This window comes from Scardinius erythrophthalmus, assembly GCF_964197995.2.
Source record: "Scardinius erythrophthalmus genome assembly, chromosome: 22".
NCBI lineage: Eukaryota > Metazoa > Chordata > Actinopteri > Cypriniformes > Leuciscidae > Scardinius > Scardinius erythrophthalmus.
Genome location: NC_138242.1, coordinates 17,729,850 through 17,832,236, shown reverse-complemented (window position 1 = coordinate 17,832,236; position 102,387 = coordinate 17,729,850). Strand labels below are relative to the sequence as shown.

Below are 102,387 nucleotides of genomic sequence, written 5' to 3'. Positions count from 1 at the left end.
GATCTATCTACCGAAAATATATGTGCATATTTAATGAGATAATGCATAATTTGCATAATTAAACATACAAATTTCTAAAACTTGTAATACATTTTTTTTATATACTTGTGTAAATAATCAATTGAGAAAGTTTCATGGTGATATCTATTATTTAAACATTTTACCCTATTCACCTGTAGTGTCTCGCCTTAACTGCATTTCTTTTTTGATTCCACGAGAAGACATGCTTTAAATCAATCCGGATCTACTTTGACTAGTTCTCAGATAGTAAGTCGGGTCTTTACAAGAGTTTAAAAAACTTGCTCTGCAGAATTTTTTCAAGTGCGCTGCCCAATTAGACTGAAAGAACGAGGTCACATGTCAGTCACAAGTTGCCAGCCACACAAGATCATGGTGCTTTGATTCTGGAATTAGAGGCAGAATTCTGCTAAAATTCCTTATGCGGCAGGAATGTGAGAGGTCGTCTAAGTCTTTGAACCAGAAAGCCCCGTGGATGTCCATGTCAAAAAATGTTTTTAACAGAGGAGTGCCAAATTGCTAGCTTAGCCTAATTATGTTAGTGAAAAGTGTTCTGGAAGCTGCAGTTAAGCTACAGAACAGAAAACATATACTTACTTTGGAGAATAGTTGCACACCAAGTATGTTGCCCTCTTCCATACTGAACCCCAAACATTCATATTATGGCAAGTGTGGATGGCGCATCCTACTTTATTCGAGGTTGCCCACACCATCTGGTAAAATGTAAGCAACAAGTGAGCAATGGTCAAATGGATGTTCAAAAGTTTGTGGTCAGTAAGATGTTTTTAAAAGAAGTCTCTTATGCTCACCAAGGCTGCATTTATTTGACCAAAAATACAGTAAAAACAGCATTAGAATGAAATAACCGTACTTTTTTAAATACATTTTAAAATATTTTGAATTTTCAGCAGCCATTACTCTAGTCTTCAGTGTCACATGAACCTTCAGAAATCATTTTATTCTGCTGATTTGGTGCTCAAGAAGCACTTTCTGTTATTATCAATGTTTAAAACAGTTGCGCTGCTTAATATTTTTGAGGAAGTCGTGATATTTATTTGAAATAGAAATATTTTCTTACATCAAATGTCTTTAATGTCACTTTTGATCAATTTAATGCATCCTTGCTAAATAAAAGTATTCATTTCTTTCAGAATAAATACATTTTACTGATCCCAAACTGTGAACGGTAGTATACCTGAAGAAATTCATTATACAAAGACCATCTTAAATCAACTCACTTGTGTATAATGAGTGCACATTGGCCCAAAGCACTTAAGAGGACATCTGGGATTGCAGTCTCGAGGATAGGGAAAAGAATAGTCCTTCACTTCATCATGCCAGGGCTTCACCAGCTGCAGAATGGATCTGTACCTGTAAACAATCCAAACATACCACTAAATCTCATTATGTTGTGATGAAATGCTTAGCTTGGTCTTTCAAGCCTAAGTCCATTGGTACAGTAAACATCACGGATCACAAACTGGGACTGAGGGTGGAGATGCATACCTTCCTGTTCGAACTGAAAGGTTCTGACCCAGAAATCTAAGAAGATTGCGAGGACCGTGCTCCCAAATGCATGTAGACGCCCACTGCTCAGCCGTTTTTGCAAGAGTGTCATCCCAGACCTGAGACATGAAATAGACTTTCACTTTTATTCATTGCATTATTTAATGTTTTTTTTAAGAGAGCATGATGTACAAATTCTGTCCATAAATTGACCCAAAAATTAACACATTTGATTGATTCCTGAGTGATTTAAGTCATTAACCACGGATATACATTTTATGCTGGAAAATGTGGCTAAACTATTTAACACAGTAGACCATTACATAATCTTTACCGCTTTAATCATGGTAAAATCAGAGAATGAGTTCAAACAAAACATATCTAATATAGAATTTCCCATGACTGTGCACTTTTGAAAGTATTTCAGTGCTTGGCTGTAGTCTTAACACATTGATAACGCTGGAGAGGATCTACTCTGGTGGTCTGAGCCAATTAAATCTGCTCAACAGCTGCTGGTGCCAAAAGGACACAGAGAAGTTTGTCATTCCTGTATCCTGTGATGAGTGCAGTAACATGTGCAACGTTCACGTGGCCAGCTACACCAGCAGCAATGTGCTTTCCAGGCAAAATGCCAGGTAATTATACAATTAAATAAATAAAACAACTGAACCCGATGAACTGCCGTGAGGGTGCAGACCAAAAGTTCAAACAAGCAGAACTTTTTTTTCCAAAAAGTTCCTGATTGTATCACAGGCTACTCATTTTTAAAATTGGTAATTATTATAAGTGACTTACCATATATTCCATGTTTGAAGCTGGGGGGAAAACTTTCCCTCTGACTTTATTATGGTAATCAAGAATAGTGACCATATCGTTCTGGGAAATATAACGTTTCCGTCTGGTTTTGGGAAGGTTTGCGGCCTCGGTGAGATATTTAATATCAGTGAAATTGGTTGCTGGCAGAGATGAAGATGCAGTGGGACTGAAGGCTGCCAGTGCACTTGCTCCACAGGATATACACAAGAGCAGAATGTCGATAGCTAAACGAATTTCATTCATGATTGATGGCTGAGATGTGGTGAGAGGTTGCTATTCCTTTTGCAGAATCTGCCTGTGAAACATAAATGATTCCCATTTATTAAAACCTATTAAGTCAATTAACCTTCACTGTACCATAGAGACAATACTGAAAAAAACATGCTCATCAATATCTTTTCTTCTAACTTAACAGAATAATTTCTATTCAAATTTGTTAGTTTTCAGAATTCAGAATTGAATTAATATTGGTTGTAAAAGTGAAGTAAATATTAGTACCAGTGTTAATATTAGTACTAGTAACAGAAAAAGAAAAAATCGGGTTACATAGGCTAGCTGATTAGATCAATTTCGTATATATATATATTTTTTTTTCATTTTACAAAAAGTATTTGACACTAAATTTTCACTAATAGAAATAAAATGCTTTCAAATGAGCTATTCGTTCAACATTGAGCATGCGGACATTTGTCTACACGTTGCCACAACAAGTTAACACACAATCTAATTAAATAAAAGATATCTTGTAAACACAAATGTCCCTACCTTCTCAGAGATTCTAGAGCAGCCTGTGGATATAAACACGTCGCCTATTTGACTGAATCTGTCCAGTAGTAGCTTTGTTTTAAGGCTTTGTGAAGTCAGTGAGCTCTTTCTCTCTCCCTCTCCCTGCTCAGAAGCGCTGCGGGTTTTTATACGGCTGAGGTACCGGTTCAGGAAGTATTCCGGCTTTGAAGGTGCGCGGGGTTCCGCCCCATCAGTCACCTGAAGCGTGACATCATCTGAGACGTAATACTGCGTTTCTTTTATCCATTTCCTGGCAGATCCAAGCAAGCTTAATCAAAACATCTGCTTTTAGTTTGCACAGCTGGCGTGAGTAGAAAAGAAAACACAAGATAAGCAAGTGAATATTCCCGTGACCCCAAAATGCAGCTTAGTCCATTGCAATGGCCAATAAAAAGGCTCCAAATTTACAAATATATGAGTATTAAACCAGGGAGTGTTGTAATTAATTTAGTTTAAAAATCTAAAACTGTTAGTGCTGGATAGCCCCATATTCATTTACTTCAAATTACAGTCATTTAGAAATCTACAATGTATCCCTAAATAAATTGTAAATTATTTATCAAGAACAAAGACTGCTGCTGTTGTTACAACTTACCACCCTACAACTAATAAGGAAAAATGATCGCTGCTGCATATAAAAGTTGAAATTCTTTTAACTTGACATGGCTTCTGAAAAACGCGGCACTCATGTGCGCGAGCGCAACGGTCATACACGTCCGTCTAGCACGTGTTTACATAGAAAAAACAAGGAAAAGTTGCACATTGGAATGGATTAAAAAATACATAAATGATAATGATAACAATACAATAAACAATAACTATGTAAAAAAACAGTCAGGTTAAGGTTACTACAAGTATTTAATGCGGATAAATGTCAAAATAACTCCGATATTACACACTAGATTTGTGTGGGGTGGGAGTAAATTAGGTGTGATCTGCTGTGACGTCACAGTCATGGTGTGTTGGGGTCTATGGTTCTGCCCGAAGTGTACATGTTGAGATGACTCGTGCTGCGTTCCAGTCCACTTTTAGACACGCACTTGCAAACTTCCCTAAGCACTTCCCCTCAGGGGAATCCCCGCCGCCATTTTGAAGTGCGTTCCACTTCATGAAGTGGACGAGGGAAGTTTATATGTACAGACCCTCGTTCCCTCGATTTTGACCGAGGGAGCGAGTCTACTTCATATGTACACTTCAGGCACCTATATGTCCCACAATGCAGTACGATTGTGACATAACCTCGTCTAATCACCACCACAACAAACAACTCTATGATATATCAATTTTAATTTTTTTAATTGAAAACAACCCAAACACCATATACATTTGGATGCTGCATTAAGTCAAGTCAAGTCAAGTCAACTTTATTTATATAGCGCTTTTCACAATACAGATTGTATCAAAGCAGCTTCACAGTATTAAATAAAATAGTACATCAGTGTTTGTTTCTGGTGTAAAACATCCACGTTTGGTAATGCAGATCAATAGCACTGGTGAATCGATTAATCAATTTAAGTATCCCCAACTGAGCAAGCCAAAGGCAACAGTGGCAAGGAACCGAAAAACTCCATCAGGTGACCTAATGGAGGAAAAAAAACCTTGGGAGAACCCAGGCTCAGTCGGGGGCCAGTTCTCCTCTGGCGTTTATGAAGTAGAGACCGGATTTAACTGTAAGATTAAAATATTATATGAATGCCTGGCTGAAGAGATGCGTCTTTAATCTAGTTTTAAACTGGGAGAGCGAATCTGAGCAACGAACAGTATCAGGAAGGCTATTCCAGAGTTTTGGAGCTAAATGTGAAAATGCTCTCCCTCCTTTGGTGGATCTGGATATCCTAGGTATGACCAGTAACCTCGAATTTAGTGATCTTAAAGAGCGCGATGGATTATAGGGCGATAGAAGATCCGTTAAATAAACTGGAGCTAAGCCGTTTAGGGCTTTATAAGTCAGTAGCAATACCTTGTAATTAATTCAGAACTTTATAGGTAACCAATGTAGTGATGATAAAATTGGTGTTATATGGTCAAACTTTCTTGATCTAGTAAGAACTCTAGCGGCAGCATTTTGGACTAACTGTAGCTTGTTTATTGAGGATGCAGGACAACCAGCTAATAAAGCATTACAGTAATCTAGTCTCGAGGTCATGAATGCATGAACTAGCTTTTCTGCATCAGAAACAGATATCATGTTACGTAATTTAGCAATATTTCCAAGGTGAAAAAAGGCTGTTTTTGTAACATATGAAATATGATTTTCAAAAGACAAGTTACAATCTAATATAACACCCAGGTCTTTTACTGTAGATCAGGGGTGGGGAACGTTGATCCTGGAGGGCCACTGTCCTGCAGAGTTTAGTTCCAACCCTGAAAGAAACATTCGGCTGCCTGCAATTTCAGTAATCCTGAAGACATTGATTAGCTTCAGGTGTGTTTGATTAGGGTTGGAGCTAAACTCTGCAGGACAATGGCCCTCCAGGATCAACGTTCCCCACCCCTGCTGTAGATGATAAAGTAACAGGACACCCTACTATGTTAAAGTTGTATTGTAAGAGGTTTTGTGGGCGGTTTTTTGAACCGATAAGTATTACCTCTGTCTTATCTGGATTTAATAAAAGAAAATTGTGCGTCATCCAATCTTTTATATCTTTAACACACTCTGTCAATTTGGATAATTTAGCGTTTTCATCCGGCCGTGATGAAATATATAGTTGAGTGTCATCAGCATAACAATGGAAACTAATTCCATGTTTCCTTATAATATTTCCAAGTGGCAGCATATATATTGAGAATAATAGAGGGCCTAACATGATCCCTGCGGCACTCCATAGTTTACTGGAGTTATGATCGATTTTTCTCCGTTTAAATAGACAAAATGGTAGCGGTCAGATAGGTATGATCTGAACCAGCTTAATGCTTGTCCTTGAACACCGGTATAGTTTTGTAGCCGATCTAAGAGTATTGTGTGATCTATAGTATCGAACGCAGCACTAAGATCAAGTAAAACTAGTATTGAGATACAGCCTTGGTCAGAAGCTAAGAGTAAATCATTTGTGATTTTAACGAGCGCAGTTTCAGTGCTATGATGCGGCCTGAACCCAGACTGAAACTTTTCATAGGTGTCATTTTCTTGCAAGAAAGAGCCCAGTTGGGCAGACACAACTTTTTCTAATATTTTGGACATAAAAGGAAGATTTGAAATGGGTCTATAATTTGCTAGGTTATTTGGGTGTAATTGTGGTTTCTTAATGAGAGGTTTTATAACTGCCAATTTAAATGTTCTTGGAACATGACCTAAAGATAAAGACGAGTTAATAATATTGAGGAGAGGCTCTTCCACTATAGGTAACACTTCTTTCAATAGTTTAGTTGGTATGGGATCTAATAAACATGTTGTTGTTTTAGAGGAAATGATAAGTTTATTTAACTCTTTTTGTTCTATAGTTGTAAAGCACTGTAATTGTTCTTGCGGGGTGATAATCGAGGCTGAATTATAAGGCGCGATTGAAGATTGAACGTTTACAATTGTGGATCTGATGTTTTCTATTTTCTCAGTGAAAAAATTCATGAAATCATTACTACTAAACTGTAATGGAATATTTTGTTCAGGTGACGCTTGTTTATTTGTTAGTCTAGCCACGGTGTTAAATAAGAACCTAGGATTGTTTTGGTTATTTTCTATTAGTTTGCGGAGATGCTCAGCCCTGGCCGCTTTTAGGGCCTTTTTATAGCGTGACGTACTGTCTTTCCAAGCGATTCTAAAAACCTCTAAATTAGTTTGTTTCCATTTACGCTCTAAATTACGGGTTTCTCTCTTTAGAACACGAGTAGTATTGTTGTACCATGGTGCTTTAATTTTCTCTCTGACCTTTTTTAGTCTCATAGGTGCAACAATATCCCATTTTCCAGAGAGAACGGTGCTCATAGTGCTGGTTAGTTCGTCTAGTTCATCTGTTTGTTTAGGTTCAGGCAGCAGCTGAGACAGATCCGATAAGCAATTTGAAAAATTATCTATGGTGGATGGAAGGATTGTTCTGCCTAATCGATAACGCGGCGCAGCATGATATATTACCGGGGTACGTAATATGCAAGTTACCATGTAATGGTCAGTTACATCATCACTTTGCGGAATGATATCTATATTGGTTGGATCGGTTCCATGTGATATAATTAAATCGAGTGTATGATTAAAACGATGAGTTGGTCCGGTAACGTTTTGCTTAACCCCAAAGGAGTTTAATAAGTCTATAAACGCAGCCCCTAACGTATCATTTTGATTATCTACGTGTATGTTAAAATCTCCAATAATTAATATTTTATCGACATTGACCAATAGATCTGAGAGAAAATTTGCAAATTCTTTTAGGAAATCAGCGTAAGGCCCTGGTGGTCTATATACGGTAGCCAAGGCTAAAGATAATAGGGATGTTTTTCTATCATCTAAGAGCGTAACATTTAGTACAAGTACTTCAAATGAAATAAACTTATAACCCGTTTTCTGAGTAACATTGAGAATATCTCTATAGATAGTTGCAATACCGCCGCCATGACCAATCAGACGGGGCTCGTGCTTATAGGAGTATCCTGATGGAGTAGACTCATTTAGACCGAAATAATCATTTGGTTTAAGCCAGGTTTCAGTAAGGCAAAGTACATCTATGCTATTATCTGTGACTATTTCATTTACAATAACTGCCTTAGGTGTGAGTGATCTAATGTTTAAGAGACCTAGCTTTAGAAATTGTTTTTGTTTACTAATAGCAACATTTTCTGTTTTAATAACAATTAGATTTTTCCTAGATCCTGCAGTAGATTTATTATTTGATCGCACTAAACGAGGAATAGACACAGTTTCTATGCAATGTTCTACACTAGTATTTATATCAGTTAATTTGGTGCAGCAGAGACTATGATTTGGACTTTTGGTTACTAGTTACATTAAACAAATTCTTAAAGGGAAAACAAATGTAAATAATAAATCAACTACACAGCTGATTCCAAGTGATCAAGGGCTTAGGACGTTCCAATTCAGCCCATTGCAGTTTCCGCCAGTAGTGGGCACTCGCAATGACGTACATCCGAGTGAACGAGACGGAGGGAAGTTAGCAAGTGAAGGGCATGACAATTTTGGACTGGACAAAGCACCGCTCACTCGGTCAACATCGAAGGATCGAGCGTCTCTTCAAATTAACTTCTCACGTCCACTTGACAAAGTTGAACACACTTCAAAATGGCGGTGGGGATTCCCCTGAGGGGAAGTGCTTCACGAGTGTATGTCTAAAAGTGTTCACAAACCACCGGTTCACAAACTATGTCCTTCTAGTGAAAGTCTCACTCTTGGAGTGCTGCCCGACCAATCAGATTTGAGGACTGTCGTGTAATACAACTCAAGTCATGTTACAGTCCCTGGGTCTCTTCTACCTTATAATGCTTAGCATCCATATGCACATATGCATATTACATATATTCTTGTTATTCTTCTTTTGCAAATGCAATACACCATGCAAAAGCATGCATATATATTAAAGCTGAGTTTGTTTTTATAGACTATAAACTGGTATTAGGCTGCACCATAAAGTATGTAGTTACAATACAACAATAGTCTTACACTGTCTTAAATGGTCAAGTAATTAGGACATTCAAGAATGGCTGGAGGAAGTCCAGTGTTTTTTATACTTTAGGGCTATTGCTCTCAACTTTATTTTCTTTGTCTTATTTATAATAATTCATTAAATTGTACAGATTGCACTTGTTCAGCGTCAAGCCAATATAGTGTGCCACAGCAGTTGGCGAGCCAAGAGCAAAACCCCCTCAGCAGTTTAATCATTTTCTTTGGCAGCCTGAGGACAAATTAAAGCAACGTGACGCAGAAGCAGCCCCCTCCTCCCCTCGAACGCCAGTGGTTTCCAAACTTTCTTGGAAGTGATAGCCTTGACAAGCTACAATTGTGAGAAATTAAACCAATATACTATAGTACGTTGAGAGAGCTGCTGGTTTTTATGAGACAGTCTGTGCTCTCTGTGGGAAAACAATGTTAGATCTACTCCATATGTCAAGACTGATACACCGCTCTGAAAGAAAATATATATACACACACGTACATATACATACATGCAGGTATACGTGAGGCATTGAGGGGGCAGGTATGATTCCACATATACCACAGCTTTAATATATTAAGGCAACTTTGTCAATTGTGCCATTAAGCCACAAGTCAGGTAACGCACAGTCAAAACAAATTCACTCTCCCCCTACATCAAAACATCAACATCCATCAACAGGCTAATCCAAATTCAGTATGAACACACTAATAAACAGCTTTTACTATGACCTCACTGCACCTGCTCTGGTTTTACTGATGCACACTCCTGGACAGATGTTCATTAATGCACACCACACATGCTTCTGCCATCACATTTAACAGAAAAGATGTCTGTGGTCTCACTATTCGACCGAGGATTCTTCTTTGACAAGGGAACTTCACTCAGCCATCAAGAAATGTGTTCTCTCCATGTTATTTCAGGTCTTTTAGATCACTCGAATCCAAAAGCTAATCTACAACATCAACAGTCACCACTGCCCCAGGTAATTAGACCACGGTTAATGATCACACGGTCAAACAAACAATCACTTCTCATTTGTGAGGGATAGACTGAGAGTAGAGAACTGTTTTGAAGAAGGCCACTTTTTTCAGACGAAACATTTATTTTCTTATTGCCTCATTCCAAGTTTCCCCTCGCGATCCCTCTCCGTGGCCTCGTGGAAGCCCTACTGATGCCAACAGGGTTAGACGCAAAAGAGGCTACACATCATGGAGTTCATCAGTGTGCTTTCGGCCCATGTGTTTAGACACAGACTCACAGCTGTGAACTCCACCCCAAGGCTTTAGTTTCTTCTCTGGCAGGGAACAGCATGTCTAGGAAAATCACTTAGCAGTCATCGGTGTGTGAATGAAACTAAAACACCACTGCCTTGAGACTAGCAAAACCAGCGTCTGCCCTCAGGGCTCGAATTTGAGAGCTACGCTGAAGCGGTGATTTGATTCGAACAGTCACTGATCATTTGTTTTTGTTTGTAGTCATCGAAAGGACCAGACTTATCTCAGTGATTTTTTCCAGTATGGAAATCATTAGTTTTGTTCTCAAAAACTTGCACATCCAGTTCTTATTGAGATCAATTTAGATGTAAACATAAGGTGGAGTGTCAATACATAGTGGCTTATCCACGTCATAGGCGTGTGTTGTGAAATGTCCATATGTTTCACATTGTTTTCTGGCCATGCTCAACTTTTGTCTAGGTGTTACTGCATAGAATTGATTTTGGAAAATGCATGTCCTGTAATTTTGTTAAAGTCCCCTTGTGGTGAAAATCAAGGTTTTCATAACCAAAGACAGTCTCAAAAACGCAGTTTGAAATCGCTGGTGTTCCTGACATCACAAACTACCTTGTAACCAATCACGTCAACGTGTGACAAGTGGATCTCTGAGCTGGTGTGAGTGAGTGGAGGCGGGGCTAATTTGCATATTCATAGAACCGCGTATACTAAATGTGTAGAGTTACATTCAAGATATTTTAAGGCATGAAGAATTTTTTTTCAAGAAAAAATGCTTAAATATGTCATTTTGGTGATCAAAGATGAGTTTTTTATGGATAAAATGATTGACTATAGGGGGACTTTAAGAAGAATATAGATATTAAAGTGCCATTCATAGGATAAGATGTGTTTTTTTTAATGATAATGTTCAGTTTAAACTATAATTCCATAAATTCAAAGCAACTAGTGTCTGTCTCAAACGCTCTGATCAGATGAGGAAAAGGGTCGGTCCAGAAAAGATGTTTTCCCACAATGTTGTCTAGATACATGCTTTCACATGGGCCTTTCTGGGTTTTCAAAGAATCTCATTGTCAGGTTTGACAAGTGCACATACAAAAGTGAGCTCTTAAACTGAGATCAAGTGTAAACAGTGTTATACAAAGCCAGGTCTAACTGCAACCTTGGTGCAGTTAGAGGAATCCCCATAATAACTTTAATCTAGACACTACATCGAGCTACGTATTAAACATCTTGTACAGATATAAGAAACAACACCTGCATGTTAGGAGGGTGAACAGTCCACAGCAAATAAAGCTGAGGTGTGGGAACATGATCATGCATCTCCCTGCTACTATATCTATTTTTAACATACTGCATTCCTGCACAGCCAAAATATTCACTCATATATATATAAGACATTTATGGCCATCTTTGATGCCAGGACCTTATAAGCGCGGGGGCAGTTGGCTCCGTGGCCATCCTCAGACATTTCACAAGAGGTTCTGATGTAAACGCCGCAGGGACGAGTAAACATGAAATGCTCCCAAGGCCTAAACTTAGAGGTTTTTTTTTTTTTCTTCTGAGAACGAATTTGTCCATTAATACAACATCAAGCACAAATACATGTACAAAAACCATAAAGATTCAGTTTAGGTTTTTAGATGAACTAAAAACCATCCATTGATTTGAAATGCCATTGTACTCTGGTTGGTGTGTGAAGATAAATGTCGGAGAAAAGACAGAATGATCTGACATTTTACATGTTTATAGTCGCTTTGGAGCACATCTCTTGTCTGGCCTTGGTGGGAATAAAAGTGTGCAGTGTGGGTCAGCGTGGTCTCGCAGATCTCCCTTGGCTGTGAAAATGAGCAAGCCGATTGGCTGCGGCTAAAGAGGGCCTGAGGCTGTCTAGACAGCAGATGAAAGATGACTTTCAGCTTTGGCAGCTGGCGGTTTCAGCCTTGTTCCCTAGCCAAGGTTTTCTACCTGTCATGGCTAATTCAAGAGCATGTATCCAAATCACTCTGCATATGTGCAATTCTAACTTAATGTTGTATGTCAGATGCACTCCCCAATGATGTGTAGCTTTCGTTCTTTGTTATTTGTGCATGTTTCTTTTCACGTGGCTAAAAATATTAGAGATGACTGCAGAAAATGTTGTATGTCCAAGGTGATTTAGGGGATGAAGAAAGGAATATTGTGTTTTATAAACTTCTGTCTGTGTCAAGATTACAGCACTTACTTTCTAATTCAAGTTGCCCAGTATTGTTTAACTCTGAGATGATTCAAATGGAGAGAATTTTTTCAAAGTGAAACAAAAGAAGAGAAACTTTCTGCAAAAGAGATTCCAATTTTCCTGTATGGGAACTGCATCTGATAAAATGTTCTATAAATATGAATTCATTATCTTTTTATTACACTTACATACTTGACTGTCATGTAACACCCTTTTATTGCTGTGTACCCTACTCTATATATTATGGGCATTTATAGCAGTGGGGAAAAAACAAAAATTTCTGTCGTAGTCTACTTTGTATTTGCATATTTAGCATACTTTTAGTATAGAGCAACAAAAAACGATTGGACTGCAATCAAACGTTTTTTGATTGGAAAAACGTGCCTGTGGCGAAATTTCTGCAAAATAATATTGTGTTGCTTATTGTACTTTTCGTGATTCTTTTTAAAAGTAAAATATCCAGTGAGTGGCGCTAAAAGTGTGTTCAGTTTGATCAGAAACAGAATAACGTGAATCTGGCAATGTTTTGTTATAGGCTATTGGTTGATGTACGTGCCACGGCAATTCGGAAATGAAGTGACCAGTGAGTGGCGATCTATCACGTTTGAAAACCGAACCGATAGAGTTAACAAAAGCAAATATAAACTAAAAATACATTGGCTGAAGCAACCATCCCATTTTGTCTTGCTTCTACGAGTCTTTGAGCTCTTGTGTTTCACAGGACTCGTAGCCAAGTGCTTCAAATCGCAAGCGCAAGTTTTTGTGAAATAGCAAAAATAAGTTATTGGAGTTTTACTGCCAATTATGGTCATTTCAGCTGGAATCTGCAGTAAAATAAATGTATAGGAAGGTAAGTTTTTTGAGTTTTGCAAACATAGTGGCACGTTTTTGCCAATGAGCCTATGTTGAACAATGCATTTAAGTTACATGCTTTAGTATGTGAATTTTCCGTAACTTAAACCCATATAATGTTGCTTTAGTGCCAAGTGCTACCAGATCAGCTACATGGACACGTGCAGCAGGATAAACTTGTGCATGTGTATGTCTGTTACTGTATGTGCTGTAAGCAGTCCAGCTGAAAATCACAAGATATGGTGATTGGTAGAGCAGATACTGTATTATGCAGGTTCTTCATTCAGTTGGCCTGTGTTTTTGAAATGTTACCTATCATAAATCCTTTTCCTATAATCAAAATGTTTTTGGAGATTTATTCCCCCACTGTTTTTTTCATCATGTAACTTCTGCAAAAACTGTCAAGTCAACAAACTGTAGAGGAATATTCGCGGGTTGTTTTAAAGTTCCAGGTTTGGCTTGTATCTGATGACTGGTGTCTGTCTAAGAATGTACCTTCATAAAAGTTTAGGGTTTTGAAATTTGGCGCAAACAATTCAGTTTGAAATCTATTAAATCCCACTAGTTACATTTTGTTTTAATTGACCATACAGTATAGCACATTGACAGAACTTTTAATTACAATCCACCAAATAATGATAATAATTCAGTGTCACTTTATCGCTGCAGTGGACTGTAAACATGGTTGCGACAAAAGCTGTTGGCTCGCACCAAGATCCCTTTCCTGACTCAACTAAAAACCTGACCACCTGGTTCATGATGACCTACTCGTTTAAGCTGTCATTGTCAGGATGAGTGGAATAGTACATAGTGACAAAAAAAAGAACCCATGATAATCAGCGATGCTGTCTACACTGGACACATTTCATAGCGCCATAGATATATGCTTCAACCTATTTCTGATGTAAGTTACTCCACGCACTTGTGCTGCTTCTGACAACAGGACAAGTGGATAAGGAAACCCTTACAAAAAATACTTCAAGTTCATTAAGTTCAAATATATTTCTCATCCTTGAAAGTAGGTAAGTTTCATAAAAAAATTAACATTTTGAACAAAAAGCTGAGAAAATCGTGTGTTTAGTGTTAGATAGAGTAGATTGAGTCCATCAACACCCTCAAAGCTTCACGGTCCTGTACCTCGCCCTGGGTCGACATTTCATTCAGTAACGTCATGCAGTTTTGATTTATATGCTGTATAATGTTTGATGATCGTGTTATTTTACATGTGGATAAGTAATGCTTCTAATGCTTGTTTCATGCTTCTTCGCCTGTCTTTTGTACTCTTTTAGAAGATGTGCAATAGCGCCCCCTACAAACAGTGAAAACATGGATTGCCAGAAAATTCTGACAATGGCGGGGAGAGAGTTAAGTAGATTTGAAGTAAATTCTTATGTACACTACCAGTGGACTACACACAAATTCTCATACTTAGAATTAGGAACATATTTTCAAACAATGCAAGCTTATAAGACAGTATGTAAAACTATGTGAAAAAGTATTTTATTGACTGCTCAATCAAAAGAGTAAACACAACTACAAGCCAAGTATACTTAGAATACTTAATTTATACTTTAAAGTATATCTCGATCAAAAGATTGAGTACAATCATAGGCCAAATATAGCCTACATAGAATTTTCTGTCAGTAGACCTATAAGTCAGGTATCCTTAAATAATTTTAAGTATATTTCTGAGAAGTACATCAAATATAATTCTGAAAAGTACATAAAAAGTAGACTGAAAATGTACTTTCTTATTTTAGTTTAAAAGAAGCTTACTAATAGCACAGTATTTTTTGTATGGGAAGACTTAAGGCCTGGTCACACTGAGGGTGAAAACTAAGTTTTAATAATCATTCTAATTGAGAATAGGGAAGTCCACACACACTATAACAATAAAGACACAAAGTAATGATATTACTGAAATCACTTTCAGAAAAAAAAAATTCAGAATCCACCCGATGTTAAAGAGCTTGAGCGTTTAAACTGCAGCGTGCACTTAAAATAAACAGAATGTCGTCATCCGACCGTTGGTGTGGATGCTAATACAGTTATTGTTATATAGTTATTGTTCTTGGTGTAAACGGGCCTTTATCATTGAGATGATCTTTTCGGACCGTTTGCCAGTAGACCAGGTGCAACATTACAGCACGAGTAACACATCTTGTAAATAAAAAATACAGGAATGCATTAGTGAATGTCAGTCAATGTCAATGTAAAATATTGATGATGTAGATTTTTTTAGTGTACATGATAATACATGAGTCAGTTAATCTTAAGGTGGAGATGGGCATGTTTTATATAGTTTCCGATTAAGGGGTGACATCCGAGTGAGTCCCGGTTCTGTATGCTATGATGAAAAAGATACAAAATGTTATGTCTCTCTAACTTCCAAAGCAACAAGGCAGAGCCAAAGAAACTGTACACCACGGGGTTTAATGATAAATTGTACTCAATCCTTCAAAAAGAAATGGCTGGTAATGAAAGATTTCCAGTATTACACCGTGTCCCCATAATTGACCATTTTGGCTTTTTCTATTCAGAGGCTTTTTAAGGCATGTTGGCAGTGTTGATGGTGATTGAAAATCCATCATAATTTCTGTGCTTTTGTTTGGCTTATTCAACAAAGAATCCATTACAATTTAACGATTTCAGTGTCTTTAAATCTGTCACCCATCAATTTAAGTGAAACCGTGCCGCATGACTTCATTGTCTCCAAAAACAAAGAGTATCACACTCCCAGTTTCTCTTGATATTATAACCGCGCTCGACCCTCTGGTCTGCTGCATGTACATGCTCAGCAGGTCTTGATTTAGAAAAAGCTTTCGGCGAGGGCGTATCAGCTTTTATCAAATATCACATAGGGTGGTTCGCTTTGAGGTCTTTCTCTAATTTCAAACAAATCATACAGTAAGCCGTGATACTGTCTTGTTTAATGAGACAATGAAAACTTGGCAAAAAACCTAGCAAGCTCTTCCAAAGATGACCATGAGAATGTTGTTTTAAACTGGAGTAGGGATTATTCCCATCCCTGTATACCAAACGTTGACCTCACATGTTGATGAAAAGAAACTTGCACAAGTAAACTTATTCTACGAGAAGGCAAGATTGTACGTTTGTTTGTGCCATCTCTGCTTTAGTAAATCACATCTCTCTTTATCTTAAAGCTGAATTTAAACAGTCGTGCATGCTTTGAAAACCCTGCTTTATCACAAATATCATATACTTTGATGTTTCTCGATTCATTTATTATTTTATTTTTTACTCTGCTATTTCAGCATCATTGCGTTTAGCAGACCAAACAAATGTAGCCACTCCAGGTGCAAAATACGTCAGTGGACAGCCTAACATATAACTGGTTGACGTTGTACTCTAGGGATCCAATGTTTTAGTGTTTGAACTCAACCAGACACACAAATCTGCATCACCTCAGTCTTTGTTTTGACTGCAGCTCTACCGCTGGTCAGTTTCACCCACCATTTTTCCTTTGGCTTTCATTCCAATAGCAAGCCTTTTTTTGTGTGTGTGCAACAGACATAAGCTTGTTTCCTGGAAATAAAGTGGCTGGAAAATGTAAATTACTTTTAGCTCTTTTTATGAATTTATGCAAGGTGTGTCTAGCGGTTACAGGCCCAGATAAGTTTTGACTTCCAACATCCCGAAGAGTAAAGCCATGACATCATGTTTTACCACATCTGCATGGTGTTTGGGTCTCGTCAAAGCACTTAACCCGAAGATTAATTTTTCATTACATTCGACTGAAAATCAATAATGCGTCACTGCACTGAAAATCATGCCAGCATGCTTTTAGTGACTTGCTGGGCTCATCTTTTCACCTTGAGCGTTTAAACTGCAGCGTGCACTTAAAATAAACAGAATGTCATCATCCGACCGTTGGTGTGGATGCTAATACAGTTATTGTTATATAGTTATTGTTCTTGGTGTAAACGGGCCTTTATCATTGAGATGATCTTTTCGGACCGTTTCTTCACTTCACGTGGTTTTACACAAACAGTAGCCATGTGGTCGCTGGTGCAAATCTCATATGTGACCCTGGAGTCTGGACCACAAAACCAGTCACATGTATATTTGCGGCAATAGCCAACAATACACTGCATGGGTCAAAATTATCGATTTTTCTTTTGTGCCAAAAATCATTAGGATATTAAGTAAAGATCATGTTCCATGAAGATATTTTGTAAATTTCCCACCATAAATATGTAAACAAATATTTTTTGTGAGTGGATGCAGCAAAATCGCGAACATAAATGGACAAATGAAATGGCGATTTTCTCAATGTTTTTTTACACCCTCAGATTCCAGATTTTCAAATAGTTGTATCTTGGCCAAATATTGTCCTATCCTAACAAACCATACATCAATGGATAGCTTATGCTTTTTTATTCAGCTTTCAATGACCTTGTGACTGGTTTTGTGGTCCAGGGTCATATATTTGATTTTTTCAGCTGTTTCCATATGTAACGGAGGCCAGCCAGTGAGAGCTGTGCAGGCAAAACTCACTCCCCTGATGCACTAGCATCTTTGTTAGTTCATTCAACACAACATTTGTTTTAAAAAAAATCACTATTTTACCAATTTTTGTGTGAGTGCTTTGTATTTTTATGCTTATTGAAACATCAAATCACATAAAAATCAATTGCAAATCATTCTAAATTAGTCACTTTTGAGGTCCCATGACAGTTAGAATACAGCCTTAAAGTTGGAACGGAAGTTTAGTATATATAATAAATAGTAAATATAAATAGTTTTTTTCTTCCCTATTGTGATATATCTGAGTGAAACAGCTTCTCAAACAAGAAAAAATGTAAGACGGGACTTGGTTTTGTCCATTGGGAATTGATTGAATGGTTGGATCATTGTGATTTGCCATTGCTGTGATGTCATGTGAGTGACAGGTTGTCCCGCCCTCACACCAGTAAACGCATCATCAGAGAAGAGATGTTGCTGCAAGAGGGAGGGGAAGTTATTTTGATTAAAAATTATGAGGGCACATGAATTAAAAAAAAAATATGCTTGTGTAACTTGGCCGGTAAGAGCTGTGCGTGTAAACCTCACTCCCCTGGCCTCAAGAGGCATGCTAGCGGCTGATGCTCGCTGTTATGTCCTTTAGTGTCCTTGTTAGCACGAGGTTTAGGGGTGTGTGTGTAATGGACGTAGGCCAGTAAGAGATGTGACCCCGGTTCAAATTCTCCTCAGAGGGGGTCGAGTAGGATGTTACACATTGATAAATCATATATAATAAATACTGCAATATTCCATAAAAAGATTATATGGTGACTTTATAAGGAAGCTAGCTTTTGGAACAGAGCTTCTGTAAGCAAGCACATAAATAAATGTATGCTTTGTTTTGGAATCTTTACACTATAAACATTGCCTCACTCTCAGGCTTTAGCCTCACATGTGAAGTTACACTGTGTCCAAGAGGAGCACAAAGCAGGATATGCAGAATGTCTTCCTTATTGTTCTTTCCATGGCCTTCAAGTGAACCAGCAATGCACTAAAAGTTGCTTGCACTTGTTGAAATGTTGCTAAATAGCCAATGCAGTAATATTTCTAGTCTTATATGCTTTCTGAATACAGTGAAAATGCAGAGAGAAAAATATGCATGTTCTGTTATAGTTGTTTTCTCATACACAGTGGAGCCAGTGGTATCTTCTCTGACTAGATATCTTACAATGAATAGGTCTCTACAGTATGTGAAGTGTTTGGCTGTCAGGGTCATATGTGACCCTGGATCACAAAACCAGTCACATGTTGCACGGGTAAATTTGTGGCAATAGCCAACAATACATCGTATGGGTCAAAATGATCGATTTTTCTTTTATGCCAAAAATAATTAGAATATTAAGTAAAGATCATGTTCCATTAAGATATTTTGTAAATTTCCTACCGTAAATATATAAAACATTTATTTTTGTGAGTGGATGCAGCAAAAGCGCGAATATAAATGGACAACTTTAAAGGCGATTTTCTCAATGTTCCGATTTTTTTGCACCCTCAGATTCCCGATTTTCAAATAATTGTATCTCGACCAAATATTGTCATATCACACACCAACTGAAAGCTTATTTATTCAGCTTTCAGATGATGTATGAATCTCAATTTCAGAAAATTTACCCATGTGACTGTTTTTGTGGTCCAGGGTCACATATCTGAAAGTTTGCAATATGACTCTACCCAAAAAATTTTAATACTGAAATAATTTTCAGTATAGACATATACCTGTACTCTAACAATGTTTTACATTTCAAAAGTTTAACTCTTTGGTTGTCTCTATTAGGTCACCTTTTAACCCTTTGTGTGTTAGAATGACGAACCTTTAGCTGACCTATGACCCTGAACATCACACTGTACCAGAGTAAATCCAGATGGAACCACAAGAAAAGGAATACACAAAGAAACTCACAGTTAATGTCTTGTTTTGTCATAGACACGCATGTTGTATTGAGGATGTTGTAATTATTTTGCGAAACATAATCCACACTAATACCTACACATTAAAGACTTTATTAGCAAAGGCACCTGAGAGAAAACCTTCTTAACATCACTTTATATGCACTGGAGAAACCATTTCCATCAATGACATTAACACAGACAGAACTGTCTGAGGAGAGATCTCTCTGAACTCGTTCCCATCGTTAAACAAACCTCAGTAACTGTAGTAACTTGGACTTGGAGCCAGGAAAAGCAGTCTCCAAAGCTCCAAACATGGTAAAAATAGTAGTAAAGCAAAACAATTTATCTGTTAACAAAGATAAGAGAACTCTGTCATAGTTTGGGAAACCTCTGCTGTGACTAAACACTTTCTGGCCTATGATTTGTTGAATGATCTTTCGCATTTAGGGGTGACGTAAAAAAAAAAAAAAATTACGGACAAAGCCGTGACTTGAAACCTTAAACATTATATAAACAAACTTAGAAATGAACGTACGTTACAAAGATTTCCCCATGGAAGAAAACATCAAATGTCATGAACAATTATTGCATCAGCAGCTGTGGAATTTATAGTGGCCGATCAAAAAGGATTTGGTTGATTTATCATACAGAGCCTTAATTTATAGATAATCTTAAGTCATCATAAAATCAAAACTGACCATTCTTTTTATAGATTATTGCAGTACTTATTATAAATGATTTATCCATACACTTCTCTTTTTCTAAATTCTTCTCTTCTCTTCTCTAATGACGTGTTTACTGGCACTAGGGTGACACAACCTGTCACTAAAAAATGCAAACCTAAACGATTCAATCAATTCCAAATGGACAAAATCAAGTCCCATCCTACATTTTTTTCTTGTTCGAGAAGCTGTTTCACACAGATATATGTCACAGTAGGGAAAAAAAAAACTATTGCAACTTCAATTTCATGCCGACTTTAAACTGATTATTTGGAGATGACCTGAATATTGCATATGCCATTTATAGTTATTTGGGATAATAATAATGTGTCCAAAATCACCTCTTACTGAACTGCCTTAATTTTACGTGGCATTGATTCAACAAGGTGCTGAAAGCATTCTTTAGAAATGTTGGCCCATATTGATAGGATAGCATCTTGCAGTTGATGGAGATTTGTGGGATGCACATCCAGGGCACGAAGCTCCCGTTCCACCACATCCCAAAAATGCTCTATTGGGTTGAGATCTGGTGACTGTGGGGGCCATTTTAGTACAGTGAACTCATTGTCATGTTCAAGAAACCAATTTGAAATGATTCGAGCTTTGTGACATGATGCATTATCCTGCTGGAAGTAGCCATCAGAGGATGGGTACATGGTGGTCATAAAGGGATGGACATGGTCAGAAACAATGCTCAGGTAGGCCGTGGCATTTAAACAATGCCCAATTGGCACTAAGGGGCCTGAAGTGTGCCAAGAAAACATCCCCCACACCATTACACCACCACCACCAGCCTGCACAGCGGTAACAAGGCATGATGGATCCATGTTCACATTCTGTTTACGCCAAATTCTGACTCTACCATCTGAATGTCTCAACAGAAATCGAGACTCATCAGACCAGGCAACATTTTTCCAGTCTTCAACTGTCAAATTTTGGTGAGCTCGTGCAAATTGTAGCCTCTTTTTCCTATTTGTAGTGGAGATGAGTGGTACCCGGTGGGGTCTTCTGCTGTTGTAGCCCATCTGCCTCAAGGTTGTGCGTGTTGTGGCTTCACAAATGCTTTGCTGCATACCTCGGTTGTAACGAGTGGTTATTTCAGTCAAAGTTGCTCTTCTATCAGCTTGAATCAGTCGGCCCATTCTCCTCTGACCTCTAGCATCAACAAGGCATTTTCGCCCACAGGACTGACACATACTGGATGTTTTTCCCTTTTCACACCATTCTTTGTAAACCCTAGAAATGGTTGTGCGTGAAAATCCCAGTAACTGAGCAGATTGTGAAATACTCAGACCGGCCCGTCTGGCACCAACAACCATGCCACGCTCAAAATTGCTTAAATCACCTTTCTTTCCCATTCTGACATTCAGTTTGGAGTTCAGGAGATTGTCTTGACCAGGACCACACCCCTAAATGCATTGAAGCAACTGCCATGTGATTGGTTGATTAGATAATTGCATTAATGAGAAATTGAACAGGTGTTCCTAATAATCCTTTAGGTGAGTGTAGTGTACTATATGATGCCACTGTGGACATTATCGAGCATGCTCATTCAATCCCATGATGCACCTCAAAACACCTCATTGCTCTGAATGAATTCCCTAGTCTCACTAGAAGATGCATCTACAGCACTTCTGATGCACTCAGTGTCTGAATTTGCTCACTCGCTTTCATTCATTTATTCAGTTGACTATATTAGTGGAGTAGTGTAGGGAATTTTAGTATAGAGTTTCTTTAGTTCTGTTTTACTGGCTCTTAACATTAACAACTGATACCGCAGTGATCTTGGCTTGAACTTTTTTAGTTACGCCTACTGGCATGGAGGCATTGTGCTAAAAACCCTACCAATGCAATTTTCAATTTTAGAAACACAATTTGAATGATTGATGATTTGAATGAAACAATGAATTGATTCAACAATTGAAAGTGTGTTTGTCTGGTCTAATGATCTCAACATGGCAGCCACCTTGACGAGATCTCTTATGCAGAATAGATTTTTTTAAGCCAGTTATATGACTTGTGCAGCTTGTTTGCATAAAAACGTGGTTTGCAGCCACTAAGTTGCATAAAAGACAGACACTGCATGCTTGTCATACTACTTCATGTAGTAATGGAACCTTTGATATTTTTCTTTGCCACTGTTTTGCAGATCTATTTTTTCCAGGTTGTGATCCACACATATTTGTCATTTAACATAAAAAGGCAATTTTAGTGGGGCATTTAGTTGAAAGTGCAATATATCAGATATACCAATGATCACTCTCTATAAAGCATGTCTTGTTGAAAATGGCACATGACATTGGCATGTAGGATGGAAAACTGTAATCCGTTTCATAGTTTTTGAAGAATTTCCTTTTAAAAATAACTGCTTAAATCATTTGAATTCACAATGGTGTTTTTTCTTGCTGCTTTTTTCTGATATCTTGCCATGTTAAAAAGACTGCTGGTAGGTGCTACTTTTTTCTTTTCTTTTCTTTTCTGTTCTTTTCTTTTCTTTTCTTTTCTTTTCTTTTCTTTTCTTTTCTTTTCTTTTCTTTTCTTTTTTTTTGCCTGGAGGAGGACAACACATTCATTTCTCTCAGTGGGGAAAACCCCTCTTCACTTCCTATCACAAAAAAGACAATACAGTGAAAACACACAGTCCAGCCATACAGACCTGTTGACAGCAATATGGCATGCAAGTGGTGACCCTACTATTGTCACAGTCAGGAGGAGGAAGAGGACGAGGTGAGGCAAAAAGGATCTAATTTGCAGCTCTGTTACACTAAACAAAACAAAAGATGCAATGAAGGCAAACACTCGTAACAATGTGAGCTAAATCAAACAATGCCAGACAAAGAACAGACAGAACCGAGGGCAATATATACCAAGCAAAATCAATAAATAAAACAAGGATCAAGTGGATCAAATCAATCAAATAATGAGTTGCTATGACAACCAAAGAAGCCGTTCTAGAAACCATGAGGAAAAAAAGGAAACACTGGAAACAAAGCGTTACAAACTAGAAGTTCATGAAAACTAAAGAGAAACCAAACTGAACGTTACATAACTCCCCCCTCCCAAAAGGCACATCCTCAAATCATAAACATCCGATAGAGGAGAGAGGGAGGGGGATCTGGAGGTGGACAATGAGTTGGCAGAGGGAGACACCAAGGAGGAGAGCAGGGAGGAGACAACAGTGGGAGGAGCCAGGAATTGACCCCGAGCAGAACCATCAGGACAAAGGCCCATGGCAGAACCAAAGGAGGGAGGAACCAGGGTAGTGCCAGGAGCCCGACTGACTGAGGTGGAGCCGGGAGAGGTAAAGACCCAGTGCGACACCGATCGACTGAAGGGCTGAGGCAGAACCGCAGGCTCACAGGTCCGCGGTGGAGACGAGGACTCGGCAGACCAGGGCGGAGCCAGTGTGATTGCCAGTGTGGTGGAGCCGGAGGAAAGGAGGAGCCTGGTGGAGCCAAAGATGCAGAGGAATGGCCAGGGGCCTGGAAGTCGGTGGCACAACCAGGATTATGACTGACCAAGGTGGAGCCAGAGGGACGAGGGAGCCTGGCGGAGCCTGAGGGATGACGAACCACAGAGGAGTGAGTGGGGTGGGGGGGGGGTTGAGTCTAGGTGAAGTGGAACTGCGGCTAGATCCATGATTAAATCTTTTCCTCTGAATGGTGTTTAGTCACAGTCAAGATGAGGAATAAGCCGAGGTGAGGCACAGACAGTGTTAATTTGAGCTGGATCCTGGCAGATCCCATTCCAGATCCTATTCCAGAAAATTACAGATTTTGGACTTTTTTTGTTCTGGTATTTGTTTTTAAACGATCCAGCATCAACAAGTGCATTACATGGTGATGCACGTGTGAGATAAAGTGAGACAGAGCGAGTGTGTGTTTTTTATATACATAATAAAGCCGATGGTGTTTCTGATCAAAAGAGATTCCGAGAAGAACTGCACTCCGGGACAATTCTGCTTATACTAATCAGGAAAGCGAGATACATGAGCAGCAGGAGTTAGATCAGTCAGAAATCATGTAACGACGCCGTCAGTGAGAGAGAATATCACTGATCAACTGAATGATATTTGGATTCAGCATAGCTACATATGTGACAAAATTATACAGTAGGCTGGAGTTAGGGCTGTGCAGAAACTTGAATGATGCTCTTATTTAGTTATGCCATTACTGTTTATTGACGTCATTGTATGTTTCAGAAAAAATCGAAGTTGTATGGTCAGTGTCGGTCACAGCGCCTTTCAATTGCTGTTTTGGATTCTGCAATTATTCATTTACAAATTTAATTTGATCTAATTTGCAGCTCTATTAACTTTAATATACTAAACAAAACAAAGATACAATGAAGGAAAAAACTTGTTACAGTGTGAGCTAATACAAACAACACCAGAAAAAAAAAAAAACTAGAAAATTTGAAATGTTGCATTGGCAACTAACTGAAATAATATAAGTTCAAGCTGAAGTATTACAATTACAATTTCTAAAAAATAAAACTGAAATAAGAATACATTCGAACTAAATAGAAAATGACAGCACATAAGGTCCGTGTAACGCTTCACAATTCAGTTTTCAGACCATACCATGCAAATGCAAAAATGAAAAAGTGAAACCAGACATTCTTTTTTCTTGTTTTTCCAGTACATTATCAATGGATATTTGCCTTTTTTCCCCCTTTTTTCAATTTTACTTTTGCTAAATTGTGACTTCAGAAACAAACATTTGAATAAATGAAATAAACCAATTTTCTATTTTTCCATTTTTTCGTCTTGTAATTTGTGCCGTGGGCGGTACCATTAGCACGGGGGTGTGGCCGTGGACTAACTTAGTCTTTACTATCATTTCATTTATGTAACTGCTTTATTTACACTGCATGCACGTTTGAGGGGAAGTTTAAAAGACGGAACACAGGACAACATTTTTTCACCCGAAGTGCCATAACTTGTATTATTAGGCTAATAGTCTACGTGTAGGCTACTAAATTATAAGGCAGTCTCGGACCGGCCATCGGGAGCAGCCGGGAAAAGTGAAATCCCGGTGGCCTGGGTATGATTTGGCACATTGCCCGACCTGTTTGTATTGACCTAATAAAAAATACTACCAAGCGAAAATATAGAAAAAAAAAGTTTCTTTTTTTTGTTAGGTTTTTAGCTCTCGTTTGTAATAGTCTACAATACAATAAAGATGCAAATGTTTTCACTATAGCGGGCATTACCAAGGCATCCGCTTGAGCTTCTGTGTGCTTTAGCTCTACACTGCTTCTCGTTCCCGTAAAATGCCCTTAAATCTATCTAAATCTATCTTAAATCACAGTTGTAGACTATATAGTCTGTTCATTACAATAGAAGCAGTTCGCCGGGATATGAGCATGAGGCGATAGCCTATATGCTATAGCTATGTGCTGCAAATCAAAAGCAATAATATTAATTTATTTTCAATAAATAAACATAAATACCTTGCTACGTTTGGCACATTGCCCAGCTTGTTTTTTATTTTTTTTATCCGAGCACATTAAATTCGCCATTCGATAATGAATCAGCACTATAGACATTAAATAGCCTATTGTATTAGCCTACAAACGAGAGCTAAAAACCTTTAAAAAATTGGGGGGGGGGGGAAATATGCTTATTTTTTTCTATATTTTTTGCTTAGTAGGCTATAATTTTTATCGTTATTCTAGATTCTCGTGAAGTATCTTGAAAAGCGCTGCTGCTCGCGAGCCACCCCCGTTCTGCTGCACTGAAAATGAACTGTCTGGGATCTCGTGGTTGTGGCTGCCTCGGCTACTGTACCATGTAAAATGAACAACAACAAGGATATAGCTATATATTAATAAAATAAAATAAGAATGAATAGGTAAATACAAACAAGGGCAATGTGCCAAACCCAGGCCACCGGAATTTCACTTTTCCCGGCTGCTCCCGATGGCCGTTCCGAGACTGCCTTATAATTTAGCACAGACTATTAATAATAAAAATGATGGCACTTCGGGTGAAAAATGTCGTCCCGTGTTCCGTCTTTTAAACTTCTCCTCAAACGTGCATGCAGTAAATAAAGCAGTTACATCAATGAAATGATAGTAAAGACTAAGTTAGTCCACGGCCACACCCCTGTGCTAATGGTACCGCCCACGGCACAAATTACAAGACGAAAAATGGAAAAATAGAAAATCGGTTTATTTCATTTATTCAAATGTTTGTTTCTGAAGTCACAATTTAGCAAAAGTAAAATTGAAAAAAGGGGAGAAAAAGGCAAATATCCATTGATAATGTAACTGGAAAAACAAGAAAAATGAATGTCTGGTTTCAATTTTTCATTTTTGCATTTGCATGGTATGGTCTGAAAAGTGAATTGTGAAGCGTTACACGGACCACATAAAATGACTAAAACTTAAATTTGAAAAAGAAAACTGAATATTTAAAAACAAAAGCTCAAAAAAAGCTCATCATCTTTTAGAATAGTAAAATATATATTAACTGAGAAGTAACAACAAACTATGAAATAACACAAATGGAGTTTTGGAAAATATGGCCAAAACAATTTATAACCAATCAAAACTATTTTACATTTTAGCTTCTTCAATACTATTCTGAAACCAGGTATCTACCCTTGATGGTTTTTAAATCATTCCCCTTATATAAATAAATAATTTAAAATACCTTATTTATTTGATTAATAAACTTATTTGAATCATTTAAGCTTAATCTTTCGATCTTTCTATTTTTATTATCACGAGCAGCACGAATTTAGTCAAGAATATTCAAACTCTATACTGGCAATGTACAATAAATCTGGATTTTGAAAACCTAAGGTAATGCAGTACTGCTTTAGCTCAGAGATAAATGCATAAGAATGTGCTTCTACAGCCCTAGTGGCATTTAACAGGCTATATTGCCTGACAAGTCTTTATTTTTTCTGGCACCTGGTGATGGAGACTTGTGCTTGTTTGATGATCTGCTCAGCAGGACCGCTTTACTTCCAAAAGCAAGGGATATCATATGTAAAACAGATTATCCAATAAAGCTTACTCTTCTTTTCCCACAATTAACAACTGAAATTGAGTAGTATGGGAGGATTTATCGTTAAGTATTTCTTAATACTGAATATTTCCAAAAATTTGGCTCGCGTTTTTATCGTGCATAGAGCGCACATCCATCCAGTCTACTTCCACTGACAGGAGCAGAAAAAGAATGTTAGGGCACATCTGCAATAGGCCTGTATAGAAAGGTCAGTCTTTAACCGTGACAAAATACCAGTATAATCTCTGATTCAAGCCAACTTAAAAAGAATTCAAATATGTCCACTGTACAACAGCTAATGTAACGTATTTTGCATTCTTCCAAATCATTAATTTTCCACCTTGCCAAATCAAACTTTTGCCTTGCCCGGTCAAATTCAATATATTTGCACGTACTAGACGTTAACTCAACAACCATACTTTTTTTTTTTTTGTCCGGTGTTGTTATTGCAAGGCTGCGCCATTGATGAGAGTCTAGTCATGTGATTTTTAAGAAGTGAGTGTCAATGAATTGACCCTTGTCATCAAGAGGCAGACAAGGAAGCACTCATATTACCGTCCATATGTTGAGGAAAACGGTGGGTGGTAGTGACGTTAAAACGCTGAAAGACTGTTCTATTAACTTCCCGAAACAACATTCCATTCATTCTAAGACCACTTTCATCAGGTTGACATGAGTGACCAACAGCTGTGGGGTAAATGAAGAAGATTATTCGATAGACATTATGATTATTATTATAAATGTATATGTGTAAAATATAATTTTTGAGGTTATTTATTTACCAGTTTGGGAATCTTCCTGTGGCTGTGGTAAAGCCATTGATTAAAAGTTGTTTTCTCCAAGATGTACCTATGAGGCTTGTTCTCACCCCACGGGGAGCCCCTGTAGCAGATGATGAGAAAACCAGCTGTGGCCCCAAAAGGGTAGCTAATCCTGCACTGACATAACATAGCAGTAGATTTTAGCAGTCTTAATGTGTGTCAGGTAAATTCTTAAATCGACAGAAACATAAACATTTAATAATAATGTATATTTTTTTAAATACTACATTTGATCTTCCCTGTAAATTACATATATACCATTTACAAATTTAGGGCCTGTAAGAAGTCTCTAATGCTTGTATTTATTTGATCACGATCAAAAATACAGTAAAAACATGTGAAATATAATTGCAAATTACTTTTTTTTAAAAAAGTGTCTTTAGTGTCACATAATCTTTCAGAAACGATTCTAATGTGCTGATTTTGGTGCTCAAGAAATATTTCTTATTATTATCAGCAATGTTGATAACTGTCACGCTGGTCAAATAGCACGACGAAGGAGATATATTCAAATAGGCTTTAATTAATAATCCAAAATCACTCAAAACACAGGCGAGAACAGACAAATGGACATAATGAAACACAGGGCTTAGGGAAAGTAATCAAAGAGAATCTGAACAGGTTAGGAACTATGGAAATGAATCAACAAACAGGGAAACTAACTTGGAACAAGAACAGAGCAAAAAGAGTGAAAACATAACCAAAACAAAACATAGCAGAATATGCACATTACAAGTACAGTTGTGCTGCTTAATACTTTTGCTGAAACCATAATATATTTTTTAAAGTTTTCTTTGATGAATAGAAAGTTGTTGTTTTTTTCTTCTTGCTGACCTCACACATTTGAACAGTATAGAGTAAAATATATCAACATTTCTGCAGCTTTTACACAGGATGCTGCCATGTTACTTTCAGTTAAAGATGATATTTATACCAAGTCAACTGAGACAACTGGACCATCAATATTTTAGTTGATTTAGTTGGCCCACTCACTCACTGTTTCACCCTTAAACCTATAAAAAAAATTATCAGCCAGGATATAAAAAATAATTAAGGGTTAAATATGTCCTGCTGATTTTTAGAACCAAAGGTGTATTATTATATCAAGTTAAATATGAACATGGCCCACTCACCTTTGACACCCTGAAAGTGTCCAAATAAGACTAATTGTGTTCATTTTAAACTCTCTATTATTTTATCAGTACAAACCTTTCAAATGTCAAATGTTTTGCTTGAAAAGTGTGCTAACTTCTTGAAGTTGCATCATTATCGGCAGCACACTGACTTCGAACAACCTGAGTTGGAAGTCCTGGTTCACTGTCCTTTCTCTGTTTGGTGTCCCTGTTTTCTCTCATATTGCTTCCGGTCTCTTTGAAATATATTTTTGTTACATGACATTCAGACATTGTGAACTATTTATCCAAAATATGTTATATTGCATTTTACTTTTATTCATATTGTAATGATACCTAATACAGCTGATTCTGAATGTCTAATATTACTTTTCAGAAGTAGATAATATACAGCAGTGATACAGTAGAATGCAAAGTCTATGGACATGAGTTTATCTTTGTAAGCACTAATACCTAAGATCATTTCATGAGGGAAACATTTACCAAAATACAAAGGTAATGATTGACATTAATCTCAAAATGCAACAGATCTGTTATTTTAGGGGAGCTGGTGGCACAGTGACGCAAGCTGCCACAAAGACTTAAGCTCTGAAATGGCTGAAGCATAAAATTTTGGTTTCATTCATGCAGTTACACAAATACACATACTCTCAGCACATGTAGCTTGGAGAAAATCACACTACCATTGATGCAATGTCAATAGTTCTCTGAAGACATTTACACATTTCCAAAAACCCAGTTCAAATGTTTGATTGTAATAAATTAGGTCACACTCCCACTGTTGATGTTTAGGGAGTTTTTCTCGCAAATGCAAGTAGGTCATCTTAATGATAAATGGACCGATGTTGTTTGATTTACGAGCTATCCTAAGTGAATGCCAAGCTAAATGGTCATCCAGGGCTTATTATTCAATGTTGTTCTGTCCTTCCAGCCTACACACTTCCCTGTTGTCTGGAAAACTTCAATGCACAAAAAAAAAAAACCTAAATACAGTAAAACATTAATTGTGATCCGTGAATTTGCTTCTAGCCAAATGAGTGCACTTCCATGACAATTCCTTTAGAGCGGGTTTAAACATACCTTTGAAGTTAGTGCTGCCTCAGGACGGTCCTCGGGTATATGGATCTGGCCTGCAACTGGTTGGAGGATGATCATGACACCCCCTTGAGTAGTCAATAATCTGGTACATCCAGTTGACCTGCTGCTCCACATTCCTGTCCTGTCGGCTCTCTCCAGTTCTCAGGCTCCACTGGTACGACCACGGTTTCCTGGCCAGCCAGAGCCACCGTGGTCTTCAGGGTTGGGACTTATGGAAAGGAGTAACAACCCTTTAACTTTATCTCCGCCTTTGCCCTTTGATCCTGAGGTTCTCTGAGTCCTCAACTCCACCTTGGTCTGTCAACCCTTTGATTCCTCTGTAGACTTCTGGTCCTCTAGCTGTGCTTCGTCCCTTCACCCTCCGTTCCGTCCCGGACCCTCCGGTCCTTCATCCCTCAGGCTCCACTATTGTCCTCAGTCCCACCAGGTCCACCTTAGTCCTCCATTCCCTCAGCCCCGCCTTGGTTTCCACCTCAACCTTTCAATCCATTGGCTCCGCCATGGACCTCCATCCCTCCGACTTCTCCATGGTCATCCACTCTGCTGGTTCCATCGTGGGCTTCCTTCCCAATGGCTCCTCCTTTGGGGTTTACAGCTCCACCGTGGTCATTATCTCGACAGGCCTCACTATGGTCTCTTCCTCCACCGTGCTCATGTCATCCGCCAGCCGATACACAGTGAACCATCGTGATTCTCCTCTGCCAGCTTCTTCATGGCAGTCTTCCAGATAATGCTCCTGGGATCCATTATCATAACCCCTTAAGTTCCACCTGTTCCTTGTTCAGTCCCTCGTTCTCACCTACTATTTACCGACCTGTGTTTTAGTTCCCTGTTGTCTATTCTGAATGTTGTTCATTCGTGGTACATGGTGGTTTACATTTTTCTTCATCTCCGAGCTTCCTGGTGATCCTAAATTAAAAATTAAAAAAAGTACAGCAATTAAGCAAATAAATCCAATCTGCTCTATATACATAGTTTTCTCAGTTTTTCTCAGAAAGGGTGCAGCTTTCTTATTGTTTCCTCTCTAGATGATATTAACCTAATTAATAAGCTTAATTTCTTTTGTTTGGACATAACAGTGCAATCTTTGTCATGCCCTATATCAATTAATCCAATATTCAACAATTTTTCAGGGAACAATAACTGTCTAAGGTATTATGGGCAGTAGCATGTTATTTTCTCTGGACTATGAATACATTTTAACTGTTCCTTTGGGGAAGAGAAGTTTATTTTATTATCCAATATCGAGCCATTTTGCTTTTTTTCCCAAGATTAGGTTCTGCTGGTTATGATTAATGGGCTCACCAAAGAAAAGTCTGGATACTTTATCTTTGTCATCTGAAATAGGTGATTACAAGTCTCAGTGGAGCAATTTTCTTGTCTCAATTCCACTAGGGCAGAAGAGAATGTAATGGACAGACAAGATTATAGTTTTATTATTGTCTTTGGACACTATGGGCCCTATCATACACCCAACGCAATGCGGCGCCAGACACGATGCAAGTGTTTTTTGCTAGTTTTAGCCCGACGCAGTTATCATTTTCACATCCAGCGCCACGTTGTTTAAATAGCGAATGCATTTGCGCCAATTCGCGCGCCCATGGGCGTGCTGGTCTGAAAACAAGGTGTGTTCAGGCGCATTGCTATTTTGAGGCAACTGAAATAGACTGTGCCATTGACCACCTGAAACCTGGTCTAAAGTCAAAGTTTAAATTTTGTTATTTAAAGAGCGCGTTAGTAACATGAGCCTATAGGCAGGTCCACAACACGTGTGCACTTTGTCCCGTAGATGGTCGGCTCACGCGCTTTAACCTCGCGCACGAGCAGATCCGTTTCCTCACAGTTTTTCCGCTTGCAAATTCCACCATGTAAATAGCGAATCCGCCATGGCGCGAGTGCAACTGGCTTTTAAAGGGAATGGGAGATGAGACTCTGATTGGTTTATTGCACGTTACGCCCAAAACACACCCATTACTCATTAGACAACCCTCGTTAAACTAGCAAAAGTGGATTCGGACACGCCCTAAGTGCATTTACGCCATGCGCTTTAGACCATGCGCTTAGATTGTTAAAATAGGGCCTTGTTTCTGGTCAATGCTTTCTCAATTAGCTCTGATAAACATTATGAACTGTAATAATATTGTGAACATTGCACAATGGGAGTTTAGGCTGCATTGCCCACTTGAGATTGTCACTCCAGAAAATTTTTAATCCCTGCACAAGTGGAGAGAATGAACAGCTTATTCATAAACTCAAAACTCATTTTTGGCTTTAACTGTGAGGTTCTTAGCATGGCAATGTGGCTGTGGTCTGTCTTGTTTATTGGGGTAGGGAAGTGTAAACACTAAAACCGTAAAGCTGTAAATAAACAAGAGGGTACTGAGTTCATGTATTTTCCCACTTTGAATTAAATTAACACAATAATATTTCCATCCAAGTGCCACATGGCCCTGGCATGAGTGTGTGGCAATTTGAGTGGAAGAGACATTTTCTGATCTTGTTTTTATTAACCATGTGGGGAAAAAAAGAAGAATCTAATAGATTTGTTCATTCAAGACCAAATGTTCATTTTGAACTGATTTCATGGAAGATACGATATCCTATTCAAAGAGTCCAGTAACTAGATTACCCATAAAAATTGCACCACTTGCACTTTCTGTAGCCTACTGTTTGAAACACTGAACTTTAAATCAGCAGTCAATCTTGGCAGGCAGTGTAATGCAGTTTAGATAAATTTAATTTGTAAATAAATATGACTACACAAGAAACATTAACGGAACCAAGGCATTCGATTAAGAGTGAATGTGCTACACTGTTAAAAATTGCTGTAGTTTTTACAGTAAATATTTACAATAGACTACTGTATTTTAAAATTTACAGTATTACTGTATTTTGCCATGTGGGAGCATGCATGTTCCTATGACTTGTGGAAACATGCTTACCGGTATGCAGTAAATGCTACTGGATATCACGCATATACCACTGTAATTTATTTTATTTATTTATGTTTTAAGAAAAAAAAAAACGGTTGCAAAAGTTTTTGCTTCACAAGTCAATAACACTAAAGTAATAGTCAACTGTAATAAATACAGCCTTTTTTTAGCGAATTATTTACACCATTTAAACTCTGACATTTGATTATATAACGTACACCTCTAGTACTTTAAAACTGTTGGCTTTTAAAAAAACTCCCATGATTAAACAACGACATCGGCGTAGCGCAGTGCGTGTGATGTCATTTCGTCAATCGTCATCTTCAGTGGACATCTTGGGGGACCGTTGGGACTTTCCACGCGCTGCATCATCATCACCACTCAATTTTCGCGCTCACCTCATGCACGCTAAGTTTACCGAAGGAGGACGAGGACCTCGAATGAGAGTGAGACGACGAGGTGTGTAACGCTAGTAATTCATGCTTTAGTAGTGTAAACGTGAAATCCTGTTACATCCACAATATATTAACTATTATTTTTTTTATTTTTTTTTGTGACGTTTCAAAATTGATAATCTAGATTATTTGTCCAATTTTATGATACTGAATTTGCTTGATGAGTCCAGACACAGATGAACGATTAAGTTAGCTGGCTAACGTTAACTGTTATATTTTCTTCACCGTGAAAGTGTGGCCGTGCTGTCATTTTATATTAGTGCTACATTTTTGTTAACTGTTCGGTATAAAATGATTTTACATTGTTGTTGGTAGTAACGTTAGACATGTAAGCTTTTAAACATTGCAATTAAATTGTGTAGGTTTTATGCAACTAAATAGTGTTTAACTTGACTGCCAAGCCATTAGCTAATGTAATAGCACGTTTTTGTTCGATTTAAGATGGTGTAATTAAGTATTTTTTTGTTTTATTTTTATGTTAATATTATTTGTAAGGGTGCTTGGTATTCATATTTGTAATTTAGTTGTTAAATAGAAAGTAGTGTAAACGTGACATTGGTATTTGCTGTGCACATGCTTTATTGCTGTGCATTTATTAGCTTGTGAAGGGTTTTTTTTTTTTTTTTTGGGGCAGTTGAACATGTTCTGTCACTTTTGTAATAATGAGAGCAGTACAATCCTGAGTTTTGTGCAGCATGTGAAATTGCATAGAAATGTGCATAAATCAGGATTTAGATGTGGTGTACCTGATTGCCCACATATTTTGTCTCTCTCAGTAAATTTCTTCTGAAGGAATGTCTGGAGCCGATAGAGGAGAACTTCACAAGTTGATGGAGGTCACATATTACCGTCAGCGCCACCTCCACCACTGTCTGAACTAAAGAATTCATGGCCTTACCTGTTTTGTCTGAAGGGGATCTTTTTACATTTCCAATTGCTTACTGAAAATCATGGAGAGCATTGAAGGGAAAGGAAAGAGGATTCTAAGATTTTTTCAAGAAAAGCCAACAAACAATGTGGTGTGTGCTGTTCTGTCGAAGTATCAAGAGGGAAATTCTATGGTCCTGTGCATCTTGCAACTCATAATGGCCCATTTTAAAGAGAGAACAGAATCCCTTATAATTGAAGCTGATGTAAGTATAACATTTAGATTTTTAATGTGTTAAAGATTTCATTGAAATGCTAAATTAATTTTTGTTTTTCTTAGGCAGCAGCAACTTCAGCCGACATGGAAAGAGAGGGATTACCGGATTCACCCGCACTGATCATCCAAGGTTTTTTGCTTTACTTTGTGTCTGTGTCTCCATCATATAAACTTTTCTTTGCTCTCTAGCTTTTAAATGGATAACTGTTTGTCCTGTACTGTTTTTTTTCTTCTCACTTTAATGGCCATTTTAAAAATACAATTTTGCCTCCTCTGTTCCTGTATTCTATTTCACAATTCTATTCTCATTCCTATATTCCTTCCATAGTTAGCTCTCTCTGTGCCCTGTTTTTTTTTTTATCTCTGAACCATTCTCTCTCATTAGTAACAAAAATCCTTATTAGTAACATTAATCTTCATTGTAAATCCATAGTTTATAGTGTCTTTATCTAAAAATAAAAAATTACATCATGATTTACTCACCCACAAGCCATCCTAGGTGTATATGACTTTTCTCTTTCAGACAAATGCAATCAGTTATTTTAAAGAATGTCCTGGCTCTTCCAAGCTTTATAATGGCAGTGAATGGAGGATGAGATTTTAAAGCTCTAAAAAGTGCATCATCCATCATAAAAGTAATCCAGGAAAAAGTAACTCCAGGGGGTAAATAAAGGCCCTCTGAAGCGAAGCAATGTGTTTGTGTAAGTAAAATATACATTGTTAAACAAAAGTCGACTTATGCCAAAAGAAAGTAACTCCTGACATGATGTATAGTGTAAGCTTTAACGCCTCTCGTGGTTCAAACAAATAGGGCTGTGTAACAAACTTAAGGTCTTCTCTTATATCGATTCGAAATCCTCAGAAATTTGTCTTTAAAAATTATTGTTTTAGACTTCTAATTCGAGTCTTTTTTTTTTTGCTCTATCCTCTGCACTTACGTGTTCTTCGTTGCGTCAGGTCAGAGTTCACTCTTTCGCCATAAATATGCTGAAAGCTAGATATTTTAATTTAAATGGTTTTAAATATGGATATTTTTCTTAAACAAATGCATCGCTTCACTTCAGAAGGCCTGAGTCATGTGGAGTACTTTTATGATCGATGGATGCACTTTTTGGGCTTCAAAATCTTGGCCGTCATTCACTACCATTATAAAGCTTGGAAGAGCTAGGACATTTTTTTAATATAACTCCGATTGCAATTGTCTGAAAGAAGAAAGTAATTTACTCCTATGATAGCGTGAGTAAATCATGGTAATTTTCACTTCATTTCATTCTTTTCAGACTATCCCTTTATCATGAGCTACCCATGAACCATACTTTTACAACACTTATTAATCTATGCTCTGCCGTATTTTATTTTTATTTTTTATAGGTGAATCCATGACCCCAAGCAAGTGGATGTCAGTCGAAAGGGAAGTTGTCCTGGGCCCATTTTCAGAGTCATTTGTTGAGGGCCTGGCAGCGTTGTTTGCGACCTATTACAACTTAAATCTTGCTTATCAGGATGACGCTGCATGCACGCTGGAATTTATTCAGAGGTATTTCAGAGCATAAAATCTTACTCTATATTTATTGTGGACTTTAAAATTTTCTTGACTTTTTTTTTTTTTTAGGTTTTCAATTTAGGATAGTTTATCAGGATTAGATATTTTATGGAAAAGTTTTCAAATGAACAAAAAAAAAATTTGCTAACCACACACTGAATAGAGAATTATTTTCATGAATAACTAAATCTAAAATTACTAAAATTAAATCTGTATAATAATGATATAATCTGTACATTTTGTTTATTGCAAACATGGAAGGCTAAATATTTTTATATTAAAATTTTGGATAAAATTAAATATGACCCTAACTCTTCATTAATTGAAATTAAATGTAATTTATGAGTTGTCTGACAAATTTTGTATTTTATTGTTTAAGTGTATACTGTTTTTTTGATAATTGGATGTTGTGTGTTTTTTTTTTCCACAGAGGACTTGTGGGCATTAACCTGGAAACTGGATCAAAAGTTGCTGCTGGAAACAAGAAAATGCATGAAATGAACCCATATGTATGCACACTGTTACGGAAACTATGGACTTTGAATGGCTTGCCATTTAAACAAAAGTATTCCAATGGAATTGATACAAGAGACTCTGACCTGATTTCCAAGTTCATGATTGATGTTCAATACATTCTTGCCTTTTTTTATGGATTTGGCAAATTAAAGGTAGGCACAGTTCAAACCATTTCTTTTGTTTATGACTGAAGTTCAGTCACACTTTAGGGATGTGTGCCTTGTATAGTTGATACTTAAAGGATTAGTTCACCTCAAAATGAAAATTTCCTGATAATTTACTCATCCCAATGCCATTCAAGATGTTCATGTCTTTCTTTCTTCAGTGGAAAATAAAGTTTTTTGAGGAAACCATTTCAGGATTTGTATCCACACAATGGATTTCAATCGCAACCAATATGTTGAAGTCCAAATCAATGCAGTTTCAAAGGGCTTTGAAGTGCTTCAAACGGCTCTGCACGATCCCAGCTGAGAAATGGGGTTTTATCTAGCGAAACGATCTGTAATTTTCTAAATAAAATAAAAATGTATATACTTTTTAACCACAATTGTTCGTCTTGTGCTGGTCTGCTACGCGCCATGCATTACGTCATCACGTTGGAAAGGTCACGGGTCACGTCATCGGTCTAAGTTATTTGTCTGTGTATTCGGGTTCAAAAAGGTAGGGAAGGGCGAAAAATGTATCTAATTTTCTCCTCCAACTTCAAAATCGTCCGACATTTTTGTTTTAGTTTTTTCGTGACCTTTCCAATGTGATGAAGTAATACGTAGCGCATCTCGGAGATGGTACAAGATGTGCATTTGTGGTTAAAAAGTATATATTATTTTTTTAATGACCAACAGTTTCGCTATACAAGACCCTATTCCTCAGCTGGGATCGTGCAGAGCCGTTTGAAGCACTTCAAAGCCCTTTGAAACTGCATTGATTTGGACTTCAACATGTTGGTTGCGATTGAAATCCATTGTGTGGATACAAATCCTGAAATGTTTTCCTCAAAAAACGTTATTTATTTTCCACTGAAGAAAGAAAGACATGAACATCTTGAATGGCATTGGGATGAGTAAATTATCAGGAAATTTTCATTTTGAGGTGAAATAATCCTTTAAGTGCCGCTGTTCTCAGTGGTTCTTTCCAAGGCTAAAGCCTTTCATTTAATCTCCATTTTTGTTTCTCCCAATATATTTTGGAATCTGGTGCTTATGTTAAATAGCCATTATTGCACAATAAATTTGTTATATTAATGAAAACCTGTTATTGTGAGTTTTATTTGACAAAGGCTGAAACTTACAGCAAACGTACACACAAAGCAGTGAAAAATCTCAAATGTAGTTAGTGAATTGAATTCCACAGCAAATGCTCTAATTTACTGTAAAATGTATAGCAGTACATGTAAGTTCATTGTTGCTCTTGTAATTTCACTTGCATTCACAAACATTATTTCGACTGTAATTTTAGTTACAGCTGTAAAAACAATTTTACAGCATATATAAGGCAGTGTGCTGTGTTTTTTACGGTACAATTGTAGTTAATGATTTACAGTGCTCTTGTAAATTTTACAGTCTTACTGGCAACCAAAGTTGCCAGTAAGTTACTGTAAATTTTACAGTACAATTGTAGTTAATGATTTACAGGACTCTTGTAAATTTTACAGTACAATTGTAGGTAATGATTTACAGGACTCTTGTAAATTTTACAGTACAATTGTAGTTAATGATTTACAGGACTCTTGTAAATTTTACAGTCTTACTGGCAACCAAAGTTGCCAGTAAGTTACTGTAAATTCTACAGTAAATTTTTTACAGTGTAGTTCTTCTGCTTCACTGTACCAGTCAGATACATTATTCCAGTCCATGTGCTGCTTAGTGACAAGCAAATCTTTATGCTCTGTGATTATCTGCAAACAAATTATATTGCTTAATTATAGATTATTGTGTGGTTTTTCCTATGTCATCATCAATGTCATTAATTGAAACTCATTTATAAAGAATCTACTTTTTGAGTATGTTAAGAAGTACGGTATTTAATTTGCCATTGCTAGCAGCAAATGACTGAACTCGGCTTTTGGCAAAGGAATAAGGACATGAAAACGGAAAATATCCCACTGTTAACACCTCTCACACCAACCGAGGCACATTCCATGCTCCATATCCCTCTGGATTGGCTGATGATGTGTATTATGGTGCAGAATGTTCTGTTTCTATATATGAGGACAGTTTATATGAGGCTGTCAGAGCACATGCCCACAGTGTGCCTAGAAGAGTCTGCAATTCTTCTTTTCTGAATTCTTTGTGTCTTGTCATTTTATTTGCTCAGAAATCCCTCGGTTCCATACCAAAAGGGGGAGTGGAGACAGTATCTGTTCTGAAATATGGTTTTCAGGCCATTTCAGCTGGAAGAGTGGAGAGGTAGGAGAAATGACGTGGGCACTTCAGAGTACAACATAAATTAGGAAAACACTCAGCTTTTACCATACTAACATAAATTTGGAGAGGACTGAAGCGTTTCCAAGATGTTCTGGTAAGAGGTCACCATAGTGGACATGTCATTATTGAGAAACCTGTGAATCATGTAGCATATCTTACGTCTAAACTAGAACTAAATAAACAGCTGCGTTCAGAGCCAGTAATATTACATAAAACTGGGTTTTCATGACCACAATAACCGTTCACACTGACTCTGCCCAGAAGTTTATTCTCATTACGCAAACATTTGAGCTCGGCGGGGTGAGAGCTATCAACGATTATGCCAGACCTCCACACCTGCATTATCTAATGAACACCAGGGCGAACCATTGCATACTTTACAGCCAAGCCAAACATCTATTAAACACCTTTGTTAAATTTCCATTTTCTGCCAGTGACCCATAAAGCTGATATGCATCTGGAGTGATTTTGAGATAGCGAAACCTTTTTCTGTTAGACTACATCCTGTCAACATGATTTAAATGCACATGCACGGCTTTATCTCTGTGAAGTTCACAAAGAGTTTCTTCTGTTTTTTTGTAAATAAGCCAAGTTCTCTAAAACAAAGACTTCAACTTTATTTAAAATCACATCATTGTTTATGTCAAACTCTTGCTGTGTGTTTATGTCTTTTAAATGTCTTATTGTACCACTAGCTTACACTATTAACATAATCAAATATGATTTTAGTTTTTGATATACTTGATAACACTTTAAAATAAGTAATAATTGATTAACTAACATGAACTAACAATAAGCAACATATTCTTACATCATTTATTAATCTTTGTTAATAAAATATTCATGTTCATGTTAGTTCACAATCCATTAATGTTAACAGATACCACTTTTGAACTTAAAAATGTATTAGTAAATGTTGCGATTAACATTAACCAAGATTGATAATGCTGTAGAAGTATTGTTCACTGTAAAAAAATATATGATCAATAAGTTACAAGTTTTTACATTGCTTGAACATTGCTCATCAAAATAATGCAATTTTCAACTTTTTTATGTTATACAAGATTCAGAAAGGTTTAAGTCAGTTTAATGTAATTTAAGTTGAAATGACTTAAACATCCAATTTGATTGTACTTAAAAATTCACAGTGTTAATTCATGTTAACTATGTTAACAAATAAAACCTTACAACCCATATTGTAAAGTGTTACCTAATAATTTGTAAATAATAGAAGTAGGCAACATACTCAGAACTTTAAAATGTGAATCTTAAGAAAATTGCTTTGATGGTGTATAATCTGCACTATAGATTTGTGCTTTGCTTTTATTCATAGCAACTGAAATTATCATAAACCAAAATATGCACTTTCTCATAGTCTTTGCTAAGAAAGAGCCTGCCAAGAAAATACTGTAAATGTAAAAGGTAAATGACACAGATGCTGTTGACGTGTGAAAGACAGCGAAAGCTGCTGAAACAGTCGAGTTTATTTTGAGTACTTGGAGCTGATGAGTGTGGCTTGTTGGAGTTTAGTTTAAGAATTAAACACTGGAAATTAAACATTGGAAAATAGCTTGGTTTTGAGTTTGCCAAAGCAACTTTTCAGCCCTTGCTGAGAAAACAGAGATTCTCAGTGAATAATTTACGTCAATAAACCTTGCTGCCTTCTCATTTAATTAATGTGTATAACAATGAATTATTGTTAATGCTTGTTCCCCAGTGATATATACCAAACTTGTATAAAGGTGAAGTGTCTTTTTCTGCCATTAGCCAGACACACAGATAGTCCCCCCCCCCCCCAAACTCACACTATTAAGTCAAAGCTGCCGTGTTAGGATGGTCAGGATGCTCAATCAGTGTTTGATATATATTTGCTGCTATATATGCTAAATTTCCCCTCTGGAAATAGTCCAAAAAATGATGAAAGACATTTTGCAATTATGAAAGATATAAAAATGGCAAAATGATATTACATTCACATTATATTACAATTTATGAAAAAATCTAATCTAGTCTTTAAGCATTTCTTTTAACAGGCTGAAGCAGAATTCTTTTTGAGGTAATTATAAAATAATTTTTATTAATTTTTATTACTGGTGGACTATTTTTTCCCGTAAATTATTGGACCAACTTCCTTATTCTTTCTCTTTTACATGGATAGCATTTTTTTTTCTCTTAGGGACAGCATATATTGATTATAAATTGATGCTAAGATCCTGTATGTCATGGTTAGCTATAATTTATAATGTATATGTTTGATGGATCACTGACACTGTTTCTGGTTCAGCATGTTCACAATCTTCCCTCCTGGACTATTAACATGACTGTGTGTGTTTGATCTGAAGCAGGCCCCCTCATGGTCATTAGCGTTATTAGTGGCTGATAGAGATCATAGTAATAGGCCCATGAAGTCAATGATCTCCTGCCAAATGTAGCAGTGAGCCAAGCAGGTTGGCCAAGAAACTATGACTGCTGTTATCTTTGGCTGTGGCCCGATCAAACTGTATTTGTCTTTTGAGACCAAGGGCTCCTCGAGCAGCACCAAAAATCTGCAATTTACAAAAAAAAGTCAGCTGGCCTTATTACCAGTTTAGTAATTAAAATGTGTCTTGAGAGGCTCTGGCATGAGGGTCACTTGAATGCATCCAGTGGGCTGCATTCATCCAAACACACTTTTTTTTTTTTTTTTTCTGAACATGTTCAAACCTAAAATTTGAAATCAGTAATGTATGTACTGTTCCAGCTACATGATCAGTAAACATTTTTCATCTGTATATAATATATGGTATATACATTCATCTTCATCTGTGTCAGGGGTTTTCAAATTTTATATTTTCAAATTATATGTGTGCGTGTGCGTGCGTGCGTGTGTGTGTGTATTTGTATACTATTGTATCATTTTTGTCTTTTAACCATGTAAAGCTACACTGTAAGAAACAAATCCATAGAAAAATGGAAAAAGTACTGATAATTTTCTGCCAGAACATTATCTATACTTAATTACTCTAAAACACAACACAATGCAATGTCTAATTCAAAATACGTGTTAAAAACCAGTGAAAATCAATATGGAAATTCTTTCATATTAACACAGTACATTGGGCCCTATTTTTACGGACTTTTAAAAACCAGAGAGGTACCGTTTATAAAAAATAAAAAAAAATCCACAGGAATTACGCACTAGACATTCATCTGCCTGGAATAGTCTGACCGCTAAAATAACACATTTTGTACAAATAAAAAAAAAGAATACTTTAACAAAGCCTGTGCTGTATATTTCTGCTTTGAAACCCTCCATAATGTCTTGCCCCATATTAAACTGTAAAACATTTATTTTTTACAGTTACAATTTACAATCATGTCAATTCAGACCATTACTTTAACTCTATAATCGTTTATAGTGTTTTCCATATTCCAAAATGCTGATGTTTAAAAACACACGGACGTTACCATGTTTACCGCGCCACAAACACCTGAGTGGCTTGTTTTAACACTTGCTTGAGTTTGAGCTTTGCTGTCAGAATGCAAACACTACAGGTTCTGGTTGAATTGTACCTAGCACTACAGCTCAACTCTTTGAATCCCATGTGAAATGCATGTTTTCAATGCTTTGATCTACTGTGTTGTGACAGCAATGTATGCTGCCCCGTCTTTTGAGGCTGGACACAAGAGTTTATCTGTATATGAGAATGGGGAATGTGAAAACACTTCTTACAAACTCTGCTGACATATTTGACAAATGACACTTGACCCCCAGACATTTGTACCAGGATTCATCACATTGTTTTTTATCTCATATGCAGTCCATTTGGCACATTGAGCTTTGCATAAAAAGTAAATCCTTGTGAGAAGAATGGCAGGTGTCTAAATCTAGTGAAGGATCTATATTGTTGTATACTTCATGGCCCGGAAAACAAAAGAAGGCATTTGTGGGGCGCATTCAAAGGATCCTTCAAATTGGGGAAGCCTTCACTGCACCACTGCATTCCGCCTTTGAATACAGCTTTCGAAGGATGCAGCCTCTGAATCAGGATGCAGCCATTTTGTTGAGCTGCATAGATCAAATACTTGGACACAATAAAGCAAGTTAACATACAGTACTTTCCCTATCTTTCATCCCATTTTAATATATAAAGACTTTACATTTTAGCAGGTCAACAATCAGCAGCATTTGGAAGCATTTGCTTAAAGGAACACTCCACCATTTTTTGAAATAGGGCTTATTCACCTTCTTTCCTACATTTAGATTGGTGGGCAAATGCATTTTTGTCTCAGTGCATGCATTGTTTTAGTTTGACAGGGTCGGCGCTAGCTTAGCTTAGCATAATGAATGGAATCCTTTGTTGCCAGCTAGCATGTCCTGAGTAAAAGTGATATATATATATAAAAAAAAAAACCACCTAATTACTTCTTGTGGATTGCGTATTCACAACGAGTACAAATAGCGATGCAGATTAACACTAGGCGATTTCCTAGGCAGATATTGACTTGTATATTAAGGACTATATTAGGGGGAAGCACAGGCAAAGCACTGCTACATGGGCGTGATATCTCTGCGCCCAAGTAGCAGTGCTTCGCCTGTGCTTCCCCCTAATATAGTCCCAAGTCAATATCTGCATAGGAAATCGCCTAGTGTTAATCTGCATCGCTATTTGTACTTGTTGTGAATACGCAGGCCACAAGAAGTAATTAGGTGTTTTTTTTTTTTTTCATCACTTTTACTCAGGACATGCTAGCTGGCAACAAAGGATTCCATTCATTATGCTAAGCTAAGCTAGCGCCGACCCTGTCAAACTAAAACACTGCATGCACTGAGACAAAAATGCATTTGCCCACCTATCTAAATGTATAAAAGAAGGTGAATAAGCCCTATTTCAAAAAACGATGGAGTGTTACTTTAAATGCACAAGGGAACCCTGGAGTATGACATGAGAGGAAACTCTGCTTGTAAATGTGATTAAAAAATTATCTATAGCCAACTATATAAACTGTAATAATCTTGAATCGATTTATTATAGAAGTTATTCACCAAGTACTTCACCACCTGCACGTGACGTCATTAACGACAGTACTATATTGTACTATATTAAAAATAATTTTCTTTAATTGGAATAAAGCTGAAATTAAATTAAATATTGATATATAAGTAAATATATAAATAAATATAAATTAAAACTAAACAGAAATAATAATAAAAACTTGAACTAATAAAAAATGACAAAAACACATTAAACCAAAACTTAAAGTAAAACTTAAACCAAATTTAATGTAAACTGAAAATATTAACAATTTAGCTAATTCAAAATATGAAAAAATACTACTAGCCTATATTCATTGTTATTTTTTATTTATTCCAGTGTGTTTTATAATGATCATGTAACCTGATTTTCAAAGGTCCTTACCCTAATGGTGTACATAATGTGAACTCTCTTTCTTTCAGAGTTCTGTGAAGTCCATGAGGGTGTCCCATTTGTCATTTTATGATTTTGAAAGGTGCTCATGAGGCGCCCCCTTTGCAGTCACTATCTCTGGTTTTGTCAAGCTTGCACTTAGAGACTCTACAGAACATTACATTTCCAAAAGTGTGGATTTGAAGGATGAGTAGAAGGGCCTATAGGACGCATTTGGGATGGGATCAAAAGGTCATTCTGTAAGGTCAGGGTACAGGATGTAGCAGAAAATAAAGTGTTTTTGTATTTACAAGAAATGAGTTGGACATCATAATGCAATACTTCTCCTATCTAATATAATTTTTACTTTAAAGTCAACTCCTTGTTCCCAGTAATAATAATTATATATATATATATATATATATATATATAAATAAGTAAATAAAAAAATAAGCCTTTTCCTTTAGCCTTTGCATTCATTAAGATGTTGAGTTCACATTTGCCTGTTTAAGTATCTACTCAGGGCCTGAGACGCTATAGATCAAAGCTGTTGGACACTGATGGTCTTGGCATATTTGTGTAGCAAACACATGAGTATTCACAGGCTGGTGAGAGGAGACACAGAGACCCAACCAGAGCATGAGACCAGAAGCACTGGCTTGGCTCAAAGCAAACTCACAATACAGAGATTTGAGAGCATTTGAGAAAAGAATGTCCATCATATCGGTCAGTCAGTCACACACTGGAGTCTCTCAAATAAGACAACAACTTGCAGACAAATCCTCTAATCCAGTGGTTCTCAAACTGTTTTTGTCATCAGAGCCTCTGTGGCATCTTTCTTTTTTTTACTTGAAGTACTGATTTAAGTACTAATGTTAACCTTTTAAAATAGAATTGTTTTTATAGGACTATTGTATATGTATTCATGTTGTATTATGTTTTTGTTTTTCTTAATGTAATTGAAAAAAACTGTATTCGTACACTGTGAATTTTTAAGTTCATTTAACTTGGATGTTTAAGTCATTTCAACTTAAATGACATTAAACTGACTTAAATGAGTTGAATCTTGTATAACTTATAAAAAAAAGTAGAAAATTGCTTAAATTGTTTTGATGAGTTAAAGCAATGTAAAACATGTTCTCATAACTTTTTTTACAGTGTACATTAAAAAATTATTATAATTATTATACTTTAAAAAAAACAGTTTAATGGTATTATTTTTTACACATAACTTATGTTTACACACAATACAATAATACAAACTCCACAAACCCCTTATGGGTTATTTTCTTTCCACCATGTGTTTAGTCACATGGCATTTATTGCTCATGATTGGCTCAAAAACAATTGTTTAAAAAAACTGAGTTTTGAGATTTCGAGTAGGCCTATATGTGGTCCACTCTTGTTTAAATGGGAAAATATGTTTTATATGGTTATGGTTTCATTTTTGTAATTTATAGACATTTAAAATATGTAGTATTTCATTGCTTGTGACAGTTTTGACCAAAGCTATCCAATTCCCAGCTCTAGTTATGTTAAGAATTTTTACTCATGTCAACAAGAAAGCACAAAAGCCTGAATATACCAATAATAATGTGTGGTCCCAAATATTGGCTTTATATAAGATGTAATTTTCACGGTAAAAAGAAAAAAAGACCTGGTATTTTAAAACAATGAGGAGGGATCATACAATCCAAATTGAAGCAGTGGCTTTTTTCATGGGAGGCAACAAGTTCATTTCTGCACATTCAGAAAATTAATTAAGGGTTTAAAATGAGCTGGTATGCTTAGCTTGGCTCAGTAAGTAGGCTTTACAGTGCACAGACCCAGCAGCGGTGACTTGGCTCTCCGGTGTGCTTGTATTTATGCAGTGATTGTTTAAATATTTGAGGAGCACATGTACAGATGGATGAACGCAGCAGGTTTCATCATGAAGTTACGATGTTCAAACTTGCAGGGGGCCATTCTAACACTCGTGTCAACAACAGGAACCAAGCAGCCCAATCAGTAAATACCATAAAACAGACCCTGAAAGACATTTCGGGAAGATGGGCAAGTTTTCTGAGAATGTCTTTTGATGGGGGGAATTGTCTTTCTCTTTGAGCCTGAGGAGGATGTGTAATGACACCAAATGTGACTGAAAAACATTTTCATTTTTTCTTCGAAATGCTTCAACTCGCTATTGGGAACCGAAATTATTTGATAAATCAGTAAATCAATTGAGAAACTGATCATTCGGTAACACTTTACAATAAGGTCTCATTGGTTAACATTAGTAAATGTAACATGAACTAACAATGAGCAATACATTTGTTACCATATATATCAGTCTTTGTTAATGTTAGTTAATAAAAGTCCAGCTGTTCATTGTTTGTTCATGTTAGTTCACAGTGCATTGACTAATGTTAACAAATACAACTTTTGATTCGGATGTATTAGTAAATGTTAAAATTAACATTACGATTAATAAATGCAGCAGTATTGTTAGTTCACGTTAACTAAGATTTACCTGATTTAACGATAAATCAGTTGACCAGTCAATTATAAACATATAGAAGACAAAAAAAAGAATCAACAATTTGCAATATTCAATTAACCAATTTAAAATAATGATTTATTTTATTATTATTACATGATTTTTTTTTTTCATCATCTATTGGCATTTTATTGATTTCCCACTGAAATTGAAGGTGTGGTGTTTAATCTGCTGCCATCAATCATTGCTCAGCTGTTACTGTCATTATTTCATTACTTTCATTAAAAATATAATTAAATAATCATGTATTAAAGATGTAATACAGATAAAATAATTATATAATCACATATAAAAAAAACATTAGAAATACAATACAATGAAAAATTATATTATTGTATATTATTTTTTAATACAGTACATTATAATAAAAACAACGATATAATCACATATTAAAAATATTACAATTTTATATTGAATATTGAATAAATTCAATATTATTTAAATTGAATATTGCATGTTTAATTTATTTATCTGTTGTTTTACTAATTGCTTTTTTAATCTACTTATTTATAATTGATTGCTAAAATTGATTTTTGATTTACTGATTTATCAAATGATTATTCTGTGGCTCCCCATAACCCACTTGCATTATCAGAGGAGTTTGTCTAGCATGATTTTTCTTTTCCCAAACCAGTTCCGCGCAAACTCCGCCCTGCAGCCGATTCTAAAGATTTCATTGGTCAAGTCAATCACAGTGCTGAATGCCTACACAATGCTACAACGAATGCTAAACCCTAACCCTACCCCACACCCTTACATTACCAAATGAAATTGGTTGCAGGGCAGGATTTGCGCTGAACTGGTTTCGGGAAGAAAAAGAAATCATGCAGTTTAGTGCTTAGTACACATTAGCGCAGCTGCACCCACGCCGCTGGCAGCCAGAATTATGAAAAAGGGATGTCTGTATGCAAGCCAAGTGGTGGCAAGGTCAGTCAAATTACCTCAGTGTGATACTAATCACCCTTTGGGCTTGGTACATTTGCAAAACCGATTGGGCAGAATGTCAGTGCAGTGGTTTGGCCAAAAGACAAATTTCACAGTTTAGGTATGAAAGCTGTAACTTAAACAGCTGACATCATATTCTGAGAATAGCAGTGGAGAAGGCCGTTGAACGGTGAGTCTATGGTAAGAACATCAAGCATAAATTCTTGTGCCAATGACAGACAACAGACAGAGCCACATGAAGCAATATTTCTAGGGGTCTTGCGAAGCACTCAGAAGTGTATATCATGCGTGTCCTTGGAAACTGGATTCTCTGCCCACTCCTAGCATCTGTCTTTCTCCTGCACGACACTCGGGCCGAAAAAGATGGACTGGCGAGAAAAAGCACCTTGGAAGTTTCCATCCACCCCACCCGTTTGGAGACCGGGATCTCTGCCACTCCACATTGAGCTGTGTGGGACGATATTTACCTTATACCCAAGGCCAAAATCCTCCCTTTCTCCTCCTCTGTTCTCTTTCGTCTTATTACAGTCTGTCTGATCAGAGTTTTCCTTCTTCAAGGGTAGGGCAAGCCTTGGCTCCTCCTTAAAGATAAGCAGGACAGATGTTTCAGACATTCACGGCCAAGTTTAAGACGCTTCAATTGGTCATGGACTGTCTAGGGAATTGAGATGGCCAAATATTAACCATATTTTAGATTTATTTATAAGGCCATTAGGCCCTTGATTACAAGTTAATCAGTCTGAAGTGAATATAAATCGCACACTTGGTCAGTTCCATGAAAGTGAATCTTTGCCGTTTTCAAGGGATTTAAATATAACCTGGTTTACCCCTATAAATTCAACAGTTCTTCAACTTTATGGTTACTTAAAAGCAACTGTTGTGTGAGCAACACAATAGATCATACAGATTATGGTCAAACAAGTCAAGTGTGTTTTGACACTAAGGAAGTGGTGTTGAATTTCAATGTTTTCTTTTTGTTGAGATAAAACTAGTCTTAGAATAAATATACACTTAGAATGGGAAATAGTTCAAACAAGCGCACCACGTCAGCAAAAGGGCACGCACAAAGCCTGAAGCTTATAAAATACTCGCCAAGACACTTTGTGTATTCATAGAAGAAGAGACTCTGCTTTTCCAGACTCATTTCTTTTATGGCAACCTAATGGGCCATATTGTAAATGTGAACTCTGTGTGAATTATCCAGATGTTTCTTACATCTGTCCAGAACACATTAATATGATGACATTTGCAATATTTATAAGACATAACCACACCCGACAGTGATTTGGATACTTGAATTAACGCGATGGGAAATCATGTCTTACATTTTAGAAGATAAAGACTTCAGCAAATTACTGAAACACAGCAACTGGCAACTAAAGAGCAAGATGTCAAGTCCAATCAGTTGAGAAATAGGAATGGGTGAGTTGCATGATGATCAGTTGCTGAATGCAATATTTCTTTAACTTTATCTCAGGCAACTCAGTCAGAGGTTGCTATTACATCCTCTTTACTGCTTAACAATAAAATGGCAACACTGCCACCTCATGGTGTTTGTGGACCTACACAAAATGGATATATCGCACCAGACAGATATATATATATTAGGGCTGTCAAACGATTAATCGCGATTAATCGCATCCAAAATAAAAGTTTGTTTTTACATAATACATGTGTGTGTACGGTGTATAATTATTTTCTATATATAAATACACACACATGCATGTATATATTTAAGAAATATTTGCATGTATATACTGTGTATATATATTTATATTATATATAATTTATATTATATATAAATAACACATTTTCTTATATATATATATGCATGTGTGTGTATTTATATATAGAAAATAATTATACTCCGTACACAGACATAAATTATGTAAACACAAACTTTTATTTTGGATGCGATTAATCGCGATTAATCGTTTGACAGCCCTAATATATATATATATACACTGTATATATATAAAAGGGGACATAGGAGAGGAATACTTCTGTTTAGCTTCAACTTTGATGCAGTAGGCCTACTGATTTCAAACAAAACATTCTATAATTACTGTAAACCAGACACTTGCATAACTGAGAAATAGGCTTTATTATATTTGTCTTTCCTGTGCAGAGAAATTAGGTTTGCATATAGTATTGTAAATCCTTTGACTTATCAAGTGAAAAGCATGAATGAATGAATCTTGTGCAGAACAGTCACAAACTCTCATCCTAATAATACACATTTTTATATGGATTTTACAAGCCTGGTGCTTGGAAATCTGAGATTTATTTTTTTCTGTAATTGCAAGCAGACATTTACAAAGAAATTTTAGCAAAAAAGCACATACTGGCCATGAAGGACTTACAGCAAGAATTGAAGCCATGTAAGTCAGTTTAATGAAGAAAAAAGCTTTGTGTCAGTTTTCCAAACTGATTTGCTTCATATTATGGCAGAAAAGTGCTTCTTGTGCAACAATCATCAAACTGTTACAGTATATATGAGCCAATTCTGACAATAATTATACACAGGTCAAGACAGAACCATGTTGAATGAGTCCCAATAGATGTCTCAAGACACAATTAGTCTCTTTTTAAAATAATTGAAAGCCAGGTAAGTGGCACCCCCAATCAACCCAATCAATAAAGTGGCACCAACAAAGGCTGGTGCCTTTTTCTTTGCCACCCTGAATGCGGTGGGCAGCACAGCGGATATGAGGATGTTATTGACTTGGCCAAGCACTCTGCGGAATGTCGGCCGGTTCAGGACACGCTCATAATATGTCTCCAGGTTGACCCGAATCCCATTTCCCCAGTACCGACGGGACAGGCCCAGGAACTTGAGGCGATGAAGGGTGACAGCGAGGGAAACGTCCGCAATGCTGAAGAACTCGCCGCAGAGCCAAGCCTGCTGACTGCCCTCTTCTAGAGAGAGATGAGAAGTTTAAAAAGCTAAAAGAAATAAAGTCGGCATAAAATGGAAATTCACTAGTCATCTATTTTCTGATGGGGATACTGATTGGTGATACTTCTCCAATAATGTAGGATACGTTTACATGACAACGATGTGCTAAAAACTAAAATAATATATATATATTTTCTCCCAGCCAGATTGTTTATTTAGAAAATAATTAATGAATTACTTGCGAGGACAGAACTGCTTGGCAATTTCTTGGAGGAGTTGGATGTGTTACTCTCATCCTTCCCTGAGGATGGTACTACCTCTGGTAGTTCTTGAAGACTTCAACATCCACCTAGAAAAACCTCAGACTCTGCTTGCCTCATTTGACCTCAAGCAAGTATCTACTCAAAAATCAGGTAACCAACTGGACTGTATTATACACGCTATTACTCCACTGACCAAACGCTGGTCACTCCACTGCACACCTCAGATCACTTCCTCCTCACTCTTAACCTCAACCTCGCTCAGGACACAACACACACTCCTCCACAGGTCACCATTTGGCGTAACCTACGCTTACTCTCACCCTCCCGCCTGTCCTCTTTACCTATAAAGTTCCGTATGATTTACAAGGTATTGCTACTGACTTATAAAGCCCTAAACGGCTTAGCTCCAGTCTATTTAACGGATCTTCTATCGCCCTATAATCCATCGCGCTCTTTAAGATCAATTCACGAGTTCACACTTACAAATAAGTCAGATAGAATAAATGCGTATTTGGCGTGCTGTCCGAGGAGAGGGCTCCGGGCTCGGTATTTGGCCCGAACCCAGAGTACTCCCCCCGTATTCCTGGCTGTGAAAGAACAAGCCAAGAGTGAGGAGTCGGGGTGGTGGAGGGATGCTGAAAACTGTCAAGGAAGTTAGGTGAGTTGACAGAGTGAATATATATATGCTTCCTCTCATGCTGATAGGGTAGACATGGTAATTGTTTGATGAGTTGATTGATTGATTGCTTGATTATTTGAACGTGCTCCTCCCGAACTTTGTTAATAAAACATCATTAAATTCGAGGCTTTTGGTCATGCCTAGGATATCCAGATCAACCAAAGGAGGGAGAGCATTTTCACATTTAGCTCCAAAACTCTGGAATAGCCTTCCTGATACTGTTCGTTGCTCAGACTCGCTCTCCCAGTTTAAAACTAGATTAAAGACGCATCTTTTCGGCCAGGCATTCATATAATATTTTTAATCTTACAGTTCAAACTACAATCCGGCCTCTAGTTCATAAATGCCAGAGGAGAACTGGCCCCCGACTGAGCCTGGGTTCTCCCAAGGTTTTTTTTTCTCCATTAGGTCACCTGATGGGAGTTTTTCGGTTCCTTGCCACTGTTGCCTTTGGCTTGCTCAGTTGGGGATATTTTGGGGATATTTAATTTTATTTTATCAATCAATAAATTCCACTAGAAACAAACCTTGTTGTATTATTTTAATTTAATACTGTGAAGCTGCTTTGATACAATCTGTATTGTGAAAAGCGCTATACAAATATACTTGACCTGACCTCTTTGGCCTCATCCACACTTCCTCCCCCTAATCAGTTCTTTTTCAGTTGTACCAGCACTCACTCATATCATCAACACCTCTCTTCACACTGGTACCTTTCCCACAGCATTTAAGCAGGCTCGGGTAACCCCACTCTGAGACTGGAATAAGTAGCTTCCAAATCCTCAGTACTCATCTTGCTGGATCTGTCTGCTACTTTTGACACAGATCCTACTTTCAACCCTCAAAACAAAGGGCATCTCAGGAACCGCACTCCAATGGTTCAAGTCTTACCTCTCAGGTAGGGGTCCGTCAGGGTGTTGTGGAGGGTTGAAGTGTCTAAGTCACAACATCTAGCCACGGGGGTGCCTCAGGGCTCAGCGCTTGGACCACTTCTCTTCTCCATCTACATGTCATCACTAGGATCGGTCAATCAGGAACATAGCTTTTCCTATCACTGCTATGCTGAGTACACACAACTCTACCTCTCATTCCAACCAGATGATCCGACAGTAGCTGCTCCCATCTCAGCCTGCCTGACAGATATTTCTTGCAGGATGAAGGACCACCACCTTCAACTAAACTTTGCTTGTGGTCTCGGCCAACCCAACACTCCATCACAACTTCTCCATTCAGCTGGGTTCGTCAACCATAACTCCATCTAGGACAGCCAGGAACCTTGGAGTTGTGATTGATGAATAGTTGAATTTCACAGACCACATTGCTAGGTCCTGCAGATTTGCCTTATACAACATTAGGAAGATCAGGCCCTTCCTAGAAGGCTACACATCTCCTTGTCCAAGCTCTTGTTCTATCCAGACTTGACTATTGTAATGATCTCTTGGCAGGCCTTCCAGCGTGTACTGTCAAACCTCTGCAATTGATCCAGAATGCTGCTGCAAGAGTAGTCTTCAACGAGTCGAAGAGAGCGCATGTCACACCTCTCCTCAAAAACTTGCACTGGTTGCCAAAATCGAATTCGCTCGCATCAAATTCAAGGCACTGATGCTTGCCTACAGAACAACCACTGGCTCTGCACCCCTATTCCTAAACTCATTACTCCAAACCTACGTGCCATCCAGAAGCTTGCGGTCTGCAAGTGAATGGCGCCTTGTGGTTGCCTGTTGGTGGATGACCTGCCTAACTCAACCCAAGCTGCTGAGTCTTTACCCATTTTCAAGAAACTGCTGAAGAAGCAGCAATTTCAGGCAACACTTGACACATTAATACTAACACTTACTATTCTATATCTATTGATAAAAAAAAAACCTTGCTACGTACACTGTGCAAGACTAACTGTGACTGGTCTCAGCACTAGCATATTGCTGCCCTGTTGTTACTTTGATTGCTTCTATTGCTCTCCTTATTTGTAAGTCGCTTTGGATATCTGCTAAATGATTCAATGTAAATGTAAATGTTAATTTAATTTTGAATAAAACCAGTTAATTTATTATGTCCCCACATCAAAACATTTTTACAATGTGTTTAACAGAAGATTCTCCAACCTGGTGTCTCCTCAATCCTCCTCTGCAACTCCGTCTCCACTTGATCCAGAACACTCTCTAGTTCATCCAGGAGTTTCTTCAGGTATTTCATGTTATCATGGTCAAACAATTTACTCTAGAGAGATTCACATAAATAGTATTTTATGACACTGACTCAGCAATCACTTTCTTGGCATCGTAAGCAAGATCGTAGTCAAAATTAATTGCACATACTCAGCAGAATAAAAACAGAGAGGGTAATCATATGAAAATTTGAAACTGAACACTGCATGAATGTTTACTTACCTTCAGGCGCCTCTGTTTTGCAATATAAGCGTCTTTAAGATCAGGATTCTCTGCTGCTAGTTTCTTAAGCTCAGATTCTGTGTTTCCAATCTGTGCTATAAGACAGAAATCACAGTTAATTCACAGTATACCCAAAAACTGTATGTTCATATGAAGTTATTACGCTGCGTCCCCGTCTTACTGCGAATGTGAGTGGTGGCATAAGCTGGAATGTGGGAGTCTACGGTGATCTCTGGGTGGAGGATGCAGCCATGGGTGTACGCATCCATCTGCAGGGAGTCCAGCAGTTCTCTGTAATGCTGTACTCGATGATAATACGTGCTTCCCTCTTCTGGAATAAGCTTTGGTGTGTGCTCTGATTCAGAGAACAAACAACATGCAGTACATTATCCAAATAAATGACCCATAATTGTTGCTGCAATCTACATGAGCTGCTATCCTCAATGGAAAATATCTTATTTTGACTTACCCTCCAATGCCTCTCATGTTATCCAAAATTCTGCCCTGGCATGCTGAACTTAACAAGGTGCATGCAAACATAAATGGAACCAAATGAAAAGAAGACTAGGGTGAGCACCTGGTTATTGCTCTGTTGCAGAACAGTAGATGTGATTTTGCAGGGCAATGCAAAACACGTGTGTGAGAGATAAATTTACTACTATTATACTATTTAAATATTGATTTACATTGGATGGAAAGCCTATTTGCCATCACATTGGATAATAACGGTTTAAATTGTCAATAACCTTTGTTAATTGTGACTGGCATTCTATTTGCTCAAGTTCGAGTAATACAATATAATTTACTCTGGAACTATTTAATCTACTACTGGTAAATATAATGAACTGAATAACAGGCTAGTATAGGTTTAAAAAAATATATATATTATATTTTCTTAAGTAGCAACTACTTTATTTTCCTTTATTAAACTATGTAAATAATAAATGGAGTCTTTACCGGATTCAGTGCATCTTGAACTTGAATGTTTTTGTTGTCCTGGCTGGTGTAGTTAGATTTAATGACTTTTGATGAGGTCTACATGGTAGAAGTCATCATCAGCATAAAAATCCCTATCTATGAATGTGTTGGTTGGTTATTTTACCGCTCTAGCTACAACATGACGTCTGCGCAAAAGCCAATCCCTTTTTTTTTGCATTATATTTCTCATTGTGGTTTTGTAATTTTAGGGAAGAAATAAAATAACACAGGCATAATTGAAATGCGGAACACTGATTATGTCTTGACTCGCGGGATGCGGGACAAAGCTCCCAATTTCGAGACTGTTCTGCAAAATGCGGGACAGGTGCTCACCCTTAAGACGACAAATGCACTGAACACAGCAAAAGCAGCTCAAACATAAAACAAACATAAACACACAGTAGCAAAAAAATACAAATATTAACACATGATAAATCAGCTGTTAATTTGTTTATTCATTCATTTATTGAACCCTCTGATGCATGAATTAACGTAATGTTTCTTTTTACTTTAAAACAACAGCAGAAACATTTCCAACAGTTTATTTTAATTTAAAATATACACTACTGGTCAAATGTTTGGAATCATTAAGATTCTCTTATCTCTTATGCTCTTGTACTTAAAAATTTAAATTGATTGTACTTAAAAAAAATGAAGGTCTCATGTCTCTTATGCTCACCAAGGTTGCATTTCTTTGATCAAAATACAGTAAAACAGTAATAATGTGGAATATTCAAATAATGTTTTCTATTTTGAATATTTTAAAATGTAATTTATTCTTGCAAGGAATTTATTTCTTAAGGATCACGTGACACTGAAGACTGGAGTAATGGCTGTTGAAAATTCACCTTTCACATCACAGGAATAAATTCCATTTAAAAAAATATTCAAATAGAAAACAGTTATTTTAAATTGTAAGAAATAATAGGGGTGTAACAATATATTGCAATACAAAAACAATATGTACCGTGGATAGTTCAACCAAAATAAAAATTACTGTGAGAGAAAAAATTCAAGTTTTCAGAGTTTTAGTGTCAGTACTACATTAAACGACTATGTTGAATATAATGTATAATAATGCAATAGGTGAATATTTATGGGTCCTGTGATAATGCCAAATGTCTTATGTTACCAGTAAAAAGTGGCCAACATTATTTTAAATATATCTAGTCAGTAACTGAGTGCTAGCATATTCGTCTAAAATAATTCTGTATATTCAGCTTCAGAATCATGAATATTTTTTTTATTCTGGAGTTACCATTGTCCTGTGGATTGGGTTATCAGCACCAAGTCCAAGCCTATTCATTTACACCCACAATTAAATATCAAATTTATCATTTTAATCAACAGTAAATATTTTGTTAACTTTTTATCATATGTCTTCATAGGAGTATTGCAATAATATCGTATCGTGAGTTCAGTTTCGTGATATGTATCGAATCGTGAAATTAGGGTATCTTTACACCCCTATAATCTTTCACAATATTACAGTTTTTACTGTATTTTTGATCAAAGAAATACAGCCTTATTTCAAAAACTTTTGCAAGTTTTTTCCAAAAAAACTTTTGACCAGTAGTGTAGATATCATTTATTTTTTAATATTACTAATAATTAAATAAGTAATATTAAATTTTTTTTATAAAAATTGCATATATATATATATATATATATATATATATATATATATATATAATGGGAAATATTCCAGAGGTACTTATAAAAGGGACAGACATATAGAACTATTATTATTATCATTATTAGGATGTGACATCACACCCTGGGTGATTACAATAATTTTACATCAGAGGGTTAATCAACATGATATGCCCTTTAGTACTACTTTTGTATTTATGGCATCTACACTTTAATTCATGCATTCTGGAATGTAAATACTGTTTTACACACAACATTAAGTCCTAATCCTAAGCGTTTACCATCACAGAAGTTCTGCTCCAAATAGTCCATGATTTGTGTGGGGTCACAGATGACACTGTCATTGTGAACCAGCACAGGAACCTCACCAGTGGGGTTCAGATGCATAAACCAGGGCTCATTGTGTTCACTCAGAGGCAGACTCACATCATACTCCTCACACTGAAGACCTTTCTCAGCTATTGCCAGTCTCACCTATGACAGAAACATTATGTTCATTTTTTTGGCCGTTTCTTTAGAATTTTATACCATAGAAAGCCTGAAACATCAGTTATTTTGCACTCCAACTTTCATTTTGTTGAAGAAAACAACAGCAGCCCAGCTAACAAAAATCTGTTCTAAGAACGTTTTACTAAAGCTTTGCAAACGTTATGTTCTCTGAATATTCAAAATGTCCATTATGGTTATTTGAACGTTAAAGCTACACTGTGTCATTTTTTAAGTTAATTCTTAGCAAAAACCACTTTGTTCTTTCAAAATGATATGTGCTCATTAATGTGTAATTACTTCTACCAACTAATCAAGTATTCTCGTAAGCGTAGAATCTGCCATTTAGAATACATATGAGCGAGCCGCTCGAATGACAGCAGCCATGTTGCACCTCCATCTTGAAAATACATTAGCCAAAGAGGGACATACCTGGAAATTCAAGCTTCGCCTTTCGCGTTTTTACACTCAGTGGCACCGTGACGAATGCGAGGGGGAGATTACTCGCGACTGCCGACAGATTTTTAATAATACGGCCACCGTAGGAGTTAAAACGCCCTCGGAATGGGAGGGGCTAGTAAGTAATATTCAGTTGGTAGTCATAAACAATTTCACCGATAGATGGGAGAAAATCCTACACAGTGTAGCTTTAAAAAAACATTTCATTTGATAATTTAGCAAACATTGTGGGAATGTTACCTTTGAATGTTCATTCTGAAACAAGCAGTGACATTTAAAAAATGTTGGATGAACGGCCAACTAAAACGTTTCAGAAAACAAAGCCTTCTATGAATGAAATTTAGTAAATAATGTTTTTGTGCCAACCTTTTGAGAACATTATTAAAGACCAGAAAACATTGAATTAATGTTCTACCAACGTTACTGGAACGATGTTTATTCATAACTTTTTTAGGAGAAACCCAGTGGGCAACTGATGTTGAAAAGACATCAATCAACGTCAAAAAACAGGTCAAATATGCAAATCAAATTGTCAAAACCAAACCAATGACATTGATTTGATGTAAACTGAATGTCAAACATATTGGCCTGCATATACACCAAGCAATTTCAGTGTGGTTATTAACTTTCTATTTTCACCTAATTACCACTGGAAGACATTGCCTTTCAAACTGACCTTATATTATGATATGCAGTATCTTGATCAAGTCTTGACTAACTGTCAAATTGATATCAAGGTGCCCGCTGGGGAACCTTGCCAGAATTAGCCAAAGTTCTGAGATAGTTGTGTAATTTATTTGAGATTCAGGCGTTAAATATCAGTATTACATATTAATATAATATATATCAGTAATTATTACAATAATTCGACATGGCCTTCACACTTGCATTACCATGCATCATTAATAATGTATAATTTATGAATAATTAACATGCATGCTGTCAGTCAGCAATTGTTTAATTGAGACAGCCATATGAATAGAGGAATAATCCAAACAATGTCAGATCTTTAAATGTGAATATCACAATCAAAACAACAGACTGCATCCACCCTGATGCTCTTGAGCTGTCTACGCCAGTAATGTGGAATTATGGGATCGCTTACCTTCTGAGAACTGAATGACTGGGTCCAGTGGTACAGTATCAGTTTGGACTCTTTGTTTTTTGTGCTCTCGACAACCTCACCGCTGTCCTGTGCATCCTTCTTAATAAGGATTTCCTTCTCATCCTCAGATTCGCCGATGTTTTCCACCGCCATTTTATCAGTCGATGGCTGTGTCTCAAAACCTAGTTGCCTACGACGAGGGTATATGTTTATGCATCCTACGCGCGCGCATAATTTTTGAGCATATTACGCGCTTGCAGCGCCATCACAGGCGCGTACCCGCGTATTCGCGCCTTGAGCCTGCTAGCGCGAGATGATGCCCACAAATGCTGTCTAGTCTAGGGAGGCAACTCAGTAGGTTTTAAGACAGTCAGTGTGTTGAACAGCGCAGCCTCAAGTGGTGGTACCCAACTTCTTAAAGGACACACATCCACATTCATAATAATGAAATGTAGGCACAAACAACAACAACAACAAAAACATAGCCTATATAGCCAAATAGGCTGTTAAAAATAAATAAATAAATTCAATTTAAATCAAATAAAAAGTAAATTATTGCATTTAATGCTCTCAAATAAAACTAGTCCACTGCTTTATTTAACAGTAAATATTTATAATCGGCTAGGCCTAGGCCTATATTAATTTTCATCATGGTTGAAGTATAAATCAGAAGCGCACATTTTAAATGAACCAGCAGATGTCTCTGTAGACTGTTTTTCTCTATCAAATTACATTACATTAAAAAACTGTTTAGAATTTTGACATTTTATTCTGATAATTTATGATATGCAGTTTAATATGCTAGAAATGTCATGTTTCATACAATAAAAAGAGACTTTCCCGTGTTTCATAATACATAATTTTTGTAGCTAAATTACACCTGTTAAATATACTTACATTGCATACATATTCATCCATCCAAATCGCAGAGATTTTACATAATAAATAAATGGCATCCAATATATAATCATATTAACCCAGTTGTTGAAAGTAGGTATATAGACAGAAATCTCTACACGAAAAAGAAAAAAAGGAAAGAAATTAAAAATAATAATAATGAGAATGATACATTAGTATCAACCCTAAAAAAAATTGTCACATATTTACACTGTTTTTTTTTTTTGTTTTTTTTTTACATATAGGCCTATATTATCTAGGCTATATTAAGTAGCCTATGTTGTGATCTTCAAGTCCCAATGTCCATGACAGTATTCAAATCTAAATGTAATCAACAACAATTATTTTTGTGATTCCATTTCAAGAACTTTATGTTTGTTATTGAAAACAGCAGTAGTTGAGGAGACAAATTAAAATGAGAACAAAATATTTTAAGAAACATGATGTCATGTTGTAGCCTACCTCGTAGTTTGTAGAGTTTTAGATAAGTTAGATAATTATAATTTATAATTTATTTTAAAGAATTTCAAATCATCTTTGGAAGTATGCTGATGCCCCCTAGTGGCTTCTGGGCTCCTGGTTGAGATCCACTGCTTCAAGTCATTATTTTGATTAAAGGGAGACATAGAATTACAAAAATAAAGAATTCTACACTGTAAAAAAAAAAAAAAACTTGCTGCCTTAAATTTTCAAGTAGCCTACAATCAATTATTTTTTTAAGCACAATCTATATAAGTAATTTAAACTTAAATCACATTAAACTGACTTAAAAATGAGTTGAATCTTGTATAACATATGTAAAAAAGTAGAAAATTGCTTAACTTATTTTGATGAGTTAAAGCAATGTAAAAACATGTTGTAAAAACATATTGAGTTTCAGTTAAAAGTTGCTATTTTATAAAACTAATGGCATGCAGAGTTGTGGGTTTGCAACAATCTGTGAAATATAGGCCTACTTCTATAGTTCTACATTTACATATGCTTATATATAGCTTTTATCAGCAGTTTGCCTGTCCATCATGGTCAATTTCCACCATCTGAACCATTTAATGCCACGAGAACAAGAGGTATTATAGTCACATTATTTCCAACATTAGTTGCCAGAGAAAGAAAAAGAAAGAAAATACATTTCAGTGCTATGAAAACGTCATTCGCAAAAGCCCACTTCTTTTCATGTATTTGAAATTTTCCTATTAGCCTTCATTAAATAATGGCAAACTGTATTGTCCTTCACATTCTAAAATGTCATTTTCAAAATATAAAAAGCACATCAAATACACAAATGTATTTTATAGACACCAGTTTCCTCTTATAAGTTTCTAAATCCTTCCATAATCATTTTGAGTAAATACAAATGCAAAATTCTTTTTCCATTCCACAAAAAATAAATAGTTCAGCTTAAATCTTCCCAAAATATGTTTAATTGGTAAATTCTCGGTCTATTGTAAGATAATTCGTTAAATTAGTTATGGATACATTTTATTTATTTATTTATTTCAAATAAAGAAGATCAAAAAATCAAAACAAAGTAAACCTGCGCGTCTTCAGTGAGGGTGAAGTGGGCGTGGCCGCGGCGATGACGCGTGATGATTGACAGCGTCTCTCGCAGCTGAGCTGAGGCGAGCGCGGTCTCGGTGTGTGTCTCTCTCTCTGCTCTGCGCAGCGCCTGCGAGCGGGAGGGAGTCGGCGGTTCCAGCGTGTGCGGCTTCGGTAATGATGCACTAAACCTGCCTCCTCATTCATACTCTCACAACCCAAGAAAAAATACCAACCAACAACATCTCCACTGTGATTAATTCTCCCAAGTTTCATCGTTGCTACTGAACTCGGCTAGGAAAAAAAGGTTTAATGAAAGAGAAAGACAAGAAGAAGCGCACGGCAACGTTACGACTGTTTTTATTTTCATCCTATTCTGAATGACGGGCGGACGGTTCGACTTCGACGATGGAGGCACTTTCTGTGGCGGATGGGAAGACGGGAAAGCCCACGGACATGGCATCTGCACAGGACCCAAGGGTCAAGGCGAGTACGCCGGGTCCTGGTCCCACGGTTTTGAGATAGTCGGGGTCTACACCTGGCCCAGCGGGAATACGTACCAGGGCTACTGGTCGCAAGGCAAACGCCACGGGCTTGGTGTTGAGACCAAGGGGAAATGGCTTTATCGTGGGGAGTGGAGTCACGGGTTCAAGGGTCGCTATGGAGTTAGGCAGAGCACCAATACACCTGCTAGATACGATGGGACGTGGAGTAATGGACTACAGGATGGATATGGAGTCGAAACCTATGGGGATGGTGGTAAGTGCCACTGCTGTTTACAAATTTCAAGTATGTTTAGGGATTCGAATCGTGAGCAATTGAATGATTACGATTCCGTTTCCTTTATTTAATGTCACAATAATGAATTTTTTTTTAGTAGTTTTGAGGAAGAAACGTTTAAAAAAAAAACACATTCTTTGATACACTGCTCTCAGCAGCTTGTTGTCAAATGATCATTGCAGATAAAACAAATCAGGGATCAATTTTATTCTGCAAAAAGACAAAACCAGCATATATATATATATATATATATATATATATATATATTATAACGTATTTCATTCATTCATTCATACAGAAAAAGTCATGTCTTTGACTACAAATGTTCAAATTATCATAGAACAACCAGTCTAACGACGCCGTTTTAAGCCTCAAGAGCCTTTAGTGCAACATAACACTGTAACAGCTGTTGCTTCGTTTAGATTCGGACAAGACGATAACTTGCGGTTCAGTAAGTGAGTCAGATTAATTCAGAAAGGCTCCGACTGATCCATAATCGTTTTTGATTCACTAAAAAGAACCGGCTCATAAGAATGTTTCGTTTGGGAGTCTAAAATTGTATTGATTCACTGAAAAGAATCTTATCATACGAGTCATTCGTTTGAAATCGGACGCACTGTTGTTGTTTTTTTTATATATATTTTTTTATTACATTTAGATTTAAAGTACATTAATTGCAAGATTTTGTTTACAGACATACATACAGAAAACAAATTATGACTAGAAAAACAAATACACAAAATAACAAATTATGACTAGAAAAAGAAATACACAAAATAACAATAAAATACTATTAAATTAGGTGCTAAGTAATGAATAAAATAAGATGAAAATAAATGCATATATAATATAAAATAAACATTTATCAAGGCTTTGTGAAGAGAAAAACTGTAATATATTATGTACATGTACATATTATGTATTTATAGTTTTTGAATAGATTGATTAGGCCTATATATTCTCTAAACCGGATCATGAGAGTCATTCGCTCAGGAATTGTGCACACACTGGTCTATCTGGATGTTAGCTTTTGTTCACTAATAAGAACCGGCTCATGAGAATCAGACTGCACTGATCAATGTATGTTTTGTGCTGATTTTGTAAAGGTCTTCACTCTAAATACTATGATTCAATTCCATAAGAATGCAATTATAAGGAATTGAATGGAATAGAACGTCATGAAAAAGAACCAATTCAAGGTTCTTAAATTCTATTTATGTTTTGGCCAACTGTCAGGTCAGAGGTCATTGCCAGTGTGTGTACATAAAATCCAATGCTTTCAAAGTACAATAAACAAATGCTGGTGACATTAAGATAAATATACATAAATGCACCACAAATAGGCTAGTACTTTGCACATTACATAATTTTAGCAAGATTGTATATTAAACTTGTGCCACAGTCTACTCTATGCTTTTTAAATGCATCGCAATGTGACATCCAACATTTACCTAATGCTTTGCATTTTGGAGCCATATTAGTTTCCAAATGTGCTTGCTGATATTGTGTGTAAAGAGTGTCAGTGATTTAAGCTCTGATGAACTCTGTACATAAAACATAACTCTCATGCAACTAACATTAATTGATACTTGATATGCTAATGTGCCTAAAATGCATGCTTTCTTTTAGATTATATTTGAGACTAAAATTATGAGTATGTTCCAAACCAACTTTACCAGGCTTGTGCTGTTCATTTACTTGCTCTATACAAGTTTAACTTTGTTTTGTGTTTCATAAGGCACTTATCAAGGCCAGTGGATGGGAGGCATGAGGCATGGCTACGGTGTGCGACAGAGCGTGCCTTACGGAATGGCCACCATCATACGCTCTCCGCTTCGCACCTCCCTGGCCTCCCTAAGGAGTGTGCAAAGCAATGGCGCCGTCCTGCAGGATACGGTACCCGACACGCCAGTTGGAAGCCGTGGTGGTTTCGTGCTGAATTTTCACAGCGACACCGAAGTCGTCACCGGGAAGAAGAAGGGCCTGTTCCGCCGCGGGTCCCTCTTTGGCAGCCTCCGCCAGCTACGGAAATCTGACTCCAAAACGTCCATCTCTAGCAAACGGAGCTCGGCGCGTAGTGACGCCACCATGAGCCGCATCAGCTCCAGCGACGCCAACTCCACCATCAGCTATGGAGACGGAGAAGTGCCCGATGAGTTCACGCCCATGGAGGACCACGTGGATGCCACCACCACCGAGTCCTACATGGGCGAGTGGAAGAATGACAAGCGCAATGGATTTGGAGTCAGTGAGCGATCTAATGGGCTGAAGTACGAAGGGGAATGGATGAACAACAAGAGGCATGGATACGGATGCACAATATTCCCAGATGGAACCAAAGAGGAGGGGAAGTATAAAAATAATGTGTTGGTGCGTGGGATAAGGAAGCAGCTTATTCCTCTTAAAAACCATAAAACTAAAGAGAAAGTGGACAGGGCCGTGGAGGGGGCTCGAAGGGCGGCAGCTATCGCCAGGACGAAAGTGGAAATAGCAGTTTCAAGGTAAGGCACCTCCGCTGCTGAAAATCTCCTCTCTGGGGCAAAAAATGAAAATTCTCTCATCATTTATTAACCCTCATGTTGTTCAAAACTTGTATGACTTTCTTTATTCAGTGGAATGCGAAAGGAGAAACGTTGAAGAATGTCCACTCTTTTTCATGTAATGAAAGTGGATGGGAATCTGGGCTGTTGAGCTCCAAAATGACAAAAAAAGTCTTCTGAAGCCATACGATAGTTTTGTGTGAAAAAAAAGAGAAGAAAACAGGCCCTAATCTAAATCTTTCCCAATCCCCTGCACTGCAGTGTTATTGTTAACCCTTAAATGCAAGAATGTTTCGCCAATCATTATTACATATTTGGGTCTTTAGCGACCCAGAACTATATATTACATCTACCTGTCGCGATAATATAAAACTTTCCTGATATTAGAGTTACAATTACAGAGGAATAAAATAAAGCATATTTGGTTACCTTTTGGATCTTGGAAGGGTTCAGTTTGAGCAGATGTTTTATACCATCATCACTGTCCTCGTCAGAGCTCATTTCCCAGTATTCAGCATCTGGCTCATATTCACGATCTCAAACATATTCTCAAAACTATCATTTGCAACATCTTCAAAATCAATATTTTGATCCCTGACAGCTTCTTAAAATAAAAACTTAAAATAAAAGTAAATAAAGCTAAATAGAAATATATAAAAAATGTATAAAAATGACAAAAGCCCATAACAAAATTACTAAAACTTTAGATAAATAAGAACTGAAAATATAAAAATAAAAGCCTATTAAAATAAATAAATAATATAATAATATAAGGCTATATAATAAAACTAAAATGGTATAAAAATGAAACTCCACTGTAGCTTTTATATATCAGTTGCACTTCCACATATTCATATTAAGAACATTTTGATAATCAGTCAAATTTTGGTCTGTTAGTCACAAAAAGCTATATGGCTTTCAAATAAATGGTATATAGCACATGAGTCGTATGGACTACTTTCATGATAGTTTAATGGTGTGTTTTTGTCATTTTGAAGCTCAACAGCACAGATCCCCATGTGCGATCATCATTATATGGCCAGTACATTCTTCTCTTTTGTATGGAATGTAAGAAAGTCAAATGTGTTTGAAACGACATGAAAGTGAGTAAATGATGATAGACATTATAACAAGAATATATGACTTGACTGTCACAACTGTAGAGACATAAAGAATTTGTAATATATCATGTGCAATCTCGACAGGTTGACTTAGAACTGTTGTGATCAAGTTCACCAACCACATCAAGCCTTCTGTAACATTCCCAAGATTGTTACTACTTGCACTGTTAAGCTGTGATGTCTGCATGGTTCAGACGTATGGCGTACGGGGCGACTATTCAGATTTCATTCATTAACCGTATGTCATAGACCTATTTTTAGATGTTGCTTCACAGTCACACCAACCATGTTCGGCAAAGCTCAGGTGTTTTTAACAGATTTCTTTTGTTTGATCTTCTTTAGGAAGTCTGCACAAACAACCTTTTTGAGGATTGGTGTCTATTATTTGTCCATAGCTCAGATGCACAGGGAGCAGTCATGAGGTCATGCATCTCATGTACTTTATTATGATGTTTGTTCCCTTGCCAAGAGCCATACTAGACAGACATATTTTAATAGATGTGTTGTGTAAACCACTTATTCAAGGCACGCAAATTCAAAGCATCCTAAACAGGTCTTGGGGAACTCACATGCTCATGTTACTTCCATTAACCACTCGAACAGATGCTTCGTCAAACATCTTACAATCAAACGTCTTCAATAGACCAAATTCCAGTATAAGGTATGAATGTATACAGACACACTGTATGAGCATAACCAGTGGATTAGAGAGTTTACTTGCAGCCAATGAAGGATTAATGAAGGATTATCCAAGTCTGTGATTTTTACACAAACAAACATTAGAGTATTTTAATATAGTGAAAGCTATCCTTATGTGCTCCCACTCATAATGTTGAAGCCACCGAATGAGCAAGGGTCTTGGTTCACAAATTAGTGGGCTTGCACTACAAAAAAATGACTTCTTAATGGGTTTTATAGGGATAGTTCATCCAAAAATTATGAATAATTTACTCACCCTCAAGTTGTTACAAACCTATATGACTTTCTTTCTTTTACGCAAATACATGTTTTCAACATGGATAATAATAAGACATATTTATTCAGCATCAAATCAGCATATTATAATGATTTCTGAAGGATCATGTGACAGAAGACTGGAGTAATGATGCTGAAAATTCACCTTTGCCATCATAGGAATAAATTAAATTTTAACATATAGGCCTATTAAAATAGAAAACAGTTCTTTCAAGTTGTTATAATATTTCACAATATTTCTTTTTACTGTATTTGACTTCTTTCAGAGACATTACAAAATCTTCCCAACCCCAAACTTTTAAACGGTAGTGTAGATAGTTTCCATATTCTCAGTTAGAATGGAAGATATTGTGCCATTTTAATGGCCCAAAGCCATTACACAGAAATGATGTGATTGGTATAAAGCGACAGACCAGAATTGCACAGATTCTTACTTCCTGTGTCACTCCAATTTGGAACTGAACCAGTAACCTTTGTAACAGTTAACCCCTACCCACTAACGTAGGTGTAACGAATAAAAGAGCACTTTTCAGTCCAGATCTTTTATTCATGGGTTAAAGACCATAAATAAAAGACCATCATTAGTAAATGATTGTTGGTATGTGTATATGAGCACGTCTGCCTCATGTATGTGTTCCGGCTGCCTCATGACTCTGACGTTCTGATCTCAAGTTAGTGATCAGCCAATCAATAAATAAATATCATGATGTAGAATAAAGGCAGCTCTGCCAGTGTACAAAGGGGTCAAACAGGTTAACAGTTGGTTTGAGTGGCACTTTCAGGCTATTTACAGTTTCTGTGTTTATTATAACATGGAATAAGCCACATAGCACAAACTGGGCACCATTAGCTGAGTATCTGGCATTTGTCCCACTCAAGAGTGGCCTGTGTTCTGTGGTTACCTCTCCCTCAGCGAGCAGTGGGTCAGGGTTACAGGGCTTACGCTCCAGGGTCAGTACTAGTGCTATGAAATTAAAGTAAAGCCATTTTACTATGCATTACTTGCATTCAGTTACAGCTGAGCTAGAGCTTGCTTGCAGGCTAACGGTTACAATCTTGGCTGGCTATCAGTGCTTTAGAGATTGATACAGTAATACTGCTCCGTATCTTCACTCCACCCTGGAGTGTATTCTCTTTAAAGGGTTGTAAATATAATCCCACACACCCCCTTTCCTGAGGGGCTGGGCTCTTGCTGTGGTCAACAGAATCTTCTGTTTTAGGAGTTGGTGTGAAAGGTTAACTTGCGTACTTGGCCTCACTGTGAAAGGAAACGTGATAGATTCAGTGTCAGGGCAACTACAGAATATAACAGGTTCACTTTAGGATAAGACACAGTGTTAGTCAGGGAAATTGTTGACAATTTGGTTGGTTGTACACATTGGCGGGGTTTGCTTTAACTTTGTTTGGACCTACAATTAGGTTGAATCAATCTCTTATTATTGAATAGCATTTCTTTGTTATCACTCCTTAAAAAAGTTGACACATCAAGAGCTTCAAAAAAGAAAAGAAAAAAGAAATTCATCTGACTGCCAAGTGTCCAGGTCACATTTCACCTTAGAATTTATTTACAATAAAAACATGCTGTAATACTTTTTTATTTTAAAGCCACAGAACATGCGGCCATAACCTATAAATGCTTATTTATTACATTTAAATATTGTCTTTTTTCATTTTACATTTATGAAAATTAGGGTCAGTAGGGAAAATAAGGTCAATTAAAAAAAAAATGGTGCAATTAATGGTGCAATTTAGTTTTTAGTTTCTTATTTGTTCTTTAGGTTTTTCAGATGAAATATGACCCTAAGAACGATTTGAAACCTGCGGGGGGTCACATTAGGCCATTGATATTTATTAGCCTAACTCCCAATATGTTGAGCATGAGCATAAATTGATAGAAATTTCTAAATGTGGTATGGATATGCGCAAACCCCACCTCCCCCCTTTTATAATGACTGCCTAGCCACTGGCTATACTAGTGATTATGAATGAGAGAATGAGAGAGGTAAAAGAGCCCTTCAATTTTCCCTCCCACCTTTCTCACCCTCTTCACACTCAGCTCCAGTTGATATTAGTCATTCACCATAAAAAGGAGGGAGTATAGGAGCGTTTAATTGTTCAGTCAACCTACAGCCCTGTGCTCTCTCTCTCTCTCTCTCTCTCTCTCTCTCTCTCTCTCTCTCTCTCTCTCTCTCTCTCTCTCTCTCTCTCTCTCTCTCTCATGCTCACTGGTGTGTCAGCAGCACAGAACTCTGGCTGACTAAATAAGGCAAGGATGGAGTCAACTTATCAGCTCTGGACAGAAATACATAAGCCAGTAAACAGTTGATACAGTAGCCCATCACTGCCAGGCTGTCATCTGTCCTACGTGCCAATAGAGTTCACAAATGTTTATCGTCAATCGCAACAATGACTTCATCTGCATTTGTCCCTTACTCGCATGCGAGAACACAGATATAAACACGCTGACACACTGACTATGAGCCAGTTAGTTAGTAAAGGAAACAGCAAAGAATAACAATAATTATGACATAAAATGCTGGATGTAGGTTATTTCAGTCAAATAATAGGAAATAAAAAGCTGCATTTACTTGATCAAAAATACAGTAAAACAAATCTATTGTGATAGATTATTACAATTGTTTTATATTTGAATACATTTTTCAATATAATTTGTAATTCAGAAGCCATTACTTAGGTCTTCAACGTGGCACGAACCTTCAGAAATCATTCTGATATGATGATTTGCTGCTCAAGAAATTAATTATCAATGTTTTTTAAAAAGAAAAATTCAAATGAACCACATTTATTTGAATGTATCCTAAATAAAAGTATTGATTTCAATTTTTTTTAATCTTACTGACCCCAAACTTTTGAACGGTAGTGTATTTAACATAAAAATAATGTAAATAAATAGGCCTAAATATTATAAGGCTAAGAAATTATAGTTTGCATGTTCCAATGTTCAAACTGTTGAATATAATATATAATTAGATCATTCATTTTAGGCAGTGCTTTAGAAGGCACAGAGCCATTTTTAAAAAGCACAGAGTGTTTTACAGTGTGTGAAAAAATCCACTTACAGGAAAGAACAGACTCTGATTGGTTGACGAAGCTGTCCGTTACCTGCTTCGCCCAATCCCTCCGGTCTGTATATCGCTGTGGCAGAACTGCAGTGAGGGATTACTTCATGTTGACAGGTTATGAGTGAGGAGCCTGTCCACATCCAGCTCAACGCAGGCCCACGTGAGAGCCACCCTACCCTCCAGCACAGCGCAACCACTAAAATTAAACGTGCTGATGCCGAACTCCCAACAAGTCCCCTTATTAGAGCTTAATATGAGCAACACATAAAAAGACTGATAGACGCAGCCATCATATTTTTAATTAATACATTCTGGAATGAGGACACATAAATTATAGCTGTGTTGAAAATGGAAAGCATGCTCGATTACATCTCAATTTCTCTCAGAATGCTGCCATGATTAGCTTGTGGTGTGGCAAGTCCATTGCTGGATAAGTAGAATGTCAGCAAAATTGAAGCGAAATGTGATCATTGAAAAACTTGCATAATTTATGTTAATATGTAATAATCCACAGCTGTAGTGATTGATATTAGCAATCGTGTTTAACGCCAAGATTAGTGTCTCACTGTCAGACAAAACATCTGCCAGCTTTATCATGCGGCCTCTCCATCCTCACCCTCCCTTTTGGAGCATCACATGGTATTAATAACAGAAAGATCTCTGTGTACAGTAAATATTAGGAACGGCACTGAATTGGCACGTAAAACCGCCCTGATCCGCACCTCTGAACAGAAGAACACCGCTTTGTCAAAGATTTTTGTTTTGGTTAGTGTCCATTAAACCTTCGCAATCTCTGCCTGTATATTAATCCCACTGTATCTGTCTTCACTTCCTGTGCTACATCTTTAATGCCACCACATTTTTCTAAGCTCATTAGATCATTCAGGAGATTTTAAATCCTGTGTGCTTATCGTAGAGCTTATTGAACTTTATATGACCCAATATGAATATAATAAACGGCACAGTGCCACACTGCGAAACATGGAATTTCTTACTCTTTGCGTGACAGTGAAAATGTTTTGCTGTCCTTTAATCGAGATATATTTATTTGAGAAGCAAATTGTGTAAAAAGCTGTTGTAAAGATAAAAATATAAATGATAAAAAAATATTTTAAAATGTAAACCATACAAACCTTAAAGACAAATCAAATGTCCAATGGGGCAAGAAAATGTAAAAAAAATATTTTTTTGATTCAAGATTTATTTTGTATTTGTATAATGTTATATATATATATATCATTAGTCTTCAGTTGTCACATGATCTTCAGAAATCATTCTAATAAGCTGATTTTCTGCCTAAAGAAACATATCTTATTATTATCCACGTTGAAAACATTTGTGCTGCTTAATATTTTTGTGGAAACCGTGATACATTTTCTCAGGATTTGTTGATGAGTAGAAAGTTCAAAAGTTGTTTTGTAACATTTATAAATTTCTTTTCTGTCACTTATGATCAGTTCATGGCATCCTTTCTAAATAAAAATATTAATTTCTTACAAATAAAAATAAATCTTACGGACCCCAAACTTTTTAACAGCAGTGCATGTTTAGATATATATATATTTTTTTTAAATCATACATTTTTTACAGTGCATATGGATTAAGAATCAATTTTATATATGCCGATATTGCACAAGTAAACAACATGTATTAAGACTTAATATAATTAAGATAATACTAATAGTATTAAGAAGCAAACTGTCCTCTTCCCCTTTCACCTATAGATTGAAATGAAAGATGTGTTCTGGAGTTGTTCGGTAGGGCCATATGGATTTGTTTGCATGTGAATCAAAGCAGTGAGGTGTAAGATGTGTCCACTTCACCTGCTTGTATCGACCGCACGCCTGTGAATGTAAGGAGAGGAAGCAGAGGCCAGGAAACGGTTTTGCCCTAATTAAAATTGCAGCTGGAGCTCGTTGCATTCTGTTGCCAGGCGATGTGACCTTTCCTCTAACAGGGTGCTATGAACGCTGTACAACAGACATCAAGTTTCTCAACAACGTACCCGAGTGTGTGTGTTTAAGCTCACGATGCTTTCGCTTGAATGCCCGACATGTCATATCCCACCCTTGCTGGAAGATGTGTGTTTTGTCTGTGCGCAATGAGTGTTAAGTGAGTATATGTGATCCTGTACGTGCTCTACAGCCGTAAAGTCTTTATTTCGCTTGGTTTGTAAAGCTCTTGCTATTTGTTAACACAGGGCCAGATGATATGTAGAAGCACCTGCCAGAGTGCTGTAGCGTTGCCATGGCGACCGCATCCTGTCAGCCATGCACTGCTTTTTCTGCAGTAGAAGCGTTACTGTGAGGGAGGCAGATGGTTCGCTCCTACTTCCTGTTTATTTAATTCATTAATTTAATAAAGAGCAAAAATTAGAAAGTGATGGCAACGTGACCACTGTGTGCTGATCACAAGATAAAAACAGAATGCAAATGTTGCAAGCTTTTGTTATAAAATGGCAGATATAAATAAGGTTCTCTAATTAAATGAACATTAAAATGAATAGGTGGACAATGTAATCTTTGATAATCATTGATATATTCTCAAGATTAAAGATGGCATGAAATCAAAATGACTTGACTTGATCAAAATGATTTGTGGCTTTTAGTAAATATCTGTTAGCTTAGAGGTGGGAGATCTGAAGATTTTGTATCATGATCGATCTTGAAGACGTTCATGAACTATATTTCAAGCGAAATCGTAGAGATTGTGATCTTTTATGTCCTCTTAATAATGTTAAAGGTGGTATCAGTGATTTCAGGCCCAAAAATATTTGTATCACATTCATCTAATCTTTCCTAACGATCCGCTATCAGCTTTTTCTTCAGCTCTGACTTCGCGTGCAGCCGTGCACGAGCACAAAACCTCACAACACCCTCCCCCTGTCTGTGATTGGTTGGAACACTATTTGTTTTGGTTTTGAGTGTTTGGCTAAACCATTTGTTTTTGTGTGCAGATCTCAGATCACTGATACCACCTTTAAAATACAGCAATGACTGTCTACTCGATGGCTGTGCTGACTGGTCAAATTATATCATGTGTCTTTCATGTGTGGTGACACCATTTGAACAACAATTCAACAGCAGGGCTGAATAAAATTTTAGTTTAGGTCTCGATTTTGGCTTCCAACGATTATGAAATTGTGATAATCAAGATAAAATGATCATTGTGCCGCATGCTGTTCCTTTCCTATGAAGCGGCGTACTTTCGCCCCTCCTTAACCTAAACTTAACGTCCAAATAAGTCAAATCATGTAACGTCATTGTCGTAAAATGCAGTCTACCGTGGGACATGCTTTATTTTAAAAAGTGCATTAAACTGCGAAAAAGATTGATCCCCACATGCTTTCTGTGTGCGCGCTGTGAGACATAGTGGAATGGATGGATCATTTTCATTTTTGAGTGAACTATCCCTTTAAAGCCTAATGCAAATGCCTGCTGTGTCATTAAAGGGTTAGTTCACCCAAAAATAAAAATTCTGTCAGTAATTACTCACCCTCATGTTGTTCCAACCGCGTAAGACCTTCGTTCATCTTCGGAACACAAATTAAGATATTTTTGATGAAATCTGAGCCATATCTGAATCCTCCATAGGCTGCTATGTGACCGAAACTTGCTGGCCCAGAAAAGTTATTAAAGAGATCGTTAATATAGTCCAAGTGACTACAGTGACTCAATCTTAAGTATATCAAGCGACGAGAATACTTTTTGTGCGCAAAAACAAACAAAAATAACGACTTTATTCCACTTTTCATTTCCTTCTCTCTGGGCCTCGTAGTGTTTTTGCGCTGCGCGTCTGTGTTGCACGTCATCACGCATCACACACATGACTGGCGTCGGCCAATAGTGAGCCTACGTGGTGACGTGTAACACGTACGCGCTGCGCAAAAACACTACGCAAACCAACTAGAGGTCCAGAGAGAAGGAAATGAATAGTGGAATAAAGTCGTTATTTTTGTTTGTTTTTGCGCACAAAAAGTATTCTCGTCGCTTGATATACATAAGATTGAGCTACTGGAGTCACTTGGACTATATTAACGATCTCTTTAATAACTTTTCTGGGCCAGCAAGTTTCGGACACAATAGCAGCCTATGGAGGATTCAGACATGGCTCAGATTTCATCAAAAATATCTTAATTTGTGTTCCGAAGATGAACGAAGGTCTTACGCGGTTGGAACAACATGAGGGTGAGTAATTACTGACAGAATTTTCATTTTTGGGTGAACTAACCCTTTAATGTTAAACGAAAGACTAAGACAAAATCACTCACTGCTCCTGACTGAATAACTCTAGTATTTTTATAAGATTCAGTGTATATTTAATTGATACAGTTAAAACTATGCAGTGCTTTAAAGTTTAACTCAGGGCTTAATGACTATTTTGACAACTGATTGTTTAATGCAATACTGTGTTTGAAACCCATTCAAAAAACCAAGTACGCCATCCTTGCACCATCACTTTACTATCCCTTGAGGCCATGGCCCATGGGAGAGGATTTGTGAATGGCAGAAGAACTGACAATGTAGGTCACTCACATTACAATGACAACATGGCTAATGTACTTCAACCGGATTGCATTCATACTATATTGAATAATGACAGAGTACTTATTCAAAAAAGTACCTTCTCAGAGAGTTTGCGATTTTTGTACGCAGCACATCAAATAGCAAATCATGTTCAGAAAGAAATATTTATACTCCATACTGCCTACTATTTATTTTAAGGATGAAGTGAAACAGTAGCCAGTAGTCACAACAGACTTTTAAACAGTAGTATGCTGCATTGGTGTCATGTTTAACTCAGCAAGTTATTTTGCCATTTTATTTATTTTTGTGTAAAAAAATCTGGTACTCCAACCGAATAATCAGTCAAGATAAAAGAAATATATTAATGTTGCGGCTTAAATTACTTCCAGTTCATTTTGGCAAGTGTAGTAGGTCATTTGGGTAATTCTGTACTTACAGGAAATTTGCATTCTGTGCAAAGTATGTATATGGGAAAGGCGCTTTATAAATAAATGTATTATTATTATTATTTGCAGACATAGTATGCTCTGCTATTCCTATACTATTCCTATTCCCATAGTATACGTAGCCCATGCATAGCTGTGTCGAAACGAAAGACTATTATTTTGTCAAGTGATTTCATGGGCTTTTTAAGCAGGAGATCATATAATGCTCACTTTAGTGGGTGTATTTTGCGAAGCGTTATGCTGAAATGCCTCGGGTTAACTCAGGACATCAGCCAATGAGGAATAAAAGTAATACTTTTCACACTGATCTGAGATCTGCCATGCAGTTCATTTTAATTTTAGCATGTGAATGTTTGTTCAATATTCAATATTTGTTGAGCCCTGCAATGGGCTGGCCATCCTTTCATGTGGTTTACCCGCCTCTGACCCAAGACGCTGGGTTAGGCTCCAGCCCCCATGACCTAATAAAGGATAATAGATGGATGGATGGAATATTTGTTCAAGGCAGTATGTTCTAAAGACTCTGCAGATGTCACTATAAACTGTTGAGAATAGTAAAAGACATAGGCTGGCTACTTCCACTTTCTGATGTTACTAGAACATGCAAAGAATCAACTGAAGTTTGCAATGAGAAAAATCTCAAATAGGATGTCTTATGTGGCCTTTTTGGATTTGATGCCACACTGAAACTCACTCAAGCACAAGTATCCAGGGTTATTGTGAGCTGGTGATATCTGGAATACTTTAAATCGTCAATGACTGCCACTCAAAGTAAGTATGTCAAAAAGAGATTAAAGAGCTAATCCAGACAGAAATGCCCATGCACTGGGTATTTTCTATTTAATCAAAGCTGATTTTGACTATTTTCCCTGCCAAGCATCTGTCTATGGTTTGGTAATGGATGCTGAAGAGATGTTGCCTCTTTAGACTTTTTGGGATATGTACGTGTTGAACAGCTCACTAACCTGAACTTGCCTGCAGCAGACAACCAGGATTCATTTCTAATTTCAGCCATGTTGTAAAACATTCTTTATTAACGACAATTCTTTTGGATGAGATCCCACTGTTTTGCCTTATTTTTGCACAACAAAGCATCCTACATCAAGTCTCCCATCAGCCTCATTTATCTCATTCTGAAAGTCTTCTCTCATTTTGTACTAGATAAATATTAGGATCTGGTTTTGTGTTGCTGTAGATCTTTTTCTAGATTAAATGTGCTTATATGCTCATTAATCAGTAAGACTGACAGAATGCCAAAGCATTAACATCTTCAGATGGCTGTATTCTTGTCATTGTTTATGTAGGTTGTTCCACATACCATTTTGTTCCTCAACTCATTTTCAAATCAACACAGCTTGGATAAATGATTATGTTTTGTTGTTTATTTTAGCAAGCCATTAATTATGTCAGCATAATTCCACATTCCCACTGGGAGTCCGGCATCAGATGCTTCATGTATGTAAAAGCATTGTGCTAATTGTATACAATTGTAAGCATGCTAAACACTACATTTCAACATCTGACTGATTATCTGAAGTGTATTCCACTCATTCTATGTATGTGCTTAATCAGTATTGTAATATAGTTTTTCAAAATCATTTGGTCTCATCATTTACGCTCAGGTCGTTTTTGAACACTTTATTTTTTAACATGTCATGTTTCAAAAATGACACACCAAAAAACTACATAAATTGCTCTAAATCGCCTGACTTTAGAAGAACTTTATCTAGTTAGTATTCACTGATGATCTTCCAGTGAACCGTTACCTAAATCATAGAGTCAATGAGTTGAACTCCAGAATTGGATCAGTCCAATTCATAAACAAACCTTCAGTCTAAAATGTTAACCTGATTCATGTTAAACTTAATTGCTCAATGATTTGGTTTCAGTGGTTCTCAGTGAATAAGAACCATATGTTCTTATTCTCACACAAATTATCTTATTCTCTCTCTTATCACACAAAGTTGTAAAGTGACTTGAGAAGATTTTGCATACTATTATCCAAAATCATATGGATTACACTACTGTTCAAGAAGTTTGGGGTCAGTATTTTTTATATGTATCTTATAATCACCAAGGCTGCAGTTATTTGATCAAAACAGCATATTATTACAATTTAAAATGTTGAAATTGATCTATTTTCTACTTGCTGAGTTTCGATTTCAAAATGTTTTTTTATTCCTGTGATAGCAAAGCTGAATTTTTAGCATCATTACTCCAGTCTTCAGTGTCACATGATCCTTCAGAAATCATTCTAATATGCTGATTTGCTGCTCAAGAAACATTTGACATTATGAATGTTGAAAAACAGTTGTGCACAACTGTAGGTTTTAGAAAAACCATTATACTTAAAATAGTAAAAATAGGTTATGTTGAAACCATTATACTTCTTTCAGGATTCTTTGACGAATAGAAAGTTAAAAACAACTGCATTTATTTGAAATAGAAATAATTTGTAACATTATTAGTGTCTTTACTGTCACTTTTGCTGCATTTCATTGTATTTTTATAATGTCTTTAAAAAAAAACATATTGACCACATACATTTAAACGTGTGTTTATGCTACTTTTATGGGGCTATTATCAATCAATGAACTGTATGGAAAAGACTTGTGCAACAAGATTTTGTGTTTCATGGAGGAAAGAAAGTCATAAAGGTTTGGAACAACATGAGGGTGTAAATAATTCATCGATTTTTCTGTTTGTGTGATCTATCCCTTTTAGATACTGTTTATCCAGGGCTTCATCAGCCCTTTTCATAGCCTACAGGGATTTGCTATTCAAAGTGATATAAACCTCTTTATTAGTTATTCAAATGCATAATACGCTGGTCTTTATTATGACTCATAACTGAGACCCAGAGTTTGATTTATGTCTGTGTACCACGTAAGAATCTTAGGGGGCAGATTTTGGCTTGTTGAATAAAATGCAAATATCTCCTGTATAACTGAGAAAATGTGGGAGGGAGAAGGTCACTGAGAGAGAGAGAAAGAGAGAGAGGCAGGCACATACTGTACCAATTGCCAGCACCGGCTCACTGTAAAACAGTGTTAGTAAATGTAGATTCCGCAAATAGCTCCGGGTGGAAATGAACCTTTTGCTGTGATCAGGAGGCATCAGCTCTCATCTTAATCCTTATATAAAAACTGGCAAAACTGGTTTCTGTTCAGCCATGTTAGCTCGTCTCAATGTGGGCCAATGGCCTGAGGGACGACCAGCCAATCCCGCAGGCGCATTTGTCCCGGCCCTGGCCTGAAAGGAGGTCACAAAGAGGGGGTGAAATTCAAGTGCACCATTAAAATTAGAGGGGTGCAGAGATGCATACCGAGGTTTTAAATACCCAGAGGTCTTGAAGTAGGTACACACAGAAACTGGTGGGATTTGAATAGAGGGAGAATATGAAATAGAGAGGGATTTGTAATTCTCTCATTCTATAATGCTTCGCATGCTGTTGTATGTACAGTCGAGTCTCTGAGACCACATTGCAAATTGGGAATAAAAAATATAAAAATAATAATGTTTTTTTTAATTAAATGAAAACATTAGTAATAAAAAATAAATAAGAAAGATTGGAGATTCTTAAGTGTATACCAAATTCATATTAATTTTTCAATTCATGTTGACGGGGGAGTTTTTTTTTTATTCTTTAATAAATACGAAATAGTGGTGTCAGACTTTTGGACTCCACTAAAAATATTTTTTAATGTAGTCTCTTATGCTCACTGATGCTACATTTATTTGATTAAAAAATAGTAATATTATAAAATATTTTCATAATTTTCTATTTAAAAATGCAATTTATTCCTGTGATGCAAAGCTGAATTTTCAAAGCTGAGTCTTCAGTGTCACATGATTCTTCAGAAATCATTCTAATAAGCTGATTTGCTGCTCAAGAAACATTTCTTATTATCAATATTGAAAACAGTTGTGCTGCTCAATATTTTTGTATTTTTAACCTCATTTCATTTTTTAAGGTTCTTTGAATAGAAAATTCACAAGAACATCGTTTATTTTTTGTAACTCTACAAATGTTAACACTTTCACTTTTGATCAATTTAATGCATCATGTAAATAAAAGTATTAATTTCTTTCAAAAAATAAATCTTACTGACCTCAAACTTTTGAACAGTAGTGTACAGTATTACTTCATTGAGGTTTTACTGTGAATAATTTTGAAACAGATTTGACACAGCTTACGTGGTGTATTTATTTATAATAAAGCGTTATGGATTTGCTTATTAAGGGCCGTGAGGTTAAACATTCTGTCAGTGGGGGCCTCCATAACCCCACGGTCTGTCTCATACCCCAAATAGATGCGTCTAGAACTCCCTCACACTTTATCACTTGCTTTGCATGCTTCACACTGTCTACATGAGGACTCTACAATGATCGTTATTATGTGACGATCGGAAATAGAGGTCGACATGTGTCAGAATCGGAATCTGGGCAGAAAGCACCTCTTTGTCCCCCAATGATAAGCTATTTTTGCACTGGTGGCCAGACTATCCCAAAGCATCTGGCCTCTTGCATTTGAAATAAGGTTAATAATTAAAACAGACCACCATTTTGTCTAAGAAGGGTTTATCAAAGCCGTAAACATCTCGATCCATCATGGTCACAGGAAAGAACTGATTGATATTATGCAGAACACTTAGCTATTTATTTCAGACATCCTATTTATTCTGCTGGTGAATCTTGACTTGACTCATATTTTGGAGGTAGTTCTTACTGAAGCATCAAGTTGGACTAATCCCCTGCATTTTAGAGAGTTTATTTTGTGCTTTTGATGCTGGGGTTGCGTAATAGTTATAGTAATAGCTCTGAACCGACGGGGAAAAATCCTTAATGCCTAATGCATACGCTGCACAGACTCAATCTGGCCTGTCTGTGAGAAGATGAAAACAGTGTGTGTTGCAGCACGTTGGGGGTTTTGAAGGGATTTGAGAAGCAGGTCACCTCTTGATAACTAAGCTTGTGTTTCAGCATGATGCGGGCTTCATTAAAGCCGCCCGGAGGCCAAGCCTATCATGATCCCAACACAACATAAACTTTTATTTGTTATGTGTGCTAGTATGATAATTTCCTATGTTCATGATTATTTCGCCTCGAGACATATGGGGACTTTTGCTCTTAAGAAAAAGACCCTCGTAATCCTGTGTGTTTCCACTAGTTTCAAATCTCAACAACGTCACATGCTGTGCAATGAACATTGTCCTCTTGGTATCTTCCTCAGGCATGTCCCACCCAAGCATATACAGATATAAGATACGATTTTTATTGGTAATAATATTAATTTTATTAACATTTTAATAATGTTATTCAAATTAGAAATATTGAAATACTAATATATATGAAGAGTTCAGATGCAAAAGCCTCTAAGTGCCATCTGAAATTTTCTTCTAGAATGGTCATTTTTATCAAAATCATATACTTAAGTTTAATAATATTACTTAAATGGCAATGCAAACTACCTATTAATTGTCATTTAAGTGAAATTACTGAACTTAAATATACAAGCTTTATAAAAATGATCATTCTGGAAGAAAATTTCAGATGGCACTTAGAGGCTTTTGCATCTGAACTCTTCATATACAGGGTCAATGACTTAAGAAAATGTACCAGCCATAAATATTTTTTAGCAGTAATGAAATATAAATTAAAGTTACAAAAGTTATTCAGACAAGAGCAATGAGTGATTGTTTTTTGTTGTTTGATTAGCATTAAAAACACAGACAGTAGCAGGAATATTAGGCTGACTGTCACTTTAAGAGCTAATGCACAGATCCAATGAATATACTGTCACACTTGCGTTTTATTTCTCAACTGTTTACGTTAGTTAAGGCACAACTGACTGTTTACAAGGAAACTATAGCCAAGATGGGCATTTTGAGATCATTTTGCTTGAATATTTCTGTTCAAGCGCATGAAGACGTGAAAGAGAGCTCAATTCAGTATCCGCGCACTGCCAGTGAGAAGTGGATTTCTGGGTGGGCATTTTGGATGTTTGCGCACAGAAAACTTCCCACACAGCATTTGAGTAACAAATTTAGTTCCCTTTTGTGTCTTCTTGAGCTTGTATATTTAAATTGAGAAGGTTTAAACTCTTGTGACGATGCAGGACTGCCCCATCAACTGTCTTGAGCGCCGTTCACGTTTGTTCACATTCTCACAAATTTGCATTTTTAGAACTCATAATATCGTTGCGAGGCAACTGGCACCGTTTCATAATATACTCGCCAACACCAATTTGTACTAACATCTGGCGCTTGGCGAGTGTTCTTTTTAGGACCTGTATATATATATATGTGTGTGTGTGTTTGTGTATACAATACTGTTCAAAAGTCTGCAAAAGCAGATTTCTACTCTTAGGCAGGTTTCTTCAAGCGTCTTGGAGACGTTGCCACAGATCTCCTTTGCATTTGGGCCAGACTTGATGATGGTGAGATCAGATCTCTGTGTGGACCACTGACTGTTGTTACACTTCTGGTGCATACACAAATCTCACTGGATTATTACAATTAATGGCAAAAGGAATATTTCCTACTGACACACTATAGTAAAATATATAAATAACTGGCTTAAAACCTTTTTGTTTTTGGTGAAAATACTAAAATATAATATAAAAATATATATGAAGAGTTCAGATGCAAAAGCCTCTAAGTGCCATCTGAAATTTTCTTCTAGAATGATCATTTTTATAAAGCTTGTATATTTAAGTTCAGTAATTTCACTTAAATTACAATTAATAGGTCATTTTCATTGCCATTTAAGTGAAATTACTCAACTTGAAAATATATGTGAACTTGATAAAAAGGATCATTCTAGAAGAAAATTTCAGATGGCACTTAGAACTCTTCATATAGTATATTAAAATACTAATATATGATTTCCTCATTATATATAAAATATAATATTATATATTTTTTTATTCAGTAGAATAGTTTATTTATTGGAGTACAGGTCTTAGTGTTCTATGTCTGTTGTGTGCTGAGTAAGAGGGATGTGTTCCTGTGGTCTGTGCCCACTGACCAGATTAAATGCTTTGTCCCTGTCGTTTGTAAAAGCAGGATTTGGATTTGACAAAAACGGGGATCAGCACACCCCATAGTACTATTTAGGCACAGGAATCCTCTACCCTCCATACACACAGATACATGTGTGCACACATGTGCACGTACACACAACCTCCCTCTGCCTCCCTCTCTCTCTATACACAGCTAAAGGCAGACCACAGTACAAAAGATAATGCATCTATGTTTCAATAACCCAAACACAAGCATTCAGCAAACCACTCAGTCAAAGAAATGCTCACTCACACACACTTTAAACAGTATGTACTGTATGTGTTTAATGTATTAAATATATGTTTGTGCATATTTCAGGATTTCATATACATAGCATAAGCACACTTTTTACAGCAAAACAATCAAAAAGACAATAGATATACTTATGAAAATGAACTTTCAAGTTAATAGATTGAGTTCACAATTAATGTGAAGTGTGAAATTAAGGGGACATGAAGTTCCAAAAAGTGAAGCATTCAGAAAAAGTAAAGACTCAGTTGTAAGAGTGTGTGGATATATATTTGTGTATACATTTACATATTAGTGCTGGGCAACGATTAATCGCATCCAAAATAAAAGTTTGTGTTTACATTATAGAGTGCGTGTGTAGGTACTGTGTATATAAGTTTTTTTTTTGTATTTTTTTTTGTATAATACACACATATGCATGTATATATGCCAGAAAATGATGTATGCCATTAACTTTTGTGGTTACAGGACGTCCCACGCAAGGACTAAGAGTGAAGCAGCGGACCAGGCCGCACTTGCAGGATGTCAAGAATCCGACTTAGCCAGAGCTGTGGCTTATGAATTATCTCCAAGCTTCCATCAACCAGGTACAGTTTATACAGAAGAAATGTTTTACTTTCCCACACACACCCTGCAAAAAAATAAATACCCATGATGAAAGTCACCAGATTATAACCAAACACCTGTAATTAAAAAATCGCAATAGATACTTTCTCTCCACATGAAACTAGCTCAGTGGAGCTCTGTTGAGGGTAGAAACAAAAGAGCACAAAGACATGAATGCTTTTCCCTGGGTTATCAAGTTTTTTTGACAGTGAAATTACATATTTCTCTGACCCTGAGAGCTAATCAGGCTTTTTTGCTACTGTACCTTTAAGATTTCTGACCTCAGTTATGACTGACATTTATCAAAGTATTAATATGTAAATATTGGCTGTCATGTGTTAATGTACTCTAATCTATTTTTAATATACAGTGGTGGCCAAAATTATTAGATCACCTGACAGATCTGAAAGTATTGACCTTTATTTGCCTCTTAAACATGATTTAATTTCATAATGTTCATGAAGCATGCAGATGGTTGCTCTGAGCACAACAAATATCAGATGACGTGAGTCATACTGTTTTTATCCACATTTTATATAATTTATAATATTTTTATTATATGATATGGGATTTTATACTATAGTAGTAAATATTTATTAAAATATATATAAATATAAATATTATATAAAATACTATATAAATACTATATAAAGTGATCAACTGTTTGAGGCCACAGGAATGTGTTTTCCTCAGTTATGTCCCTTTAAACTTTGCACTTGTAGATTCAAATATAATTCAAATTTGAATGTGGTAGTGGATCATTATTAGCATTATGTGTTTTTTATATCATTTTTTATCATGATAGTATATTAATATCAAAGCCTGGAATAAACCAGGAAAATCTAGTTTTAGTAGGCCTCAAAAGGTCTACCTCACTATACTGTATGCCTCGTCTCATCTCAGCGTTGATACACAGAATGGAATACAGTGAAGAAAATATCCATCAATCACTGAATGGTACACTCATTAATCAAGCTGTTCTGTTCTGTTTACATGTAATGTACACTTTCTTGATGAATGGGATTAAATGTTATTTTTTTTAAATAGACTAGTTGGCTGGATCCCACCATTAAAAAGAAGTCAGAAGGTCTGATAATTAATTGTGGCAAACAAATAGGATGGGTTAAACCCTGGGAAAGAAGACAAAAACACACTTTTTAGGTAATAGATGATTAGCAACTCGGCTTTGTTGTTTTTTTCAATAAAGTCTAATCTTTTTGAATTTCTTCGAGAGATGTCTTGCTAAGAAAGAAAATACTTCAGTAATCATTAACATCACGACATTAATGAGCCTCCTACATTGGCAGTCCTAATCAAAACAAATAAAGTGTATTACTCAACATTACAGAGCACTAATATTAGTAGACTGTGATCAGTGATTGTTCTAGTTCCCTTTAGAAATATTTCAGACAGCAGCCAAAGAATGTGGTCCACATCAAACCGAGAATGTTCTCCGGATGAGGAATGCAAGGCTTGTTGAGTGTGTCGTGCGTACGGCACATTGCTATCAGTAAGCGGATTCAGATAAGAAGTGGGCATGTCAAATCACAGCTCTATTGTGCCGCTCACCTCTCATGGAAAAGGTCCCAGAAACACTTCTCAGTTTTCAGAAGCAAACCCCACACAAACACATAAACTCCTGCCAGCTGAGCACAGGGAGGTCAAGGGAGAAAGGTCAAACTCACAAGGGGGGGTGGCTGGTATATACATTTCTGCAGATCTATAACTGGAAATCACCTTCAAGAGGAGACGCTCATGTTGGACTGGATGTGACTGAGCAAATGAGTCATGTCTTGCAGGTACCGGGAAATCTCTGCGAGCGCTGTTAGGGAGATAATATCTTAATTAAACTGAGCTGTTTCGGGAGAACTGTTGTTGCTCAGAGCTTACTTTTTGTTCTACCAGTTATTTTTACTCTCTGAGTGACCTTATTTACCGCCTTTTTGTCATTAAACTACAAAATCCATTATTTGTGAAATCTAATGCCAGTTTTTTTTATATATATATATATATAGAGAGAGAGCCTTTCCGTAGCTCAAGGTCGCTTTACATTGTACATTACAATACATTTACACACCCGCACACACATTACAGAAACACCACCGTATTGTTAGAATAAGATTGTTAGAAACACCACCTTATTCCGGCTTGTTCAGAGATGAAGCGAAACTGGTTTTGTAAGAATTTGTAACGTTAGACTGTGTCTATTGAAAATGAGTACACTCTTTCTGTGCAGAAGTCTCTTCTGCTCACAGAAGCTGTATTTATTTAATAAAAAACACTATAAAAACTATTTTAAAACAGCTGTTTTCTATTTTAATTATTCCTGTGATGCAAAGCTGAATTTTCAGCATCATTACTCCAGTCTTCAGTGTCACATGATCCTTCAGAAATCATTCTAATATGCATATTTGCTGCTCAAAAAACATGCTTAATATGTTCGTGGAAACCGTGATGCATTCTTTTCAGCACTACTGACTAGTAAAACTGGTTTATGTAATATATTTAAATTTGAAAATACATTTTTGTTGATGAATAGAATTCAGTTCACTGTAAACACGATGTGTCAAACTAGATTCATTCAAATAGACAGGTTTATTTTGATAGTAGTGCTTCTGATAGTTGATTAATCCAAGGGAGGATATAATTTGTTAATGAGCCTCTAATAAGTGCCACTAGATTTAATGACTAACACACTTGAGGTCATAACTGCCATGTGTTTATTTAATATGATAAGTTTTCAGTACATACCCTGCATGCTAAAACTAACCAGACATTCACATTTCATGAGTGAAAGTGGTAGAACTCTGTGTATTGATGTAGATGAGTTCTTTTACAGAACTGATATGCTATATTCTGCCTGGATAACTGGGCGTTTCCTGGTTCTGTTTGTTCATTTGTGTTGCTTAGGCTTCACAAACATTTCCCCATGTCATTCATCTTCTTTCCAAGTATTAAATACACACAGAGTCTACTTGAACCAACACTGCATCCAGTTAAACAACACTTTCAGTGCAACGTCAAACACTGTAGGCTATTGCTCTTCTTTATATTTCAGTTTTAAAGTAGGTTTGTTGTTAACATCAGAGGTCATTATTGTCTTATCAGCCATGATTGATTGTACCTTTTACAAATATAATGTCAAATAGTACCATGTAATATAGATTTGCTCGATGCTGATTAGATTTTGCTTTTAGATTTATCTATAATACATAAACAGCTGTACATACATAGTGATTTTACTATCGGTAAGGGTACGAAATGTTAGTGGTGATGACATGAAGAGAAACCTCGCTTAATAACGCAGAGCCTCAAGTGGCTGTTCGTTTCAAATTTTGGCATCAGCGATATGATGAATAAATAGTTACATATGCATCAAAATTTGGGGTCAGTAAAGGCCTGTTCACACCGGGACGAATTTCGCACGCGATATTCGCCGACGTTTAACACCTTGTGACTAAACAAAGGGCGCCAATGTGAGTGTGCACACCGACGCGAAAAACGCCACGCGTAAAAGCGTCATTTTTAAAAAAAACGCCTCGGGTTTGTTTTTTTGGTTTGACTCGCCGCGTCAAAAACTATCCGACCAATGAGATTTGCGCTTTTGCTCACGTGTCTGGAGCTTCTGAAGTTACAGTAAAACACAACTTGGGGGCGCTCAAACACAAAACGGTCTTGCCGAGCACACATACGTAACGGCGAAGCAGATATATGCCGAGTAGCGTCTACACTGCTGGGAAGAAATAAGACGAGGAGGATTCAAGGCAAGATGAATGTAGAGCTGTGAACATAAAGAACTGTGACAAACGCGACAGCGACTACAAAAATCTTGATAAAAGAGAACTGTTATGGAGTGGTATTAAGCGCCATCTAATGTCAGGGAATGAATTTGCATGTTCACTCGGCTCATCGTCAGCGAAAATCGCTTGGGTGTGAACACAAAAAACGCGTTGAAAAACGCTGGCGACTAACGCGCGCCGATATTCGTCCCGGTGTGTACGGCCCTTAAGATGACTTTTTTTTTGAAAGAAATGAATACTTTTATTCAGCTAGAATTAAAAGTAACAGTAAAGAAGACATTTATAATTTTACAAAAGATTTATATTTCAAATAAATGCTGTTGTTGTGGACTTTCTATTCATCAAAGAATGTTGGAAAAGAATGCATCACGGTTTCCACAAAAATATTAAGCAGCACAACTGTTTTCAGCATGAATAATAATAAGAAATATTTCTTGAGCAGCAAATCAGAATATTAGAATGATTTCTAATTATGATTAGATGATCACTGTAGCACTGAAGACTGGAGTAATGATGCTGAAAATTCAGCTTTGCATCACAGGAATAAGTTACATTTTAAAATATATCAAAATAGAAAACGGTTCTTTTAAGTTGTAATAATATTTAAGTTGTAATAATATTTCACAATACTACTTTTTTCAATAAAATAAATGTAGCCTTAGTGAGCAGAAGTGACTTCTTTCAAAAACATTGCCAAGGAATGCGGCAACTTTGCACAATAATATAAAATTTTGCTGATGTACACAGTTGTGTGTGTTCAATCTGAAGTGTCGTATGAAAACAAAGTGGCTTTCTGATATGATCCGGCCTGATCCGCCTGATCCCCAGCGGTGCCTTGTTCTCCCACTAGCTCTCAAACATCCCGCTCAGAAGAGTAAGCACTAGCACTCGTAATTGACATTTCTGGCTTATGGCAGATTAGTGCAGAGGTTATGTATGCCTTTGTAACACATCAAGAAAAAAACGCTGCACTGACGCCACGGTTGTCTTTAGGTCCCGTTTGAAATGGTCTACCCAACGAGGTTTATAGAGTGACGTTAATTGCGCTATATTTGGAGCGAGTGTGTCCTTTACAGGGAGCTAACGGAGGGATAGTTGGAAATGGCAGGACAGCGAGCAGCTGTCCATTCCTTCAGTCAGACGTTTGAACCCTGACTGCACCTCCTCTTCCCACCTCTCTTTAAATCATTGCCCATCTCTTCAATGCAAGGTGCACAGAGGCCAGCTGGTTCCCTGACCCTATGACCCCCAAATCGTTTTCCCTCTTTATTTATGCCGTTCCAGTACAAACTTGATGGCTCAGATTATGACATACATTATTATAAATAAATAATGTATAAGTTAATGTATATATTAAGATATATACAATATATTGTTATCCTATAAACAAATATTATTTTATACATATATAATCATTATTATTATGAAAGAAGGCAAGTACATGTAGAAAGTAAATAGATAGATGCCGTCAAATCGCGATTAATCGATTCTAAAATAAAAGTTTGTGTTTACATAATATATGTTTGTGTGTATATCTATATCTATCTATATATATATATATATATATTATATGTGTGTATTTGTATATGCAAATATAAACATTATGTAAACAAACTTTTATTTTAGAGTTGATTAATCGCGATTAATATATATAGTATTCATTTAATAGTATTTAATTTACTTAATTTATTAATGTATTTTTCTATGAGAAGGAAAGGAACATCTATTGTTCTATTAGATCTATTTTACTGTCGCTACAGTGAAAGATAAATATACATAGATCCACTATAAATCAGTCAGTACTAGTCCATCAGTTGTCTGTCATTATGAAATACATTATGGCATGAATCTTAAATACACACAAGACTCCACTGGCATGAATTTATGAAGTGCTTAATAAATTCAAAAGCCCCCGGGCCCTCCATCACATGCCCCATCAAGACAGATAGCCGCTTTTATTGGGATAGAGATCCTATTAATATTCCGGACCATGTAGATAATAAACAAAACTTTAAGGTTGATTGCATGCCTAGGTTTGTTTGTGCCGTGTCGTAGCATCTTGATATAATGCATGTTAAAACAAGGGTACCGCTTTAATTGAGTATCAGGTAATTGAGTTGTGTCTCTTAACTGTGGGTGAAAAGATTTCATAATCCTTCTCATGTCATAAGAGAGGCCTTTGGATCTTTGTCAAATGCCTTATGCTGATTTTGAGCCGTGAGGTTCTATTGCCACCTTATTTTTGGAGTTGAATTTCACATGGCAACATGACAGTTCTCATTATACATCTCGATGTCTCATCATGTTGTTGTAAGATCTTCTTTTAAGGTAGTTTTCAGTATTGTTTTTATTTAATTAGTAAGTAGAATTGTTTTTTGCTTTGCTACAATATAAAAAATTATTTCTTAAGCAATGTTTTTGTCTTGTTTAAATAAGCATCTAGCATCCTTAAAACAAGTTAAATTTATATAAACCTTGTATTCAGAGAATATATCTTAAAGGGGGGGGGTGAAACACTCAGTTTCAGTCAATCTCATGTTAATCTTGAGTACCTATAGAGTAGTATTGCATCCTTCATATCTCCAAAAAGTCTTTAGTTTTATTATATTTATAAAAGAAAGATAGGCTGTACCGTGTCTTTCCGGAAAAAAACGAGCGGCTGGAGGCGTGCCGTGTGGGCGGAGCTAAAGAATCACGAGCACACATACAGAACGTGTTTTTGCTTAGAAAAACGTGAGATGGGCAGTGAAATGGGGGAAAAACACAAGGTCTCGAGAGTTTTTTAAAAGTAGAAATGATTTTAACTTGAGCGCAGTGTTTTTAGAACGCCATGTCATGCGCAAGTTTTACAACATTTGTGTGTGTTTACTCGTGGTTTATGAGGACATGAATTGGTTTATGGGTTATTGTATGTGACTTAGCAGTAGCAAGCGGAACAGTTTTGCACATCAGACTAGTATTTTCATAGAAAAACAATGGAATAGTAGCGCATTTCAATGAAGAAGCGCGCTTTGTGACGATCTGCAAATCCGGCAAATACTTCCCTAAAGCCGAGCACCGCGCTTTGATGGGCGTACTGCTTTCGCTCTCTCGCTCTGGTCTACGGGTGCGCGCGCGCCCTTCCGGTAGAAGTGCCCTTAGGACCCGTATAAGGAAATTCAGCCCCATCTGACATCACACATGCCCATACTCGAAAAAAACTTTCCGAAACTTGTGACAAACCGGAAGGAGTATTTTTGTCACATAAATACTCCACCAAACGTACAACTTAAGTTTTGAAACTTTGTCCATGTTTAGCATGGGAATCCAACTCTTTAACAGTGTAAAAAACTCAGTATGCATGAAATAGCATTTCACCCCCCCTTTAAATGAAGTTTATATTTCTTACCTTGAGGCCAAATTTGTTTGAATTTTTTGCTTGTTTTAAGATTAATTCAATAAATAATCTCTGAAACAATGTCTTATTATGGTATACAATTGTGCTAAAAAAATATTGGAATTTACTTTGAAGGGTGTTAGATATTTTTTGGGGTGGAAACAAGACAAAAATACTAAATAAATTCATAACAGCGCACATATGCCATAATTTGTCATAATTTTTTAACTCCAGCACAGCACATTTAACTCAGAAGATGAGGCCTTTCCGTCCCGTCAACTATCAAATGAATACCTCTTGTTATTGACGCTTGGTCTAATTTAAGGCTGGAGAGGATGCAATGCTCCAAAGGATTTAAAGGCCCGTGCTTCCCCATAGGCCTGTCTAATGGTGCTGGAATATGGCCAGGATTATCCATTATATAGCCGTCATCTGTGGACAACACAAAGAAACATATTATTCTTATAAACCTATGGGATTGCTTTTAAATTAACTTTTATTTTTCAGCCCTACATGCTTGTAATGCATTTGTACTGATTTGGTTTATGCATTCTGATTATGAATATAATCCTGTCGTTGCTTCAAGTAACACAGTTTTGCCTGCAGCAGTGTTTCCTTTGTCCAAGCTCCCGTACTGTTTGTGTAGGTACTATTGAATTTGAATTTACTTCACGACCATTAAAAAATATGCTAGTATGATATGTCACCATTCCTCCGCCACCTTCAGTCACCATCCCTTTGCCACCTCCAAATCCCCACCATCCCTCCCTCTTCATCATCTGTTCCCTGCGGGGATGTACTGTCAGTTATGTTCAGTTAGTTTCAGTTTTCATGGACTTTTAGTTTGTTTTCATTCGTTCCTGCGTGTTCCTTTGTTTGATTTTCCCGCTTCTCCTTTGTTTCTATGGTCACAAATGGTCACAAATTATTAGTTTGTTGGGTTTAGCTGTGTTTGATTAATTATCTTGTTTGAATCTGCACTTAAGTTCCGTTTTCTCCTCAGTTCTCTGTCTGTTGTTGTGTGTGTGTGTGTGTGTGTGTGTGTGTGTGTGTGTGTGTGTGTGTGTGTGTGTGTGTGTGTGTGTGTGTGTGCTGTTACCTTTTATCGCCTGCTTGTGGATTAAACCTTGTTTATATTTTGAATCTGCTTCCGTCTGTCTTCATCTTGCAACAGTGGTTGCCCTGGAAAATGTTGTTGTTTCATCTGAGAACAAATTAATATTTTGTATTTATTTTATATCTATTATTTGCCTCAAAAATATCACTGTAGCACACCCAGTCTTGTTTTGGATTAAAATAACTAGAAATATTTCTTTAAATTTATTTGTTATTTACCTGTTTAAATTGTAATCTTTTGACTGCTTAAAAATATATATATAAATATATATATATATATATTATTATTATTTTTTTTTTTTTTTTATAGATTTTAGGAAACAATCGAATTTTGCTTTGGTGTGCATGTAACTCTATTTGGGAATCACTGGTTTAATGCCCTATTGTGTGTTTTTCAGTTTCCATTGTAGTTCTGTGCGCTAGTTCGATGTTTGTTAATTTTATAGTCATGCATGGTGTATTATTAAGATGATTTTGAATTTAAATATTATTAAAATTGCTCAAGTGCATTGTATTTATTGTTTTGTTTATATAAAATACAGTATTTTACTATTGTGCCATCCCAGGGTAGCAGTCTGTCACTTTCAGAGTCTTGCTTGAGGATTAAAGAGAGATCAAAGCAATCTTAGAGCATTATGTGGACTTTATTTTTAAGTTGCTCCGCAACTACAAGATTAAGTTATTGCCGTTGGAGTAACACTCTACACAAAGGCGTGTAACATGAGACATCATATGATCAAAATCAGTCTTAATGTTGATAGAAACGTATTTTCTTTCATTAGTATGTTATGTTTAATGATCAAGAACAGTTAACTTTGCTAACTTTTTAACAGTTACTTATTCTGTTTTCTACTTCAGCTAGTCAGTAGCTGGTCATATGAGTAGATCAGTGTCTTCTGTAAATGACAGAAGAACAGGCGTGTTTGTTTGGGAGTGAATTATGCTTGCAGTGCGCTACCATGGTCCCTTTAGGTCAGTAAATAACACAGACAATGCTAGGAACTTGTGACAGAAGTTCTGTTCAGACAGGAAGAAACGGAATGGACCCTCCATAAAGCATGAGCTCTTATCAAGTTATTGTGAGAAATTATGTTCAGAAGATACTTTAAGCCATTTAAACATTAAGAATGCCCTCTCACTCTTTGAAGTTGATCATCATGGATGCCAGAGATGTCAAGTGAATTAAACTGCAGTTAAATTGTTTGGGCAATAGCTAGTTGCTAGAATGGCTTAAGTGGCTTAAGCTAGTTCGAGCCGTATGATTTTCCCGGAAAGCTCTATTATGCAAACTCAGCGTTGTATCATTCATAGTTTTGCTGTTACCTTCTAAGTTAACTGATCTAGATGCACTAAGAGTTTTCAGTGGCAGAGTGAACCAAGGTTTTTGTTGGGAATCAGAGAACGGTTTAACACATTACAAAGAGTGGCTTTTATTTTTCAGAATAGATTTGAGAAGGTGTTCATGGACCCTTTCACATTTCCGGGGTTCCCAGAAGCAGAAGTCAGCATAGTTGGGTAAACATCTATAGTGGTGGATGGGAGATCACAGCAAATATAATTTTCGTATTCCTATTTACTCTATAGCAAAAGAAAAAATCCATTATAGTATTTCCACGGCTTTCCAAAATAGGGAAAAATCACGGCAGTGTTAATTTGTTTATATATATATATATTATATTATATATATATATATATATATATATATATATATATATATATATATATATATATATTATAAAACAAATGTATACAATATATTTTAATTTAAATGTATGGCCCCCTGATGACCTAAGATTTGGCAACAATGTGTGAAGTTTGCAGTACAATACCAGTGTTTCCCCTAGGTTTACAGGTTTGGGGGGGGGGGGGGTTGGTTGGTTTGTTTGGGGAAAATTGACACAGACACTATCTATCTATCTATCTATCTATCTATCTATCTATCTATCTATCTATCTATCTATCTATCTATCTATCTATCTATCTGTCACATAAATTGTCTGGGAGGGTAATGGTTTGTAAAAGTTAAAAAATGTTAACATAAGATATCTCTTTAAAAAAATAAATAAACATATTTAAATCTTTTTAAAATTGACTTTTGCAAATAACCTTTGTTAAATTTATAGAAGTATTTGTTAATATTAATGGACCAGAGCTTAAATAGTTTTATTTTTTAACTACCAACTAAAAAAAGATTTATAAATACTAACAAATATATTGGTCATTCATTGTTCGTTAATGTTAGTTAATACATATATATGACAAACAAATTTCAAAAGGGCTTTTTTATGAGAAGTTTTTATTTCTATGATGCATTTATTGGAGAGAATAATCCTGTCAGACGCACCACTGCTGTGAACGCGCGTTCACGTAAACACAATTTAAACAATGTATTATTCAATGCATTACTTCTATATAATTATATATTAAATTGTTCAAGCAAGTGGTAAAATATTTAACCATGTACTTATATTAAAATCTTTTGTATTTAAATTTTAATACAATAAATCTTGCATGTCACAAAGAACTTGTTTTTCCACCTCCACGAATGAGACGAGTGTTGTTCATTATGTCGCCTTGTTGAGGTAAATTGTAGTTTTCCTTGCTTTAACTCAGTCTTAAAGTGAAAAAAGTAGTAATTAATTAAATAAATTTATGGTGAGATTACTACATTTTATTTAATTAATCGCACTTATGGTGAAATTACTACATTTTCAGGTCAATCGGTGTTCATTTTGATCACGAAACATGCGCTGTCACTTTAATTCAGCGTTTGCAGCACAGCAGAAATAGACTCGGTGCGGAAACGATCTCTGCACTGCTGTATACGCACCGCAACTGGAACGGATCGATCATCGACGGACTGCATCCGCGTGCAGTGTACGGGAAAAAAATACTCACCGCAAACGAAATATATGTGAACCGGGCGTTAGACTTGGTGCAGGAGAGCTACTCCGGCTGCTACTCGCAGTAGAGCGAGTGTTGCCATCTTCAGTTCAGCAACATATTTCCCGCCGCGCGCTCTCTGTCCGCTTGTGCTCAACTGTATGTGACGCAAGTGTTTGTTTGTGTGTGAGTGTGCGCACGTGCGCACTCATTGGGATAATTGTAAACGCGCAAACACAGACAGAAAAGACATGCCATCGTGGAAATAAGATAAATAACATATTACTTAAGGGCCATGTAGTTTTTTTTATATAAAATAACAAATTGTAATCTGGCGCTATAAAGAAAATCAAATCAAAATTACTTGACCTCCAGGGGGGGGCGGGGGGAGCCGTTAGGAGGGCGGGGCGCCCCCCTTATATAATGGTAGGGGAAACACTGAATACTATATATATTGTTATAAAATATAAAACGTCACTTTTTAGAATATTACCTTATAATTTAAAAAACATCCAGCTGAGATGCTTTGGTTGCTATGATTTGGAATATCCATGGCTGTAACATGTTACTAGTATCTCATTTTAAAGAATATTACTGAATATAAAAATGCCTTCATAGGTTTGTAACGAATTTGCATAATGCCAGCCTATGGTTTCATTGGCTGCCCACAAACAACATCTACTTTGACCCGCCCAATCACAACAGACTGGGCCATCTGATCATTCAGAGCAGAGTAACCTCACGTAAAGGAGGGGTTTAGAGAGACAGAATCTTCTAACTAAACATTTTTTATTTGATTTTTATTTTACCTTAGATGCATGTTACCTGTTGTATGAAACCTCCAAAACAAAACGATGAACCTTTAAAATAGCATAACAGGGCCACTTTAATCTATGATCTAGAATTGGGCTAAAATGAAGTGAAGTTTGCTGTCAAAATGCTGGTTAACTTGTATGGAATCCTTGAATCTCTTTTGGATTGTTCTTTGGTTTTTCTGACCTGTATTGGCTGTTCTAGTTTGTAATATCCCTAACTTTCTCCAACATTTGATCCCTTCCTTACAGGACTTGACTACATCAAACAAAAGTTCAGTGAGCCGGTGGATGAGATTAAGGAGGAAGCACCTAAAGAGGAGGAGGAGAAGGAGAAGTCTTCTAGCAGCCCTTTCTATCGCCACGGCACGACTCCAACCCACACTCCTGCCCAGAGCCCAAACCCGTCACCTCCTCACTCTCCTCAGAAGAGCCAAGCACCCAACCCCAGTGCCAGCCGCAAGATAAGCAAAGACAACAGCAGCGTAGCCCGAAAGATAAGCAAGGACAGTAGTAGTGTAGCTCGCAAGATAAGCAAAGAAGAGAGAGCCTCAATTGTGGCAGAGATCACCAAAGTATCCGCCCCTCCTCTTGTACCGGCCATCAAGTTACAGGAAGTGCCCCCACCAAAACCCCCTAAGACCCTTATGCCCCCGTCCAAACCTGCGAGCACAGGTAATGGGCAGCTACATGCTGCTTATCACAGTTACTATGTGAAGCCAATGTCGAAGATGCCTCCACCAGAAGAACCAGAAGATGATGAGCCTGAGATGACACAGTCTAGCCTGGCCAGGATGCCTCCGCCACCCAAACTGGTCAGGACACCCACTCCCAAACCAGAGCCCAAGATCAGGAAACAAGAGTCCATTAAACCAAAGAGCTTAGCTGATACCAAGAAAGCCAGCATAGATATGGCGGATGAAACACTAGCGGAAGAATCTGTAAGTGCTTGGCTACTTTAAGTGTCTCGTTTATACTTACAGATGTCTTTTTATGGATTGTGCTGTAATTGTTACATCATGTGTCTTTTTTACCCAGGGTCCTAACTCAGTTTTGGTTGCAATGGTTATGCTTTTGAACATTGGATTGGCAATCATTTTTGTCCATTTCCTGACATGAAACACTACCATTTAAGGTAAGCTTTTTTCTTTATACACTGCAGTTCAAAATGTTGGAGTCAGTAAAATTTGTATTTAAATTAAATGCTGGTCTTTTTAACTTTGTTCATCAAAGAATCCTGACAAAAATTTTTTTTATCACAGTTTCCATCAAAAAAATTACAAATAAGCAGCACAAGTGTTTTCAACATTGATAATAATAAGAAATGTTTCTTGAGCACCAAATCAGCATATTAGAATTTCTTAAGGATCGTATGACACTGAAAATGCAACTTTGCATCACAGAAATAAATTACATTTCAAAATATAATCAAATAGAAAGTGATTATTTTAAATTGCAATAATATTTCACAATATTACAGCTTTTACTGTATTACTGATCAAAAAAAATGTAATTATACAAGATTCAACTCATTTTTTAAGTCAATTTAATGTAATTTAAGTTGAAATGACTTAAACATCCAAGTTGATTATACTTAAGGCGAGACACGACAGGCAAAAACATAATTTTTACTGGTCAATTTTGAGATTTTTGGATATTTGTCTTCAATAACATGTCTTCTTTCAGACTTCTGGTGAAAAAAAGTCCGAAATACACATTTAGGTCTTTATTTTACTACACTGTGTCTGTTTGCGTCTGTAGATTTCTCATAAATTCAACAAAAGTTGACGTTCTTACTCAACATGCTGCTCCACGATCTCTGTCTGCTCCCTGTCATCACATGCACCACTGGAAGGCTCTCTCTCTCCTGTACAATGCTGTCGGATCCAAATATGGTCATTTCCTTTTTATCAGCAACCAGTCGTGAAAGTAAAAGGGCTGAATGCGCCACCTCATTGGCTGATGATAAATCTTTAAAGCCCGTTTTCTCAAAATGACTTTTCTCTCATACTCCAAGTCCGAAATCTCCACTTCAGTAGCACCTATATACACCAAACTTTCCAGTCTTGTACCTAGTTATATTATGAAGACATTTACAGAGGGATTTGTAGATATATTATTCCTAGCCTGATTTATATAACATTTTATTCCAAAAAACATGGCGAAAAATAATTTTTTTAAAGCTATTGACAGTATTTTCTGATTTACAGGATAACAAAAGTAGATATCCATAAATCCCTCTGTAATTTTTTCCCCATCTAATATGTGAACACAATGAAAAAATTATTTTTAACCTGGATTTATCCAATACTCAGATTTCGCTTTTAAAATATTAAACAATAAATTAATTAAACATTAAATACATTTTTTTCTCATCTTAAACGTACACTCTGTAATTTTTTTCGCCGCTAGGGCTCGCTAACCTCTTACAATAACAAAGGCGTAGTTTGATGACGCAACACTTGCTAAGAATTATGGATCTTGTCGTCAGCGTCAAGCCGACCGATCTAATAATGTTAATGGATGAGTAAATACATCCATGTTTTTATCATGACTGTGATATGAAGCAGTTCGGCATTGCTAAGAGACAGCTATCAGCTCCACACGCGACACGAGCTCCCGCGGATATAAAAGGAATATGGACATTTCATTCTACTGAACTACATGCAGAATTACTACTCACAGGTCAGTTTATTAGACAAATTAAACTTGTGAGGTAACGCAGCGCTGTTATACTTGGTCTAACATTACACTAGCACACTAAACTGCATTTGAATGTGTTTAAAATGTTAGAATATGATCTGTATGTTATTCTAATGTTGATCTAGCTTACTGCTATAGTCTCATACAGACAAACTAACACATACATTTAAAGTTTAAATGTATGTGTTAGTTTGTCTGTATGAGACTATAGCAGTAAGCTAGATCAACATTAGAATAACATACAGATCATATTCTAACATTTTATCATTGTTGAACTATATAACATTGATTAGTTTTATGTAAATGTGCTCACCTGTTTAATAAAGTACATGTAGGAGCGGTCGAAGTCTCGGACGTGGAGCTCTCGTTTATATAATGTCTATGGGAGCTCTCGGCATCTCGAAAACACCGCGCTGATATTGATTCTTGTTTTAGTTCTCCTTTTTTATCCAAAGTCTGCTTGCCATGGTCCATAATGTTTAAACGAAACAACAACAGCGTGCAAATAGACATTCCGAACTAATGTTGTCCACGTCTGTCGCCTTGGTTACTATCAGAGGGCTCTGGTTGCTATGGCAGCACGAGCGGAAACCAGGGATAACGCGGATATGACCCATTGACTGCGACAAAACGGAATAAAGAAATGTGACGTGTCTTCGAATTAAATTACAAATTTCTCCTGGTTTGAAAGTTGTTGGAAACATTTGGGATAATGTAAGTACACAACTTAAAAAAATATATAACATAGATATAGTGATTTTTGCTATTTTTAAAGAAAAAAAGATACATATTGTACCTTTAATATAGGTAATCAACTGGGAAAGTTTCATGGTCATTTCTGCTAGTTAAAAATTTTACCCTATTCACCTGTAGTGTCTCACCTTAAAAATTTAAGGCAGCAACTTTTTACAGTGAACGTAGCCTGTACATTCATACTAAAACTGAAATTGCAGTTTGGAGGATGGAAACAATCCTAATTTCCAGAAAGACATTTTTGAAAAATGTGTTTAAAGCCAACATACAAATAACTGCAACAGTCCCTGCGACAACTAGCCCAAGCTTCATTTTTGTGGATGTATTGTGCCTTTTAACCCTGTGTAACATTTATTCCATTAGTGTTGGATGGCAACCCACACAGTTGTGTCAATGACCTTTCTGAAATCCAAACGGCACCAGGCAGTCTCCAGAGAGCAGAGAGAGCTGAAGAATCAACATATGGGAGTTTGAAATCCAGAGAGCATCATCCTTGAAAATGACATGGTCTAATGTCACGCGGCTCTGGTAAACGAGATGAAAATATTTCAGGGGAAAAAATTACCATTAAAATGGAAACAGAAGAAGAGAATGCAGTGTGACGTGACTCATATCTGCTGATGGAAAGCCTTAATATCAGCCACTCCATAGGTCTCTGGCTTCTGGCAGAGACTTAACTGGAAATGTTTGATGATGCACTTTTACATGATGGGCAAGAGCAGCTGCCTTACTCATTTACCATCTGACGTGTAACTGGGAGATGTGCTCCGAGTGCCAGAGGAATGCGTTCAGGGGACTTTGCTGCAGCGGGCGGGCGTCCGTTCCAGTGCGAGGAAACCGAACGCGTACACCAGCGTCACTCGTCCCGTCTTACACCCTTTACTGACCCACTGCAGTTTCTTCTAACATCTCCTTCGTTCTTCTCGGAAGCTCCCTACTGTACTCATCACGTTTTCATGTACCTTTCTTTCTTTCTTCCCTTTATGTTTGTTCACCTCAATCAACACCGTGTTTGAATTATACGAAGCAAAAAAATCACTACCAATTTTTTTTTTGTGTGTGTGAGTATTGGTACTATTTGAAAAATGGAAAATTATTATATTATTTATTAAAAATGTGCAATATGATTTATTTTTACACTTACAGAGTTTAATCTTTCACCAATGAGGGACATTGTAGTTCTGTCCCATTTGTTCTGGTATTTAAGAGAAGGAAAAACATGAACGGATTTGAAAAGTTAATGATGCACTGATTTCCCGCTCTTTTTTTGATCACGCCCATTCTGGACATGGCAAAACCAATCAAAAAGTCTTATAAAGTGTGTTATTTATTGAATTCTGGGAATTGACTGTTTGTCATGTTATGTAAATGAAGCCTATGCCCTTGTGCATGCGATGTTGTGGAAGAGTTGTCATGCTTCAGATGTCAGGTATGACATGTGACGGCAGGTGAGATGTTTCGGAGAGGGGAAAAAAAAGTCGTTGAGGGCTTGCTTGCATGCTTGTGACCTTGGATGCTTTGGATATCAAAAGTCAGGTAGTGCCACAGTCGGGTGGCGCTAGAGGAAGTAGGACATTGCCTTTAAGAGTCTTTAACAGTACTTCAGTTTACCTCAAACGAAATAAAGGAAAAAGCCTCGTACGAGATGAAGTCTTTGTCTTAAATCTGTAGTATGCAAATTTTGACTGACGCAGTCATTGGGAATTGATTTTAAATGTGCCACTATATTGTAAAATGATTTTCTTTTCGGAAATCTGGAAATTTTACTTCTGTTTGTTATTCTTCTTATCATATTAATGCGCATTTTTCCTCTTTGGAAGGTTTATTAAAGATTTATTTATTATATATGGAATTCTAGATATCGTTTCAAGTGTTTGGTGAGTGTACAAGGGCTTTCTCTTCTTCAAACCCTCATTTGCTTTTAGTTTTCGTTTGCATGGAGACTTTAAATGGACTAACGCCTGTATATCTGATTCAAAACAATCTGAGGTAAATGTTTAAGGCATCAGAATTTACTCTTGAAGGACGTGTTTTATTTGGTTGTATTTCAATTCTGTGCAACAATGCAGTGCAATGTGTACGGGCTCTTTTTTATGTTTTCCGAAGGAGAGTTTGGAGCTCTTATAACAGGACAGGACAAGGAATTATTTTTCTAAAAACAGATGTTGCACAAACAAAAGACATTTATATACTATATAAGGTTTATTCTATTTATAAGAATTTTTACAGAGCACAGCCATTACAATACGAATTCTAAGATATTTTTCTATTGAAATGCACAACTGTATTTTGTCAAAAGCAGTATAGCTCCTTTATATCAAGCATTGTATCTCACACATCAAAATTAAAACACTAAAACTATATATGATTCAATGTGACTTGAAATGCTGAGGATGCAGGAATACTTTTTTGAACCCTTCAATGCAAAAAAAAAACCCTAATCTCTGTTACATTTCGAGCCCATAGAGCCCCACGTATTTCTGTAATTGAAAAGTTATGGTATTATCTGTATAATAAAATGTTATACCTTGTAAGTCTGCTTTCTCCATACTTTTTTCCCCCTTTTCAAATATTGTGCTGTAAAAAACAACACATCTATGGGCTGATTCTCGTCCAACGCTAAAGCACTGTAAAAAATTATATGATCAATAAGTTTTGACTTATTGTTATGGTAATGGTATAAGTTATGGTAAAAGTTTAACTTTTTAACTTAAACTTTTTTTTTTTTAACCTTCAACCTCTCCTCGCATCCTATAACAAATCCTTCCCTCTCGGGTCCTGAAGCCCTAAAATTAGACTTTTTTTATATGTTTATGTAAAAATGTATATTTATAGAATATTTAGAATATTTTTCTATTTTTTTATGCAATTTTGGTGTTCCGTTGGGTCCTAAAGTCAGTTTTTCTCTTCAGTATGCATTCAGATACACAAGATTTAGCATTTTTAGTTTTAATTTTGAGCATTTTTTTGTTTTTTCTATGTATACTGAAGCATTCTTCACATTCCATTCATTCCTAAGGGGCTCAAATTGACCCCGAGTGAAGGATTCGTTAAATTTTTTATTTCACCCACATAAACTCCTCGAATCCAGTCTTTTTGTGTGTGTGTATTTGTGGTTCAAGTGCGACTAAAGTCCAGAGGATGAACACTAAATCTTTTTTTTTTTTTAGCATTTTTGGGACAAAATTACCCAAATAGAGGATTTAATGTAATTTAAGTTGAAATGACTTAAACATCATAATTGTTGTACTTAAAAATTTAAGGTCATTGATTCTGAATCAGTGAATCCAATAGATTCTGCAGTTTTTGCTTTATTAGGTATAGGGATGCACTGATATTTAAATTCTGGCAGATACTAATAATTATCATCATCATTAATATAATATTAAAATTCAATGCAATATTAAAATGGGACCACTTTACAATAAGGTTTCATTTGTTCACAAGTCCCCCTGTGGTGAAACTCAAGCTTTTAATGTTGTTGATATGTCTATGTGGTGTTTTTAATATGCTTTAAGACAAACCATGTGCAAATGCATAAGTCAACCCCATTGCTGAGTATTTTCTCTTTAAATTTGCAATGAATCAAAGACAGACAAAAATGCCTTTTGAAATCGCTGGTGTTTCTGACATCACAAACTACCTTGTAACCAATCACGTCAACGAGTGGATCTCTGAGCTGGTGTGAGTGAGTGGAGGCGGGTCTAATTTGCATATTCATAGAACTGCATATACTAAATGAGACAAGGGTGTAGAGTTTCATTCAAGATAATTTAAGGCATGAAGCATCTTTTTTCAAGGAAAAAACTTTAAATATGTCATTTTGGTGATCAAAGATAAGGGATTTTGCTGATTTTAAGGGTTAAAATTATTGACTTTAACATTAGTTAGCTACATGAACTATAACAATGAACAATACTTCTACAGCATTTGTTAATCTTAGTTAATTGTTAATCTTAACATGTACCAAATATTTTTTTAAGATCATCTATTAACATTAATTACTGCACAGTGAACTAAAAAGAACATGCACATTTTTATTAAGTAACATTAGCAAAGGTTACTAAATGCAGAATATATTGCTCATTGTTAGTTCATG

At 36.6% G+C, this 102,387-nt stretch overlaps 4 protein-coding genes across 4 annotated transcripts in view; 2 read left to right on the top strand and 2 right to left on the bottom strand.

Moving 5' to 3' along the window:
• pi15a (peptidase inhibitor 15a) overlaps positions 1 to 3,429 on the bottom strand; it is a 6,007-nt gene extending 2,578 nt beyond the window's left edge. The window contains exons 1-5 of the mRNA XM_081353281.1: positions 3,106 to 3,429; positions 2,320 to 2,635; positions 1,525 to 1,643; positions 1,257 to 1,389; positions 616 to 731 (exon numbers count right to left, since the gene is read on the bottom strand). Coding sequence (XP_081209407.1) covers positions 616 to 731; positions 1,257 to 1,389; positions 1,525 to 1,643; positions 2,320 to 2,583 — 632 coding nt within the window. The 5' untranslated portion in view covers positions 2,584 to 2,635; positions 3,106 to 3,429. The remainder of the gene's footprint in view (positions 1 to 615; positions 732 to 1,256; positions 1,390 to 1,524; positions 1,644 to 2,319; positions 2,636 to 3,105) is intronic.
• A 30,054-nt stretch (positions 3,430 to 33,483) lies between these two features.
• LOC308682718 (uncharacterized protein) lies at positions 33,484 to 37,123 on the top strand. The gene is made up of 5 exons (XM_081352609.1): positions 33,484 to 33,623; positions 34,396 to 34,752; positions 34,827 to 34,893; positions 36,135 to 36,300; positions 36,737 to 37,123. The coding sequence occupies exons 2-5, from the start codon at positions 34,570 to 34,572 to the stop codon at positions 37,011 to 37,013; spliced, it is 693 nt and encodes a 230-aa protein (XP_081208735.1). The 5' UTR covers positions 33,484 to 33,623; positions 34,396 to 34,569; the 3' UTR covers positions 37,014 to 37,123.
• Positions 37,124 to 49,999: 12,876 nt separating this feature from the next.
• On the bottom strand, positions 50,000 to 59,327 carry gdap1 (ganglioside induced differentiation associated protein 1). Its single transcript, XM_081352437.1, has 6 exons — positions 59,023 to 59,327; positions 57,254 to 57,446; positions 54,523 to 54,696; positions 54,342 to 54,436; positions 54,057 to 54,171; positions 50,000 to 51,032 (listed from the first exon to the last, which is right to left on the bottom strand). Exons 1-6 carry the CDS (start codon positions 59,173 to 59,175, stop codon positions 50,680 to 50,682), a joined length of 1,083 nt encoding a protein of 360 aa, XP_081208563.1. The 5' UTR covers positions 59,176 to 59,327; the 3' UTR covers positions 50,000 to 50,679.
• Positions 59,328 to 61,524: 2,197 nt separating this feature from the next.
• jph1a (junctophilin 1a) lies at positions 61,525 to 100,822 on the top strand. Its single transcript, XM_081352509.1, has 6 exons — positions 61,525 to 62,214; positions 63,974 to 64,736; positions 82,708 to 82,826; positions 95,085 to 95,773; positions 95,871 to 95,967; positions 98,652 to 100,822. Exons 1-5 carry the CDS (start codon positions 61,836 to 61,838, stop codon positions 95,949 to 95,951), a joined length of 2,031 nt encoding a protein of 676 aa, XP_081208635.1. The 5' UTR covers positions 61,525 to 61,835; the 3' UTR covers positions 95,952 to 95,967; positions 98,652 to 100,822.
• Positions 100,823 to 102,387: the final 1,565 nt, after the last annotated feature.

Coding starts and splice junctions, on each gene's coding strand:
- LOC308682718 (XM_081352609.1), top strand. CDS start 34,570: ATGGAGAGCATTGAAGGGAAAGGAAAGAGGATTCTAAGATTTTTTCAA. Junction 34,894..36,134: donor ACCCGCACTGATCATCCAAG/GTTTTTTGCTTT, acceptor TATTTTTTATAG/GTGAATCCATGACCCCAAGC. Junction 36,301..36,736: donor ACGCTGGAATTTATTCAGAG/GTATTTCAGAGC, acceptor TTTTTTCCACAG/AGGACTTGTGGGCATTAACC.
- gdap1 (XM_081352437.1), bottom strand. CDS start 59,175: ATGGCGGTGGAAAACATCGGCGAATCTGAGGATGAGAAGGAAATCCTT. Junction 54,172..54,341: donor CAAAACAGAGGCGCCTGAAG/GTAAGTAAACAT, acceptor GAATCTCTCTAG/AGTAAATTGTTTGACCATGA. Junction 51,033..54,056: donor GAGGATTGAGGAGACACCAG/GTTGGAGAATCT, acceptor ATCTCTCTCTAG/AAGAGGGCAGTCAGCAGGCT.
- jph1a (XM_081352509.1), top strand. CDS start 61,836: ATGACGGGCGGACGGTTCGACTTCGACGATGGAGGCACTTTCTGTGGC. Junction 64,737..82,707: donor GTGGAAATAGCAGTTTCAAG/GTAAGGCACCTC, acceptor TTGTGGTTACAG/GACGTCCCACGCAAGGACTA. Junction 95,774..95,870: donor AAACACTAGCGGAAGAATCT/GTAAGTGCTTGG, acceptor TTTTTTACCCAG/GGTCCTAACTCAGTTTTGGT.